This window comes from Ursus arctos, chromosome X (genome assembly GCF_023065955.2).
Source record: "Ursus arctos isolate Adak ecotype North America chromosome X, UrsArc2.0, whole genome shotgun sequence".
Taxonomy (NCBI): Eukaryota; Metazoa; Chordata; class Mammalia; order Carnivora; family Ursidae; genus Ursus; species Ursus arctos.
The window spans coordinates 83,768,119-83,910,026 of NC_079873.1; the positions used below are offsets into that span (position 1 = coordinate 83,768,119).

General features: G+C 49.6%; 2 protein-coding genes and 1 long non-coding RNA gene across 4 annotated transcripts; 2 read left to right on the top strand and 1 right to left on the bottom strand.

The window, feature by feature from the left end:
• The first annotated feature begins 20,572 nt into the window (after positions 1-20,572).
• FRMPD3 (FERM and PDZ domain containing 3) lies at positions 20,573-79,607 on the top strand. The gene is made up of 14 exons (XM_026478750.3): positions 20,573-20,754; positions 23,874-23,976; positions 27,107-27,152; positions 36,754-36,858; positions 40,593-40,700; positions 43,444-43,575; positions 45,270-45,389; positions 49,756-49,892; positions 50,231-50,357; positions 52,437-52,526; positions 54,497-54,676; positions 63,253-63,397; positions 73,380-74,201; positions 75,755-79,607. Exons 1-14 carry the CDS (start codon positions 20,607-20,609, stop codon positions 78,760-78,762), a joined length of 5,271 nt encoding a protein of 1,756 aa, XP_026334535.2. The 5' UTR covers positions 20,573-20,606; the 3' UTR covers positions 78,763-79,607.
• On the bottom strand, positions 48,797-91,836 carry LOC123002246 (uncharacterized). Its single transcript, XR_006411965.3, has 5 exons — positions 91,703-91,836; positions 74,414-74,517; positions 73,288-73,420; positions 66,569-66,720; positions 48,797-49,938 (listed from the first exon to the last, which is right to left on the bottom strand). It is a non-coding gene; the product is annotated as an uncharacterized LOC123002246 (long non-coding RNA).
• Positions 91,245-112,353, top strand: PRPS1 (phosphoribosyl pyrophosphate synthetase 1). 2 transcript variants are annotated; one of them, XM_057313530.1, is made up of 7 exons: positions 91,245-91,517; positions 102,500-102,683; positions 103,834-103,932; positions 104,999-105,123; positions 108,051-108,224; positions 110,127-110,286; positions 110,939-110,992. In XM_057313530.1, the coding sequence occupies exons 1-7, from the start codon at positions 91,396-91,398 to the stop codon at positions 110,975-110,977; spliced, it is 903 nt and encodes a 300-aa protein (XP_057169513.1). In that variant the 5' UTR covers positions 91,245-91,395; the 3' UTR covers positions 110,978-110,992. The 2 variants fall into 2 exon arrangements, with proteins under 2 accessions (XP_057169513.1, XP_026334585.1); XM_026478800.4 differs by lacking the exon at positions 110,939-110,992 and adding an exon at positions 111,234-112,353 and having other exon boundaries at positions 91,246-91,517.
• Positions 112,354-141,908: the final 29,555 nt, after the last annotated feature.

Sequence of the window (141,908 nt, forward strand, 5' to 3'; positions counted from 1 at the left end):
GTACAGAATCAGTGCCCCCTTTGGGGACTAATAGGAGGGAGGGTCCCTCCAACTTTAACTCATGCTCTGGCAAGTGGATCCAGACCACAAGGCGGAGGGTCCCCAGGGCAGCTGCTACTAACTACAGAGCCAGACCCCTCACCTCCTGCTGCTTCCTTTTCCTTCCTTCTCTGAAACAACCAGGACCCACCTGACTCAGAGGCAAGGAGCCGGGCACCCCTCCATTCAGGAAGCCCCTGACAAATCTCCACAGAGAAACGGCCGGGAGAGGGGGACAGGCATTGGATGCGACTAGAATCCTAGAGCAGGGTGATATTAAAAATAACGTACTGCCTATATGGCCCGGACACTGACCAAACAGGATGAACTGCCCCTTAGAACTAGAGCAGTGTTGCCCCTACTGGCCAGGCGCTAACCCTTTGGTTGCTGAATCAGAAGGAGACCCGTCAGAGGACACTGGGGAGGGGGCGGCGCTGAGTGATCACTAAGTCAGGAATGTAAAATCTGAAGACATGTGATGGTGGGACAGGTGTTCACTGGTAAGGTCAGCCCCGACCTGGGACAGCTGGAATCAGTCCTGCAGGGCACGGGGGATTAACATGCAGAGGGCTGCTGCTGAGGATCTGGAGGGTCCTGTCTGCAAGATGGGGCGGGAGCAATGAACAAATTTTCCCTTTGTTCCCTGGCAAAGGTAGGCCGGATACTGGCTGCATTATTGAATAGCAGGGCCAGGCTCATGCCCATAGTGCCAACCCTTGACACCCGTCTAGCTCCCACGCACACACAGTGCCATGCCCAGTGTTCTGGAATGAGGGCCCATGCTGGAGGAAACATCAGTCTACTTCAGTGCTTATAGCCTAGAATCTGAGCCTGAGAAGAATAGGAAGGGACCCTACAGATCAGGTCTCTTTTGACATGTGGAGAGACTGAGATCTAGAAAGGGAAAGTGTAGGGCCATACATCTAATTAGTTCCAGAGCCGGGATGAGCAGCAAGATGTCCCTTCTCCCAGCCCGGTGTATTTTCTATTGCTTTCTTTGCTACTATTCTAAGTCGTCATTATAGTCGAGGGAAAATGCCAGAATATCCTCAGGGCCAGCCTTACCACATAGGTAAACATGATGTGATCAAATATGTCTCCTCAATTGCCTGTCACTGTGCCTGAAACTTCACCATCGGGGAGTCTCTCCTTTGGATCTTGAAGCTTTCCAGTCTTTCAGGGGGATATAGGTGTGGGATTTATTGACAACCACCGAGAGAAAGACTTTGCAAATTGGACTTAGGTTATATCGCTGGTGGAGAGCAGCAACAGCCGGCCCAGGGAAGAAAACTCGGGCTGAGATAGGCATGGGGACTCAGGGTGAGGATCTGAAGTCAGGGCCTAGGCCACCCTGGGGTGGGGAGGGCAAAGAAGGAGTATTCCATACGCCCACACCCAAAGCTTCTGTCACACCCAGGCTCGGGCGCTCAGGAAGCATTTCTCCAGGAGAGGGTACTGTGACCCGGGAGACCTGAATCACTGCTGTGTGGCCCACGCTGGGGAGAAGGGCGGGAGAGTGAGGGATAACATCAGGCTGTCTGGAGTGGCCGCGGGGGCACTTTATTAAGAGGAGCAGCCTGGGCGAGATGGATGTGACAAGGCAATCTATGAAGACATTGAGAGGAGCCTCAGCTGCAAGAGGAATGGGCTCCAAGACTGCCAAGGAAGGTTAGGTGTGTGGAGTCGGCCTGTTCGGCACCTCCCCCAGGGACCTGCCAACTGAAGGTGCCCTGGCCCAAGGCTGGGCTCCTTTCTCTTGCCGCCTTTGACTTCCATTCTAGTTTGGCTCCAGAGCTGTGCAGAACAGTTCCGGGCTTGGCCAGCCATGGTGCCCAGGCTCCTGAGCCCCTTCCTGTTCCTCATCAGTTCTAGCACTTTCTTAGGGAAGGGGCTTCAGGGTGACAGTCTGGGGGAAAGGGGGAGACGGAGGAAAGAGGCTGTGGAATCTGTCTGGAAAGGGTTTGCCTGGCGTTTCCTCAGAGTCTGTGTTTACTTGGGGTAGCAGGGGGTAGGGGAGACTGCTTCCGGAACTTTGGTGATTTAGCTTGAAGCTGCATTTGCATAGCAAGCACAGAACTGTAATTTAGATTGTAGGTCTATTTAGATTGGGGTGGCTTGCTGGGGTGAGCTAAGCCAGCTGAGGACCCTCCGGGGGCTCCACTAGTTCTGTTGCAGGTCTCATCTAGCCAGGCAAACCCAGAACCCCTAGCTTCCCCCCAAAGACAGTGTCCACCCTCAAGGCCACCTTTGGCTGTCTGGCATAAGTCCCTTGCTTCCTAAAGGGGTGTCTCTGGAGACCTCAAAGCGGTTCCTACCCAGACGCGTGTGGTCCTGGGCTCAGTGGGCTCTGGTGGGGGGGAGGATGCCGCTGTGGCCAGGAATTAGAGCCCCAGAGCCAAGACTGTCCCCTGGGTCCACTCAAGTCCCCCAAACAATCTCCCTGGCTTAAGGCCAGGCCATCGCTAACCCGAGTGTCAGGGGCACTGCTGAGAGAGGACGATATTTCACAGAGTGGAGCCTCCTGCCCAGGTGCAGGATCTGGGATTTGGGGAAGATGGAATTCAGTGCAATCAATTTGGGAGAGTCAGGCAGGAATTCTTTTAAGCTTTACTTCCCAGCAGCCCCGCTCCTACCTCGAAGAGGGACTAATCCCTGACATTTGTCTAGTGGCTTTATACTCTTCAAAGCTCCTTCACATCCATTTTGTCCACTGAGCCTCACAAACACCCCCATGAATGAGAACAGGAAGGTGTTATTACCCCTGTTTGACCAACAAAAAAACTGAGGTCTCAACAGGATACATGACTCATCCAGGGTCACACAGCTATTTAGTCAAAGAACTAGGACTTAAAATCTGTTTCCGAACTTCCAGCACTGTGTGCCTCCCACCTCCCATGGGTGCGGACCCCCTCACAGAATCGTGGAGGTGCCCAGCACGTGGCATGGTGCCTGGCACACAATTGGTGCTCATAAAGATTTGCTAAATGAATGCCTGAGTGGATAAGCAGGAACGGGGCAGGGAGGAGTACAAACTGCTATTTTTTTGTGATCAGAATAGAAGGGCAGGAATACTGTGTTGTCTCATCATTTTGACCAGAAAGGAAGGAGTAAGAGATCGGTCCCATTTCACAGATGTCACTGTCAAGGCAGGAAGATGAGGATAGTTCCCCTAGGGAAACAGCAAGCCTTAATCTCCCCACTGGCTGGTCTCTACTCACACTTGAAGGAGGAATGAGTGGCGTGGGCCCTCACTCCAGGACCAGGAAAGAGTCACGGTCAGCCCTATAGGAGAAGCACCCTCCTCACGCTGTCCCTGTGAGTCTCTTCTCTCCCCGTGTGCTTGCCAGATGCTCCCTGAGAACACTGGCTGCTGGCTCCTTTACGGCCTCTGCACCCCCCCACCTTTGATCCTTCTGGCATAACCCGGCCTCGATGCCTATCTCCTGTATGGAACCCGGACCAACACTACCTCCTGTACCTTCTGTGTCCCACAAGGCCTGGCACATAGTAGGTGACTTGTCTGAGTAAAGAGGGAGGGCTGCTCCCTGGCACTAGGCACTGCAGACACTAAGTATCCTGCCTCCCAGAGTCCCCACCACCCTCACCACCAAACCTGCCTGGAGTTGCCACTTGTCCCTGGTCTTGTCACAGAAAGGGGCAAACGGGAAGTGGAGACGCGGGTATTCAAATGTTGCTTTGCAGCAGCACAGAGCGGCTTTCGGGGCAGGCAGCAGCGAATCTGAGATCCCTCCGATTTCGAATGCGCCCCCCCCCCACACACACACTTATTACTAGCCCCTGTAGCTGGGGTTATTTGCTCCGCTCCCCTGGACGTCGGTTTTAATTTCTGTGAGCTGGGGAGGATGCCGGGGTGGGAAATGGATGTAGAGTACGGGGGCCGCCCCGAACACTCGCCTGGCCGCAGCTGGATTATCCGCACGGCCCCTCCCCGGCTCCCCCGCGGGGGCCCCCCCGGCCGGCGGGGGGGGGGACGGGAGGGGGGGCTCCTGCGTGGCGGATTGCGGGCGGCCAAGAGGCAGCAGACGCCGTGTTTACCAGCAGCCTCGCTAGTTCGCCACCTCAGCCGCGGCTCTGGGGCCGAGCCAGTCGCCTCCTTCTTTAAGATTCTGGTCACAGCAGGGGCTGGGTTTCTAAGGCAGTCGTGATCTTTCTCTTCCTACAGACGCCGCTGCCGCTACGGTCGGCGCGGGGCACCGCCGGGGCAGCGCGAGGGGGAGACGGCGCCAGGGTTCCCGGGGCCGGGCAGCCGCCCAGCCCCGGCCCAGAGAGGGCCCCGACAGTAAGTACGGCGCTCTGAGCAGCCGGGGTCGGGCTCGCCTGGGAAGGGGCCAGGAAGCGGGGCCCCCGGCCGCGGAGGCTGGGGGCTGGAGGGGACGGAGGGGGGGCGGGTTGGGGGCCGGCAGCCGAGCCCTCGGGCCCTCGCCTGCCCCTCGGAGTGACTGCCGGCGGCGCAGGCACGGGCCCCGGGTCCCGGGCACGCGCCCCCTCGGCGCCCGCAGTGGATGGCCGGAGTTGGCTCGTCGGGAGCCGACCTCCCTCCACCCCGCCCGGAGCCCTGAGCCCCCAGGGAGCCGTTCCGGGCGTCGGGCAGCCCGCGGGGCCCCTTCGCCGCACCGCCCGCGAGGAGACTGGAAGACAAGATGCGCGGGGCTGAGGATGTGGACACCCGTGGAAAAGTGGCGGCGTGAGCGGGAAGTTCTCCGCCGGAGGGGGGGAGGGAGGAGGGAGAGCGGGAAGCTGGGAGGGCAGCCCCCGGCGAGGGGGGCAGGGGCGACCCCTCCTGGGGCTCGGGCCCCGCTCCCCCCGCTGTCCCCCAAGCGGGGCTCGCTCCGCCCGGAGCTATCTTTCCCACCGCCCCCGGGACGAGGAGCCCCCTCCCCCCCCCATGTCGACGGCAACGTAGCGGCTTCCAGGCGCCCTGCCCCCAGGACCCCCCGGCTTCCCCAGGGCCTCGGAGCCCTGGCTGGCCTGCCCTCCCTCGAGTGCTCTCAGCGCTCACGCAGCATCCTGAGGCTGAGAAACAAGACCACCCCATGAGGTGGTGCCTTGGCAAATCAGGATATGCAGGCGCATACCTGTCACTTTCTTTTCTTGAGCTGTGTACAATACAAGGCTGGGGGGGGGGGCGGGTAGCGGCTGAGATCACAAAGGTGAGTTTATCCTAAGTCACGTAGTCCCCTGCTCAGAAAAGACCCAGATTTGCCTTCCTTCCTCTGCCCCCAGCCGCGCATCTTTACTGAGGGTACTGATGATCACAGGAGGTACAGATTGCTTTTGGGCCCGGCATTGTGCTAACAAGCTCTTTAGGTAGCAGTAACAACGGTAGCTGGTACTCACTCAGAGCTTTCTGTGTGCCTGGCACAGTTGAAAGTGGGGGGAGATAGATCCTCGCATTATCCCCATTTTACAGAGGAGGAAATGGAAGTGATGGAAATTGAAAGGTGGACAAGCCCACAGCTGGTGGTCCCACAGCTGGTGAGAAGCAGAGCTGGGATTTCCACCCGGTCTTACTTCAGCACCCCCACTGTTAACCACTGGAAATGTTCTGAGAAATGGGCTTTACCAAAGTAGGAAAATGGTTTGTTTTCGCCCACAGAAAAGCAAATTTCTTCTGTAGATCTGAAGTCAGAGCCCAAGGCCCAAAGAGATTTGAACCACCCTCATTACATTCTGTGGAGAAAGGCAAACTCAGCGGGCTGCAACAGGACCGCAGATCCTGTTGGTAGGTGCTACATCGAACTATGGTAATAATCATTGCCAATAACCATCATCAACCGAGCGCTCACTTTGTATGTTTAATCTTTATGGACGCACGTTGAAGTAGGTACTAGCAGGAGCCCCATTTTATAGATGAGGGAACTGAGACTCAGGAGGTTGAGTAACTTGCCACAGGGTTGGGATTCCAGCCCAGATCCACTACTTCCAGAGCCCAGATGGGAGCTAACCTTAGGCAGATATGTTCCAGAGGCAGAAATGCCACCCATCGCCTCTACCCCAGCTGGGCCCCTTCAGCTGCCCGCCCCCAGTTGCCTGGAGTTCTAGCTACCCTCTTTTCCTCAGCCCCTGCTGGCATGAAAGAAGGGATTGTACTGGTTGTAGAAAAAAAAGGGTTTCCTAACGAACATGCAGCATTCTGCATGGATTTGGGCTTTGTTGTTGTACTAAGTTAAGTGTCGTGCCTGTAACATCAATAAGTTGTTCTGCTTTATAAGTTTTATTAATTAGACAAGTGTCTGGTCTGCTGGCTTGGAGTTGTTAATCCAACATTATGGCTCTATCTGAGTACCTCTGTTAGGAATTATTTTCTGAAAAGTTTTTAGAGCCTTGCTTGCAATGCTGAGCAAAGCCATCTTCCCACCTCCTGGGGAGGGAGAGGGGGCTTGTTTCTTGGCCAGGATTTCAGTAGCAGGAAAGACTGCCGGTACTTGCGTAGTAGAATTGCCCAGCGCTGGTTGATAGTCATCCCTCCTTCCCTCAGGTTGGTGTTGTCCCCGCCCCCCCCCCCATGCCTGGGCTGAATGGAATGTAGCCAGGTCCCCAGGGGAGGGGCTCTTCCTGCATCACATGTGGTCCTGCAGTGGGGCTGCTGGTAGCTAGCTCCCCACCACTGGCCCCTGGACGCATTAGGTAGAGCTGGCTTCCGCGGGCCGTCTTCAATGTGGCCATAATAGGTGGGGTGTGGGAGCTTGGTGATTTTGGTCTCCGTTACTGTGCGTGCATCCCAGTGCATCTGCTGGCAGTCTAACCTTCCTTCTTCCTTCTGTGATGGGGGGGGCGGGGGCTTCCGCGTGTAGCTTTTGGGTAGTACATAGGGTACGTGGCTAGTAACCCGAGTACTGGGCTGTGTCCTCGGTTGTCAATATGGCCATCATCTAAAGGCCCGCATGAAAGGGACCAGTGGGTCACATAAATCTTCTGCCCTCATTCCTGCAACCAGAAATTGAAGACTCCCTTCAGTTTTGCCTGAATTTGTTCTCTGATTTCTTCTTTTCATCACAGTGGCTTAAATACCTAGCGGTTTCCCTCTTTCCTGAATCGTCCTTATTATTCGTTTGCTGTCGCATTTGACATTCCTTTGCTAGAATGTCCTTCTCTGCCTTGACCATCTGCTGGACGACTCCTATTCACCTTCACCACTCAGCTTAGTTTGGGGGGGTTGTCTGCTGGAAGTCGTGGGGGTGGCAGGCACCCGGCCCTCCTCTGGGCTCTCATAGCATCCTCGGCTGCCCCTTGTGGTTCCAGGTGACACATGGTTTTATGTTGTTCGCATACCTGCGCTCCCCCTTCCCTGAAGGGAGAGACGGGGCCTATTTTCTCTTCATGTCTCCAGTACCCTGCACCATGCCCGGGCTCACAGGAGGTACTTGGTAAATTTTTGTTGCATCTATGAATAATACATGCATGAATGAATGTATCTAAAAACTGGTAGAAGGAGCCTGTGACTCAAGCAAGGGACTCCGCTATTGTTCCCCTTACAAGAAGGGAGATAGGAGCGGAGCTTGCATTGTTCTGCAGTAGAGTCCCAGCTCTGTGAATTTTAATCACTGAAAAAATACAGATACACTGTAATGCCAAAACCCCAAAACCTGAATGCCTTGGGGAAGGGCTTTTCTGGTTAATAGAATGTTCTGGGTAACTGAGGGTTAGGCAAAACAAAAACAAAAACCACCCTTTTTTCCTTACCCTTTCCCTTCTTTCTAAAATGCCTGATTCTGGTTCTCTACCTTAGTGAGTCAAATCTGGGGTCCATCGTTGAATCTGTGTTGCTGAGTAGGGAGCCTGCAAGTTCTCAGGATCCCCTAGGATTCCGTCTCCCTGCAAGCCTGGTTGGAGAGTAGGGTGCAATCTCCTTACCACCCCCACCCCCACTCAGAGACCAGCCCATAGGCCCTTTGAAGTTTGCAAATTGACTGCCCCCACCTCCAGGACACAGACAGCCCCTCCCCAGGCTAACAACACAGGGGAGGTGCAGAGTGCTTGAGGGCTAACTCGTGCTGAGATAGTAACTCAGCACCTGCTCTTGCCCTTGGCTTGTATTCCTAGGCGGAGGGTTCACCAACTTCCCTCCCCCTTCGATTCCATGGGAACTTCCCTCTTCTTTAGGGAAGACCTTATAACTCCTTCCTCCCTCTCAGCAGGGAGATGCATTCAGGCAGAATAGAAGGGGTCTTGTCCTGAAGCTGTATCTGGCATCTCTGGACACCTCCAGACGGGGTGATAGGAGTTTACCAGGCCTCTGCTCACATAAGCTGTTTTATAGAGTTGCTAAGAAGCAACTGATTCCTGCACTGCCCCTACCCGGGTAGTCCTGTGTGGACAGCCTGAAGATGGCACACAGAGGGGAAGCCGAGGGTTGCTCCGGTCTGTTCCCTCACAGGCGGTCAGCCTCGTGCCTGCCGGGCATGGTGCCTGAGTTGCCGACACCCCCTGCACCATGTCAGGCAAGGAGGGGGCAGATGGGCATTGAGGCAAAGCCGTGGGATAGATAGGCCTTTTTTTGTCCAGGTATAACTACACTGGCCTGCCCATCTCCTCACAGGCTCCCCAAGGGGGCACTGGGGAGAAGACCTTCTGCCCCAGCAGAGCCAGATGAGACAGAGACAGAGAGAGGAGAGAAGCAAAGGTTTACTGTCCATGTCCCTGAGTTGGCTCAGCTTCCTGCTTCCCAGCTCACCTCTCCCAGCACCCCCTCCCCCACTCACGCCGCCATCTTCACGCCCCTGCCATAGCCCCCCTACTCCCTTCTGTCTCCAGACTTGCTCTTGGTGTCCTCCCTCTGGACTTGCCCAAATGTGGCCCCTGTAGAAAGCCTTCCCTTGCCGCTTCTGGAAGTCCACAGAGGGTGGGCAGGGGTGAAGTAAATAACCTGCAAGGTCCCTGCCAACTGTGAGATTTGGCCGTTTGACCAGAGTCAGGGGCTGGGGGCGTCCAAGGCTGGTGGCCCAGGCCATCAGTGCCTGACAGCCTCACGGAGCGGAGGGAGACTGCAGAGGCAGCCAGCCGAGTAGGCCCCAGTTTGGCTTCAGGAGGCTTTGCTGGGAGCCCTGTACAGCCAGAGCCTGCCAGGCAGCCCCCTGAGGGGCGCTAGTTGAGCCCTGGATCTTTGGCTGCTGGAGGCAGCTACTTGTTGGGCTGTTCCCAGCAGCTCCTACCCACACTTGCTCCCCCTATCCGGCCTCCAAGCCTTGTTTACAGTTCAGCCCTTGGCAGACTAGAGGCTAGGATCCAAGAGGAGAGAGAGATCTGGGTGGCCAGGGACCCTCTCCTGGCCTAGCGTTCAGTGCCAGAGCACTGCAGCCCAGCCTGGCCTCGGAGAGATGTGTTCACTGAGGGGAAGAATTCAGGCCTGCTGCTCCCTTGCCTGCCAGCTCCACTTTTCCCGTCATGACCATTCCCTCCCACCTTCTGGAATTCTCTCCCCCTCTGATTTTCTCCTCCTGAGCTCATTCTCTTTCACAAGAAAAAATACAGCCTCTGATGGCTGGGGAATCAGCCCGAGTCAGGGCGGTGTCCTGACTGTTTCTGAAGTGCCCCCTTGCTCACCATGTCCCCATCTGTGAGATGGGGAGGGCCGTCAATGTTGTCAGTATGGCGTAATCACAGTGCCCTTCCCCAAAGAGCTTGATCACCCCAAGTCCCATAGCAGAAGGCTCTCACGGCCAGCCATGTGGCCCTTTCACAGCTGCAGGAGACTGAGGGCAGAGCTGGGGGTGGCCCCCCGGGCATTTAGAGAGCAGCCTCCAAAGAGCTAATGCGAACTGGAGTTGGTGGTCATGGGTTCCCTGTTGGGCTTGCCTTCTGCAATCCTGTCCTTTCTCCTTCACTGTCTCGGAGGACGTCCTCTTGTCTCGTTTCTCCACTTCTATGTTTTTCTCTGCTTCTTGTCACACCCCCTCCCCCCACCCCAGCTTTGCCTGGCCCCCTTTCCTGCCCAGCTGTCTTCCTCTCCTTTCTTCGTCCTCTCCCCCTCTGGCTCAATTTCTGCCTCTGTCTCCCTCGGAAGTATTTGATGTGGCATGTGGAGAGTGGGGGCTGGGATCCCCAGGGCTCTCTGGAGGGAGATGACAACTCCTTTCAGCTCCTGTGAAGATTCCGTTGCTCCAGTTCACCACCCCCCCACTGTCCCAGACAGTGACAGGTGAGTGGGGGCTAAAATGCAAGGACCTCCCCACTAACTCGGCCACAGCTCAGTGGTAACAGCTTTAGACCTTGTGACCTACGGTGCCATATGGCATCAGCCTCACATCTGGCACAGGCCTCACATCTGTCACGGGGCTGGCAGCCCCAGCAGGGAGGGTTTAGGAGCGTGTCTGGGCCTATTAGACAACATGTCTGAGTCTACAGGAAGTGTAGCCCCTGAGGGGAGAAGTAGGGAGGAGGGGGGGGCCATTTCCCAGAGGGTCCTCTGCCGTGTCCTCCCAGAGCATCATGGGGTTGGTCTTTTGTGAGGTGACTCCAGGCTCCTACGTGTTTGTGGAAGGACAAACAGCCTTTGTCTCTCTACCTGCCCCCTCATGAGCTGCTAGGACAGGTGACAGGTGTTCTCCATGCCAGCCCACTGGGGAAAAGCAACTGTTTGGACAACCAGAAAATGAATCCAGACACCAGCAGGCTTTCCAGAAGATGCCTCTCCAGGCTCAGCTGAGGAGGAAGTTGCAGGGCCACGAAAACCTGGAGGAAAAGAGGGAGGGAGGCAGCCCTCAGAAAAATAACCAGATCTTCTACGCAGAGACTGCCAGGCGTGGGAAGGGCTATCCGAAGTCATCCTGCCCACCCCCTGGACCTCTGGCCATTCTGAAAGAAGAGTTGTTTGCCCTTGAAAGAAACATTCCTTCCCTGAGAAGGAATAACTGTTAGGTTTCCCACCCTCATTTCCCTAAAAGGACTGGAGCCATGCCAGCTTCCATCTCTTCTTAGATCTTAGCCCTCCCAGACTTTTCCTTTCACTCTGTTCCCTCCCTGCCCTTGTCTTTGGCCAGAGATGTTAAGGAGTTTCTCCCACCGGCCAGACTCCCCATCCAGAAACCGTTCTTTCACAGGCTGAGACAGAAGCAGTAGGCATTTGGGTAATGCATCGCACAGACTGGCCAAGGGATCATGATCTGTTTGCCTCAAAATCACTCCTACCAATGCCTCCATCGATCCATTTAGAGAATATTTACTCCTCACCTACTAGGTGCCAGGTACCATACTAGGTGGTGGAGACACAGTGTTGAACGAAAGAGACCTAGTCAGTAGTCTTAAGGAGTTTATAAACAAATAATCACATAAATGAATATAGATGGTGGTGAGTCTCCTGAAGGAAGCAAGCAGACTGTAGCAATGGGGATAACTAGGCCAGAGTTCTCAGGGAAGGGCCACTGTGAGGAGGTGACATTTGAGTGGAGACCTGCAGGGTGAAAGATCAGCGATGTGGAGAACGGGGAGAGAGGTTTCCAGAGGAAAAAGGAATACCAAGCGGGAAGGCCTTGAGGTGGTGAAGAACTTGATGTGTTCAGAAACTGAAAAAAGGCCAGTGGGGCCAGACTGTACCAGGCAAGAGCAAGACTAGCCTGAGAGGGGTCTGGCAAGGAGGGCAGGAGGAGACCACACAGGCCAGGAGAGAAGAATTCACTTGTAGCGGGAGAGGTCTGCGGGGTTTTAAGCAGGGGAGCGACAGGGTCGGATTTGGACTTGGCGTTAGCTCCACGGGGAGACCAGGAAGGAGGCGGCTGCAGGAATCCAGGGGACAGATGATGGTCACTTGAACGGGGTGATAGCCACTGAGATGGAGAGAGTTGGGCAGATCGTGAAGGAAGAGCTGCCAAGACTTACTGAGGGATTCACTGTTGGGGGGCGGGGGAGGGGGGTGGCGACAGAAAGGGAGAGACAGGACTCCAGAATGACTCTGAGGTTTCTGGCTTGAGTCATCAAAGAGATGATGGTGTCATGTACTGAGATGAGGAAGGCCGAGCGAGGCTTAGGCTCGAGGGGGGAAAAAAGTCAAGAGTTCAGTTTGGAACATGTTAAGTTTGAGATCCCTGTGACACGCCAAAGCAGAGATGTCGGATAGAGCATTGGAATGTAAGAGTTTGGGAGCTCACAGAGGAGGCGGCGGTAGAATGCAAATGTGGGATCACGTGCATAAAGTGTGTACTTAAAGCCAGGGGACTGGTGAGATCACCTGGAAAGAGAGCACAGGAGGGAAGGCCTGGGACTGAGTCAGGAAGCACGGCAGTATCTAGTGATTAAGTAGTGGAGGAGAAGCCCACAACAGAGACGAAGAATAAACAAGAGGGCAGAGAGGTCCTTGAAGACTCAGGAGATCGTCACAGAAGTCAAGAGAGAAGAGCACCTCAAGGGAATGGCCAACTCTGTCCAAAGCCAGAGAGAGGTTGAGTAAGATGAGACCTGAGAGATGACCTTGAAGGCCATCGGCGACCCCAACATAGGCAACTCTGTGGAGTAATGGATGTGGAAGCCAGATAATAGTGGATCGAGCGGCAAGTGGGAGAGGACGAAGTGGGGACAATACATGTAGAAAAGTCTTGAGCGGTTTTGCTGTGAAGGGGAGCGGGAAAAAGGACAGTGTAAGGGGACCGTGCAGTGGAGGGAGGTGGGTTTCTGTTTATTTTCTTAAGATTGGGTGATTTCCATCAGCATGCTAGCATGATTCCAGAGAGGTGGAGAGCTTGATGATTTAGGGAGAGAGCTAATGCCCAAAGGAGCAAAATCCTTGAGAAGATGAGAGGGGATGGGACCAGAGCATAAATGGAGAGACCTGCCATTGGTAGAAGAAAAGAAACATCTTCTGCTTTCATTGGAGGGGAAAAGGACTCATGGGTACAGATGTAGGCAGGGTGGGGTATAGATGTGGTGTTGGTAAGATGAAGGAGGGGGTTCTCATTTGATGGTTCGTGTTTTCTCAGTCACATAGGGGGTAAACTCACCAGCTGAGGCTTGTCAGGGCCGATGGAGAGGTGCCAAAGATCCAGGAGAGGGGAGGAGCTCCGATATAATTGTTTTAGAGAGTGAGAAAGTGGTGGCCAGACAGCACTGAGAGTCCACACTAGGTTGGAGATGGTGACTATAAGGTGAAAGCCTTGGACCCAATCATGTGGTTTTTCTCCAGCTGCCTTCAGCTACTTGGATGCAGGCATGGGGGATGCATATGGTTGAGTTCATCGAGGAATGAGGTTTTGCAAGGCAAGAATAGCCAAGGGAGAAGGAAGAAAGGAGTTGAAGGTGGGTGCAAGAGAATGATCCTAATGGTGGACCAGGAACTCTAATTTGAACATGAAGGGAAATGAAGGTTATATGCAAATAATGAATCATGGAACATTACATCAAAAACTAAGGATATACTATATGGTAACTAACATAACGTAATAAAAAATTATTATAAAAATAAATAAATAAAAGAAAATTTTTAAAAAAGTAAGAAGGAGCTTGAGGGACAGTAAGAAAGTAAATAACTAGGAGAAAGGCTTGGGGAAGGCCTCTTGGAGGAGGTGACACGTAAGCGGAGACCTGCAGGATAACACAATCATCCTGCCAGTGCAGACTGGAGGAAGAGATTTCCGGGAAAAGGGAGTCCCAAGTGGGAAGTGAATAAGCGATCACGATGCTTCTGATGATTCCTGCAGTGGGGGTCCTGCGGAGGGAAACTGACAGAACGAACAGGGTAGCAGTGAACGGGATGTTGGCAAGGAAGACGGGGAGGTAGTGCACCCCAAGTCTAGGTGTGACGATGGACTGAGTGACTGAGTGGAGGAAGCAATCGTTGGAGGCTTCCCCATCACCATGTGCATGCTCAGCTCACCAACGATGATATCAAGAATTGGAGTGGGCACACCCACAGGACGGCTATCAGCAAAAAAACCAGAGAACAGCACCAAGTGTTGGCAGAGGTGTGGAGAAATCAGAACCTGTTTGCATTGTGGCTAAGAGTGTAAAATGGCACAACTGCCGTAGAAAATGAGAGAGCAATTCCTTAAAAAATTCAACCTAGAATTGCCATCTCATCCAGCAATGATGCTTGTGGGTATCTACCCCGAAAGACATGAAGGCAGGGACTCAAACAGTCACTTGCGCACCCATGTTCATAGCAGCTTTGGTCACAAGAGCCAAAAGGTGGGAACAAGCCAAGGGTCCGTTGACACATGAATAAAATATGGTACATATATACAAATGGGATATTATTTATTATATGTTTTTAAAGATTTTATTTATTTATTTGAGAGAGAGCACAAGCGAGGGGGGCAGAGACTGAGGGGAGAGGGACAAGCAGACTCCATGCTGAGCAGAGAGCCCAAGGCAGGGGCCCAATTCCAGGACCCCGGGATCATGACCTGAGCCCAAGGTAGATGCTCAACCGACTGAGCCACCCAGGCGCCCCACAAATGGGATATTATTTCAACTTTAAGAGGAAGGGAATTCTGACCCATGCTGCAACACAGAAGACATTATGCTAGGTGAAATAAGCCAGTTAGAAAGGGACAAATGTCATATGCGTCCACTTATATGAGGTTCCTAGAATAGGCAAATTCATAGATGCAGAAAGTAGAATGGTAGTGACTGGGGGCTGGGGGAGGGGAGAGGGGAATGGGGAGTTGGGGTTTCATAGGTCCAGAGTTTCAGTCTGGCATGATGAGAAGGTTCTGGAGATGGACGGTGGTGATGGTTGCCCAACAATGTGATAAACTTGATGCCACTGAACTGTATCCTGAAAAGATGATTAAAATGGTACCTTTCATGTTAACGTTATATTTTACCGTGATAAAATAAAAAGGATTGGAGTAGATGGGATGATCACATGTGACCAGGAACTGAAGTCCTCAGTGAATGTGGGGGCTACTCCCAGGAAGCTGTAGAGAGCAGTGAGGAGAGAAATGGAGTGGTAGAGGTGGGCGGCAGGCATGGTCCTCAAAGGAGCAGGGTTTCTGGCAAAAGGAAGGAGGAGTACTGGCTTGGAGGTGGCATTGGCAAGCAAGGAGGACACCTACCCCCACGTGCAGGTCCTGAAGGTCTTGAAATTTGAATGTGAAAGAAAAATACAAAACCCAGCTTTCATTTGAGAGGGCCTGTGGGCAAGTGATGTTTGTTCCTCAAGGAATAAGTGAGGCCTTCGCTGGGAGAGAAAGGTGAAGGGCACTTTCAGAGAAGAAATTGGTGACATGGGAGAATTTGCTGTTGACTGAGAATTCCAGAGGGCACAATGGAAGGGTTGGAAGGGAGGGGAAGAGTGGCATTAGTCTGTGAAGAGACCGCTGTGGGGAGAGGAGAGTGTGGGAGTCCGAGGGACAGCCGGAGGTGAGTGGACTTCTTTCCGGTGACGACTGAAGTTAATGGGCCCATAGTGAGGCCCTATGAGCCGAGTCGCCTGTATGGGAGGGTGAGCTTAGAGGCATGTGGGAAGTCAGTTCTGAGGTCTCCAGTGTGTCCCCTCCGCTGGGGTGACTCAAGGGTGGCCTCTGTGACAGATAGTTCAGGGGTGTGTCTCAGTTCACTTGTGGAGGAGGGATCTGCTGAATCCTTCTACCTGGTCTCCTCGATGTCACCTGCTGGGCATCTGCTCAGGCCACAGGTTCTTGGCAGAGATGGTGTAGGAAAAGGAGTTGCTTAATCTCTCCTCCCAAAGCTCAGTTTCCTCATCTGTAAAATGGGTGGCTGTGGGGCCAGAGTGATGCGGTATGTGGGCAGTGTTGTTTTCTGCACTGTCCTCTCTTTCTTCATCCTCCTTGCCTTAGTCCCAGATGTCTCAGGTCCTCAGGCTGTCCTTTTGCTGACCAAACTCTTCAGTGGGGCTAAGTCAAGCCCACTCTGTCCAGACGTTCCTCTCCTTTTCCCTAATGCACCCTTACTTGTCCTATTTCGTATCCATTTAGAGCCCTCCCTATTCCCTCTAGGAATAAATCTGATTCAGCCAATGAGTCCTTTGTTGGCATGACTTTATGTGTCCTTTTTCCAAGAAAGCATTTGTGTTTTAGCTGGGGACTTCGATGCCATAACCCAGTGGAATAAAAGCCCCTCTGTCCTCCCACCTGATTGTGGCCTTCCCGTTGTCTGAGAATTGCCTTCTTTTTAGATCCTTGCTTCCCCAAGTGTGGCCTGTGGACCAGCAGCATGGGCACCACGCTGGAATTTGCTAGAATCTCAGTCAGTACTCCAGACCTGCTGCATCAGAATCATCGTAGCAATACCGCTAGGTGATTCATAAGCGCATTCAAGTCTGAGCAGCACAGCTAGAGTGAGGAGCGGCTAGCCAAAGCCAGGCCCCTTTACAAGAAGAAGAGTTTGTGTCCAAGCTCCTTACAAGAGCACACCCGGAGCAGCTGCTTCAGAGCCCCAGGGACGGGGCTCCCATCTCTGACACCAGGAAGAAATGGCATCTCCTGGCAGCCCAGCTGCCATGCTGGATCTCTGGAGCTTCTGGAAGAGTCAGGCTCCTGTGATTGGAATCAGAGGGCTAATTGGCCCCACATGGCTCCAAATGCTGCCAGTTGCGAGGGGAGTGACAAGACTCCCCAAGGAGCCAACCAAATGTAAAGAAAAAAGAGCCAAAGGCAAGGAGAGATGGAGAGCCGAAAGCTGATGCCTGGGAATCTAGCTGGTACATTTCTATCTTCCTGCCCAGAAGTGCCCGGGAGAGAGCATTAGCTCCCAACCCATCCATCTTCTTCTCAGTTCACTCGCCCCTTAGCCGGGTCGTGCCTAGCAACAGCTGTCAGCAGGAGCTCCAGCTCGCAGTCTGTCTTTGGACGGGAAGGAGGGAAGTGTTTAGCCCACGGAGGAACTAGTGTCAGGGTCTCCAGAGAGCCAGGTCATCTGATAGCTGGATCAGGAACAGAGCTGCCTGGGAAGTGAGGGGACAGAGTCCACTGTGGGGCTGCCTCTTGCAGGCAAGGAGTTGATGGGGGCCGGGCCTGGGCTGCGGGAAGTGGGTGAAGTTTATCTTCGGCTCCGTTTCTCTGCCCCTCCAGCCTCCCCGAATGAGGCTACCTGTAACATCGCCGCCTCTACATCTGTGTGATGCGTTTAACCTTCCAAAGTGCTTCTGTAGCCATGATCTCATTTCATTTTCCCAACAATGCTGAGTGAACGGGATCAGAGACAGGTTAATTAGGACGTGGGCCGGCCTTCCAGATGCAGCCAGGACGCGGAGCGCTGCGGGGCCCCGGGGCTGGGCCAGCCGTGCCGTGAGGACTGAGCAGCCAGAGGGTCTCAGGACCCTGAGTGGCTGTAGGCAGTGGAGGGGGGTGCGCCAGGATGCAGGGCCCCCTCCGAGAGAGATTTGGCTCCAGCTGGGCTGCTAATATGCTTAGCTTCCGTGGATCCCTACTTCCTCCCCCAGCTTGGAGGCTGGATGGAGGAGGAGCAGTCACCAAGCCTCTTCGGCAGGAGAGTTAGAGACCGTGAGGAGATAATGGATGTGAAAGCACCTTTTCTCAGATGAGGTAATGGGTGTAAAAATGAAAAGAAGCACTTGGCTATAAAGCGTCATTATCATTAGGCAGAAGAGAAAGACTAGGCTTTTACCCAGGTCATTGACTAGAGAAGGCAAGCCTGGAGCGGGGCGAGGGGACGCCTTTCGGCCTTGGGTGGGCAGGAGTCAGAACGAAGGCATTACGTGCATCTGGAAACACATGGCAAGTCCCAGAAACGAAGCTGGGGCAGGTGATGGGCGAGGGAGGACCACAAGCTTCAGCTGCTTCATAATTTTGTTCCAGGTTGCCCTGTTGGAAGGGACCAGAAACCAAACATCTTTCAAAGTGAAATTGCCTTTTTTTCCTCCCCAGGAGGGAAGGCACGTGACCCGTGGACAGCTGAGCTCCTGTCATCCATCACCGCTTGCTTTCATTGTCACTCCCAAGTCTCCAGGCACTTAGCAAAAATTTCAGAGAGACTGAGATACAGTCCCTGAAAGATGCAGACCCCAGGAGGGAAGGGCTGCCTTCCATTTGCATTGTAAAAGGGCCTTCTCCTCTGTCAGTGGAGGTGTTTCTTCCCTGACCCAAGATAACTTGGGAAGGCTCAGGCAGTGGGAGGCAAGGGTTGCTTGCTGATTTGGGGAGGAGGGAGAGGGGAGCATCAAGTTAGGGACAGTCCAGCTCGGTTAGGGACAGCCCAGGGACGAATGTGCTTCAGGCCCACCTGGAGTCATGTCTGCGGCTCTAGGAGAAGTAGTTGGGCTCCCTGGGCGAAGACGGGGCTGCCCATGTCTAATGCAAGTTAGACCTTAATTACGGACTTTCACTACTATTCTCAGTTCCACTCTAATTTTCCTTTTCAGTGTACACATCACTTTCCTCCCCTACGCTAGACTGGAATCTCTTTGAGGGCAGAGATCTGTAATTTCTGTGTGCCTCGAAGCTCTGAGTAGGCGCTCAATAAATACTTGTTGATGAATGACCATGAGTCAAAACAGGAAAGCAAAACGCTTGTCACAAAAGGCTCTTAGCCTGTTGGCTCCTCTGGCTCCAGGAGCGTTTCTTTGCATCATTATTGGTGGTGCCTTCAGCCCAGCAGAGGCTAAAGTGTGTCCAGCTTCAGAAAAAGAAAAAGGCAGCAAAACTGAGCCTGCAGTAGCCAGGGGACCCTGAGCTCAGGACCAGCGTACTGAGTACTGGAACACACGCCTAGGTGTTCCTCGTGAGTGCCCCTGCTCCCCACGCACAGCCCCACAGGCTCTCATCCTCCAGCCTGCCCTGGCTGGGACCCATGTCAGAAATGAGCTGGTGTCACCCCAAAAAGAGGCTCCTTCAATGCCAATGAGATGGGAGACAGGAAAGCAAGGGGCTTATTTTGGAAGCAGCCCCAGGGGTGAGGCAAGATGGCAGCTGCAAGAAAGATGTTCTCTAGATCCCTTCAAGACCAAGCTCCTGCCTGCCACCAGTCACAGAAATGAGAGAGGTGCCAGCCTGGGGCCACCCTCATCAGAGCCCTGTCCTGGGAGGGTGCCTATCTTAGGACACCGGCCAGCCACAGTCCAGCTTCTGAGTGACTTTCCATTGAAAAATGACCATTTGTCCTACCCGTGCGGGAGGGCAGGAGCCAGTTTCTGAATTTGCCTTCAGGGGGCCTGACCGCATCCTGGGCAGCCCCATCTGCCTCCCTAAGGGGTGACAGACACACCCCAAGCCGGCTTGGTTGGGTGCAGCCAGAGTTGATGTGACTGGCATTAAGGCAGCCGTGGTCTGTCTTCCTTCCTGAGTTCTTCTATGAAAGAGACAAGCCCCAGACTATGTATTTCTCTTTTGTACAATTACTCTAAATCTCCCACCCCCCCATAAATAGTCCTAAAGTCTAATTATCGAATTTGTGTCCTTATAAACAACCTAATCGCTTGAAACCATTTGCAACTGAGGAATGCGGTATCCTGAGCTAGCCAGCAATCACTCTCCTGGTGTCAGAAACTCCCACCTCTTTTACGAACCTTATACTAGTTTGATTAATCACCTCCTGCCCCTCTGAATCTTGTTCCGAAGGGCCCTGCCTGGAACCTCAGTTTTCAAGAATACACACACTGAGGCTAGGGAATTTAACCCCATTTGGTAGACCAGAACTCTCCTGGGGCTTGAGCGATGCCAAGTCTGGGAGCTAAGGTTCTGCAAGTCTCTTGGCTCTGGTGCCCTCTCTTCCACCTCCAGCTGCCCCACCCCACCCGTTGGCCATTCATTGCCCTCTTTACCTCCTCCTCTGCCTCTGGCACCCAGTGCCCTCCCAAGCTCCACGGTCCCCGTGCCCTCACCCTAGTCCTTGCTGTAGAACCCTTCTAAAGTCCTCGTGTTAATTTTTCTGAGCTTCAACAACTCCATCTGTGGGCATCAAGAGAGCTATCTGCAGTCTCTCCCAGGTACCAGGGTGGCGATTTCTTGCAGCCCATTGGGGTTCACATCTGCTGGCAGCCATGAGACACAGCTCCCCTGCTTGCCCATAGGAGCCATTTTCCAGTTGTCCCCATTACCTGAGTAAGACGGTGTTACGTACGATTGTGTACGGTAATGGTCCTCCGCATCAGCACATTTGTTTATATATGCCATCTAAATAGTTTGTTTTTATATAGAACCTAAGGGATATCAAAGTTTAAAATTGTGCAAGGACTTCATGAAGGACTATTCTGAAGCAACTTTGCATTCCTTCCCCCACTTACTTGCCTGTCTCATGGTCCCTCCCTCGAGGTTTTGGTGTCCCTTAGGGAGTCGATAGCCAATTCAGTGGGCAATACCAGTTAACCTTCAGAATAACATACTTGCATTTAGGCTCCTTCTAAAGTCCCAATATCTTGGAGAAAAGGACTCTAGTGTCAAGTTCTGTGGCAACAGTTTTTTTCTGTTGGCCCTGGCCCCATAGACAGTGGCTTTTCCTTGCCAGACTCCTCTTTCTTCAAACTGAGCTATGAGGCCATCCTTGCCTCTGCTGGTTCTAGGCGACATAGGAAGCCAAGCGTGTGAGCTCCCACGTGCCATGGCCAGCACCCTCATCAGGGTCCCCTCCCAGCCGGTTCTGAGGCTTAGTTGCCTTTGCATCTTGTTTTGCTCCCATCTTCCCCTTCCCTCAGTCATGTGATGCAGGAAGAGAGCGCAAATGCTATGGAATGGGAGCAGCTGCCAGCAGAGACGCTGCGACAAGTGACCATTCACCGAGACCCTATATATGGCTTTGGCTTCGTGGCTGGCAGTGAGCGGCCCGTGGTGGTGCGATCTGTGAGGCCAGGTAGGTGTTCCTCAGAGTGTCCCCCCTGTCCCCGGATCCTGTCCCCCAGCACCCACCCATCTTCCCAAAGAACAGGGCTCCCCCATTCACTGTGGTGGTCCCAAGGAATTCATAAAGAGTGGATAAAGACGCACCAATGACCATGTGAGGGAGCTGGGCTTTAAGAGCGATCGACACAAACCATTGAGGCTTTCTGGGGCCAAGACAGAGGCCACAGTTGATGGTTTAGTAGAGTCTCTGTCTTAATGAAGCCTCCCTGTGTGTAGAATCTATAAAAGAGCCAGACTGTCTTGGATGAGAAATGTCTCTTCAATTCCATTCAACAAGTATTTATAGATTGCCTACTCTAAGCATGGCAAGATGGTAGGGAAGGACAAGACGCAGTTCCTGTCTCCAGGCCCCCAACCATCAGGCTGGAGAGACTGGTACACACTCACGAGAAAGGTCAGCCACCGACAGCTAGGATCGGGATGCAGACCATAGGTGGGAGAGGAGGGGGGAGGGGAAGGAAAGTTCCAAATGCCACAGTGGCAGTAACGACTGCTGCCATTGATTAAGTGCCTACTGTGTGCTTTCTTCATCTTGTTTATTCCTCCCAGCCAAGCCTGCAGGGTAAGTAGTCCTCCCCATTCGACCAAATGAGGAAACTGAGGCACAGAGTAAGAAAAGTGGCTTGTCCAGGGGCACTCAGGTGGGAGGCAATGGATCCAGGATTTGGACCTGGCGGGGTCTGTCGGATGCCAACATGGGAGAAGCGGGGCTTGAATGGGACCGGGTGGGAAGGAACAAGTGAAAGCCCCCACCTGAACTGTGGAATCCTGCCATCATGAATGAACTGGGCAATGGCCTAAGCACCGTTTCGTTCCACATCTGCTAGGCATTGACAGAAAAGACGGACAGAAAGAAGCTTTATTCCTGACTTGCTGGGCCCGAGGCTTTAGATGTTTACAACAGTTTCTCACTCAGTCAAGAGGAGCAGCCGGAGTACAAACTGGTCTAGCAGAAATTTGATGAATTTTGCAATCCTCAAAGGAAAAGGAAAAAAAAAAAAGATTTTTGTAAGCTCCCTTTTCAACTAGAGGGCATAAAGAAAAAAAAACAATCCAGTACAGGAGTTCGTGGCTAACCTCAGGCTCCCAGTCAGTCATGCAGTCTGGTGGAAGGTTTTTGAGTCCCTGATCAGAAATCAAATCTGTCCTGGGTAAGAGCAATCGGGAAAAGCTTAATAGCAGGCCACCAGGAGCCCCTGCTTTTGACCTCAAAGGAGATGGGATTTACAGAGCCTAACGGAACCCCTAGGCCTAGACAAGGGGGTCAGTTTCAAGCCATGTGAAAATGAAGAGGCAGAGTTGGAGGGGTGGGGACAAAGGAGAGCCGCAGGCGAGAGCCACAGAAAATCATGGGGTTGGCAGGCATAGCCCTATAAAGATGTAGACTGATCCTGATGGCTGCTTCTGGCCCAGGAGGCTCTCAAGTGCACAGGACTTCTTGGTTCTGTATTTGAGTTGATAAGATAAAAGACAAGAGGCATCCTGTAGAGGACCAATCTCAGTGGGGCCAGCCAGCACACCATCCGGGAAAGCAGTAGTAGATTGATGCCTACCACTGCCATCAGAGTTGAATTTCATGAGGACCGCTTCCATTAGAAGGAAGGAAGGGAGCAAGTAGGGAAGAGGTAGAGTGGCCTCTATACCAAAAGATTGGCATGTTGGCAGGAGAAGATAGAAGGAATGAAATGAGTTGAAGGAATTGCCCCCTTGGAGGATTACAGCTACCATCTAGTGAATTCGTACCAACATCAATCAACCATCTCAAGTGCTGTACCCTCATCATCTCATTTATCCGCCCCACATTCTTATGACATGGAGGTATTTTTATTTTCCCATTTGCCAAGTGAGGAAAGAGAGCCTCAGAGAGATGAAAGGTCTCGTCCAAGGTCACACAACCAGTGAGTCGCAGATTTGGAATTCGAGTTCAGGTCTGGCTGGCTGCTAAGAGTGGGGCCTCCACCACCCCCATCCCCTGCTCCTGAAGTCACTGTGCTATCAGGAGACTTGGCCCAGCGGGCCGAGGGCCAGTGCAGTTGGAGTGGTGAATCTCGCTGGCCGAGCCGCATAGGCACCCTCAGCACACAGGCCCCACACGCCAGAGCCACCGGGTCACACTCTGGTGACACAGTTGTTTTGTATGTTCATGTTTCTGGCATTTGCACAGCACACTTCTTTGTAGAGAGAGGGAACAATTGGGATCTAGCCCTTTAAAGCAGGCGCAAACAAGAGTCAAGGCAGGTTTGAGAGTGGGACCTGTCAGTAAACATCTCTTTGGGGCTTGAGTCAGGCTGGGCCTGACTTCTCATTCTCCTTGAATCTCTGAAAAACTTTTCTCCGAGGTCTTGGCTAAACACCAGATTCAGCACACCCTGTGGCGCCCCTTGACCCCTATCTTTTACCCCAACCAAGAAGGTATGGCCCTCAGATAGGTCTGCTTTCTTAACCTCGGCAGTGGAGTTGGGAAGGAGAGAAAGCAAACTTCCAACTCTCCACAATTTGGGGTCTGTGCTTGTCCCCCTCACTTACTAAAGAGTGGCATCTCTCAGAGATGAGAGAAGATAAACCCTCTGGGTCTTTTAGTCCATCCCCCTGTCTTCAGGCAAGTGACTGCCTAAATCATTCCCGACCAGCGAGTAGGAATGTTGCTCAGGTAAGAAGATACCTTGTCGCTCCTCACTTCAGCTATACCCCCTTCAGTAGTCTGCAAGTCACTCCTCGTGCCTAAGCAGATCCGTCCTGGAGAAACCCGTGTCTCTCTTTAGAACCCAGCCACAAAAGCACGTATTCACCTGGTCTGAGGGCCAGGCCTGGGCTTGGTAGGGTTTGCTCCCACACCACTGGCAGCCACAGGAGGTCCGAGCTAGCCTCTTTCTTCAGTCTTCTGCCCTCTGTCTGGCACAGGCAGCCACGGCACAAACAACACCCCTACCACCAGCCCGCATGGCCTGCACTCTTCCTACAGGCTCCTGTACCCACTTCCGCTCCCTTAGGCACTGGTGACTCCCTCCCAGACCTGTGCTTTCCCAGCAGTGGCTCCAGGCCCTCATGCCTCTCTCCTCTCCTCTGCAGGAGGCCCCTCTGAGGACAAGCTCCTGGCTGGTGACCAGATTGTGGCTATTAATGAGGAGGACGTGAGTGAAGCCCCCAGGGAGAGGTTCATAGAACTCATCAGGTAACAGGGGCCTCTTGGGCCTTGGCAGGAGCTGAGCACCGACTCCTCCCCTGTCCCACCAGTGACATAGGGCTACCACGGTCCTCCCTGGCCCTGAGAGGGAAGCCCTTCAGGCAGAGTAGCCCTAGCCGGGGCTCCTGGCTACCCAGGGGCCCCAGGGGCCCTCACACTCTCTGACTTAGCCTTCTCCAGTGATCTGAACAGAGAACAGCCTTCTGCAAGAGCTCACCTCACCTTTCTCCCCCATACTACTCCCCTTACCAAAGCCCCTTAGTTTTTGACTTACAGTGCAGGGGGGCAGACCCAGTGAGCAAGGAGGACTAAACGAGCCATTAAAAGAACGCTCTGGAAAAAAAAAAAAAAAGAACACTCTGGGATAAGCACAGTGTGAGCCAGGCATTGTGTCTCACCTCTCCATACCCCCTCTACAAAAAAAAAAAAAAAAGACAAAACAAAACACCTGAGGAGAAAAAATTCTGAATCCCTAGCTAATGGGCTGAGGAAGGGAACCTGCCATTGTGGATTCTGCTTACTGTGTGTGGACCCTCTTAGTGCCCTCTACAGATGGGGGCAAAAGAGAGAGAGAAAGGAGTGTCAGGGGGACTCCCACCATCTGTACATGGCAGTAATCATGGTGACTTTTCCCCTCCTCACCCCTACACATAGGACACATGTACACGCTATACACAGTCCCCTACCTCACACTCCTACCACACACATACACACACACCACCCACATGCCTCCTTGCACAGACGTGTTGATAAGGAATAAGAGGATAGAGGTGAGGGCTCTAAATTCCGCGGATTGTCTTCCGCTTTGGTGACCTTGGCTGTCTCCTCCCAAATGGTACTATGTGTGCTCTTGCTTTCGCTCTTGCTCTCTCCCTCTGTCTGCCTTGTGTAGTCTGCTCTATCTCTGCCTCCATCTCCTTCAGGCCCTCTTGGTTTAGAATATTCTTCATCCCACGTGTCTTTCTTGTTCTCCCAAATCCCACCTGTCCGCAGAACCCCTCCCTCCCCTTCAAAGGCAGATTTAGCACCCTGCGGATGGAACAGCACCCTCTTGTGAGCTCTGGAGGCAGTTGGAATGCTGCCTCCTGAAGTCCAGAGCAGGCCTTCCTCGACACACTTCCCCTCCAGCTCACATCTTGAAACCTGTCTGGTCCCTAATGACGTTTAGTTTCTCTCTCCTCCAAGTTCAGTGGTCCATTGCATCCCACCCCACCCAACTCCACCCTTCACCCTCCACCACCACACCAAAATGGGGTAAGTCCTTTCAACCCCATCAAGGGCATGTTGGGGTTCTTTCAGCCTGACCCTCCAGAAGTCTTTGCTCTGCTTCTAGTGAATACCTTTGCACCCTAGAACAGGTACGCCAGTTTTGTGAAGGAGTCCAGAGCTCCTTCAGGATCAAGACAGAGCTCACTCATTTGATAACCTTGGGGGTCAGCAGATTTTTATTATTTCATTCATTCAATGAATATTTGTTATCGAGTGTCTACTATGCACCAGGCACTGAATATACAGCAATGAATGACATAAATCCTATTGGAATTTACATTCTCGTGGAAAGAGACACGCCTTAACAATAAACATGATAAATATGTAATTATATGGCACACTGGAAATAGATGAAGGTTAGCGAACGATAGAAAGTGGATCGGGAGAAACCGGGTCCTGGAGTGCTGGGCACAGAGGTGCTGATGCAAGTTTAAATAGCCTGGCCAGGGGCGCCTGGGTGGCTCAGTCGTTGAGCGTCTGCCTTCTGCCCAGGGTGTGATCCCGGCGTTCTGGGATCGAGCCCCACGTCAGGCTCCTCCGCTGGGAGCCTGCTTCTTCCTCTCCTACTCCTCCTGCTTGTGTTCCCTCTCTCGCTGGCTGTCTCTCTCTGTCAAATAAATAAATAAATAAAATCTTTAAAAAAAAAAAAAGGAAAAAAAATAAATAAATAGCCTGGCCAGCGTTAGCCTCATTGAGAAGGCGGCAACTAAAGAAAGACTGAGAGGAGGGAGGGTATCAGAGAGGAAGAGCCAGTGCAAAGGCCCTGAGGCAGGAGTGTGTCTGGCATGTTTAGGGAGCGGGGGAGAAGCTAGGATGTGAAGTGGGGCAAAGAGGGGAAGACCTGTAGCCACTATAAGGACTTCAGCTTTGTTCTACGTGAAATGGGGAAATGTGGCAGGGGCTGGGGCAGATGCATCTCATAATCTGACTTACACTATGCCCTGCCCTGTTCAAGAGATGGATGGAGTTTTCCTGGAATACAACTCCTTCCTCCTCCCAGGAGCTCCCCATCCCTGGACTTGGCCTCACTGAATGTGGAAAATGTTCCAGATCTTTGAGCAGGAGGCCTTGGCCTTCCTTGAATATCTAGAACCAAATGGTCTTGACTCTGCTTCTTGAATACCCTTGTTCCCAGAAACATGTGAAAAAGTCCAGCGAGGAGAAGGGAAGCTCCTTCCAGGCAAACCCTTTCCATTTCTCTCAGTTCTTTTAAAGGATCGTGTATTCCTGGGGGAGAATTTTCATACCTCATGGCCTGTTTGATCATTGGCATAATTCTTGTCGGAGGAGTTTCAAATTCTTCATCCCTTTGAATATTTGCTGTCTGGAGAGCCTTGGTTCCATCTGTTGCTCCCTGGCTCTCGTTTTTTGGTCCCTCAATTAAAACAAATCTGCTGAGCATGAGTCATGATAACCAAATGACCTCCTTTGGGTTTTTCCTTTGAATTTCTCCTCTTGCTTAAATACCAAATTGCCAATTGAGTTCCATAATTCAGGCCTTTAGTTTTCCTTGAGAATTTTCTATTCTACAGATGAAATTGCTCCTAAGGCTTGGGGAGTTCTACAGAGCGAATGTGAGAGGGAAATAGAACGGGAAGACCTGAAAAATGACAGCCCCAGAGATTATGGTAATACCTTCTTCAGATGCCTGCGTGAACCTCTATGGATGGTTTCCGTCGGCTGCCACAAATGATGGGAGGCGAGGCGGCTGGGTAGATATTCAGAGCGCCCGCTGGCCTAATCCGTATCCCCGAATGCAGCCCAGGGGAGAATTCTGGTGTTGCTTCTCGTGCAAGATGAGTACCTCGTACATGATACACTACTGTCCTGTTCCTTCTTCTCTCTGTAGGAGCGCTAAGGAATTCATCGTTCTTACAGTTCTGCACACTCATCAGGTGAGTGAGCCGCTGTGCCATCCACCCTTCCTCCTGATGGTGGTGACAGAATCCCATATTGGAAAGTGACCGCGACGGGAGGGTGGGTGGACAGCGAGACTAGACTCCATGTGTTGTGAGCCAAAGCTTGAGGAGTGAGCTTAAAGCTTACCCTCTGAACGTCTGAATCTGCTTTCTACCTTGAAGGCTGGGGGATTTTGAAAGGCTCTCCAGGGCTCTGTTCTGCCCTGTGCCTTCTGCTTTAACCCCCACTGAGGCCGCACGCTCACTGCCCTGGTCCCCGACAGATTTTCTACCTCTTTTTTGCTGTACCCCATCAGAACGTACCTGCCCAGGGTCCGACTCCCACAGAGTCTTGCAGATGGTGGGTGCTAGCTAGTCTCATTCATTCATTCATAACAGTATTTGCTAGATGGCCTGCGATGTATGAGGCCCAGCACCACATGTGGGGGATTTAATATGACATTGGTGGGAAAGTACAGTTGGACGAATGGCCATCTTTGTCCTGGTACCGTCACTAACTAGCTGCGTGACCTTGGGTGGGTCAGTTCCAAAAAGTTCCCCATCTATAAATTGAGGGGTTTAGACTAGAACAGTGTTTTCCAAACTTGTCTGATCAAAACAATCAACAGGACTATTTATTAAAAGTAAAATTCCTGGGGAACCGGGTGGCTCAGTCAGTTAAGCATCTGCCTTCCGCTCAGGTCGTGATCTCGGGATCCTGGGATTGAGTCCCACGTTGGGCTCCCTGCTCATCGGGAGTCTGCTTCTCCCTCCCCCTCTCCCCTGCTCGTGCTCTCTCTCTCTCTCTCAAATAAATAAATAAGATCTTTTAAAAAATAATAAAAATAAAAGTAAAAATCCCCAGACCCCTCTCCTCAAGAGTCGAATTTAGAAGGCCCTGAGTCCATTACTAGGTTACGTTGTTATAGTAATCTTAAATGCACAAACCCAGGTGCAGAATTTTTGTGTGCAAAACTCAGAGCCCTCCTTCTGTCTCCAGCCTTGTTGTCCCTTCTCAGTGTCCCCAAGACTCCCCTGGCCTCCAGCACTAATGTCCCACCCCCATGGCCACAGGAGAGGTCACATCTGTCGAGGGTGGGGGGCACGAAATCAGGAGAGCCTTCACAGAGGAGGCTGCACCTGAGCTGGACCTTGAAAGATGGGGCAGGATTTCCCAGGCAGAGACAGAGGGAAAGATTTTCCAGAGAGTTGGCATTTCCGTGCAAAGCCAGGGACAGCGTGCAGGTGCAGAGCACAGGCTCGTCAGTCGGGGATGGGGTTCAAATTGAGCTCTGGCACTAACTGCCCTTCCCCGTGGCCCCCACCATGCCCTGCATTAGTGTGAACCACACGCACACACGTACGCAAGCACGCATGCACGCACACATTTACACAGGCACGTTCTCTCTCCCTCCCCTCCCCCTCTTTTCCCTCTCCTCCCCCCCTTCTCCCTCTCATACTTGCTCTCTGGCAAATAGGCCTTTCTCAATTGCAACTCTCCTGTTATCTCCGGGCAGGCAAGTTCCACCCTTCAGTGGGTGTTACCAATAGACCCCTCCCTCCATCCCTCCTTCCCACCCTTACTGCATAGGTGCCGTTGCCTAGTGGACAGTGGACAGTCATTCCCCACTCCCCAATCTCCCGTCATGAATGGCTACCAGTTCTCCCCCCCCCAAAAAAAAAAACATGCTTGTTGTGTTTTACCTCTCTGATCAGAGACCCATTGTGGGTTATTGTGTTAGTCGGGTCTCCTCAAATGCCATCTCCTCCTAGAAGCCTTCCTTGACTACCCTTTTTAATTCAGCATCGGCCTGTTACAGTCTCCCAATACTGCGTTCATTTTTTTCCTCAAAGTGAAAATATTACATTTGTACACTTTTTACTTGGAGATAATTACAGACTCACAGGAAGTTGCAAAGCTAGCACACACATCCCTGTGTACGCTTTACCCTGCTTCTCCCAAGGGTTACATCTCCTAGAACTAAAGTACCATATGGAAACCAGGACATTGACACCAATACAATGTGTGTATAGGGTTCAGTGTCAGTCTGTCACGTGTGTGGTGTGGGTCCGCATAGCCACCAGCACAGTCAAGACCCTGGACAGTTCTATCACTACAAGGACCCCTCACCTTGCCCTTTTATAGCCACACGCCTCTCTCCCCCCACCCCAGTCCCCATCAATCACTAATCTGTTCCTCGTTTCTGCAATGTCATCATTTCCAAAATATATACACGAAATAATACAGCATGTAATCTTTTGGGATTGGCTTTTTGTTCACTCAGCACGGCGCCCTTGAGAGTCATCCGAGTTCTTGCCAGTCTCAGTGGTCTGTTCCTTGTTAGTTGCTGAGTAGCATTCCATGGTGCAGATGGACCGCAGGCTGTTTGGTGATTCACCCAAACCTTATTAGAATGTCAGCTCCACGAGGACAGGGGCTGTGTTTCGTTCACTGCCGTCTCCCCAGCACCTGGAAGAGCACCGGCCACAGAGAAAGCCGTCAATAAGTATGTGTTGAAGGAATAAAGGAAACCCAGCTTCCACCCATCACGGCAACCCAAACTCAAGTGTCCAAACTTAGGTGCAGAATGAAGAGCCTAACGCTGCTCGCCCCACCTCTGTTTCCGCTCTCATCATCCCAACATCCCCGTGCCCTGCAGTTCTGATGTCCCCACTGTCCCATCCCAGGCCCTCTTTGCTATGACCGGACTGCTTTCTTTTTCCCCCTGGTCCAGATCTGAGTTCTCACGGCCCTGCAGGTTTCTGTCCTTGCACTGGTCCACACCTCTTCTAATACGTGTCTGTTTCCTTTAAGACCTGGCTTGAGTCTCTTCCAAACACCTCTGCCCAACTAACCTCAATGAGAGTTTCTCGTTTGTTCATCCATTCAGCAAACATCTATTGAATACCTACCATTCACTGAGGTGCTCTTCTTAGCTGGGAAGATGGCAGTCCACGGGACAGACAGAGCCCCTACCCTCACAGAGCTTACACTCTAGTGCTTGACCTCCTGCTTTCTAAACCCTTGGAGCATAGAAGTGAGCACACGGACACAGGGGCGCTAGTCAAAACGATTAACCTGTACAGTCGGAGCCATTCGGTCGGAATGTAAGCCAGCCATGGGCACTGGAGCAGAGTCTTGGAGGCCTCCCGATTGTGCCAAGTATTAACCCTTCAGTTGACCATTGGTAAAGTGGTCCTGGGGGAGAGGTCAGGTGTCACCCAGGAAGCTTAGGGCAGTGGCTACTTACCAATCAGCGTGAAAGAAACCCTCACTATTTCATAACAGCTATGGCCACCCCAGTGCATCCCAGCTCACTGTCAGCCTTGCCTACATGTATATTCGATCCTCACCATTCGCAGATTCTGTATGTGCAAGTTCACCTACTCCTGAAAATCTATTTGTAACCCCCAAATTGAGACCTATGGTGCTCTCCTGGTCACTTGCAGACAGGCAGAGCATGAAAAATTTGAGTCTCCCAATGCACACATTTCCGGCTGAGGTCAAATAAGGCAGCACTCTGACATCTTGTTCCAGCTGTCACATGGAGGTGTCCAGAAGATGGAGATGGCAGGGAGCAGCACAGTGTAGTGTAAGAAGCTCAGGCTCTGGAACAGTTGGATGGGATTTGAATCCCAACTCTGGCACCTGTTAGTGGGGCGGCCTCAGGCAAGTCACTTCACACTTCAGAACTTCATTTTCTCCTAGTGAAATAAAATAGAATCTACCAGGATGAGTTGTTTTTAGAATTCAAAAGTATAATCTGTGTGAGACATACACACACACACACACACACACACACACACACACACACACATTTCCCTTAGGAACAACTGTTCAGTATTCATTTGTTCAGCGTTCGAGGTGACTTTCTGAAACGTAACTACCATGAGTCACAAAAATTGACCAAGACAGAGAATCTTCTCTCAAGTTACGATGCAGGCTTATCGACACCCCCCAGCATATGTTCAGTGTGATAGCCCCTGCGTCACAGAGCATAGTCCAGCGTCCACGGCACGCACTTGGCATCCTACGGCTGCATGGAGACTGCCACCTCTTACCAAACTCCCATCATGTTCAAGCTGGATTACCGCGTCTTCCAGAAGACAGTTTCCCAATAGGTCCAGCCCATGGCCCACGAGTCTTTATACCTCTAAGGCTCCTTCCGGCTTCTATATTCCGTGGCTGAGGAGGGTCCAGTACTACAGTGGCTCTTGGCCCTGGCTATACATTAGAACCACCTGAGAAGCTCTTAAAACTATTGATACTCAGGCTCTAGCCCTGAGCAATTGAATTAGAAGATTTGGGGATGGGCCCCAGGTGTTGGTCTTTCAAAAAGGCTTCCAAAATGATTCTTATGCAGCCAAGATGCATATCAAGAGCTACTGATCTAATATGTAGTCTCTCAGATGACATTGTTCTTTTAAAGGAGTGACTTTTATGATGGCAGACTATGGAGGGTATTTTAGTGGGGTGATCACAGGGGTCCATTCCCAGGGCACCTCCAACCCTACTGCCTCGATAGCCACTTTTTACGCCCATATGTATTTAAAGGTGTTCCTTAATCTTTGAGTGACCGACTGTCCCCCATGATTGACTCAATATGTATTAATTTTGGTACCCTTAGACCTTGGCACATGGTATGCCCTCAATAAATACTTTTAAAGTACTTTGTCATGACCTAGAAGGGCCCCGGTGAAGAAAGTAGACAGTCCCTTCAAATGAAACTCTAGTTTTCCAGTACTGAAGACGTACCTATACCTAAAGAACTAGGATCCCCTCGGCTTGGAGCCACCTGCCCAGAAAAAAAGGCCAAAATAATGGGAACTACTGCAGAAGCACTAGTTTTCCACAGAGCTTGGTATAGTCCTGGCAGATGTAGGTACTCAAACCATATTTGCCGAATTGGTGAACTAATTCATTATGAATCTTAACAATCAACTGCTATCTTTTATTCTGTGCCTATTCTATGCTTGGTGCTAGGGATAGATACAGTAATAGAAAATCCCATCTCTTACAACCTGGTGGGGGACATGAGTGCTGGCAGTGTGGATTAACAAGGGGTACTAGGGGGTGCCTGGGTGGCTCAGTCAGTGAAGCGTCTGACTCTTGGTTTTGGCTCAGGTCATGATCTCTGGATCGTGGGATCGAGCTTCATGTCAGCCTCGGAGCTGGGCGTGGAGCCTGCTTAAGATTCTCTCCCTCTGCCCCTCCCCCCACCTCTATCTCTCTGGAAAGAAAGGGGCAGGGAGAGTACTATAGGAAATCTGGGCAGGGGACTGGAGGAATTGGGGAAGAACTCAGAACCAAGGCAGAATTTGAGCTGAGCTTTAGAGATGGCATTTAGCTAAGCAGGGGGGACACAGAGGGCCCAGAAGGGCAGGGATGGTGAAGAGGCAGCATGAGGTGGGCACTGGAAGTGGGAAGCAGCCTGGTGTGCCCAGGGAACTGTGGGCAGAACCACCTGTTGGGGCCAGAGATGAGGAATGAGGGTCATGTGTGGCTCGCAGGGGGCCTTGGAAGCCAGAGAGAGGACATGTTCACCTCTAGGCCCCGAGTGCAGATAGGAAGGCCCTGGGTCCCTTATCAGCAGTCCGGTGAAACCGGGATGGCCCTCCGTCATCCCAGACTTCCGCAGTGGTTGCTCTGGGAGTTGCTTATAAGCAGGCTCAGGTGTCAAAGACAATGAACCAGCGGAAAGGAGGCTAGGAGGTTGTTGGCGTTTCAGGAACCTGAGCTTCGTCCTCTCACAATCCAAGCAGGGCCCTATTTTGCACTAAAATGTTGGGCCATATACCTGACTTTGAACCCAACCCTGGAATCTGTACTAATAGAGCCACCAAATTAAAAAAAAATCGGTCAGAGTATCACCAGCTGCTGAATTCAGTCCTGAGGGAGAGGCAGACTCTCTCCTCTATTGGGTATTTCACTGAGCTGCTGGCTTCATATTTGCCTCAGGGGGCTTACAGTGGCCCCAGAGCTGCTTCGTGCTTCTGGTTCCGTGTTTCCAGCCAAAATTCGTTTTCACCAGCAAGGGTGCCTGTTGCAAAATGAGGTTTCCAACTGCTTGAGGGGAAAAAATGGGGTCAGTGAAGAGCTCAGATGTCCCAGCTTGAAGGTACTCAATTAATCTCTGCTTAATGGGCTAGGACATTTTCAACAATATAAATTTCTATGCTTTATGCTCCTAGAGATTCTGACTTTTTTTAAATCTAGCATGGGCCTGGAAATCCGTGCTTCAGCAAGGGCTCCCCAGTGATTCTTACCATCAGGAAAGTTTTAGAAACAGTGGGGAGTGTGTGCTAACGAGTTAGTTGCGGGGGTCAGCAAACTTTTTTTCCGTAAAGGGCTGTCTAGGAAATATTGTAAGCTTTCTAGGTGATGCATGATAGTTGCAAAAGAAATGATAGGCCGTGCCTAAGTGAAGATCACGGCCGTGTTCTGATGAAGTTTTATTTACAAAAACACGTGGTGGGCAGGATTTGGCCCAGGCAGGCCGGCAGTCCGCAGACCCCGGAATTGTGTCCATTACTCCTCCCCAATACTGCATTCACGCTTTGATGAGGGCCTTTCCGATTCTCAGTATTTTCATTCAAAGGAGTGACCCTAGCATTAAGAACTTCAGGCCCTGTGGCTGAGCTTCAAAGATGCTTCAGAACAGGGCGACCTTTGAGAGCCCCGCCTATCCCACAGCAAGGCAGACGTCACTTGTACGGAGGCTTCAGGCTAGACGTGAGTCCATGACATGTAGCTGAGGCCAGCTGGCAGTGAGTGAGTCACCATCAGTGATCAAGGCTAAAGACTGAGAATAGGACAGAGTCTTAGAGACGGGCAGGACAAGGGTCAATGAGGAACGAGGCACGAACAAGCCGAAAATAGCTCTACCACAGACACCTGAAATGATTACAGTCCCTGAAAATATTGGCAATTCCTCTTCCTCCTTCATGATTTTGCTCTTATAAATATCTGAATCTTTTGTGTATAGTCGTATCTGTCGGATAGGATCCAATCTGGGACTTTTGGTAGGGATCCCAAGGAGGCTGTCCCCTCCTCATAGGTGAAGATATAGAAGGATACCAGTTGCTGTCCTTCAGATGGTCAGAGGTCCATTGAATAGGAATCGGTTGAATCGGAACCAGTGGGGGAAAGATCGGAATGGACACCCAGCCTAGTGGCCAATCCAAGACATGGGAAATCTGGTTTCTAATTTCAGCTCCACTACCAAATTATTTTGATACTTTGAGCAAACCATATCCTCTTCCCAGGCCTCCTTTTTCACATGTAAAAATGAAGGGCAGACTACGTGGCCCACTGAGGCCTTTAGAGATGCCTCGTTCCACGAGGTGCAGGAAGGCATCCGATGACAGGTGCTTACAGAAAAAGGAGGGGGTGACGGGTAGAAGTGAAGATTTCACCTGCCTCGTGTCTGTGGTGCCTCAGATGGACATTTGGACTACTGTGGAGACAGAGCCAAGCAGAGCTGCCTGGACGTAGCTCCAGATCATTCTGTCTTGCCCCTGCCTGTGCTCCTGCTGCAGCCTGCAGCCTCTGCGCAGGATTTAAGCACCAAGCTGCACAACACACAAAGGCATTTCTTGACTCCCACGAATAATCAATACTGTAATCACTTTCTGCAACGATCTCCAGCCCTGGATTTAGTTGTGCTGTATTGTCTGCTGCCAACAAACCGGAGTCTACCGTTCCTTTAGCTCAGTAGTTCCCCGCAACCTTAGCAGCATTTCGGAGTCACTGGAAACTTAAAAAAAAAAAAAAATACCAATACCTGGGCGCCAGCCCCAGGAATTTGAGGTCATTGATCTGGGGCGGGGCCTGGGCATCAGGGGTTTTGAAAGCTGTCCCACTGTTTCTGCCACGCAGCCAGGACCGAGACCCAGCACCTGAGGTTCAAGTGCACTTGGGTCGAACAGGTGGCTTTCTGCAATCTGCCCTCTGTGGGGAATGAGATTGCTAGCTCCGGAAGAGAACACAGCTGGGACCAGGGCCGGAGACCTGATGAGGATGTTTGTTTCTGGTGTGTCTGTATCTTAGGGCCCTCCCCTCCTGGGGCTGATCTGGTAAATGGATTTCAACTGCAGTGTTAATGGCACAAGATTGCCTAATGGTTCCCTTCCCAGCTGCCAGGGGCCTTCGGGGGCCTTAACTCTCAGGGATTCTTGATTGTGGGACTCGAAAGCTCCCTGACAAAGCTGGTAGGGGAGGTGGCTTGAAGAAGCCCCAAACCTGATGTACCCCCTAGTCCTGCTCATCTTAGTAAGTGGCAACTCTGTTCTTCCAGTTGACTCCTCTCTTTTTCTCACCTCCCACATCCAATCCGTCAACACATCAGCTCAGTTCTATCTTCAGAATAGATCCAGAATTCACTCCCTTTTCATCACCTCGATTATTACTACCCTAACCCAAGCCACCATCATATTTTAACTGTACTATTACAGGAGACTCCAAACTGGTCTCCCTACTTTGAACGTCAACCCTCCTACACTGTTTTCCACACCGCAGCCAGAGGCATCCTTTGAAAATTCAAGTCAGACCCTATCTGCTTAAAACCCTCCAGTGGAGTCAAGTCCAAAGTTCTTGCCATGGCTGACAAGGCCCTACGTGACCCAGCCCCCACCCGCCTCTTTGAGCGCCATCCCTCTGGCTCCCCCTCCGCCGCTCTGCTCTGGCCACACCGGGCTTCCTTGTCATTCCTCACACATCCCCATCCCCATCCCACCTCAGAGCCTTTACCATTCTTTCTGCCTGGGAGACTCTGTCTCCCTCACTTGCTTCCGGACTCTGCTTAAATGTCACCTCCTCTGAGAGGTCTCCCCTGACCATCCAGTCTAAACTAATGCCCTCATCACTCACCCCTCCTCGCTCATGCATTCTCTCGTGTAGCCCTTCACCCTGCTTGATTTGGCCTCTAGGTCCTTTGCTACCGAAAAGGTATTGATTTGTTTATTGTCTGTCAGATCCTGCTTGATGGATGCTTTTTGAGGCCGGGAGCTTTGTGTTGCTCACTGCTGAATTCCTCATCACCTAGAACAGTGCCTGCGGATAGGAGGTCCTCCCCAAATTTGCCACGCAAATGAATAAATGCCCCCAAAGACATGAGGGGGCCCCTCAGCAAGACTCCTGATTTTCCTTGAATCATTTTCTATAATCTCCTTCCTGGGGGCGGGGCATATCTATGAGATGAATGAGATCATTCCCGTAACTCCTTTGAGATGCTTGTATTCGGATGTAATAAAAGCCACCGTTTGGGAACATCTCACACTACGAAAACCAAATATATAATCATTCAGTGTATGTTATTACTAAAGAATTTTTGCAAACTCCCCTAGGCCTGGAGTGTTAATAATGGGATTCAGTGTACCCAAATTCAATTCATGCCCAGCTTTTTTCAGAACACACCAATCGTAGAAGGAAGCACTTAGCACATTGCTTTGCACCTAGTAGGGAATCAATACTTATTTATTGACTTATTGATCAGTAAGGCAAAGTGTACCCCGTGCTGAGACATCTGAACTCCAGCGTGGCAAAGGTCAGGTTTTTCCCAGGGATGGAGAACTCACCGGCCCTCTGTTCTTTTTCCAGTCCCCCAAATCTGCCTTCATCAGCGCTGCAAAGAAGGCCAGGCTGAGATCGAATCCTGCGAAGGTCCGATTTTCTGAGCAGGTGGCTGTTGGAGAAACAGACGCAGTAAGTGCAGCTTTAGCTCCCTGTCCTCGGCCCTTGGCTAGAATCGGCCTGGCCACAGAGGTCTCGCTCTGGAGCAAGCGCTCATCTGCTGCTCCTCGGAGTGGGCAGCATGCGAACGGGGTTGGAGGGGGAGGACCACGGGGCTCCAGGCTAGTAGCGAGTTAGGAGTATGGGGCATCGCTAGCGCCGTAGCTTACACTCAGAGCCAGCGCGCCACAAACATCTCTGGGCTACTTGACAGAAGCAGGAAGGAGAAGATAGCGGGTTCCTGAAGATCCGCTGGTGAAATCGAGATCTCTTCGCATTAAAGTGGTCCCGCAACGGTACATCTTGATGGGAGAAGACACCAGAGAGCAGCCTGGGGGAAATGGTACAGACTCTCATTGTCACAGAGCTCTGAGTAGGCACCTGCTGTGTCCCCAGCACCGCAAGGGATGCAAAATAAACACCTCTTCCCTGCCACTGGATACCACTCAGTGATGTCGGGGTGTCGGGGGGAAGTAGGTCAGATTGAGACCACACAGCATCCCGCACTGGGTGGTATGGTTTCAAGGAGCAGGTGATGCTTGACAGTCCATTGCCATGCAGCTGCCAGGCTGGGGATGGGGTGGGGGGTCGTGGCCAGCCCGCAGTCTTTCTCACTGCTCTGTGGGAGTTTGCACGAGCTGAGCTGTCGGCTCCAGATAAGCCATGAGAAGAGATGGGTGGAGAACAGAGAGGTGTGTGTTAAGCAGTCATGGATCATGGCCCGCGCCTGGAGTCTGGAGTCTGGAGAAGTCCATGATAGCCAGGTGGGGGTAGGGGCGGGGAGAGCCCGAACTAACAGGCATCTGTGCGCTTTTGCAGGCTTCTGCGGGCTGGGCTCCCGGGAGGCCCGTGGCATGTCTACGGAGGCACAGCTGCAGCCGAGATGAGCCAGCAGGCCCAGCCTAAGTGGGAAAATCAGTGGGGTGCCAGGCACTTGTGTAGTTCTTTGAAGCAGAGCCACTCAGAAGAAGGGTTAGAGGACACAGGTGTCTTCTGTCGCCTTTTCGCTGGCACTCATCCCCAGCCTCAGCCCAGGTCACTTCCATCCTGGCTTAGGGAAGCCTGAGAAGCCCAGGGGCCTCCAGGGTCCCCCTGGGGAAGCCGTCACATAGTTGGTAGTTGGGCTCCATCTCTGTCCTAGCAGAAGAGGTTCAAGAGAAGTCGTGGTGGGGTGTGGGGGGTTTGGTGAGCAGAGAGAAGAGGAAGCAGCGTGGAAACCCTGCAGATCATGATGAAGGACACCCTTAGGGCCGAGCCACTAAGGTGACATATGTGTCCTGAGCTCTCGAAAAGCCAGAGGAAATGCAAATTGAATCTGGAAATGACAGACTATCCCCTCTCAGCGATACAGAGTAATCAGTCAAGACCAGACCACCCAGGGAGAACCTCCCTTCTACCTCTCCCTTCCCTTTCTATTCCCCTCTCTGCTTCTCCCTTCCACTCCCCCTTCCCCACTCTCCCCTCTCTCCACCGTGACTCCCCTCTCCATACATCTCAGCTATCCACAGGCAAGATGAAGCCCTCACCCCAGACCAGCCTGAAAGCAAATGCCCCAGAGAGGCTAGGACCCACCCAGGGTTCCTGCTGTCGCTCCTGGACAGGCCACCACGTGCAGTGTGAGGCTCTTGACTGAGAGACAGACAGACAGACAGACCTCAATCTTCCCACTCTAGCTGAGCTCAGGAAGTGACCTGATGTCACAACCTCCACTTCCCATGTCACCAGTGTGGACCCTAGCAGCCTCACCATTGGTTGGGACCTAGGGGAGTCCAGGCCCAGGTGACTCCAAGGCTGTCCTATCATCCCTTTGCCTCGGTGTTCCGGGGCTTTATTAAGCAGCCAGAGCAAAAATAAATCCTGTGGGCGTTCCTTGCCAAGTCTATTTTTAAGCAAAATCAATTAAGTAATTATCTGAGTCCAACCCAGTGTGCTAAATAAAACCTGCCACTGCTGAGTGCCATCAGCCTGGGGATCCAGGGCCTCTGGCTTGGTACGAGCAAGGCATCTCGGGATCGGGGCGAGAACCAGGGAGTCACACTTTTCCAACTTTGTACCCACTCCTGGCTCCCCACCACCGCCAACCAAACCCCAACCCGGGAGGACTTGCTTGTTCATTTTTTCATGTCCATGGCAGTCCCTAGATGTGGACTGTCCCTCTTCTGGCCTCTCTAATGGTCTACACCCACCATCTCCTTCAAAATCAAAATCTAATTCGCCTCACCTAGGAAATCTTACCTGTCTTATACCTCTTGGTTTGGTTTTGGTTTTATAATTGCTCTCTAGTGGATTTGTGTAGTTGTACCTGGTCTCTACAACAAGACTATAAGACCAAACCCAGTCCTCTATTTTTGCCTGGCCCGCATGGAGCTTACTTAGCATAGTGTGGCGCATATATGAGAGGCTCAGTGAATGCCCACTGACTTAAGGATTTCTGGCCATCCTAGGCAGCTTTTCGATTCATATAGACCTGGTGATGGCCCAGGGAAATGACTGGACTCTCCTGATGATTCTAATCATTCAAGTAAGCACATATTAAGCATCTACTGCTCATATATTCTGCACCCATGTACTGAGCACCAGCCGTGTGCCAGGAACTCTGCTCAGTGTGGGAACTACAAAGATGGACTAGGGCTGTGGATGCGCTCCAAGTTCACCATTTGTGAAAGACAAACATTCTTCAAGAATATGCTGAGAACACTGAAAGAGGTGTGTGACGTTGCTCTGAGATCACAGAGGGACACCAGGTCCAAGTACCTGATGAGTTTGGACAAGACTTTATAGAAATTGTACTTAAGCTGGGTTTTGAAGGATGAGTAGGAGTGGGCCAAGGAGGGAAAGAGGAAGGCAGAGAGAACAGTCATTATTTAACACATATTTATTATTAAGAACTTAACATGCACCACTCTATAAATCAAGGAACACCTGGGCTAGGAAAACTTTCGCTAAGAACTTATCGGGTGTTCAGACATGGGCTTTCCCAGTGGTTCTCAGTCAGGGTCAGTACTGCCCACTCTCAGAGAGCTTCTGGAAATGTTGGAGGGTGTTGTGGGTCACCCCGACGATTTGGAATGCTATTGGCGTTGAGTGTCTCAGGGTCAGAGTGTCTCAGGGTCGGAGATGCTAAGTGTTCTGCAGGGAGTGACACAGTCCCTGAACGATCAGTTGTCAGAGGTATGGAGGCATGAAAGGACAGGGTGGGTGCCTGGACTGGCAAGACTGGACTCTCAAGTAGGTAGGGGCCAGGTCAGAAAGGACCTAGGAGACTATGGGGCCAGGGGGTTGGATGTGGACGTGATCTCGGTGTGTAAAAGGCCTGGTGGAAAGGGAAGTGTCAGGATATAAGAGCAGACGAGGGAGGTGGGCCCTCGGGAGGCCTTCCGTCTGCTCTTTAGTGTGTGGTGGTCTCTGTGGGCCACATACCACCCTATGTTGTGGAACGTTGAACTGCAGTGGAATGAGGGTGCTCCGTGATACCGAATGAAGGGTGAACTTTTGATATGGCCCAATGTTTCCTTAGAGAATTTGGTTCTGGTCTGCAGGTAGCATGATCACTGATCTCTTCTTTCTTCTGTCTCCTTGTCCTTCCATATCTTTGGCTCCCTGTCTCCTTCACTCGCTCCCTTCTCTTCCTTTCTATACCCTTCCTCTGGCTTCCCTCCACCTTCTAAATGAGCCCCTCTCCTTGACCTTTCCCTGCCTATTCACAGAAAATGCTGAAGAAAGAAGCTCTTCTCCTCATCCCCAACGTCCTGAAGGTTTTCTTAGAAAATGGGCAGATCAAATCATTCACTTTTGATGGCCGGACCACTGTTAAGGTACATACAGAGTCTCCTCTCTCGGGTCAGCCTTTGCCCTCTCTGGGGCACACACGGCTGCTGGTTCCTGGGTGTCTCTGAGTCTGTGGAGAGTTGCTGCTGGAGAGCAGGGTGGCCTTGGAGCTTCTGTCTCCTTGAACCCCAGGCTGCAAGAACACGCAGCCCTCGGATGGGGGGGGGGGGCGGGGAAATCTGAGTGCCAACTACATATGTCTGTGTGTCTGCGTGCACAAGCATGAGTGTACTGTGTGTACACACCTACTTGTGAACTACTTTGTGTCCGTGTTATATGGGTCCTTCAAGACTCTTAGGAGCCAAGGAGTGTGAAGGTCCTTAACAACATTTATAAAGCAACAGTGATTTATATTGCTACAATAACACCAATGCACATTTACTCACAGAAATCAACACACACAGTCTCTTGGGAGATTAGCTTAGCCGTGCTTTGCTTTTTAAGTAACCACCAGATCTTAAGCACTGAACCAAGATTTGAAACGTCCAGCAACAGTCCCTTTGGCTATTCCTTTCGTAGGAAGAGCAATTACTGCACTGTGATTTCTTAAGAGCTCAGCCAGCCGTCTAAATGCTGTAGTGATTCCCTTCGTCCTGAGGACGAGAGGCAATGAAACAATTAACCCCTCAGGTTCAACTCTGATCTGGGACAGAAATAACCGCTCCTGCTTCTTCTGGACCCTCTCTAGAAAGAGAATGCCATCCCCAGAATGAATTTCCATACAACCAATGGAATAGCATCTATCTGCCCAGAACACCCACCCTGGCTCATAGGCGTCCCGAGGTCCCCAGGCTGGGGCCAAGACAACCCTATAAAGAAAGAAACCCCTGCGCCAGGATCTGTCCCTAAGAGGCATTATCGGTGTTCAGAGTCAGCCTCGCCGGTGGTTCTCGGCCAGAGCTCCCACTCCCCTCCCAGATGGCATTGAGGAATTTGGGGTCATCCCATGGTTTGGGGTGCTACTGACAGTGCCTCAGGGTCAGAGATGCTGAGTGTCCCGCAGGGAGTGACACAGTCCCTGAATGACAAAGAATTGTCCTGCCCAAAGTACCAGTAGCACCAGGCCTACCCCATGTCGGTGGAACTGAGAGTCTCTTTGGAAGGCTTAGGCCTGGGTGGGTCCCCCAAGGGGCCTAGGACCAAAACATATTCCTTAGGGTGCCCTGGGATGGTCTCTTGCCTACCGGAGGTCTCAGCCGATGGGAGGGACATCGAAGCACAACTAGGGCACCCGGAGGTGTCCAAATGCCCCTCCTCCAGATGCGGCTGCCTCTCTGCGTCAGAATCCTCCGTGGCATTTATTCCTGTCCCCCACAGATCTGTCCCCACACCAGAACATTTGCTCCTCTCATTCCCCTCAGAGCCTTCTCCGAGCGTCCCCCGACCTCACAGTGACCCAGTGACACAATGACATTGTTGCCTCCAGGTAGCCCCAGCCTTCCAGAGCAGCAGTGTCCCCTGGCTTGTGAGCTCACCCTGACCTCAGGGAAGATGCGCTGGCCATTCATGGGAACTCGGACAGGCTGCCAAGCCACTTGTCCCAGAGAGGTACCTGGGTGAATCGACAGCCTGGCACGGGGGCTGTTCCACTTGTCACACCAGTTGGCAAATCACCAGCTTGGCCACCCACAATCCCAGTGCAGCCAAATGGCAAAGAAAACCTCATTTGTCCCCGCCAGAGCTCCGGCCACACTGGGGCCTCTGTGACTACTTAGACGCTACAAAGAGATACTCTCAAGTACCCACCAGTTTGCAGCCTCACATTTGAATGGCTTAACGTCTTTGAATGTTCACTGAGGGGCTTGTTTGGCAACTCTGGCTGTAAGGGAGCTGCGCGTTCCCAAGCCAGCCACTTTCTGGCCTCTGGGGGCTGAGCTGTGCTGACTGCATGAACACACACACACACACACACACACACACACACACACACACATTGCCGCCCAGTGTGTGCTGAAGTCACAGCAAATAGATGGCAGAAGTCTCAAAACTGACATCTGGGCAGCCCCCAAGGGTATGTTTGCAGACATCCTAATATTAAAAGTAGGGCAGCAGAGCAGACAGAGCCCCGAAGTAGTCAGATTTATGACGGTACACAAGACACGTGACATGGTTCCTCTGCGTGGACACATTTTTCAAGTTGCTAAATTAATCGTCTCTGAAAGCCAGCTACGATCAAAAATGAACATTTTGCCAGTAACTCAAGTCGTTCAATTTAGATTATGAATCCAGAAATAGCCTACTTTTTAATCATGTAATCGTGGCTCTTGCTTTTGTTAGTTCCTGAGGAAAGGGTTGATGGACAAACTAGAGTGAACGTTCTGACTTATGTCAGGTGGGGGAAGAAGCAGCGTAGTGCCTTCCTTATTCAATGGCCCGCTTGGTAAGCACTCCGAAAACATTTTGTTGACTGGAAGGAGAGAAGGAGGGAGGGAGGGCCATGACCACCTCTTGCCATGTGCCTGCCCAGGCCAAGTTCAGAAACCTCTCCCTCTACCACCCTGTACCTTTGGTGTTCCCCAGGGCCCAAGTAGTCATGGGTCACTCTCTTCATCCTGGAGAATGCCTGGGCCACCCTAAGGGCCTGTGTCTCCATCTGGCCACTCTCCCGGCCTCCACCTCCTCCCCAGGGCCACCTGTCTTGGAGTGCAGTCCCCCTCTCCCATGTTTGGTGCCGAGAGTGGCATAGAACTGGAATGTATCTGGCTCTCAAGGCTCTCTTCTCTTCCACAGGATGTGATGGTAACATTACAGGACCGTCTTTCCCTAAGGTACATTGAGCACTTTGCTCTGGTCCTTGAGTATGCCGGGCCGGAGCAGAACCACAAGTTCCTGCTTCTCCAGGACAAGCAGCCCCTGGCTTATGTAAGTAACCCACTGGACCTTGCTGGAGAGCTGCCTGTGGCCTCTACTAGAGAAGAGGATTCCGGGTACCCTCTTTCTGGAAAATTCATAATGATTTCCTCAGCCAGCCAGCCCCCCAGAAGTAACAGTTCTCAGTTAAGGTCTATACTACCCACATCCGGCGGGCTTTGGGCGATGTTCCTTGTGACCTGATAAGGGCATGAAGATTGTTAGCCTTGGTCTCTAGCAGGGAAGGTGTGGGGCAGTGAGTCACTGCATGGCTCCCAGAACGCTGAGATGGAGAGCGGTGTCAAGCCTCCTGTCTCCTGGAGGCCCTGCTTGCTAGACTTCTCTGCCTCCGCGAGGAAACTGGGCCTTTCGATGAAGGCTTTAATGTGAAAAGGTCAACAAATGGAGTCTACTGAGACCACCGAGGCCGGCACAAGTGTGGGCTGAGAATGGGCTGAGTGGGGGCTGGGCAGCATGTCACCCACATCACTTCCAAGGCAGAATAAGAGAAAGAGGCTGGGGAGAGCCAGAAGAGGCAGGCTGGTACTTCAGCAATGGGGAAGCACCAAGAAGAGCCAGGGAAGCCCACCAGGGCCAAGCAGGACTCCCAGAGAGGGAGGGAAGGAATTGGAGAGGGACGATTGGGAAGAAATGCCTAAATGGAAGTGCAACAAAAACCATAATCACACACACACACACACACACACACACACACACACACACACACATACAAAAGAAAGGATTTTAGAAAAGACCAATTCTTCAAGGTTAGCTCTCTGTCCAGAGCCTCACAGGTTCCCACCTGTGGAGGGAAGATGGTTAGCTTGGAAGGGAGGCCTATGCAGCCCCACCCCCCGCCCCTCAAGAGGCCTTCTGAATCCAATCTCTTTTTCCCAATGGGATTTTAAACTTTTTTATTGCAAAAAAAAAAAATCTCCAACATCTCCAAGAGGAGGAGGAGTTGTGTCATGAATCATCGTGACCTAAGGCAGCTTCAGCAGTTACTCCTACATGGCCAGCTTGTCTCACCTATCCCTGCAGTGGGATTTTAAAGCTTCGTTTGACTTTTAATCAGCCACTTACTCTGCTGGAACTGGGCTTCTCTGCAAGGTTAAAGGCATTAGCCCCGCAGCAAGAAAAGAGTCGGAGATGTTACCAGGAGCGCTCTCTTCTCATCTCGTATCTTGGGCCTTAGACCCCATTGTTGATAAAGTACATGTCCTGGTTCAGTGATTCAAAAAATCCTAGTCACCTTGGGGCGCCTGGGTGGCTCAGTCAGTTAAGCGTCTGCCTTCGGCTCAGGTCACGGTTCCAGAGTTCTTGTATCAAGCCCTGCATCAGGCTCCCTGCTCAGCAGGGAGTCTGCTTCTCCCTCTGCCTCTCACACTGCTAGTGCTCTCTCTCTCTCTCTCTCTCTCTCTCCCCCCCCCGTCTCTCTCTTTCTCTCCTCAAATAAATAGATAAAATCTTTTTTAAAAAAATTAAAAACAAAAACAAAATTCTAGTCACGTTGGACCAGAAGGGCAGGCAAGCCCTTTTCTCGAAGGAGAATTGGGGTGGGCCGGGTGGGAGGCAGTGGTAAGCAGCCACGTCGCTCAGCCCCAAGCCCTGCCTTGAAGAGGCACCAAGCTGGCTGTCACCGCTACGGCCATGGGCCACGGATTCCCAGATCTCTTTTCCTCACCCCTCTCATCCCCGGGATTCAGGTGGTACAACGGACACACTACCAAGGAATGAAATGCCTCTTCCGAATTAGCTTCTTTCCCAAAGACCCCGTGGAACTGCTGCGTCGGGACCCTGCTGCTTTCGAGTACCTGTACATCCAGGTAGAGTCTGATTGGGGATACCCAGACAGACAGACCCATGGACAAACAAGCAGTCAGGCTGTTCTGCCATCACTATGAAGTCGCTATGTAAGTTACTCCAACCTCCAGGTAGCTCTGAAGGCCCTCTCCTTTTCTGTTACTGTTGTGGGCCACGGCCACGTTGTTTAGCCTGGTGACCAGAGCCGGCTGTGGCTCAAGTCCCACCTAGGTGTCTGGACAGATCTCATCAGTTTGGGGCAGCAAACAACCCGTGTCACTCTGTCACCATCACAGGATCCCAAGGTTTACCAAGCCCATTTGGGTAATGGGGGGTCCCCACCCCCAATGCCTCACTCCCGGATGGAGATGATTCCCAGTTGAGTTCATCCAGAAACATTTGCTGAGCGCTCACGCCGAAGCAGGCCCTGGGCTAGGTGCTGGCCACCAAGGTAAACAAAAGAATTGTCCCAGCGCACTAGATCTCATAGACAGACATGTGCACAAGTAAATATAAAACAGCGTGACTGTCCTATGATGATGGCAGAGTACGATGTCAGCAGGAGCAGCCAGGAAGCCGTTTGCCAGCTCTTCTTGGGAGGAGGACAGGGGAGGCTTCACAGAGGAAGTGATGCATGCGTGCTCTTAGCCGTGAAGGATGAGCGAAAGCTTGCTGTCTGTGGAGAGGGAATGGAAGGGGCACATTCTAGGCAAAGGGGAGGGCATCTGCAAAGGCTTGGTGGCATGAAACAACCCGGGATGTTGGGAGAACTGTGGACAGATTCTCACGCCTGGAGTGCGGAATGAGAGGTGAGGAGCAATGAAACATGAGATGGGACAGCACGGAAGCAGGTGGTGAAGGGCCTGCCAGTTCTTGATATGCGTAGGCTCCAAAATGATTCAGGCCTGTGGGTTAACAAGCCCTCTGAGGGATTCTGATGCCCAGTGGCATTTGGGAACCGCTGCTTTAGGGCAGTGGGTCTTGGCCCTCGCTGCACTTAGAATTCTCGGAGAAGGTTTGGGAACAAAAATGTTCTGCTCTACCCTCGACCAAATCAATCAAAACCTATGGGAACGGGCTCCAAACGTGGATGCTTTCTAAATTCCTCGGGTGATTCTCGGGGGTAGCCAGGGGTAAAGAAGTGTGGGAAGGAGAGCAGCCTGGGCAGGTGAGCAACTTGGAAAGATCGCATAGGTGCCGAGGAAGTACACCAGCGGGGCAGCTACTGGGGAGACAGGCTGGAGGCCAGACCAGGGCAGTTTTGGATGGTGCGGGGGAAGGGATTCACGAGATAATGAAAAGGTAGAACCAATGGGCTTTGACTCGGTGCGTGTCTGGAAGAGGTGGTATCATTCTCCAAGTTAAGGAATACAGGGAGTTTCCGGAATGGGTCTGGGGAAAAGATGAGGTCTTTTTGGGATGTGTTGGGTCCTAGGTGCCCATAGAACGTACAGAGTGCTTGACAAGAGGAGAAAAATAATCTCCAGACTCCTCTCTGATGATGTCTCTGACACCTGCAGATGTGCTGGAAGACATCACGGTTGCCCCTACTCACGATCCAAAATGTGAGGAACATTTCTCAGACAGCCCTGGGCTCCTCTACCAGCACTCTGGGGGCACGGAGTTAGGGTTCCTCTATGAATTTTTTAAGTTAAGTTCTCATTTTGTTGGCCCTAAATTTCTTCATGCAAGCATCCAGGGATCATCTTGGTTTAATTGTTTTGGAATTTGGTGTCAAGACCATGTCCACCCTGTCCCTCCCCTTCTTGATGGTATGGACTTCACTTGCAATTTCTTCTTTTTTATATCGAACAGCTCTATTGAGGTCTAACTGATGCATAAACCGCACATATTTAAAACAACAATTTGATAGGTTTTGACATATGTTTATGCCCATGAAACCATCACCACAATCAAGATATTGAGCATATCCAGCGCCCCCCAAAAGTTTCCTCAGGCTTCTGAGGAATTTCCTCCCCACCCCCAGTCCCCAGGCAACCACTGATCTGCTTTCCATCACTGTAGATTAGTTCAGATTTCTAGATTTTGAGATCTGCCCTTGTGTATTTCATTATTCCCTTCCTGTTTATTATTGAGTAGCATTCCATGGTATGGATGTACCAAAGTGTTTTTATCAGTTTGCCTGCTGATGGACATTTGAGTTGTTTCCAGGTTTGGGCTACTACGAACAAAGCTTCTATGAACATTCATGCACAAGTCTTTGTATGACAGGTGCTCTCTTTTCTCTTGGGTAAATACCTAAGGATGGAATGGTTTGATCATATGGGAGATCTCTCTTCCTTTCATTTTTTAAAAAGAAGCTCCAATACTGTGTTCCAAAGTGGCAGTACCATTTTACATTCCCACCAGCGACGTATAAGAGTTCCAGTTTCTCTATATCCTTATCAGCACTTGGTATTGTCAGTATTTTTTTTTAGTCATTTTAATAGTATTCAGTGGTATCTTGGTATCTCACTTGCATTTCCCACCGACTAATAATGTTAAACATCTTTTCATGTGTTTGTTTACCAGCATACATCTTTTTTTTGGTGAAGTGTCTTTTCAAATCTTTTGCCTCCTTTTTTATTGGAGTTTTTCATCTTCTTATTACTGAGTTATGAGACTTCCTTATATATCCTGAATACCAGTTGCTTGTTGGATATGTTATTTGCAGTTTTCTCTCCCAGTCTGTGGCTTCTCTTTTCAGTCTCTGAACAGTGTCTTCTACTGAGCAAATGTTTTAATTTTGATGAAGTCCAGTTTCTCAGTTTGTTCTTTGATGGATAATGCTTTTATAGATCATGCTCGTGATGCCATATGGAAGAAATCCTTGCCTAACCCAAGGTCACAGAGATCTTCACCTTTTTTTTCTAGAAGTTTTAGCGTTTTAGGTTTTATATTTAGGTGTGTGATCCATTTTGACATAATTTTTTTATACAGTAGAAGGTATCAACCACACTTCTCTCTCTCTCACTCTCTTTATATATGGACATCCAGCTGTGCCTGCACCATTTGTTGAAAAAGACTATCCTTTCCCCACTGTCTTGTCTTTGCACCTTTGTCAAAAATCAGTTGTCTATAAAGGTGTAGGTCTATTTCTGAACTCTTTATTGATCTGCTTGTCTGTTTTTATGCCAACATCACACTCTTGATTACTGTAGCTTTGTCTTAAAATCAAGTAACACTTATTCTCTAACTTGGGTCTTCTTTTTCAAAGTTGTTTTGGTCATCGTGAGTCCTTTGCATTGCATTTTAGAATTAGCTTGTCAGTTTCCACCAAAAATCTGCTGTGATTGTGATTGGGGTTGAGTTGAATCTATAGATCAATTTGGGGAGAATTGACATCTTATGAATACCAAGTCTTATTTATTTAGGTTTTCTTTAATTTCTCTCATCAAGAAATTCTACTTTTCATTGTACAGGACTTTCATTTATTTTGACAGATTTATCCTTAATTATTTTATAGTTTTTGATGCTATTATAAATGGTTTTGACTTTTAATTTGAATTTCCAATTGTTTGTCACAAGCACGGAGAAACGCAATTGGGTTTTGTGCGTTGCTCTTATGTCCTGCGGCCTTGCTAACTCATTAGTTTTAGTAGGCGTTTGGTAGATTCCATTGGATTTTCTATATAGATGATCACAGATGAAGCATTCCTTTTCCACTCTCTCTTATGCTGCAGTGATACCACTGTGGCTCCCTAGTCCCTCAACTCACCATGGTTTCACCTCAACCAAATAGGCAACTGATCTAACCTAGGCTGAATCATCAAGAGCTGGGACTCTGACCCTCAGGGTCTGGGGGGCTGTCACACCTTAGCCAGTAGGTCCAGGGGACCCCCTTCAGGATAACAGAGAAGATTGACTCACTGCTGCTTTTGAACTTCGGACCCCAAAAACAGAGTATCGGCCCCATCCCTGCGATCTATCTCTCACCCTGGGCTTTGGGGTCAGAGTGCTATGGAGAGCTCCTCCCAGTGTCTCTCTTTATTCCTATCTGAGCTAGTTGAGGATCCCTGTACGGCTGGCGAGTAACGTTGAGACCTCTTGTAACAAGACAAAAGAAAGAGAGTGATGCCGTGTCTCACATTTGCAGTGGCCTAGATGTTCTGCCCATTTGGGCCTCCCCCTTGTGCACATCTGTCCCTGAGACACCTGTCCAGGATCTGCTGAATGAAGCAAAAGAGTGTCCCTGAGACCCAAGGTTCTTCTGTTGCCTCTCCCCCAATGGTAGAAACTTCCTCCTCCCCTTTATCTAGAATGTCTTACTGGACACCACAGTTCTTTTCTGGGATGCAAGGGAGTAGATCAGGGTTGGAGGGTGGGGTGGGGGGCGTGGAGAGGGAACATCTTTTTTAACTGACAGGTTTGGACTGCCCTCTTCTGCAGAGTCGGAACGATGTTATCCGCGAACGCTTTGGAATGGACCCCAAGCCAGAGATGCTTTTGGGGCTCGCTGCCCTCCACATCTATATCACAGTCTCGGCCACTCGACCTAGTCAGAAGATCTCGCTCAAGAATGTGGAGTGAGTTGTGCCAGGGCCCTTCACCCTTCGGGAAGGCGGCAAATAGCTGTAGAGGGAGAAAGCGCAATGGTTGAGCTGTGGTATGCTTTTTAGGAACATAGGGCCCTGGGGTGGGAGTGAAAATTACGATTCCTCACACCTAGACAGTGATGCCTTCGAGCTCCAGCTTCTACCAGGGAATCATGGCCAATGGGATCTCTTGCCCCCATCCCTCTTTCTTTTTCTTGCAGGCTCCACCCCTCCCTCTGCCTCTCAGATGTAATTTCTGCCTCACCATATTCTTTTCTCTGTCCCACTTTGTGGTCCTCACTAATTTCTTGCTTTTCTTCTGCTTTTAGGAAGGAATGGGGCCTGGAACCCTTTCTTCCCCCCTCCCTCCTACAGGGCATCAAAGAGAAGAATCTGCGGAAATCTCTCTCTCAGCAACTGAAGGCCCACCAGACACACCCTTCCAGCGGCACCAAGGTACCTGGTGTCATCCACTGGGCGCCCTGCTCAGGCGCTAGTGGCTGTGGGGCTCTCCTGTGTGGTTTCCCAGCAGGTCCAGTCTTCTGCCCCCCCCCCCCCCCCCCCCCGTTTTTGGCTTGGGTTCACATCCAGCTTGACTGGATGCGAGGGATGATGGTAGAGAGGGATTTTCCCCAAGCCCGAGCCTCCCCCAGAGACCGCTGGGGCAAGTCCCCAGGAGAGCCCAGGATCCTCAAAGCAAAGGGGCCAAGATGCAGGAGGAGGCAATTCTCAGATCATTCCACCCATTTCGTCAGTGCCAACTGAGCACCTGCTGTGTGGACAGCACTGGACTCTGGGGAGGCATGTTTTCCATGGAAAGGACTGCTCTGTTCTCATTAGCTTTCTAATTCGTCAGGCGTGGACTACGGAATGCTGGTAGATGAACTCACAGCCTGGTGAGACAAGGCCTGACCTGGAGAACAGGTCACAGGGCAGTGTGTCGAGGGTTCGAAGGTTCACGTCACTGCCCTGCCCTCTGAGGGACTCCCACTCCCCACCCCTCCAGCCCTGAAGGCCTGGAGTCCTTCTAAGCCTGCTGAGTCCTTCTAAGCCTGCGGATCCTTCCTGCCCAGGAGGCAGGAGGCAGGAGGCAGGAGGCAGGAGGCGAGTTTAAGGCACCAGAACCAGCATGCAGACACAAAGGACACAATCACCCCGCCCTGCCCCCCCATATACCACCCATTCCAGCTGGTTTTACCCACAGGCTTCTCTTTTAAGATGCAAATTTCCCCAGAGAGTTAAGCCAGGCCTGCCTTGCAGGCGTATTTAATCAAATTGTTTTCTTCCCAGAGGGAGAACAGCAGCGCGCTCCCTGACCATCTCCTCAGCAAACAGTGTTGTTTTTTTATTGAGGACCCCCCAGTACTTGGGCCGGAGAGGCAAAGATGAAAAAGGCCTGCCTGCTCCCCACCGTCAAGTCAGGCACAGGCTAGTGGGGAAACACGGCAGTCACAACACAGAGCGACAGTCAGTCACAACACCAAGCAACAGGCGTGGGGGCTCTGGAAACACGGAGGAGGAGGAACACCCAGCCCAGCCTTAGGGAGGTAGAAAAGGCCAGGAATTGGTGGGTTGATGCCAGCTCTGGGTCTTGACAGATAGGAGTTTGTCTAGATGAGGGGGAGGCCGGAGGGGGAGGAAGACTTTCCCAGGCAGGCGGATCCATCTGTACAAGGCCGTGGGGTATAAGAGAACATTGTGCATGGGAAGAAATGCAAATAGTTCAGCATAAGCAAGTACAGAGAGTGCAAGGCACATGCCTTGGGAGGGGGGCACGGGAGAAAGCCGGAGAAGTTGGCAGGAGCCGGTTCCTGGAGCATCTCGCGCGCCTGCGCCTTGGAGAGGGGTTATACTTCACCCTGTGGGCATCAAGAAGCCATTGAAGGATTTAAGCAGGCAGCTGACATGATTAAACTCCTGTTTAAGGCTGCTGCCCTTAAAAGCAGTGTGGAGGGTTTGAGGGAAAGGAGTATGAATAGGTCGGAGAGGAAGTTAGGAGGTCCAATCAAAGTGATATGGTGGCTGGTGGCCCTCAGGTGGGAGACTGAGGGGGGAGCCCAGTGTGAGACAGTTTTCCGGTTCAAAGGCCTGGGGGAAGCTGGTACCACTGAGAGAGACTTCTACGACGGGACAGCAGAGGAAGAGCAGGCTTGAGGCTTAGGGGTGCTCAGGATTAAAGGCATTGATTGGGACCCCTGGCTGGGGATGGCCAGTACCAAGGCGGCAGTAGGGGATCTCAGGACAGAGGTGGAGATGAGGACAGACATCTGAGGTAGGGAAAGGTGTTGGAATTATCCCAAGAGCAAAATGAGTAAGCTGGGTTTTTAAGGGACATGGGATGGCTAGAGGCCAGAGTTGTCCAAACTGGAACCTTCCTGCAGTTTTTGTGAGGGTCTCCTCACACACCCTGTGTGGCTTGCTAACGAGTCTGACTAGTGCCCGTCCTAAGATGTTGACGCTCCTTCCCGAGAACACAGGTTTGCTTTTCCTGGGCAACTCAGGCTTCTCACGTGTCTGCATGGGTTGTTTCCACAGGGCTCTGCAATTCAGGCAAAGCTCCAGTATCTTCGAATTCTGAATGAACTTCCAACCTTCACAGGCGTTTTGTTCAACACTGTGGGCCTGGTCAGTGAGGGCAGTGGTGGGGAGGGAGTCCCTTGTGTGCATTTGGGAATGGGTGGGAGGCAGGAGGGACTCCACTAGAGGTTTAGGGTGGCATTCTCTGTCGGCAAATATTTCTAAAGACCTTCCTCTTCCTCCTCTTTCTCCCTCTCCCTTCCCGTGGTGCCCCAGTCCCACCTCTGGTAAAATGGTCAAGTAGGAGGCCATATTTGTTTTCAGTATCCCTCCATGACCCTTCTGCGTCCGCTTCCTCGATTTCAGGGGTCAGCAAACTTGTTGCATAAAGAGCTAGATGGTACATATTTTAGGCTTTGCAGGCCATGCGGGTCTCTGTCACAACTATTTAGCTGCCATTATAGCATGAAAACAGCCATAGACGATGCAGAAACAAATGAGCGTGGCTGTATTCCAGTAGCTCTTTATTTATGGACACTGAAATTTGAATTTCATGTGATTTTCACATGTCACAAAATATGGTTCTTTTGAATTTTTTCCAACTATTTAAAAATGCAAAAATCATTCTCAGAGTGTGGGCTGTATAAACACTGGTGTTGGACCGAATTTGGCCTGTGGGCCAGAGTTTGCCAACCCCTTTCTCCCTAGCCCTGCAGCCCTCCCCGCCCCCAACCCCAGGCTTTCTGAGTCTGCGTACTTCCCCCTACCTGTCCAGGGCCTCCACTGTAGTAACACCCCTCCCTGGCAGCGCACGGCTGGTTGCCCTAAACCTGTGCCCCAGGCTAGTTCTCCCTAGTGAGCCACGGTGAAAGGAAATTCAAATCATCTTGCTGACTGGATCCAGGTGCTTGTCATGCTCTGGGGAACACGCTGTCATGCTCGTGGGGCACACTGATGGAAAGCCGCTTATCAAAGTGTCTATAGCAGACCCAAAGACATTCCTTGGGGTGATGCTAATGCCAGGCAATGGGCCAGCAGAGGGCTCAGGCTTGATGGTGCTCAGGAGCCTGTCAGGACCACTTAAGGGAATCCGGTCCATCAGGTGCAGAGGGACACATTTACATAACTGGGACTTGCAGATCCCCAAAAGCCTACTGCCCTCCCTCCACCCCCGCTTCCCCCCACCCCCTCAGTACCGCCCCCGCCCCCCCCCCCCCCCCCCCCGCCACTGCTGACATTCGTATAGGTCATTCCTTTGGGTTAAGGCTGCTGTTTTTGCAGGGATGCCAGGGTGGCTCAGTGGGTTAAGCATCTGCCCTTGGCTCAGGTCGTGATCCCAAGGTCCTGGGATCCAACCCTGCGTGGGGCTCCTCGCTCAGCAGGATGCCTGCCTCTCCCTCTGCCTGAAGCTCCCTCTGCTTGTGCTCTCTCTCTCTGACAAATAGATAAATAAATAAAATCTTTTAAAAAATAAGATAAATATTTTTAAAAAGACTGCTGTTTTGCCAGTCAAAGAGCAAATGTCTTCGCAGGGAGGGGACTCCCCGCCCCTGCTCGTAAGCACCCAATCGACTGCCCACACCTGAGGTGGAGTGACTGTCTGTTTAGCTTGTGGTGCTGGGTGAGGAGTGCAAGTTTAGGTGACTCTTGGGCGAGGAAGTGAAGACCAGGCACAGGATGCCACCCGTTCAAGCAGAGCCCTGCGTTGGGGTACCGAGTCGCCCACAGCAACAAATGGAAAGTCCGTGGGGAGAAGGATGCTGCAGAGCTTTAAAACACAAACCTCCCCTGCGTCAGGATTTTGGTAGAGCCAGCCCTGCCCCTGCCCACCTCACTCAGCCTATTGCTGAGGCTAAGGTGTCCATTGAGACCAGTGACCCGGGGCCTGCCCTGGGAAAAGAAGCATCCCATATCATTTTCCCCTCACGGTGGTCCCTCTGCCCTGGCACTAAGCCCCAGACGTTTCTACACCTCCCAGCAGAACCAGTTCAATGCCTGTTTACTATTTCCTCCTGCCTCCTCTGCCACCTTCTCTGCCCTTCTTTCGGTGAATGCTGCCCACCACACTCGGGCCCCAGGACGAGAAGCAGTCAGCCACCACTCTCCTGGTGGGACCCCGTCACGGCATCAGCCATGTTATTGACCTCAAAACCAACCTCACCACTGTGCTGTCCGAGTTCAGCAAGATCAGTAAGATCCAGCTGTTCCGGGAGAACCAGGGCGTGGCCCGGGTGGAGACCAGCATCATGGATGCCAAGGTAAGCCGGGCTTTGAGGAGCTGCTCCTCTCCAGAGACAGGCCTTAGGAACAGAGGAAGGAGTAGACTCGAGAAGGAGAGTTTGAGCCTTTCCAGTGAGGGTCAGTGATTCTGAAGTGGTTCAGACCCGGGGCCCCTTTGGGCTCATCTTTCTTTCCTTTTTCAGCCCTGTGGGACATGCTGTCTTGACCACATATTAAGGTCAGCCAGTGCTGGGGAAGGCTAGGAAGTGTCAGATCAACCCACAAGGGGTCTTCAGCAGAGGGCAGGGCAGGGCAATTGAACTTGGAGCTACTCCCAGGCAGCGGCTTCCCGATCTTGTGTCACAGCACACACAGAAAATGGCATTTATGCGTAACAATGGGATAAATGGTCCAGCCCCAGAGACTTTGGCCTCCCTGGGCCCTGTCTGGCCACCCCAGAGGCTGAAGGGATATGCGCACACCAGTTGGGGAGCCCTGCCGTAGGCGTACACACTTGGAATCATAAAGGAGGGGGTGCCTGAATATGTGGACAGACCCAAGGAGGCCTGGGGAGATGGGGAACAGGCAGAGCCTAGTCCACATTTTACCTCCCGGCGTCCAGCTCTTCCAGAATCTTAGAACTTTTCCCATAGATCAGCTCCTTTAGACTGGCAAGCCCCTGTTACCTGTGCAGAGTCTGACAGCCATGATCAGCCACCCCCTCCATGGCTCTCTTGTTGAACACCCAAGTAACCAGTGTGGGTGGGGGGCAGGCTTGCCTGCCAGCTGGCGGAAGCTATTAAAGGAGGTGCAATTTGTCTTTCTCTAAGGATTTCCCAGGGGGAGATGTTGTTAGCAGATTAAGAGATGGAGTGTTTGCTGTTTCTAAAAGAGCAAATTATTTATTTTTGTCTTTGTGAAACTCAGAAAGCTTTAATATGTTATTTTTTCCACCTGTGATTCCCAGTATTCCCATTGGTTTAGGAACCTGCCTGGAGCTGATATCTAATTGGCTTGTGACCACTTCCTCAACCAATGATTGCTGCCCTCCTCAGCTGTTGTTGGGTAAAAAGCCAAATGGACAGATAGGGAAGGGAGAGGAAAGACAAGAAGACATGCAGGGTAGATGTGGCTTCCTGAGAAATAGAAAGGGTTTAAAGCAGAGAAACAACTTTCCGGATGACTCTTCTATGTTGTACGAGTGATTCTCAACACTGGCTGCCCAATAGAATTTCCTTGAGAGTGTCTTAAAAATGCAGATGCCTGGGTCCTGTTTCCAGAAATTGTGATCGAATTGGTCAGGGTGCAACCTGGGAATCAGGATTTATTTACTTTTCATTTCCCCAAGTGATTCTATAGTATAGCCAGATTTTGAGAACCTCTGGGTCCTTGGGAGGAGCCAAGCTGAGCAGGGTCAGTGGATACTGACTGAGTGAGGAGTACTATTCTCATTTCTAGGAGCGATCCAGCCACAGGTGTGGGCATGAATGCTGCCCAGGAGGGACCACAGTCTTACTGGGGAGACTAGACTCACACAGACACATTACTTGCCTTAATAATACAACATCAGACCATGTATGGAGCTCTGGAATCATACAGACCAGGTCAACTCCCAGCTCTACCACTTCCTAGCTGTGTGACCTTGAAACAGTGTCTTAACCTCTCTGAACACTGATTTCCTCAATCACGCAATGGAATGCCTATCTCAAAAGGTGGTTGTTCAGGATTAAATGACAAAATGTAGGCAAAAGGTCTTAGCACACTGCCTGATACATGGTATGTACTAAACAAATGAGACCTGTTATTTCTTGAAAAGCAAAACAGCAATGAAGAAAAGTTAACATGAAGGAAATTTTGCAGGTGAGTATGGTGCAGAACAGGGAACAAAAGAACGGGAAGGGGTTAACCAGAACTGGACTCCCACAAGAGCGTGTTTTAAGCTGGATCTTGAAGTGATAGGCATGGATTAGCAGAGAGAAGTGGGATTGTGTTCACAGGCAGAGAGCAAGCACAGAAATAAGCAAGCCATATGTGCAGGTCGATAAGCATAGTTGCTTGGCTGGAGAGGAGAATAACGAGAAAAAAGATTGGAGAGATTGAGGGTGGGCAGAACAAGCTGGCTAAAAGCTTCGAAGGCAAGGCTAGTGTGAAGCCAGGGAGGCGAGGAAGGGATCGTGGCCCTAGCACAGGGACAAAGTGACGAGGGCAGGGCACACTGGAGGGATAGCAGTGGTTGTGAGAAAGAGCTAGTGTGAAACCTACAGACTCACCAAGCACGTGCATGCAAATACCCACACACGTTCCCCTCTTATACACTCAATGCACATGTCTTAATATACCTAACCCTTACTGCCTGCTGCCTGTATCCTGGGTACGCGGAAGACCAGGGCTATGCACACAGCACACGGAGGGTCCAAATGGTGGGTGAGAAGACCGCATTACGCGATAAAAGGGACATGGCATTGGGGAACGGAGGGGGCTAGGAGAAGGTTGCACTCTGCTGAGTGGGAAACAGCACATGGTAGGTGGTCGATAGTTCAGGTATGCCCCACTTGGCAGCAGGCGATACGGTGCACGTGAAAAACCACAGGAGAATTACCCATTTTGCATTAGAATGTGCTAGGCAGAATAGTGGCCTGCTCCCAAAGATGCCCATGCCCTGATCCCCAGAACCTGTAAATATGCCATGTGATATGGCAGAGGGGAATTAGGGTTGCAGATGGAATTAATCAGCTGAAATTTAAGATAGGGCAATTTTCCTGGATTATCCAGGTGAGCCCAGTGTAATCACAAGGGTCCTTGTAGATAGAAGAGAGCAGTAGAAGAGAAGGTCAGAGTAATGGGAGGCGAGAAAGACTCAGCCCGACCTTGCTGGCCTCGAAGATGGGGGAAGAGGCCATGAGTCAAGGAATGTGGGTGGCCTGCAGAAGGGACACAGCCCTGTCTCCCCTTGATTTTAGCCCAGTAACACTCGAGTCAGATTTCTGGCCTCCAGAAGTGTAAGAGAACAGATGTGTATTGTTTAAGCCACTAAGTTTGTGTCGATTTGTTACAGAAGCAACAGGAAACTGACATAACAGTGAGATTCCTTCAAGTAGGAAACTCTCATCCCCTACGTTAAAGATAGGATTCAACTGCGAAAATGTGCTGCTCACCCCCACGTTTTGTTACATAAGATCGGATACATCTGTAATCAGAGATGTCTGCTATGTGTATCACTGTAAGGCCGTGCCCTATAAAATGGACAGGATGGTATTTATACTTTTCGCAGATAAATCAGCAGAGGCAGGATCGATGATATGGAGATAGAAGAAAAAGAGGAAGAGAGAGGGAGAAAAAAAAAAAGATCCAGGCTTCCATCTGAGGTCATTTAGTATGAACTCAGCATTGCTAGGAAGCAGGCTAAACCCAATGGGAGGTACAAGCATGAAACGAAAACAAAAACATGGCTCCTTGCCCTCAAGAAGCTCTCTGTGCTGTAGGAAAGAAGTGTGCCAATATGTGGCATTCCCAAAGAGGGCTCCAGAGAAGAGGTACCAAGAGCATATCAGGATACAGAGGAGGGCAAAATTAATTCTGGCTCGGGGATTAAGGAAGCTTCCTGGAGGCACTCTGTATCAGCAGTATCTGTGTTTACTGTGTGGTACCTCTCTCCATATATGTGAAAAAGGGAAGGACTGGGGGGGGGGAACGGGGTCTGGGAAATTGGCAAACAATACACACCAGAACTTCACAGAACTGCTTGTTTTATGTTTCCCAGCATGCCACTGCATAAGGTATACTGAAAAAAGAAAGTGGGAATTCCCTTAACAAGGAGCATGGAAGTTAGAAACCAGACTTGGTTCATTTCCTCCTAGATATGCCACTCTGGCCTGGGAATATTCTGGAAGGGCCTGGTGAAGCTAAGATTCTTCACTCAGAGCAGTAGTCCTGAGCTCTGACTGCACATTAGAATCATGTATGGAGATTTAAAAACCACTAGTTTCCCAGGCCCTTTCTCTCAGACCATTTAAACCAGAATGTTGGGGGGTGAGGCTGGGGTATATAGGTTTTTCAAGCTTCCCAGGGGATCGTTATGTGTGTCTGGCCAGAGAACCACTGCCTGAAAGTGATATTCTGCCTTGTTTCCAAATTGGCTGGTTATGCCCAATTAGCCTTCCCCAGGGCCATGGAGGCAAGATCCCAAATATACTGGTCCCCTGGGACCCAAGGACCATCGCCTTGTACTCTTGCCCTTCTGTGTCCCTGGAGTCCCATCTTTTTCCAGTTTTCAGAGATGCTAGATAGTGCACTGAGGCTACCCCAAGGCCAGTCCCCTCCCTAGCTGGCATCCCAAAGTGCAGGATGCCTTCGAGTTCCCAACACACTCTGAGCACCCCAGGAAGGAGGCAGGGCTGAGGCATAGCAAATTAATCCCTGCTCTACCTTCTCATGGCTGGCCATGCCTCCAGCCCCATCCCCCTTTTCTCCTTTAACGTTTGAAGATGCCCTGGGCATATTTAGTTATAGTTTCACTCTGCTTACTTGCTGTTAGTGGATTGAGCGTGAGGCACTGTGCAAATCTCTTTCTCCAAGAGACAGCAGTCTGGGACTGAGACACCACTGGGCCATTAGCATACCCCATTACCGCAGAAGCACATAAGGGGGAAAAGAAATCATCAAAGGAACATCCCAAGGGATCTCTTGTGGCTCGGTGTGTCCTCCTGTTCCCGTGTTTGAGCTTTATTGCTCTAGTGCTTTCTGTAGGGACAAGCATTACATTAGACGTCATGATCATTAAAATCCTATTTAAAATAAAATGTCTTTGAAGGTTTCTAAGAAAGCCTTTCCAGCCTCTTTGCTTGCCTGCTTTTGATTTGATTTTTACTCCTGCTGGCGGAAAGCACATCTGTGTTCCTTTGACAAGTTCCTCCTTTTGGCCCATGCTGGGGTCCCCAGTTGGCCGTGCGGGTGTGCAGAGAACGGACTCCCGATGTGCTGGGCTGAGCCAGCTGGGAACGTGCCTGGTAGTCTCTGTGCACAGGGTTTTGCCTTCGTGCAATTTCATTACCCACATCAGGCTGTATTTGGGGTAAGAGATAAGGAGGGGAAACTGAAGTGAAGTCAGACAGGTAAGTCAGTCGGCCAGGTTGTCACTCTGCCTCTGACCTGTCCATTGGCCAGCCAGCCAACCAGGCAGCTAACCAGTCAGGGTGTCAGGCTATTAGGCATTCTGCCTGTCGCACAGCCAGCTTGTCAGCCAGGGCATCAGTGAGTCAGACTGCTCCGCAGTCAGCGAGTCAGTCCATCTGTCCATCAGTCAGTCAAGCCAGTCAGCCTGCACTTTGGTCAAATGGAATGTCATTCTAGTAGTCAGCCAACGCTCTTTCCTCAGAGAAGCTCTCTCCAGCTTCCGAAACCCAATTAGTCACACGAGCACACATTCACACCCACCTACCCACACACTGATCCAGAACATTCTATGTTCTGATAACTCCCTGTACTTTCCTTTCGTAGTGCTTATTACACCTTCCACTCATATTCATTTGTATGATTATTTGGTTTCTGTCTTATTTCCTGTCAAATTATCAGCTCCATGAGGGCAGGACCTGTGTTAGCCCTGTTCTGCGATGAATGGCTATTATCTGTCAGTGGTCCGTGCTGTCCACGAGCTATCCCACCAGCATGTAGCATTTTGTTGGGTGGGCAGAGTGGGCCACGGGGGCATTTCAGCCAGAGAGAACAGCATGAGTTAAAATATGAAGTGGTCAAAGAACGTGGCATCTCTGGAAATGCTATGTCATTGCTAGAGCACAAGGAGGGGGGCAGGGATGGGAGGAGGGCACAGGCAAGCTAGTGGGAGCTATGCTTGGAGCTGTAGGTCGAGTCCAGGTCCTAAAGGGTTCATGTGACATGAGAAGGCAGTAGATTTAAGGTGATGAGATTCTGGACATTTTAAGTGAGAGTCGTGCTTTAGAACCTCAAGCAGCAATATGGAGGTGAAGTGAAGTGAAGTAAGTTGAGACTGGAGGCAGGAAGGCCGATCAGGAGGCTACTGGGAGTCCTGAGGTCAGTGTGTCCCCACCTTTTCCATGCTGTGAAAAATGTCACAATTTGGCCCACTAGAATAAACAGATGAGGCAGCTTGGGGCCAAAGGCAACAGGACTCAGAGGCCGAGGGGCTCGGGATCTCAACCCGCTTGTCACCATTCACACATACCTTGAGAAGTTTTGGTATTGGAGGGAGACAATGAGGGCCTGAAGTAAAGCAGTGGCAGCAGGAGCAGCCATGATGTCGGCAAATGCTCTTGAGGCAAGCCTAGTGAGTCTTGGGTCCTCCTAGTAATGGTGGTAGCAGCTGTCCACACCCAAACCTCCGTGTATCCTTCTGCGGTTAATGGCAGGGGCCAAGGCCCTCTCCCCCTCCTCCAGCCCATTCCCCTTCTGTCTCTCCTCTGTTGTACACGAGGTTGACCATTCCGTTGTGACTAAGAAGAGGTACAAACACCCCCTCTGCCACTTCTGAATAATGACCCAAAGGGTGTGTTAACTAACTGGAGTTCAAATAAAAACTTCAAAAAAATGACCCAAAAGTAATATCTCATCCCTGGTCCCCTTCTCACTTGAGAAAGGAGCCAGTTGCTCTTTGGGGTACAGATGGTCCCTTTTCTTCCGATGGTACTGAGTGAGCTCCACAGGAAGATCATCAACTCATTGCCTGGGGGGGGGGGGGAGTGCAGGCGCCTTGCTGCGGCGTGCAGTGTCATCGGATTAGAATAACCACACAATGCAAGATAGGATTTGATCCGGCACAAGACAGGATGGCGATTCCTGGGAGGCCGCACTAGAAGAGCAAGCCAAAGAGAAAGATGGAGATGGTCAGGGACTACAGAATCAGAGCCCGGTGTCACCTCATGGAAACAGAAGCGAAGAGAAGAATTTCCAAAGGAGAAGGGGGGATCGGTGTTGGCAAATGAAACAAGCTGACAGGTGTGAAAATGTATATGAACAATCGTGTTGAGCTGGAAAGAAGCTTCCCTCCTAGATCAAACCAGACTTGACCCACACGCGCTTCTGTGAATACGGTTTTCTTAGAACCCCGTTACACCCACTGTTGAGCTCAGGGATTAGCCATGGCTGCTTTCACGCGACAATGGCAGAGTTACTGCAGCAGAATGTGTGGCCCACAAGGCCTAAAGTATTGGCCAACCACTGGTCTGGATGAACTACAAAATAGTCAACCCGAGCTATGTGTCAGGATGCTGGGAGATCGATAGCAAGGGGACTTGTGCAACTTTATTTAAAAGGTGAGCTTGTTTGGATTCAGAATTCTCCCCCAGGTGATGATCCAGGCCAGGAAGGCTAGTCTAGTTGGTGACCAAGTTCAACCAAGTCTTCCACGATGTTCCTTGTACTGCCCCTACCCTCTTGGATGCCCTCATCACCTCTCATCTGGACTACAGCAGGAGCTACCCCACTGGTCAGGGAAGGGATTCATTCCATCCGAATTCTTTTAGCTCTTAAAACCTGGTCTGGGAACCCCCAAAAGTCAGGGTGAGTCATGGCCCCATGGCTCCCTCTTCAGCCAGTCTCCATGGGTCTTTATCTGGAGGCCACTGCCCTGCCCCAGGGGGAATGCTCCCATGGCTGACTTCAATCTGACCCAAACTTCTTGTCAAGCCACATTTTGTCAAAATCATGATACAGATATTGGGAAGGTTTCTTGAAAAGGTATTGATTTGGGGGCGGGGTTCTATCTTTTTTCGGTATAACTGTGCCAAGTCACTGAAACAGTCAACCAGCTAACCCCAGGATTAATTTGACTGATTTAGGGTCAAGAACAAAAGTCAACAGAGTATGCTAGCATTTCCTAAAGTAGGTTAAAAAAAAAACTGCAACCCTACTACCATGAGATTTTCTATAAAAATAGATGGTTTGGGTCAAATAATTTGGAAACGTTGGAATCCTAAAGCCCCCCCACCCCCAGTTAACATTTCACAGCGCACAATCATACGTGAAAGCGTTTGAGAAGTACAAGGCTCTGCATACCTTTGTCTGACCCAGTGTATTGGACCAAGGAACTGTTTCAGGGGGCACCAACTAACATCTTGAGGACACTTTAGGAAAGAGGGGGGAGCATGGAGATCTGAGCAGGGCTGCAGGCCAGAAAGACTGGGCCCAGAAGGCACAGTGAAGACTTTGTTGCATGGAGGGTCCATGTTCCGGGAGCTATTCTGGGTACTGGGCGGGGATGTTCCCCAGTCCAGCCAGGACTCCCACGTTCACTCCACCTCTCCCAGCTGGCCCACACATCTGCCAGGCCCCGACAAACACAAATAGAGCCATGCAGCAGTCACACAATGTTATATAATATTAATCTTTTTTTTTTCAGTTAAGGTGGTTCATTAAATGTGTAATTAAAGGTTGATTTAATTTTGATACCTGGGTATGAGTTCACTATAAATAAACTCTCAAATCAGAAAATGATCTGTCAGTCCACGCGCCTCGGTTTTTGGTTCAGAAAGTATGATCCCCGTACCTCCGAAGGGCATCTTTTCTTCACGGTCGGCCTCCTGGACACACATCTGCTCCCCTCCTTCCCACATCCTCACGGTTCTTCTTGTCTCTCCCCCAGCCTCTGGTGCTGTTGATGGAGTGGCCCGAAGCCACCAATTTTGCCTGCCTGATTGCGGGCTACTGCCGTCTCCTGCTGGACTCCAGGAAGATGGTCTTCTCCAGGCCTGCCAGCCAGCCTCTTCCGCCTCCAATGATCAAGGCAGGTAGGGCTCAGCCTCAGTTTTCAGTATGCCGGAGGCCCTTTGGACCCTGGAGACGGGGTGGGGGGGAGCTCTGCTGCCTTAGTGCTTACCCCATTCCCCCAGCACCCTGGTTTCCCAGGAGCCAGCGCTATACCGCTGTGTCCTACCTGGCACAAGCCAGTGGGATAGAGAGCTGGCCTTCAGATGGGCCTGTCCCACGAAGGATGCTCATTGACGACACATCGCGATCGAGTCAGTGAATGAAAGTAAGATAAAAATAGCAAATAAGCAGTAAGTAGAACCAGTTAGAGCATTGCATTAGATCGAAGGCACAGCCTTAGAGGTACAGTGATCTAGGAGTAACGCGTGGGTGTTCTGGCTTTGTGGAAGGTGGAGCTTGAAAGTGAAGATAAAATCGTTGTCTTGTTCATCTTAACGGGATTGACAGAGCTGCCTGAAGTTAAGAGGCCGTGGAAGGCTGGGGTAGGCAAGATTGTGCAGGCGCAGAGTATAGTCCCGAAGGAAGCTTAGAAATACGATGGGATGACCAGTAAGCAAAGGTCAAGTGCAGCCCCCAACACGAGGCTTCCCAGTTAGGCTACTCCGCCCCTGTTAGGTGACACCGCTTGGAGCTGTCCCGGTGCCGGCACAAGCAGGGGCCTTGGGAAAGATCAGCCCAGTCCGGATCCGGCTGCCCCCGAACCAAAGCAGGAGACCCGAGGGCAGGTGCTTCACATATTAGACCTAAGGCTCACGTACACGCAGGAAGTGCTCGCCCCAGCCCAGCACCCACACGTCATGGTGGAAGCTGAGAATTCCCACCCCCGGTCACCCTCCTCGCCTGCCGAAGCCTCTCCCTCCACTTGCCTGGCAGCTCAACCATTTCTTCTCTCTTGAAGGCTGCAGTGTGATCACATCTGATGTAGATGGAGGAGTTTGGGGAGTTGAAGCACACTCCCACTGGCTGCCCCAGCTCCCGGAGAGCTGTGTAACCCCACACACCCTGTCACCTCATGGTCTCTTCATCACAAACATCATGACAAGCCCATGTGTACATCTCCTAACATTGTCCACAGGACAGAGAAGGCAGGCCACCAAACACAGACTGGGGAAAGGACAGGTGGCCCAAAGGACAGGTGGCCCCGAGGCATAGACAGAAGCTCCACATAGAGAAGCAAAGGAACTGACTAGAAATAGGAAGAGGGGCGCCTGGGTAGCGCAGTCATTAAGCGTCTGCCTTCGGCTCAGGGCGTGATCCCAGCGTTCCGGGATCGAGTCCCACATCGGGCTCCTCGGCTGGGAGCCTGCTTCTTCCTCTCCCACTCCCCTGCTGTGTTCCCTCTCTCACTGGCTGTCTCTCATAAATAAATAAAAAAATCTTTAAAAAAAAAAAAAAGAAATAGGAAGAAACCAGGAGGCCGAGTTGCCACACATCCCCAGGTGAATAGCTCTGGAGCAGATGGTCATAGGTGTTACCAAGCCTGCAGATGACCAAGTGACGGCCAAGCCCATGTTAGCATTGTCATTGTCCCCTGTGGTCCTCTCTGTCATCCCAGTTAAGTCAATGATGCCTTTTACTGAGCAAGATGGGGAGAGAGAAAGGGAGAAGGAAAGGCAGAAGAAGGAGCCTGGAGCCCACCTGAGAACCAGATGTGGAAGTGAGGGCTCTTTGGGGGGATCCACTTTCGGAAGGCCCCAGAGAGAGCTCTGTAGTCCCACCTGCCTTCCAGAGGGTTCTGTCATCCCATCAGCACCCTGGTCAGTGCTGCCCTTAAGTGTACATCTCTCTGTGGGGAGAGTGGCACCAAGTAAGGGCACAGGCGTCCTGTCTCCCTTTGGTCTCACTGAACACACCCAGGGCTGCATCCCTTTTGCTTCTCCAGAAGCAAATCAGATTCATGGGATTCTCTTGAAGGTGTTGCAGCCTGGAAAGAAGGCTTCTATAAGTGCCAGGCAGGGCTTCAGAGCCCCTCCCTGATTCCTGAGCATCCCCGTTGGGGCCTGCAGAGTGACGGTAGCTCGGCTGCCTCTAGCACAGGACCTGTCTCAGTGCGGGGACTAGAGAGACCACCGTTGTGTTCCCCTTGTTTGTTCTGCTTCGCCTCCCCAGGGGTGTGGGTCCATGCCTGGGCCCGGTGTTTGGCCTTTTGAACTGTTAGCTGCTGGCTCGATAGCAACCATTGAGTGCTCTTGGTGGGTGGGGCACGGTAAGCGTTATAGCCCTGCCAGCTGGGGGCTGGCGTGCATATCTGACCTCATGGCCCCAGGAAACGGACAGGGGGGCACAAGCAGCACACTGGGGAGCCCTCCACCCAGGTCACAGCACAGGGCCATCAGTTCCTGGTACAAAGCTGAGATACATTTCCTCCATGCCCCCCCCCAACTTTCCTCCCAGAAAAGAAGCCCCAATGCCCAGTTGTTGTTTAGCAAATATCTCTAGGGAACAGGCATCCTGCCAGTGTCCTCTGGGTTTTTCCCTCAGGGCCGAAGCTTCAGCCCTCTTAAGGGCCTAATCTCTCTGTCTGGCTCTATATTCTTGTCCCACAGCAGCTGCCAGCTAGCCCAACTCAGTGCTCAGCTGGCCCAGCCTGAAGGAGGCTGTGAAACCAGCAACTAGGAAAGAAAGCATCACCTCTCACTGGGGGGCCCAGAACAAAAGGAAACTGGGGACATAGAGGGGAAGGGTTTTATCAGTAGTTTCCCCAAAGTAGGTATTTCTCTTATTCACTCCACAACTATTCCTTCCTTCCTTCCTTCCTTCCTTCCTTCCTTCCTTCCTTCCTTCCGAGAGGCGTGCACCTGTGTGTGCATGCGCTAGGGTGGGGAAGGAGCAGAGGGAGAGGGGGAGAGAGAATCTGAAGCAGGCTCCACCCCCAGTGTGGAGCCCAGTGCGGGGCTCGATCTCGCCCCTGAGATCATGACCTGAGCTGAGATCAAGAGTCGGACACTGAACCGACTGAGCCGCCAAGGGGCCGCGCAACAACTATTTCTCAAGCTCACAGTATGTGCCAGGTCCTTACCCTCGCCGAGCTTACAGCTAGTGGGGGGACACAGGCAGATGACTGAATGGACAATGTCAGTACAGTAAGCGCCTTTGAACTTACATAAACGAAATTCAACTGCCACAACCAAAAAACACCTGGGCTTAAGGACACAGCTTAGAGAACGTGTTCAACAAATGCCAATTCTTACCTGTACCGGGCTGTTGGGAGATCTGGAGGCAGCTGCCATCTCTCTCCAGTATCGTGGGGAAAATCCAGGAAAAGGAGGCTTTGAGGGCCCCAGTGGGGGCTGCAGTCAGAAGAACTCACTGATTTTCTCCCATGGTTAGGAAACAGCTTGGTCTGGTAAATTGAATATTCTGGTTAATGGCTACTGTATATCCCATGCATGGCTCACCCGTTTTCATGTAGTTAAAACCCAGCAACACACAAGAGAACTAAAGCTTGACTGAATATACTAAGTGCTTTTTTGATGATTCAGAAAGAACTTGAGGACCTCTAAAGGCCTCTAGGTTGTCCCTTTGACCAGTATTGATCATCAGACTGTGAAATACAGCAAAGCCAACTAATAGAAAGCTGGTTGACTCCATATTACACTGACTTGTGTGTGTGTGTGTGTGTGTGTGTGTGTGTGTGTGTGTGTATACACACTGCATGTATTTTTGAACATAACTCTAGTTGGATCACCATCCTGTTCTTTGCAAGCATTTCTGTAAAAGTCAGTCTTCTGAGTGGCTGAGTACAGAGAGCTAGACTAGGACATCCCCCTTGGGGAAAGCTGATGAGCAATTTACAGCAAATTTGCAATCTGAGAGGCACACTGTTCCAGCCATCAGCCGAGCGCACCTGGCTCTCCTTGCATTTCTAACCTTATGTGTGGAGGAGATCTGGGCTTTTCCAGACACATTTTCTCCTCTGCACAGCACTGTACTGCTCCTCGGATCTGGAAATCACAGTACCAAGTGGTGGGCTATGCATCACCCGGCCTTGTCAGCCTGCTGTTGGGAAATGTTCCCACCTTGCGGGGAGGGGAGCCATCCTTAGACCTCGTCTGAGAGGGGTCACCACCTGCTTATTGGCCATGCCCCTGGGAGCCACCTCTGACCGCAGCTTAGCACCAGGCTGGCTGTGATGACTGTGCAGCTGTCTCGAAGGTAGTTAGCACCTGGTGCACAGCCCTGACCTGTGGACCATGCCTGAGGATAGAAACCTCCGGAACTGAGAGTCTGTGCTCCTGACTTAGCACTGCCCTAGAGCACTTCTTCACTGAGGCTCAGAAGGTCGTAATGTATTATTCCCCCAGCTGATCCAGAGCACCCTGGATACAGCCACTAAGGCCTGAATTGAACCCACTCGACATAATGACGTTGACTCTATATTGAAAGGGGCAGCAGGCTCTATGGAAGACAGCAAGGGCTTGGAATCTGGAGGTGGAGACCATGTCTTAGCCACGTGACCATGAACAAATTCCATAAATGGGGCCCCGGTTGCTTCATCTGTAAACTGACGATAACAGTACCTACGTCAGGAGAGATTTGACAGGATTATGTGAGATAAACCCCATAAAGTTCTTTCAAGAGCAGAGCACATTTTTGGCTCTTTTTATAATGATTGAGAGTTTGCTTGGTGCCCAGGGCTGTGCTTTTTTTCTTAAATAAACAGCTTTTCTTTTAAAGGTTTTATTTATTTATTTATTTATTTAGAGGAGGGAGCACGAGTAGGGGAGGTGCAGAGGGACAGGGAGAGAGAGAGTCCTGACGCAGGACTCAATCCTACCACCCCGAGATCATGACCTAAGCCAAAACCAAGAGTCGGATGCTTAATCAACTGAGCTGCCCAGGCGCCCCTTAAAGAAACGGCCTTATTGAGACATAATTTCCAAGCTAGAAAATGTACCCATTTAAAGTTCACAACTCACATTTTAAAAAAGATTGTAGTTATTTATTTGACAGAGAGAGAGATGAGAGAGAGAGCACAAGCAGGGGGAGCGGCAGGCAGAGGGAGAAGGAGAAGCAGACTCCACATCACGCAAGGAGCCCGATGTGGGGTTCGATCCCAGGACCCTGCGATCATGACCTGAGCTGAAGACTGATGCTTAATTGACTGAGCCACCCCAGGCACCCCAACAACTCAGCATTTTTTAGTATATTTAATATATTTACAGAACTGTGCAATCATTGTCACAATTTAATTTTAGAACCTTTTTCCCCCTCCTAAAACAAACTGTACCTATTAGCACTCATTCCCTAGTTCCCTCCAGGTGACCACCCCTCCTTAAGCAACCATGCATGAGGGGCTTTCTGGGTCTACAGCTTTGCCTATCCTGGACATTTTGGATAAATGGAACCATACAATATACAGTCTTTTTATGGCTTGCTTTTTTTTCATTTAGCATAATGTTTTCAAGGGTCCCCCACATATATATCACTACTTCATTTCTTTTTACGGCCCAATAATATTTCATTGCACAGACAGACCACCTTCCATTCACCCATTCATCAGTTGTTGGACAGTTGCATTGTTTCTACCTTGTGGCTATTATGAATGTTATAAACTTTTATGTACAAGTGTTTGTGGGGGCATAGGTTTTCGTTTCTCTTTGGTTATACAACTGGAGCGGAACTGCTGGTCAAATGGTAACTCTATGTTTAACTTTGAGAAACTGCCAACCCGTTTCCCCAAAGGACTGTACTGTTTTACATTACCATCAGCAATGTCAGAGGATTCAATTTCACCGTATCCTCACCAATACTTGTTATTGTCCATCTTTTTTTTTTTGAACATCCATTTAGTGGATGTGAACTTTTATCTCATGGTTTTGATTTGCATTATCATAGCTGATGGTGTTGAACATCTTTGTATGTGCTTATTGGCCATTCGTATATCTTTCATGAACTGTCTATTCAGATCCTTTGCCCATTTTTAAATTGGGCTCTTTTGACCATAAACATGAGGGTTTATTTTCTGTACTCTCAATTCTGTTCCATTGAGCCATGCGTTTATTCTTAGTTCAGTACCACACCATCTTGATTACCATTGCTTTGTATTAAGTTTTGAAATCAGGAACTGTGGGTCCTCCTACTTTGTTCTTTTTTAAGATTGTTTTGGTTAATCTGTGTCCTTTGTGATTCCATATGGGTTTTTGAATTACCTTGTCAATTACTACAAAGTCAGTTGGGATTCTGATAGGGACTTTGTTGAATCTGTAGATGGATTTGGGAAGTACTACCAAGTTGGATTGGAAGACGCACAAGATTGGGTCTTCCAATCTATGAATATAGAATGTCTTTTCATTTATTTAAGTCTTCTTTAATTTCTTTCACAAATGTTTGTAGTTTTCATTGTCAAGTCTTGCTCTTCTTTTGTTGAATTTATACCTAAGTATTTTATTCCTTTTGGTGCTATTGTAAATAGAATGTTTCCTAATTTCATTAGTGGATTGTTCGTTGATACTGTATAATAATACAATTAATTTTTGTATTGTCCTTTACCGTGTGACCTTGCTGAGCTTATTAGCTCTAATAATTTGTGGATTCCTTGGGATTTTTTTCTATTCAAGATCATGTCATCTGCACATAGAGACAGTTTTACTTTTCCTTTTCAATATGGATGCCTAATATTTCATTTTATTGTCTAATTGTCCCAGCTAGACCTTCTAGTACAGTGTTGAATAGATGTGTTAAGAAAAGAAATCCTGGGCTTTGTCGTGATGTTAGGTGGAAAGCTTTCAGTCTTCCGCCATCAGGTATGTTTGCTGCGGGTTTTTCATAGATAATCTTTATCTGTTCAGGAAGTTTCCTTTTATTTCTAGCTTTTTCAGTTTTATCATGAAAGGGTGGTGGCTTTTGCCAAATTATTTTTCCGAGTCTATTGAGATGATCATGTGTTTTTTGTCCACTATTCTATTAACATAGTGTATTACATTAATTGATTTTTGGGTGTAATACCAACCTTGCATTCCTGTAATAATGCATTTGGTCATGGTATATCATGCTTTATATATGTTGCTGGATTCAGATTGTTAGTATTTTGTGAGGAACTTTGTATCTATATTTATAAGAACTACTGTTCTGTAGTTTTCTTGTGATGTTTTGTCTAGTTTTGGAACCAGGGTAATATTGACCTTACAGAATGAGTTGTGAAGTGTTCCCTCCTCTTCTGTTTTTTGGAAAAGTTTGTGAAGAATTTGTTTAAGTGCTTTGAGCATTTGGCACAATTCACCAGTGGAAGCCATTTGAGACTAAGTTTTATTTTTAGTGGGGGCAGGGATGGGTACTTTTAATTACTAATTCAATTTCTTTTCTTGCTATCGGCCTATTCAGGTTTTCTATCTTCTCGAGTCAGTTTTGATCATATATTTCTAGATATTTGTCCATTTCATCAAGGTTATCTAGTGTTTTTTGGCATAAGCTTATTTATAATAATCCCTTATAATCAAGTCCATATCTGCAGAGTCAGTAGTAATGGTCCTTCTTTCATTCCTGATTTTAGTAATTAGAATCATCTTTTTTTTTTTTTTTTTTTTTTTTTGCTTGGTCTCTACAGCTAAATGTTTGTCAATGTTATTGATATTTTCAAAGAACCAACTTTTGGGGCACCTGGGTGGCTCAGTCAGTTAAGTGTCTGACTCTTGATTTGAGCTCAGGTCGTGATCTCAGGGTCGTGAGATTGAGCCCCGCATCAGGCTCCACGCAGTTTTCTGTCTCTCCCTCTGCCCCTCCTCCCACTCACATGCTTGCATGCTCTTTCTCTCTCTCTCTCAAAACAACAACACCACCACCAACAACAAAGAACCAACTTTTAGTTTCATTGATTTTCTATTATTTTTCTGTCCTCCCTACTTTACTATTTCTTTTCTTCTGCTTACTTTGGGTTTAGTTTTCTCCTCTTTTTCAACTCTCTTAAGGTAGAAGGTTAGGTTACTGATGTGAACTCTCTTCCTTCTTAATATATGTGTTTACAGAGATAAATTTGTCTCTAAACACTAATTTAACTAGATCCCATAAGTTTGGATATGTTGTATCTTCATTTTCATTCATCTCAAAATATTTTCCAATTTCCCTTGTGATTTCTTCTTTGAAGCATTGGTTATTTAGGGATGTTTGATTTAATTTCCACATACTTGTGAGTTGCCCAAATTTCTTTCTGTTATTGATTTCTAATTTCATTGTGCTCAAAAAACCCCACATGCTTTGTATGATTTCATTTCTTTTAAATTTATTGAGGCTCATTTTATGACCTACTATACGGTCTATCTCAGAGAACGTTCCAGATGCCCTTGAGAAGAATGTATATTTTACTGTTGGTAGGTAGCATGTTCTAAAGATTTTGTGACTACTTAATGTCTACTTAGTTTATAGTTGTTCAGGTCCTTTATCTCCTTGTTGATCTTCTGTTTAGTTGTTCTAGCCATTACTGAAAGTGGTGTATTGAAGTGTTCAAGTATTGCCATTGAATTGTGTTTCTCCTTTCGATTCAGTCAGTTTCTGCTTCCTGTATTTTGGGGTTCTGTTGTGAAGTGCCAGCACCATGCTTTTGTGATGGTTGGAAGCTCTAGTGAAAAGTAACACTGACACACTGACCCCGTCAAACTGGAAATCAAGGCATTTTGAAGTTTTGTTTTCTAGCATCTTGACTGCCACGAGGAACAATAGGGTACTGGTTAAAAACATGGGCTTTGTAGTCCCTCAGACCTGGGCTCAAGTCCAGGCTGCCATTTATGACTCATGTGACCTTAGATAAGTCACATAACCAGGGGCGCCTGGGTGGCACAGCGGTTAAGCGTCTGCCTTCGGCTCAGGGTGTGATCCCGGCGTTCTGGGATTGAGCCCCACATCAGGCTCTTCCGCTATGAGCCTGCTTCTTCCTCTCCCACTCTCCCTGCTTGTGTTCCCTCTCTCGCTGGCTGTCTCTATCTCTGTCAAATAAATAAATAAAATCTTTAAAAAAAAAAAGAAAAAAAAAGTCACATAACCAAATGGATCAGTTTCTTCCTCTGCAGAATGGGGATAGTGACAGCACCTACCTCATTGGTTTGTTGTGAGGATTAAATGGGAGCGTGTGTGATGACCTTAGCCTATGTTAGTGCTTGCTTGCCATCTATCACTCTGTCTGCTGCTACCAAAATGAGCTGGCCTTGTCTGAGTATATTCTCCCAGATGACATGGGGAAGGGCCCCCAAAACAGTCTACGAGAGGGAAGCCATTTAGAGAGAATGCATTTCATTTGCTATGGATAATTCTCAGATGTACACATGTACAATCATTAAAAAAGCTGTTGACTAGAACATTGTGTAGCAGGCAGGCTGGCCCTGCATGAATACAGAGAAATAACGAGGTGTGAGGAATTGGAAGAGTGCTCCCCCCACCCTCCTCCCACATCCGCATATCCCAGCCTATGTCCCATGTACTTTATACATTCAGATGCCCAGAATATTACTAGTAGTGCTTTTATTCTTCTAGGGGTCCTTCCATGACAGTCCTCTTTGAAATGTGAAATTTCAGGCACTGTATGTGGCCTGTTCTGCATTTTCCCACTAAGGCATGGTAACTGGTCAGATCCATCTCCCCTGCTAGAAGAGATCCAACGGAACCCAGGAGTAACAGAGCACTGGGGGTTGGAAAGGCTCTGAGAAAGGCGGGGACAGGGGGGCAGGGCCAGTTCCAAGGGGTACATAAAGCAAATTTCACTTCTTTTTTTTTTTAAAGTACGTGGACAGCTGACTTTCAGACCAGACATACCCGGGTGACAGCCCAGCTGTACCCAGGTGCCAAGGTGCTCAGCCCCTCCCCCATCACCCCATGCCTTTTCCCATGGGGCTGTTCTCCTCACTCTACTTTGAGGGTTGGTGGCAACGCGACTGCCCCTTCCCCTAACCTCTAGCGGCCAGGTAATGCTCTCTGTCAGTACCTGCCATCCAGTGGCGCACCAGAAACGCCAAGGGAGCTCAGCCACGGTCCTCGGCACCAGGGCTCATCTGTTGATTCTCTTTCTGGGTTTAGATTACATGCACAGCGCCCACCGCCCTGTCCCTGGGGGCCACCTGGGGAAAAAGGAGAGTAGTTATGTGGGCAGCATGGGCACCAGCCCCAGGAAGTCAAGCCGCTGCACGCCCCCGCCCGCCGACTCTGAGCTTGTCAGCTTTTGCTACCTCCACATGCGGGAACAAAGGAAGGAGCAGGAAAGCCGGACAGATGTCAACGAGAACTTAATCTTCTTTGAGGAGACCAGGCCCCGGACCAAGTCTGACCCCACGTCCAAAAGCTCTGGCCAGGGTTACGACGTGATCCCCGATGACTTTGACGCAGCCAGCCTCGACCATGAGCCTTGCGCCAGCAGGGCCCGGTCCTACACCTTGGACAATTCCCTTGGGGCCGAAGCCCTGAATTTCTACTGTGACTCTTGCAAAGCCAAACTCCAGGAGCAGCTGGGCCCTCGCAAAGGTGGGAGGCCTGGCTCCTCTCGTGACAATATGGTAGACTTGATGTCCCTCCCACCCCCTGGGAGTGAGGAGGAGGAGGAGGAGGAAGATGAGAGCACTTCGCTGTTGCCTGCCATCGCTGCCCCCCCTCCCGGTTTCCGAGACAACAGTTCCGATGAGGATGACCCCAAGCGCCGGGCGGTCCAGAGCCAGGAACAAGGACGCCACCTGCGTGGGCTCCTGTATGATGAGATCCCAGTGACACTGATCGACAGCGTGCAGACCCGGACAGTCCGAGACCATGCCCAGGAGCTAGATGATGCCCTGGTGTCCACTCTGCAGGCTCTGGAAGCCCTGGCAGCCTCAGAGGATGGACCACACCCCCCACCCCCACAGACAGCAGGTAACAGCCCGTTCCTCCTCCCTCTTGCCTCCCCTTCCTTCTCCTGGCCAGGCAGGGCCAGCGGGTGATATTGCTTCTTCCCGACAGAAGTCAAAGTCACCGTGGTGTGCCAGGGCAGTGGATGGCCAGAGGTAGTTCACATAGGGTCAGGGGATCAACGACGCTGTGTCAGGGACCGGCTGCTCAGCTCGAGCTAGAGCTCTGGCTCTCACCATTCCATCTCTGGAAATGTCTTGCAGGTGGACCCCAGGGATTGGGGCCATGACAGCTACGGAGCCAGGCCAGGATGGAGGATCAGAGCAAAACTGTGAGAGATCTAGAAGACAGGCAAAGAACACCCAGCATTCACATGACTGGAAGAAAAAACAAAACGACCAACTAACCACTTAGTGACCTGGGATCAGGGGAGCCAGGAGCCGTCACTGCTGAGGGCTGAGGGCTGAGGTCCTTACCTTGCCCAAGAGCAGGGGCTCCCAGTCAGATGCACTCAAGTCCTGGCTTCGTCACTCCCTTTCAGTGTGGCCTTCGGCGAGGCACTTAACCCTCTCCGAGCCTCACTTTTGTCATTTCCAGTGGGTCTGATAACAATAGTCCTATCACGGAGGCTTGCTGTGAGCACGAAATGAGATCATTCGTGCAAAGCGGGGCCTAGCGCCTAGTCAGGAGTAAAGCTAATAGTATCGATCGTAAGTAGTAGCTCTTCGTAGTTGTTGTTCTTCGGTGGGAGAGCCATACGACGTGCATGCTGTTCCCCATTACAGACACACGTACACCCGTCGTGTAGCCAAGCACGCGTGTCAGACTGCACCCCTATTCACGATACGTACCTCCATACATACACATCTTTAAAAGAACAGATAAACGCTACGGCAACAGCAAAGGAACAGTGAGGAATAATGCGTATGAGACAGCGTGTGAGGCAGAGGGGACGTGTGGACAGAGAAGAGGAAGAGATTGGGGTCAGAGGCAGCCTGGCTGACCAGGGATCATCCCAGCCCCTCCCTTTTTCTGTATGCCAGGGCATCCTTGGTGGTGGCAGCCGGCAACCCTTTAGCGCCCCCCCCCTGCCCCGGGGGCCAGCATTTCCCTTTGCTTAGAGTCTGGAGCGCCTAGCAGCAGCCTCAGCTGTAGGCAGGCCTGGCCAGAGGAGGAGGGCCAGAGAGAGACGGGCCTCTCTCTGCCAGCCTTCTTCAGGACAATTGACAAACATTTCCTCGCTATTGAATCTAAAAATAGTGATGATTAGCATGTTGTTCTGCATGCGCTTTGCATGTTAATTTGCCATCAAACTGCCCAGTAGATCTCCTCTGTGCCTCTTTTGTTTCTTTTTCGGATTCCTGCCCTTCGGGGAGCCGCTGGCAGCTTGCCTCCCTCTGTCCCTCCCCCTGCCCGCCCCCTCCCCCTGGCCGTCCTGGACTGACTGACCGGCTTTTTCCCTGGCTTCATATACTGCTGGCTGCCCTTGCGCCCCCTCCCCGTAAACTTTCCGCATACGCCTAGCAAAAGGACTTGATTGGAGTAAGTGCAGCAAGCCGCTCTCCCTGTCCCTCCAGGTCTGATTGTGCTGGCCACAATCACCCCCGAATCATCGCTGGACTCAGGCCACGAAACCAACTCTTCGGAGCTCACGGACATGTCCGAGATGATGTCTGCCATGAAGCAGCACCAGAACACCACCTACTTCCTGGCCCAGCACCTCAACAAGGAGAGCCTCCTGGCTCGCAAGGACCTGCCCTTCCGGATCCAGAGCTGTGCGGCCCAGGCTGTCCTCACGGCCCCTTACTCTCTTGGGCGCCCAGATCCCAACCCCGCCCTGCAGCCAGCTGTCACAGGCCAGAGCCCTGGCCCCCCTGGCGCTCGGAGGAAGCTGCCCCCGTCAGAATCGCAGCCACCCCAGCGGGAGCGAACCTACGCCCTGGCCATGCACCCGGCGTTGTCCCCACAGCTCAGCGAGCAGAAGAATCTGAGCCTGCTGTCCCCAGTTCCCGAGGACAAAGGGCCTGGCCACACGAGAACGGGCCTGGAGATGTCACTGAGGGCAGCCACACCATCCCTCAGTGAGGAACAGGTCTCCGAGCTAAGGGAGAACCTGCCCAAAGAAGTCAGGTTGAGCCCCAAGCTTCTCCTAGACCCTAAGGGCAGCGTGACCCCAGCTATCATCTCGGCCGCCCTCCAGCAGGTGGCTCACCCTAAGAGCCTACCTGCCCCTGGCGGGGCCATAGTGGGCCCTCCCAGCAGCGGGGAGAGAAGGCTGGAGGCCAGCACGGGGAGGCCTGAGGTCAGCATGGCACGATCAGAAGTCAGCGTGATGAGCAGCAGTGCCAGCAAGAATCTGAAGTTCAAAATGAGCCCCGGTGCTCCAGAGACGTCACGGAATTCCCAGCAGCCTCTGAGCGCAGAGGTCTCCTCTGGCTCCAGAGCGCCCACAGGTAGCCGGGCTGACAGCCTACACCTCTCCCCACAAGAGGACCGGCTGCCTGTGCAAAGCTTCCCTCCTAAAAGCTATCTTTCACGAGTGAGTCGAGAGTCCCTGAGCAAGCAGTCTATAGGGGAGGTGGCAGGCAAGGCCGGGCCAGAGGGGTCTAAGCCCACCCTGTACAAGCAGGGCACTGTCTCCAGCCAGGCGGAGAAGGGGCAGCTGGAGAGCATGCCCCAAAGCAGCAAGATCGAGGAGACCAGTCTGGTGCCCCGGGCCAGCTATTCCATGGCCCTACAGAGCCCCGGCTGCCAGTCACGAGGCCACAGCCCCAGCAGCCAGTCCCGAGGCCAGAGCCCCAGCTGCCAGCCTCGAGGCCAGAGCCCGCTGAGGCCCCAGGCAGCCAGCCGGCAGGTGAGCACCATGCCCTCCAGGAAGCTTGAGACAACCCTGGATGGAGCCCACTCGGCCTCCGAAGGCCCTGCAAAGCCCAAATCCTCCCGAGGGCCCTTCCGGCTGCGCAATTTATTCTCTGCCACCTTCCCAACCCGCCAGAAGAAGGAGACCGATGAGCGGCAGGCCCAGCTGCAGAAGGTAAAGCAGTATGAGCTGGAGTTCCTCGAGGAGCTTCTGAAGCCCCCCAGCCAGGGGGAGCTGCCGGGCACCGAGTACCTGCAGCCCCCGGCGCCCGGCCGCTGCAGCTGTCAGCTGCGCAGCAGCCCGGTGCAGCAGGGGCCGGGCATGTCCCGGGAGCAGAGGCGCAGCTGTGACTGCAAGCGCATCTGCCGGGGGGGCCGGCCTCAGCCCCCCCAGACGCCCGTGCCCGGCCTCCGGGGGCGGGAGAGGGACTGGGGCCCCCTGACCGAGAGGCAGCCGGAGGCAGGCCCGGGCCTGAGCCTCAGCAGCCCCACCAACGCGGGGCGCCTCCGCTCCACCAGCCTGGAATCCCGGGAGTGCCGATCGGACCCCGAGAGCGGCGTGTCCTGCCTGACCACGTGTGCCTCAGGGGGGGAGTGTCTGGGAGCTCCCAACTACAGGAAGCTGATGCGTCGCTACAGTATCAGTGAGCTGGACCAGGGCGACAGGGCCTCGCTGACCTCAGACATCTATCCACACCCACCCCTGGGCATGCTGCCCAGGGAGGCCAAGGAGGTAGAGGCAGGCCTCCCCCTAGGCTTGGGTCCCAAAACCAAGTCCCTGGAGTCGCCCACCCTGGGAGACCCCTCCTACGTCCAGGTGGCTCCTGAGACCAAAGGCCCCAGACAGATGGCAGTGTTCTCTCTGCCAGAAGAGGTGTACCGGAAGCCCGCAGATCTGGACGAGGACAGCGAGAGCGGCAAATGCTGCTCCATCCGCTACTGCTTCTATTACCGCAAGTGCGACATGGCGGACGACGGCAGCGACGGCAAGGACGAGCTCTCCTACTCCATCCCCATGAAGATTCTGCCCGGCATGAAGTTGGACGAGCAGGTGGTGCCCGTGGTGAGCAGGACCCTGCAGGTGCTGGATGCCGCCGCCTGCAGCAGCGGCAGCCCCGACGCCTCCCGCACCCAGGAGATCGACCTGCGGGTGTCCACCTTCGAGGGGAGCCTGGCCAAGATCAATGCCCTGCGGGCCCACGCCTACGGCCTGCCCGACGGTTTCCTGGCCGCCAGGCTGGACACCAACGAGCTGCTGACGGTCCTGCGGCAGTGCGTGGCCAGCCCTGAGGCCCGCGCGCCGAAGCCCTACGTCTCCCAGATCTCCGAGTACAAGCTCGAGCTGGCTCTCAAGTTCAAGGAGCTCCGGGCTTCCTGCCGCCGCGTGGCCAATGTGGACAAGAGCCCGACTCACATGCTGGCGGCCATCACGGGCAGCTTCCAGGTGCTGAGCAGCCTCATCGAGACCTTTGTGCGGCTGGTGTTCATCGTGCGCTCCGAGGCCCAGCGCCAGGAGCTGCTGGCCAAGGTCGAAGAGGTGGTGAGGAACTACACCTTCCTGCTGCGTGCCGCTGAGGAGTCCACCACCCGGAACCTTAGCCAGCAGCAGCAGCAGCAGCAGGCGGCAGCAGCTGTCGCGGCGGCCCCAGGGCACCCCCCAGGCTCCCCGACTTCAGCGACTGTTATGAGCACATTCACCCGCTCCTTAAAAACCCTCATCAAGTAGGGCACCTGCCCAGGCCTGCTCCCCTCCCCCAACCACGGCCCCAGGTTTGAGCTTTGTGGTCTTTGCGTCTTGTGGTGAGTGTACGTGTCTGCCCGGCCAGTCGGGGTCCAAGGGCCTTCAGTCTGCGAGGAGTGAGAACTCCCCGAATGGAGGCTGTCCCTGAGGGCTCCGGGCAGCTGCCACCCTGGGTATCCTCGCCCCTTCCCCGGCCTCTGGTCATCACTGTGAGGGCCAAGGCCCCTCGTCACTACGCCTGCCTGCCACGCAGCTGGATTTTCTCTCTTCTTTAGGGCTGACAGGTGACATCAGGCTCACCTTCCTGCTCCATCTGGGGGCCAGCGGAGCTGGGGCCTGAAGCCAGCAGGCCCGCAGGCCTTGAGCTCCTCCTGGCATCTGCCGCCCTCCCCAGAGCAGTAGCGGTAGCAGCAGGGCACGGCGCCCAGCGGCGGGGAAGGGCGCTCAGCCCAGCTGTGCCCGCCCACCCTGGGCTCACACTCACTCGGCAGAAGCCACCCTAGAGGGCCTGTGCCCAGGTGGCAGGTCTGCAGAGAACAGCCACCACGCAGGGCTGTCTGCAGCCAGCCCCACAGGCTGGCGGCCTTGGGAGCCCTCGCCCCCAGGCCCAGTAGCTCCACACCAGCCATCCCCAAAGTGCCCTGTCCCTCACTGATGGGCAGGGTGGCTCAGTCCACTAGGGAGCAAGCATCTGGGATCACCCCACTCGTTCTGGGTAAGGTACCTGGTGATAAACGTCTGCCCTGGGGAGACCCAGCGCAGGCCTCGGAGCCCGCCCAGCCCAGTCCAGCTCAACGCCGGGGCTGGCACTCTAGGCGTGCGGTTCCTCTCTCAACATCTACCAGACAGACTGTCCTTAGGAGTTTGACTTAGCTACGGATTGGGGATGGGGGGGTGGGGGGAGGGGGGATGGGGGAGGGGTGGGGGGTGTTGATGACTATATCTTAAACTTCTGGAAGCTAGTGTGATATGTTAATCCTGAGTATATGCTTTTGGCTGTGTATTGACCCTGTGGATTCGTCTCTCTAAGAAAAGAAGCTGAGCGCCTTACCCGGTGCAGTCCTGCACCTCTCTCTCTCTCTCTCTCTTTCTTTCTCTCTCTCCAGAGTCATCTGGAAGGGAATTCACACTGTTTAGCATCCTCCTTGACACACATCTACTGCTGCCACCACCCCCCACCCCCTCACCCCCCACGCCCCATCCCTGTCCCCCACGACCTTCCTGGGAGTGAAGACACGGAGTCCCTGCCAGCTGTCCCACTGTAGGGAACAAAGAAAGCCAATGTTTCTTCTGTATAGATTGCTTCTTGTCCACCTCTCCATACCTCCCCCCCGCAGTTTGCCACACGCTCACGCCCTGTGTCTGCCTCTCTTTCACCATTACATGAGAGGTTCGTGTGAAATCTCTCATTCTTACGTGAGTTTTATAAAGATGTACACTGTGCTTAACCCCCGCCCATCCTTGGTACCCTCCCCCAGCGCAATAAAGTCCCCTCCCCTCCCCTCCCCGAGTGGTGATTTCTCCCAGCAAGGATCAGGGGAGCCCCTTCTGCAGAAACTAGCCCCCCCCTTTCCTTGCTTCTCCTCCCTTAGGACCAAGTTGTTTCATGGGCCAGAGATGCAGCCAGTGGGGAACCCTTTCCCCCGCGACCACCGTAAGCCCCAGGGCTATCGTGGTCTTCCTCTTCTCCCAACTTCTTGATCCTGCACCTTCGCCACTCAGCCCCCCCCACCCGAGTCATTCCATGGCCATCCTTCACCTCTCCCTCAGCCTCACGGAGAGGACACATTTTCTAATGTCTGTATATAGTATATATACTACATGAAATATATAAATTATATATATATACTAATTTATGTCTTGTTTTTCAAACAAGAATGATTAAATCTATTCATCTTACTCTCCCAATAAGTCTTTGCAGTGCCTCTTTGTGGGTGTCCTTGTGTCCTTGAATCGCTGGTTGGTGGCAGACCCCCACCCCCCATCCCTGAGTGCTCTCCCTAGCTTCTACTCCCATCTACCTGGGCCCCAGTGAGTGATGAGAGCTTAGGACCCTGCTCATGCTGCCTCCTCTTTGCTCCTCTTAGAAGCCTCCTGTGGGTCACGGTCACCGGGATTGAATATGGTCTACTCCTTTCTCTTGAGCTTGGCTGTGACCTCAGAGCTGAAGGGAGCAGGGGGTAGGGGTTGGGTTGCAGAAACACAACTCGCCCGGTGCATAGTACACCAGATGGCCCAGGAGGTGGGGGACAGACAGGTAGGGGACAGCTCTCTGGGCAAAACTGGGAAATGGGGCTTCTTCCTCTGAAAAGTGCCCAGTTGCCTCAGAGTATAGTTTGGCTGGTGCAAAGCCCTCTGGTGATTTTGGGGAAGGGGGTTGTTTCAAAACGATAGGAACAGCAGGACCCTAAGCAGGGCTGACCTCTCTGGCTTTTCAGAGAGTTTGTATCTAATGGAGAGAAATGATTCTGCTTCTCCTGTTCTCCTCTTTTCTTCTGGTAATCACAGGTCCCCACCAGCATATGAGGCACCCTCATGCCAACTAGATAAATGTTCTCCCTGCCACACACCCGCCTGTGATGAATTAGAAAATCATCGTCCGGGTGACACATGGGCACCTGTGGGCATGTGATGATTTCAGCTCCATCCAGTTCCCCACCCCCTCCCACCCCCCGCGGCCTTGTTGACCCGGTAGGCAAAGGAGACAACCAATGTAGCGGGGCCCTGATTCATCGCTTCCTCCCAAGGACTGGATACAGATTCTCTTCTCCTGTCTGCAGAGGTCCTGGCTAGAGTGGTTTGGGAGCAGGGCACAGAGGAGCCAGAAACAGCATAGTCAGAGCCCCCCTCTGCACGCGGGAGGCCCAGCCCCTGTCGCAGAGCTCTTCTGAGGGCCGCCCACCAGAGATACTGTCCCACAACCAAAGGTTGGGACTCATTGGAAGGCAGTGCCAATGTAAAGTGAGACCTGTTACCACTTAAAAGAACCTAACTGGACAGTCCAGGAATTTGGGGCCCCTCTTGTCCTACACTACGTGGGTAGCTCCCTCTGGTCAGAAAGACTTCTTACTCGGTTCTAGACCCTGGGTACCCATCCACACAGGACCCTGCATGTAGTAGGTCCTCAATAAATATTTGAGGAATGAATGAGTGTTGGATGAGATGACTGTCACGAGAGAGCCCTCCCAGACTTCTGTACCTTGTGCGAAGGGCCCTCACTCCCCTGGGAATGGCTAACCCAGGGCAGTGCAGTTGGATGAGGCCAAGCAGCCTGGCCTCCTCCTGGCAAACAGTGTGAAGTCAGGTCCATCGTCCAGTGTCCCATTAACTCAGCGGACTTTCACACTGCTTTCCCAAAGCTTTGGAAGCTGTCCTGGGGTGGCTGATGGTCTCCTTTTCTGTGGACCCAGGACCACCGTGTGGTATCTCGAAGCACTGGGGGAGGTCATCTTCCCACCAAGTATCTACCTGGCCATCTTCGGCTTGAGCTGGAGGCCGAAGCCGAGGCTCTTCAGCCACCCCCGACCAGACCTGAGTCCCCAGAACCTGACTCCCACTTTCTGACTTCAGCCAATTAGAGGAAAACGGGTTCGTACTGTTGGCATGGACCCAGGATGCCCGTGGTGCTGGCAGAGTCACATTTTTGTCAAGCTGTTGTCAAGGCACTGTGGGTAATAGGCAATTTCATCAGAAATGAATTGAAAGGACTGCCTCAGCCAGATCTCTTCCTGCCAGAGGGGCAAGGGAGGACCAGCTGCCCACACTGGGAAGGGGCATCAATGCATATCTTGGGATCGAATTCCTCCCAACAGCTGCTAGGATGAGAGGGAGAACTGCATCCCATTCCCCGTCCTGCGGGCTGGAAGCCAGACTGTGGGTGTGTGTGAGCAAGGAGGAGGTCCTCCATGGAGTCGGAGGAAATAACCTCTGAGGGTTCAGTCCTGGTCCCTGGAAAAATGGTCTGAATTCCAGGAGGGTCTCTTAGTTCCAATGACCTGAGCTGCTGGAAGCCACTGTGAGGAGAATTACGGAGGCCTGCCTTCTCACAGGGACAGAAGTGCTCGATCCACTTCAGTGTTTCTAGCAACTTCTCACCCAGGCCACCGAGCCCTTGGGTGCTTCCCACACTCCCAGTATTACCGGGGCATGCTCTGGTGCCCTCACGGACATTTCCCGTTGTAGGTTCTGGACCCACCACTTAGGAATGAGCTCCCTTTTAGCTCCCCAGCCCTTCTGTCTGTGATGTCTGTCTTTGCCTCTGAGTGTTGACTCCTCATTCTTATTTTCACAGCTTCAGCTAAAAGGAATATGAGTCTGTACTATGCTGAGAGCCTTCCACAACACAGAGAAGTTGATCCCTGCCCTTCAATATGCAGAAACAACTGTGTGATCCCTTGCCATATGCCGGGCACTGTGCAAAGTACTTTACACGCATGATCTCATTTAATTCTCCTAGCAACCCTTTGAGAGAGAGACTACGAGGTGGTGGCTGGCTAGCTCAGTGGGTAGAGTGTGTGACTCTGATCTCAGGGTCGTGAGTTCAAGCCCCATAGTCAACAAAGAGCTTACTTTTAAAAAAAATTATATATATATATATTTTTTAAATATATATATATATATATATATATATATATATATATATATATATATATATTTAAAGCTTAAGAGAAAGAGACTATGATCATATTTATTTCTCAGGGGCACCTGGGTGGCTCAGTTGGTTGGGCGTCTGCCTTTGGCTCAGGTCCTGATCCCAGGGTTCTGGGATTGAGCCCCACATTGGGCTCCCTGCTCAGCCGGGAGCCTGCTTCTCCCTCTCCTGCCACTTTGCCTGCTTGTGCTTTCTCTCTCTCTCTCTCTCTGACCAATAAATAAATAAAATCTTTAAAAAAAAATTTGTGGGTAGAGCAGTGTGTCCAAAAAGCCACCATCAAAACAATGGAACACCACCCCCCATGCTCCTCAAACTGGATCTGAGTTCATACTCCTTATGCATTTGCATTTTTCTCGAAGATTTTGGGGGAAAATATCATGTGAATGATATATTAAATATTTTTATGTAAAAATATCATGGCGAGGAATGCACGAGTTGTATGCCTTTGTAAAGAATACGTATCATTTCGGGGACGCCTGGGTGGCTCAGTCGGTGAAGCATCTGCCTTCGGCTCAGGTCATGATTTCGGGGTCCTGGGATCAAGCCCCGCATTGGGCTCTCTGCTCAGCATGGAGTCTGTTTCTCCTTCTCCCTTCCCCCCACCCCACGTTCATGCTTTCTCTCGCTCTCAAATAAATAAATAAATAAAATCTTTAAAAAAAAAGAATACATACCATTTCAGAGACACTTGAGACTCCTGTCTGATAACTTTGGCCTCATCCCCATGCTCACCTACCCAGCATTCACTATCCTCTACTACTAGACATACTTTGGTGGAGATACTGGACACACTCAAGGCCCGTCAGGTGACCTAACTGCTGGCATGGGCCTCAAAGGGAGGAGAACATCGAGGACCGGCCTATGTCTGTGAATCTGGGCACACAGGAGGGGGCCAGGCACTTCTTCAGGGATAAGACGCCTGGCATGACACAGTGCCAGGAAGAAGTGGGGTCAGCCTCCCTCCCTCCTGGCCCCCGCTTCCCATGTTGCCTGTTACATGCTTGAGCAGAGGGTTGGCCCCAAGAATAGACAGGGGAGCCAGATTCCCTCCAAGCCGGAGATTTTTGCACCTGCAATGAGCAAGCAAAGCAGGGAGGCCGTGTGGGCTAAGTTGAGCGGTTCCCCAGAATAAAGGGCTCAGTGCTATTTTCGGCACAGTCGCTGACTTGCCATATGATGGGGGTACAAGTCATTTTACGTCTCTGTGCCTATTCTCTAAAATGTAGATGACTGGGTCTTCGGCCCCTCTACGCGGCTCGGAGGACTAACGAGGTAGTGCTGAAAAGCAGCTATAAAAATCCCGCGTCTGAGCTGTAGGACCTTAGCAAGTGCCAATGGAACTGGCCCCCTTTGCAAGTGGTCCAGAAACTAATCAAGCTTGCACCAAGAGCATGGGGCTAGACACCCAGGGGCCTGCTGCCCTCAAATCCCCATCGTCCTCGGTCAAAGCCATCTGCCGGTCAGTTCCCCTCAAAAGGGATATGCAGGACACCCATCCCCCTTGGGCCTTTCTTTTGACATGGGGCCCCTCTGTGGAGAACCCTTGTCCTGTGGTGAACGTGTTCAGGCGGGCCCGAGGCTCCTCTTGGCCTTTGGCCAGTGCCCTGGCTCGTTTCTCTGACATCCTCCTGTCCCTTCATTCTCCTCGCTAGAAGCAGCTATAATTGAAGGAGGCTCAAACTTCTAATTTTTCGTCCAAGTTTAGGCTTAGCTCATAGGAGAGGGCTTTCAACTCCAAAGCCTTAGCCGGCGTCCCAGGGACAGCTGCAAGTTCCAGCTGCTATGCCCAGTGTTTAGTTCCTGTGGGTCCCACCGCCACCCTCGCAGTGTGCCAGCCTATGGCATTGTGCCAAGGGCAGCCGGAGAAATGAATTTCAAAGACTTGCAGGGAAGGGGGATGGTTCAGCTCCCAGGATCATGGCAAAATGGCCTAGGAAGCCAAGGTGGTCTTGCTTCCCACTCCCTGGTGGCTCTCCCTACCCCTTTCTCGCCAGGATATCCTGGGTCCTCATGCGTTCCTCTGGTTTCTCCGTGGTCTACACAGTGACGACCCACTAGGCCTGCCCTCCCTTCAAAATGACCTCTTCCTCTTCCTCCTCTCCCCCAGCAAAAAGTGGTATTATGAGCATATGTTCAGGTTTAAGCCATCTGGTTAACAAAGCAATTTGTGTTGTGCCTTAAGGGCTTCCTGCAATGTTAGATATAGTCATATCCAATAAGGATGTGATGAATCCAATGTTTTAATTGGTAGGCATGTGCTGTGTGACCTTGGTAACATGGCTGTTGGAAATCCCTTCTCTCCATTATGGGATTATGACTGTGGGGAGTGGCCAAGCCACTGAGATAACATGTTCTCTTTGACTTCTCCAGAACCCCAATCGCTTGGTCCCTCAGCCTGCCCGCTTATAAACTAAGGAGCCCAGCTACCCCTCCCTGCCTCATCTACGTTTGAGGCTAAATGTGCAGTATGGGCAAGCTGGTTTGTAGTTTCTTGGGAGTAGCTGTAATTCCTGCTTCCTAGTATGATTTATAGGCAAAACAGTGTTGGACGACAATGGCAGGGCTCTTGGCCACCAAGGACAGAGGAATCAGTCGAAAAAGTGAGAGCAAGGACAAACATTCTTGCCCCTTTCCTAACCTGGCACAGCAGGAATATTCCTACAATGCCCCCCAGAGACCTGAAAAAAAATTCAAAGAACCGAGTAGAAAGTGGACAGATTTCCCCCCCTGCTGAGCATTAGAAAAGACAGATCTGACCTGCAGTTTCTGCAGCCCCAAGCCCATGACGTTCGCTTGGCGCGGTAACAGAGCTGCTTGCAAGAGCCGTACACCAGGAGCCAGAAGACTGGTTCTACTCAAAGCTCTTCCAAGAACTAGCTGTGTGACCTTGGGCATTGACTTCCTCTCTCTGGGTAGCAGGTTTCTCGCTAAGTAAAATGAGTGGGTTGAACTGGAGGCCCTATTAGCTTTTAAAAGGCACATTTTTCTACATTCTTTCATTTAAGCATTTTTAAAACAAAGGCAAGTACTTCCAGCATCACCCAAACATTCCCCAAATCAGTAATTAAACTGGGGGAACGCCAAAGCTCCTAAAAGTCAAACGCCAGAGCAAACCACAGAGCCCACGTGCACCTGAGGGTTTTTTATCCAGTGCTATTCTGCCCAGGCAGTGCTGAAGTGTCCCATCTCTTAAATCTCTAGATGCTTCTAGCTTCCTGGGGGTACTGACCTTGTACAATCAAGCCTACATTCACAGGAAACCAACTTCTGCGAGCCCTAAGAGAAATGCATCTAAAGGGTCCGGCCAGATCCTACCTTAGGCAAAACGGCAAACTTGGCTTTGTGAGATAAAGCTTCCAGAACAGGACTAGTTTTAAGAGAGACTTCCGTTAATAAAAACCATGATTTACGTATATGTCCTTTGCGCTCTCAAAGGACTCCTACGTGGAATCTTTTTTGAAAAGGCACAAATATTCACCTCCTCATTAATCTTCAGTGTCTATCCAGATCTTTATTTCAGATCCGTAGGTGTTTAAAATGTGCCCACTCCAGGGGTCTGTGCTAGGGGCTGTGGGAGATACATGGTCTCTGCCCTCAAAGAGACTGCATGCTTGCCAAAGACACAGAACATGAGTCCAGGAGCTCAGGGAACAGTGGAAGGGCCAGCTGCTAACAGCTGGTGAGCTCAGCGGGGCGCCAGCACATGGGGAATTCTCTCCAGATGTGATGTGCTTTGCGGAGGCATCAGAAAGCCTTCTGCTGTGCTTACACGCGAGACGCCCACCTGCCATCACTGAAGAATGTGAACACTGAGGACAGGTCACACTAGTCTCCAGAGGAAAAAAATCAGAACACAGGAGACAGAAATTGCTGCAGGATTTCTTTTCTCTCGGTGGGTGCCCACAGCGCCTGGTCACACCGCTTCGAAGAATGAAGAGGTAGACCAGATGAAGGGTGGTGGGCAGGAAAGCAAAGTTTATTGAGCGATAGTACAAAGTTCTGGAAGAGGGAGGGGACCCGAGAGGGTTGCCATGGGAGTTTCTAGGTCTGGGGGGTTTTATGGGCTTGTTGGCAAGCTGTTTTAATCTGATTAACCCTCCAGGCACCGTCATCGAATCAGGCTTTTGGCATCTACCTATCACGTGGGAAAGGGTGGAGGGCTCCTCCCAGGGGGGTGTAAAATCCTTTTAAAGGTGGTTTCCTCTTAGGGCGGGGGCCTCTTGTCCCTGCCTGCCTTGCTTCCCACTAACCTTCATTAAAATGAGAAAATCTCTTGAAAGGGATGGAGCCCTTCCAATCTGGAGGGTGTTCACAAAATTCTCCCAGTGGCCCTGAGCTTTAATCTGATGAGTCCAGGGTTCCAGGACCATTTATCTGGAGAGATGTTCCTAGAATTCTTAAAGGGGTCCGTGATCTCCAAAAGTCGAGATTCACAAACCACATTCCACCCGACTGTCTTGTTAAACCCTATAACTAATGGCCCAGTTAAGGACATTACTAACTTACCCTCCCAACCTGGTTCCGCCTGCCTCCAATCTCTTCCCTATTATTCATCCTCTATGGATAAATTTGCCCAAAGCACAATTATGATCCCGTCATTCCCTGACTCCAGAAAGATGGCTTTCCATCGCTTGCAGAATAAAGTCTCAACATAGTACCTGACACTCCAGCCAAAGCAGACTACGTCCCTTTCCTTAAAACCCCTCTCTACTTCCTCACCTTTGCTTCAGGCCTGGGGAGACCCACCTCGCTCCAATCATTGCCTGTCAAAACCCTACCCATCCTTCAGCCTAACTGATGTACTTTGACCTCCAAAACCACCTCCCAGGATGTGCCTCGCAGAGGTGATGCCTTTTACCACTGAGTCTGTGTGTCACTTTCTTTGGATCTCGTGGCCAACGTCTAGTTGTACCTCCAAAATCCATTTTGTGCTTCTGCCTGGGCACAGGGCCACCTCCCGAGATGTTTCCTAGTCTTGCTTGCAGCTAGGTGTGACTTGCAACTAAGCTCTTGGAACGTGACAGAGTTCTTGCCAAAGGGATATGGTGGAAAGTGAAATGGACAAATTCCACCTGACTTGCTTCAAAGGAGAGCCCTTCCCTGGACCTCTTTCTTCCTTCTCATGAGCTAGAATTGTGGATGCGCTCATGACCTTGCATGGAGCAGAACTGTCCCACTGGCCTAGACCGGCCAGCATGGGATGTCAGAGAGAAATCATCTCTCTGATGATGAAGCAGAGGCTTCTCTGTGGTAGTGTATTAAATCGTTCTGTGGCTTTTAAGTGTCTCATTTTCTCTACTAAGAAGCCAACCCCTTATTGGTCTCCCTGCTTCCTATTGTGCCCCCTGCACTCTATTCTCAGCTGAGATGATCTTTTTTTAAGATTATTCATTTATTTGAGTTAGAGAGCACATGAGCAGAGGGAGGGGCAGAGGGAGAGGGAGAAGCAGGCTCCCAGTGGGGAGCCTGACGAGGGACTCGATCTCAGGAACCTGAGATCATGACCTGAGCCAAAGGCAGACACTTAACCGGCTAAGCCACCCAGGCGCCCCCGAGATGATCCTTTTAAAAGGGAAGTCAGATCATGTCATGTTTTGATTAAAACAACAACTTTTACTGAGTAAAAGCAGAAATCCTTAAAATGGCCTACAAGGTCCTGCAAGGTCCATGATCGGCAGCCTCCCACCAATTGCTCACGGACCTTATTTTCCTCATTTTCTCCTACAGGTGTGCTCCACCCCCACCGCCTCAACACTCACTCCGCACCGGACACAAAGACCCTTGTACTATTCTGCAAACAAGTTAGACACTCTCCTGCCTTGGGGTCTTTGCACCTGCTGTTCCTTCTGCTTGTCCCGGATATCAACACGGCTCCTTCCTTTATCTCCTTCAGGTCTTTGTTCAACTGTTACCTTCCCAGGTTGGCTTTCTCTGACTACCCCACTTAAAACTCCCTCTCCCCTACTACCATCCTGGCACATTATCCCACTCCCTTGCCTCATTTTCCTCTATAGCACTTACCACCATTTGACATATTATATATTGTCTTTGTTCACACATTTCTTGTTTGACAATGCAACCTCCATGAGAGCAGGGGTGTTTGTTTACCGGCATATTCTCAGTTCCCGGGACAGGGCCCAGTACATTAAAAGTATTCAATAAATATTTTTTGAATGAACGACTTCCTTGGGCACAAATATTTTCTAGTCCCCTCAATGCCCAGCATTAAGATTTGTTTATTTTAGAGAGACAGGGAGCTAGAGAGCGAGTGGGGGGAGGGGCTGAAGGAGAGAATCTTTAAGCAGACTCCCTGCTGAGCACAGAGTCCTAACCAGCGGCTGGATCCCAGGGTCCATGAGATTATGACGTGCGCCGAAACCAAGACGCTTAACTGACTGAGCCACCGAGGCGCCCCATACTGCTTTGCATGCAATAAAGCACTCAGTAAATATTTGATGAATGAACTATGATGGAGGACTACTAATATTCTGCCTTGCTGTTTGCTTCCTTCTCCAAGTACCCCTAGACCCCTGGGCCTACATTAAATTTCTGAGCTCATAAAAGTATGACAAAAGGTCAGAAGGAGAGGTCCTCCATGGACACTGCTGAACATGGCAATGAGAGAAACATGGATCCTGCTTTGGGTATTTTCTGCCTTTGCCACTTGGACAAATCCCTTCCCATCTCTGGGTCTTAGTTTTACCATATGTAAGATGAAGCTAGGAGACTAGATGATTTCTGAAGTCCCTTCTATTTTTACAGCTTGTAGTTATGGTGCTCATAACTAAAATTGTAGGATTCTAAAATTGTATGATTTTTTTCTCTTCTAACCTGTGCTTGGAATATTCTGAATGAAAATGTGGTATAGGGAGGAAGGCTCTCTTTGGTCCCATTAGCCCATGTATCATGATAAAAAAAATTAATAGAACATGGTGTAAAAGGCCACATTGGCAACATGCAGACATGACGCTGAGGCTCACATGAGGCAGAAGACCAAAAAGTCGGTTTTTTGATTCCTTCAGGGCTCTTTATCTGAAGTCCCATACATACACTATATTTTTTCTCCTTTCCAAGGGTTAGATAAATTAGACCTTTATTGCCAGGGTGTTCTGGAAAATGCACACTCCTTCACTTGTTTGAACACACTTGGTCCCATCGTCCAAAACAAAACACAACTCTCTCTTGCTACGGCTCCGGATGACGATGGAGGTGACGTGCCCTCAGTCACTTTCCCCTTGAGGCTAGTCTTCCCGGCAAAGGCAACGCTGCACAGTTGCAGAGGGCAAACACGCCCTTTGGATGCACCTGTGCCACGGCTGTCTCTCGGGGATGTCGACGCGCTTTAAATCAGCCCTGCCCTTATAAAGAGATAAAAATCACGTTCGGAAACATGCAAACTCCTGTTCAGAAATCTCCCCTTCAACCTGACAAACTGGCTGCAATCCCGATAAACAGATTTTCTTAAAAGGAACTGTAAACCAGAGCCAGGCTTACTTTCTGGTGCCAAAGGGGGGAAAAAAGCGTTGTCTGATTTCCCGCTTGCGGGAAAGAGCTGGCACGACGCGTCACCAACGTCCCTCCACCCCCCCAGTCAAGCGCGGTTCGCCTGGCGCTCTCGAGCCAGCGCTCCCCGGCCGCTGAGCTGCAGGGGGCGGGGCGATGCCTTAGCCTCGCCCTTTTCATGGCCTCCAGCCAATACCTGACACCGCTGGAGGCCGGCGGAGCGGCAGCGAGAAACCCGCCCCTCGCTCTCTCTCAGCTAATCGGGACAGCGCGGTGTGGACCGCCCCGCTGACCCCGCCTCCCCAGCGCTGGGCAATTTAGAGCCGCGCGCCGGGCGGGAATGTAAGATGGCGGAGTAGCAACGCGAAGCGCTTAGCACTGAGTCTCTTGGCCGACTTCGGGTCCCGTCTCGGCAGCCGCAGTGATCGCTGAGCGGAGAGTGCCTAGAGTAGTGAGCCAAGATGCCGAATATTAAAATCTTCAGCGGCAGCTCCCACCAGGACTTATCCCAGAAAATTGCTGACCGCCTGGGCCTGGAGCTAGGCAAGGTGGTGACTAAGAAATTCAGCAATCAAGAGACCTGGTAAGGGCGAACTTGGCACCCCGACCGGCCTCACCTGCCGGGGCGGCGGGGGCGACGCTTGGGCGACAGAGGGTAGGGGGATGGGGCCGCCGCGTGAGTTCTGTGCGACCGGGGTGGGGGGCGGGGGAAGGGGAAGGGGCAGCTCTGTGGCGAGCGTGCCCCGCGGGTTGTTTCCGTTATGTTACCTCTCGCGGGAGGGTCACGTTCATTCTCACCGTGCGGTGGGGTGGAGTCAAGATGGAGCAGGAGGCGAAGCTGCTGGGTTTGAAGGCAAGGGCTGGAGGACCCAAGGCTGAAATAGCGGCTGCCTAGAGCGACGAAAAGGGAGAGACGCTTAGCCTCAGCCAAGGGGACACGTGGCTTTGTCGCTTCGCTGTTGAGCCATCCAGCCAGGACTGGGTTCACTTTAACTCCTGGACCAGCTTGCTTGGGAGAACCTTACTGCGTACTGAGCCCTCCTGGTGTTTCTCCAAGATTCTAAGAAGCAGCTTTTCAATTCGAAATGGTGTCGGTCGGGTTTTGCAGTGAGGAAAATTGACATTATGTACTGAGGGCGCCAAAATTATTACTAAGGGCTTCCGTTGGCTTGGCAGGCGTTGGTTTTTCACATCTTTAGCATCACATCTTGAGAAGTGGAGCCGTACTGAAGTTAAATCTAGCTGCTCAAATAAAGTGATGCATCAACTCTGCATCCTGATTGCCAGCATCTCAGCTTGAGCCATCCACAAATTTTGAGGGAACCTTAGTTCTGGAATCCTTGACCTTCCCCAGTGCAGCTACTGGTACAGATAACACAGAAACCTGTTTTTCAGTTAGCAGAGTCTATCCTCAACTTGTCCACTTTTCTTAGCCCACGTGGGGAATTTAGGAAACAGTTTTATTATCCCTGAGTGTTAAGATAATGGAGGAAAGATAATGGAGTGGAAGACCGGAATTGCATAGTGCATTGCAGCTCGAATTTTTTTCATTGCCTTGCTAATTAAACTTGCTCCTTCCCCCCACCTTCCAACTTCCTCCTGCACCTTGGGGGTCATCTTAGAGATAAACTCACCTGATCCTTCCACCTGAATGTAGAATCTTCTGGTTCTGATATTCATACTTTGTGTTTCTTTGCCCTGTTGATCAAATCAGGACAGTGCCCACAATCTCACAGATGCAGTCATCTGTTAAGGAGAAAGTTTACACCAAACCTAGTGATCAGTTGAATTAGTTAAGGTTACTTTCAACGTGTTTTCCTAGATGCCTTTCCTTTTTTCTTTCTTTAGACTTACTACCAAAGTGTAACTCCCCTATCCTTCCTAGACCTGCTGATAAAAGCATTCATGTGTAGTGGACAGCTTCCTTCTGGATGCTTGATTATTGTGCCTCTGGTTGTGATGCAAACGAAAGTGCAAACACAGACACCGTCTGTAACCAGGCAATAGCTTAGTCAGGAGAGGCTGGCCAAGATGCTGTCTTTGGCTGTGACCACACCATTATGACACCAAATTAATAAGACAGTTCAGGATCAGACTTGGCCAGTGGCAGTGTAGGTAGGGGCCAAGAATGATTTTCATTTAGAGGGGTTTTTCTGGCCCTTAGAGAACTGTGGTTGTTAAATCCTTCTCCTACACTTCTAGGAAAAATACAAAGACCTTCTTTTTCTTTGTGCTAACCCTTCACCCTCTGCCTAATGAAATACCCTAGAACCTGAAGCTATACTGGAAGACAGGGAGGGTGAGAACAATTTAGTGTTCTGACTGATCTGAATTCATCAGCAATCCCAGTCTACTTCGGCGAGCAGGCTGGTTTCATTTTTAAACAGCTGGACAATAGCATGCTTGGAAACCCTGGTTAAGATTAAGCCCAACATGGAAAATTGCTGACTGGTTTGGTTTCTCTGTTTCAGGCTTAATCATTAGCTTTTTGGTTCCTTGGATGGTCTGAAATCTTCATAGAACATAATGGAATATGTTACCTATGGAGCTTCCCCATCTTCGCACCCCCCCCTCACCTTTGGCTCTTCTGCACTGTAGAAGTGGTAGCTACTGCCCTGCGTGACTCTTGGGCTCTAAAGGACATGGACAGAGCCTCTCCTCAGTGGGCACTCTGGGGTCATCAGAGGGGGAACGGCAGAGCCCAACTCAAATGATACAGTTTTGCTGTCTGTACAACTTGGCAGAATCTCAGGGGTTGGTGCTCTCTTGAGCATAGTGGCTTTTCTTCTCGAGTCAAAATCATCCATTGCCGTCCGGTTATTTAGGAAACATACATACATCCATGTAGGTGGGTGTATCACACACACACACACACACACACACACACACAGATAGGTAAGAGAGATCAGAAGTTCATGCTCTGGAATCAGAGAACCTGCATTTGAAATCTTTGCTTTTCTTTGCCCCAGTAATATCATCTGTAAAGTGATATCTGCTCATGGAATTACTGTGAAGATGAAATGAGATAGGAGGAAAGGAAAACACTGTCCCACACAGTAAATGCACAGTGAATGTTGGTAAGGAGTGGTAGTGATGATATTGCAGAAAACGTGGAAAATACAGAAAAGGACAAGGGGAAAAAAGATACCCCAAATAATCCTAGCACCCACGATCAACTGTTCACATTTTAATTTCTGACCTTCCAGATGTTTGTGTGTGTTTAAATACTTTTTTCAAAAATGTAAGGTGTTTGGGGTGCCTGGGTGGCTCAGTCGGTTGACTCTTGGTTTTTGGCTCAGGTCATGGTCTCACCGTTGTGTGATCGAGCCCTGCATCAGGCTCTGTGCTCAGTGCGGAGTCTGCTTCAAATTCTCTCTCCCTCTCCCTCATTCTCTGTCTCTCAGATAAATAAATAAAATCTTTTAAAAATGTGAGGTGTTATAGCTTTCATCCTTAGCAATATATTTTGAATAATTTCTCTCCTTAATATTTAGTCTACATGGTTTTAAGTAGCTGTATAGTCTTGTCTTACAGTTTTACCATTATTTTAGATAATCAAGTCCCTGCTAGTAGATATTTCCCATTTTTGACTAATTCTTTTATATGAAAACCTTTGAACATAAATTTCTGACAATTTCCTTAGGACAAATCCCTAGAAGGAGAATTACTAGGTGAAGGGGTATACACCATTTTTCAGGCATTTGGTAACTTGTTGGCAAATTACTCTCTAAAAGAGTTGACCCAATTTCTGCTCTCATCAGCAATAACAATACTAATAGCGATTAATGTATAATGAGTGCTTCAGCTGTGCTAGTTCCTATGTTAAGTACTTTATCCATTTTTAATTCCCTCAACACTGCTGAGAAGTTACTATCCCCATTTTATGGATGAAGGAACTAAGATTCAGAGGTTAAGTAATTTGCCCAACGCTAGGTATTACTGTTTAAATTTTTGCTGATACAGTATCTCATCTGGCTTTTTAAACTTTAGTATATTCAAAAGTTTTTTGTATTTTTTTTATTCTCTTCGATAGCATAAGTACCTTTGGCTTACTTCATTACTCCAGATAGGCTGAGAGGGGGAAGACGAACTTTGGTTGCCTAGGATTTTCCAAAGAACCATATCCCCTGGTTACTTAATCCCTTACATTTTGCACATGCCAATGTCTCCATCTAAATTCTTGAGATTTTCTTAAGAATACTACCCGCCTTCTAGATTTTGCTTCATTTCCTTCTGCGTAGCCTTCCCTGCTAGTTGGATGCCTTTACACCTGCTGCTAAAGGAAAGGTAAAGGAGAAGCTAGTTTTCTCATTGGATGGACATAGCCATTCTGGCCTCGCTAGAAGATTGGGAGAACCATTGGCCCAAAGCCACTTGGAGAACACGCCATTAGCTAGAGGGAGAGAACATGGAGTGTTACCCTTTAAATTGTTAAACCAGGTTTTTCCACCTGATAGATTGCATTAAGAGCAAACAGGTTTTAGGCACAGCTGTTCTGCCATCAATCACTGCCTGATTTACCATCTCTTTAACTTAGAGGAAACCATAAGAAAAATATTAAGATTTTTTGAGGATTCCTTGAACCGTTTCTTGACCAAGCTGTATAATCTGAGTGTAGTTTGCAGGATTTTTAGGCTTTATGAAAGTCTGTACACTATAATTCTACTGGAGGGAAGGATTGATCTTAATTAGTGAGGTCAGTTATGCACAGTAAAATAAGGCAATGTCCTAGTTTACTTGTACCACTTTATTTTGATTGATTGGTTGATTGATTGGAGAGCGGGTGCACAAGAGTGCAGGAGTGGGGAGAGGTGCAGAGGGAGAGAATTCTTCAAGCAGACTCCCCACGGAGTGTGGAGCCCTGATGGAGGACTCGATCTCACAACCTATGAGATCATGACCTGAGCCGAAACCAAGAGTTGGATGCTCAACCGACTGAGCCTCCCAGGCGCCCCTGCACCACTTTATTTTAAATATAATTTAATAAAGAAAATTTTCAAGTTGTTAGATGCATGCCTGGTCATAACACCTTTCTGTGCTTGAGGGTAAGTTTTAGTCATAAATTTGGCTTTGGGAAGTGGCTGAACTGCTGGGTGACTATCATCAGGTGATACAATAACACAAAAATGTTACTAGCAGTTGTGCAGGGTGGTGAGCTGGTGCTTTTATAAAAATTATTTTTCAAACCTTCTGTGATGTTAGAATATAATTTTTAAAAGAATCACCTCTACTAAGGTATTGTTTTCAGCAAATGGTCCCTGATGTTTGCTGGCAGTGATAATTTAATTTTGTAATTAATACCTTATCTGCTTTCAAGAAAGGATTTGAAGTGTGTTTCATGATAGTCACACGTAGAAAAGGTTCATTAAATAGATGGATCAGAAGCCTTCTAGAACAAAGGACTATCGTAATCGTGCCAAGAATTTGGCATAAAGTGATTACTTAAGTCCAATGTTAATTTAACTGTATCCCTTGGCTTCCTGGCAGCCAAAGGGATAAAGGCATATGCAGTGGATTATGTAGTTTTTATTTTCATAAAACTCTTTAGACACCTCCAGGCACAAAATTCTAGGAATTTTATGGGTGGGATCCTTAAATAATGAAACTGAGTATCATAAGGAACAGTGTAAGCGATTTTGTGGGTTTTTTTTTTTTTAAAGATTCATTTATTTCAGAGAGAGAGAATGTGTGCAAGAGAGCCAGTGGGGAGGGAGGGGTGGCAGAGGGAGAGAGAATCTCAAGCAGACTTCCTGCTAAGCATGGACCCCCAGCACGGGCTGGATCCCAGGGCCCCAAGATCGTGACTGGAGCTGAAGTCGAGTCGGAGGCTTAACCAACTGAGCCACCCAGGCGCCCCTTGTGGGTATTTTTTATATTGACTCTGGTAGTCGAGGCATTTGTGAAGAGAGATAAGCCATCATGGTCTAAGGGTGTTGCTTTCTGGTGTTACTTGAAAAAAAGAAAGCTTTGAAATAGAGAATGAGCCCTTCTCTCAATGCTATCTTGGATCAGTTGTTAAACTGTTGTTCCCGAGCTCGTAATCAAACAGCCTGGTTGTGGTTGAGTGACATCTGGACCACAGATGATATTCCGTGTTCTTGACTGAAATGAGAGCCACAGGCCTCCCATAGGAGAAGTAGAGGATACCGTTGACTTTATTGGAAATCTGTGTGCCTGACTTCGGTTTTCCCCCTGGGAAATGGAGATCTTAGTCAAGGAGGTGATGAGGTATGGGGCTCTCACCCTATACCTGGGGGCAGGATTAAAATTTTCTTGAGTTTTGAAGTTGCTCAGATATTCGAAGTACCTGGTCAAGACCCCGGAGTTGTGCACCATAAAACATAGAAGGGGCTCTCGTAGCCTGGAACTCCTCAAAGGGTGGGCAATGTGAGTAAAGGAGATCTGAGAAGTCCCTTTAAACACGACTGCCTCGTACTTGGGCCTGCCCCAGTGAGTACTTCGCAGAACACAGTCTCCTCCGGGGGGTGTTACTCAGCCTTGTCTGCTTGTGATTTTTAATTTTTTAATATTATATTTTATTGATCCCAGCATATCCAAAAATATGATAGTTTTAACACGTAAGTGACAGTAAAATTGAGATACTTTTTTCCTTTTATTTATACCGCCCTCACAAAAGAGTGTGTTTTTTATGCTTCTGGCACATTTCAGTTCAGTTCCTCAGACACACTAGTCACATTTCAAGCACTTGGTAACCACACAAGTTCCGTGACTCCCAGATTGGACAGTGCCATTCTAGGACCTAACACTTTGGAAAACATGGAAGTTGCTCTCCCAGAAAGGCCTCCCTGGCTCCCTCCTGCTTGTCTACTTGAATTGTGAAGAAATTTTGGCGTTGGCATAGTTAAAACGTTGCCCACAGAGTCCATTGCTTTTTAAGGCTGATCTTGGTGACTAATAGGTGTCAGTTCATGGAGCAGCTGGGTTGGTCAGTTGGTGAAGCGTCTGCCTTCGGCTCAGGTCATGATATCGGGGTCCAAGGATCGAGCTCCACATCGGGCTCCCTCCTCATCGGGGAGTTTGCTTCTCCCTCTGCTCCCCCCCCCATTCTCTTTCTCTCAAATAAGATCTTTTTTTTTTTTTTTAACATTTATTTATTTATTTATTTGACAGAGAGACAGCCAGCGAGAGAGGGAACACAAGCAGGGGGAGTGGGAGAGGAAGAAGCAGGCTCATAGCAGAGGAGCCTGATGTGGGACTCGATCCCAGAACACCGGGACCATGCCCTGAGCCGAATGCAGACGCTTAACGACCCACCCAGGCGCCCCTTCTCAAATAAGATCTTAAAATAGATGTCTGTTAAGCTAAACTAGGGTCCACAAAATTGCTATATTGTTCATTAGGTTGCCTCTGTATCAAGATTTCAGGATCCTGCCGTAAAATTCGTTGTAGCCATCCCCATTCTGGTGGGCCCAACAGAAAATGAAAACTGTGTCAGCTGAGTATCTGTGAAAAGGTATGAGCAGATTTCTCAAAATCTTTTAGAGAAACATGTTGGACCCACTTGCCTCTAGTGTGAAGTGAGTTTCTTTGTGAGGGATGATAGAAGCCAGTCTCTTGTGTCACACTGGCCCTGGCTGGCTGGGGATACAGAAGAGCATGACAGATCTGGTCCCCGGCTTCATGGAGCTTAAATTCTCAGGGAAGAGACGGCCCATAAACAAGTGGATAAAAAAATAAAGCGATAACAGGTTAACGGTGAGTGTTGTGAAGGTAATAACGGGAGGGTCACTTTATTGTGGAACATTTGAAACGGAAGTAGAGAGAAGAGTATAATGGTCTCCCCTAGTGTACCCATCACCCGCTCAGGCCAGCACTTGTCAAGTATTGGCTTAATCTTGTTTGATCTATCAATTCCCCTTCCACACACCCCCCACAGTTATTTTGAAGCAAACCTAGATATCATATCCTATCACCCATATGTATTTCAGTAACCACGATACCATTTTCTTGCCTAAAAAAATTAACAGCAGTTTCAATATCAAATACCCAGCTAGTGTTCCAAATTTCCCTGTCTTGTAAATATGGGGGGGGGGGTGTTTGCTTGAACCGGTATGCAAATGAAGCCCATTTGGTGCAATTGGTTGATTTTTTTTTTAAGATTTTTTTTTATTTATTTGACAGAGATAGAGACAGCCAGCGAGAGAGGGAACACAAGCAGGGGGAGTGGGAGAGGAAGAAGCAGGCTCATAGCGGAGGAGCCTGATGTGGGGCTCGATCCCATAACGCCAGGATCACACCCTGAGCCAAAGGCAGACACTCAACCGCTGTGCCACCCAGGCGCCCCAGTTGATTTTTTTTTTAAAGATTTTTTTATTTATTCATTTGAGAGAGAGCAAGAGCGTGAGCATCCAGGAAGAGGGGGAGGGAGAAGCCAACTCCCCACTGAGCAGTGAGCCCAAGGACACGGGACTTGATCCCAGGACCCCTGACACTTAACTGACTGAGCCATCCAGGCGCCCTGGTTGATTTTTTTAAGTCACTTTTAATCTTTTGGTCCTCAGGGAAGGCACTTTTTAAAAAATTAAGATAGAGGAGATATTTTGATTGAAGACCTGAGAAATAAATGAGCTAGTCACAGGAAGAGCATTCCAGGTCATGGGACGAAGTGCAAGGCTGTGATGGGAGGAAGGACGGATTCAGGGAATGTAGAGGCAGACAGACCGTGTGACTGATGCATAGTAACCTAGGGAGAAAATATTTGGAGATGAGCTATTTCTCAAATCAAAAAACCCTGAGTTTTCCCAGATTCCCTCACCGTATTATATAGTTTCTCAGAACGTAATCCAACTGGACGAGGCTCTTTGACTTCATACAGAAACATTTTTGTTTCTGGTCGCACTTTCATGACCTCCGCTTTCACAGAGGGCCGCCGTAGTGGTTTACCCAAGTCCACACAAAGTATAATAATGCCTTTTTTTGTTAAAACCACATTTCGAGGCAGTTGTAGATTCACGTGTGATTGTAGGAAATGATACTGAGAAATCCTGTGTACCTATTTCCCAGTTTTCCCAGTGCTCCCAACCAGAGTTCTTCCAAACTGTAGTTTTCTTGCACAACTGTAGTGTAGTGCAAGAGGCACGATATGGGGGCGCCTGGGTGGCACAGCGGTTAAGCGTCTGCCTTCGGCTCAGGGCGTGATCCCGGCGTTATGGGATCGAGCCCCACATCGGGCTCCTCTGCTATGAGCCTGCTTCTTCCTCTCCCACTTCCCCTGCTGTGTTCCCTCTCTCGCTGGCTGTCTCTCTCTCTGTCAAATAAATAAATAAAATCTTAAAAAAAAAAAAGAGGCACGATATGGCCATAGATGCAGTCATGATACAGAACCATCCTGTCACCACAAGGCTCCTTCCTGTCGTCACCACACCCACACTTCTTCTCCCTCCACGTAGTTTCCTTAGCTTGCCTTTGTCTAGTTTGGGTGTCTCGCTGATACTGGCCTTGTAAAATGTAAAATGCGTTGGAACATACTCCCGCCCCATCTGTGTTCTGGAAAAGATGGCGCACAATTCATGTTCATTCTCCAGATGTTTGGTAGAGCTCTCCAGTGAAGCTGTTTTCTGGTTAGTCTTCCTAGAGGCTTACGAGTTTTTTTCAAATATTTTTCAAGCTTATTCATTTAAGTGATTTCTACACCCAGCATGGGGCTCACTCAAACCCACGACCCCAAGATCAAGAGCAGCTTGCTTCTCCGACTGAGCGAGCCAGGTGCCCCGATGCTTACCAGTTTTTTAATTCCCCTTCCCCCAAGAGCCAGCTTTGGGTTTCACTGGTTTCTCGCTGGTGTTTTCCTGTTTTCGGTTTCACTGACTTCTGCTCTTACGGTTATTTTCTTCTGCTTACTTTGGGTTTATTTTGCCCATTTTCTACTTTTGTCAATATAGGAACTGAGATTATTAATACTAATTTTTTTTTGCCTTTTTAAAGGTTATTTATTTATTTATTTGAGGTAGAGCGAGCATGAGCAGGAGGCAGAGGCAGAGGGAGAAGCAGGCTCCCCGCTGAGCAAGGAGTCCGATGTGAGGGCTCGATCCCAGGACCCTGAGCCATGACCTGAGCCAAAGGCAGATGCTTAACTGACTGAGCCACCCAGGCAGCCCTTATTGATAATTGATTATTGAGAAAATAATGCACTTCTAATGTAAAGATCCCTAGTATAAAATACTTCTTGAATTCAGTGCCTGAAGAAAGTTTATCTCCAGATGTCCCAAACTAATATGTTTTCCTCTTTGTTCTGGCTACCAGGAATCTCAGCCTCCCTGTTCTCACTGGTTTCTGGCTTGATTTTTACCATTTGCTCGTATTTTTCTTGCTTTACAATATAAACTAACCCCATTCTTTTTAAAATCAACTGTTACTTGGACTGGAAAGGAATAAATATTAAATAATTATCTCCTATATCAGCTGCTTCTGGCAGTGGAATTACCTCCGTTTGAAGTTTCGCTCTTAATCAGTAGGAGTTATCAACTATTGTGACCTCCTCCTGATCGATACACGCTACATACTGTGCACACACATCCACAAATAACCCCCGCCTCCCCTCCGGGATTAATTCAGGAAATGATAGTGCTTTGAGGTGTCAATGGAGGTTATGATTTTTTAATCCTAAATTATTCTTGGTAAGGATCCAAGCGTGGATATGAAAACTTCCATTTTATGGTAAAGTATAACCCTACTCCATAATTAACTTCGTGTGAAATATTTTTAAACAAGACTTACCAATTGGACAGAATACAGTTAGCATAAAATGGAGGCAAGGACCACATCTGTTTTCTTCTCCATGTGTCACTGGCACTTAGTGCAGTGACTGGCATACGAACATGGACTATTTGTTCAGTGAAGTGCCAATACGGTAGATGTCCTGGCTCCCGTAGAAGGCATCGTTCTAGAACAGTAGTGATTCATTCCTTACATGATCCTTCTGCTTTTGTTCTGTGTGGATTGGGACAGTCAAGAGATTTTGTATCAAATTTGCATTCACATGTCCTGTTCCTGTATATAGTGAGGTACAGGCAGCTCACCGAAATTATGTTCCAGTTACTCGTAAGTGCTTTAGCCAATCTTCATGCCACGTCACATGTAAAAGCTAATATTTGTACGGCACACTGGAGTAAACTGAGGCAGTGAAGTGCTTCTAGTACAGGGGCTCCTCCAGGGAATCTCCCAAAGTGAGGGGATCAGTGTCCACATGACCCCCACTAGGCTATAACCCATGAACAGCACGGTGGTAGAGAAGATGGACTCATCAGACCTTACCATCTGTAGAAGTGTAGTGTTGTGCTTTAAAATCTCTTGTTTTGGGGCCGCCTGGGTAGCTCAGTCGGTTAAGTGTCTGCCTTGGGCTCAGGTCATGATTCTGGAGTCGGTCCTGTATTGGGCTCCCCACTGAGCGGGGGGGAGTCAGCCTCTCCCTCTGACCCTCCCCCATCTCATGCTCACTCGCTCTCTCACTCGCGCTCTCTCTCTCTCTCAAATAAATAAAATCTTGAAAAAAAATTTTAAATAAAATCTCTTGGTTTTTTTGCTTTCCTTCCTTTCTCGTTGTAGTGTGGAGATTGGAGAAAGCGTACGTGGAGAGGATGTCTACATTGTTCAGAGTGGTTGTGGCGAAATCAATGACAATCTAATGGAGCTTTTGATCATGATCAATGCCTGCAAGATTGCCTCAGCCAGCCGGGTTACTGCAGTCATCCCATGCTTCCCTTATGCCCGACAGGATAAGAAGGATAAGGTGGGAGCAGAATCTCCTTTAAAAAAAACATTTTTTTTTTTATCAGAAGCGGCACTTGCCCAGAGTCACATAAATTCCTTAATCCTCAGACCCATATTTAGAGGGTATATAACTTTTTTTCAAAATCACATTCTCGTCGGTATCACCCAGTGTTCAAAAACAATTGACGTGGGGTTGTTTTTATAAATCAACACACTTGTGGTCTGTATTTGTTCCAGTCGTACATATATGACTTTCAGTTAGCGCAGTGTGACTTTTTGATTGTGTCAGTAGGACTAAGTACCAGCTACTGTGGAGTAGAGTATTTTTCAAACTATGGTGGATCCTCTGGGACCCTCTTGGGGTTCCAGCTGTGACCTCTTCATAAGTCTTGAAGTCGGTTGCATGAGTGCTTAGTCTCATTATACACATACGCATCTCACCCCATGTATCTGGTATATTAGAGGCTAAGGTAATATGCATAAAACTTTGCAGGACTGTTGTAATAATCAGATTTTGCACACAATGTCTGGGCGGAGGCCCAATATTTGTATTCTGAGAGAGTCTGGTGTTCCTACAGAGCGTAAAGGGCAGGGCCTTTGCTGTTCTGTAGTGCGGCAGGTGTATTGGCCTGGGGTTTAAGGAGGTTGAAGTTGCTGGAAAGGTGACCTCCAGATGAGTGGGTGAGTGGTATAATTTACAAAATAAACTACAGTTTCCATTCTGTGGTCTTTAAATTTTGACATGTTAGATGTCATCCAGGGAGTATGTGTCAAAAGAGATTTTAATAATCCTTGAGGAAAAAAATTTTTTTAAGTCTGCCTAGTTTAAATTGAGCGTTGCAACACTCGATAGGCTGAAAATACATACATTAAGTTAGGAAAAGAAAAGGTAGGTAGGTAGTTTTCTTTCTTTCTTTTTTTTTTTTTTTTGTATTTTTCTTTTCTGAAAGCTGTATCCTGATTTGGAAAAGTGATATTCCACTTAATATTTGCACTAGACTGTGATCTACTCGTGAAGTCAACAGCCATGGCACTTTCTATGAATTTCCTGGCAGCACGGTGCCTTAAACATAGTAGGTGCACAATAAAGGAATGCTTCTCGAGCAAATGAATTGTTTCTCAAAATGGCTTTTTGGTTTTTTGTTCTTCTTTCCTCTGCCTCCGTTTAGAGCCGGGCTCCAATCTCAGCCAAGCTGGTGGCAAATATGCTCTCCGTAGCAGGCGCGGATCATATTATCACCATGGACCTGCATGCTTCTCAGATTCAGGTATCTGGAAGCTAAATATTGGGCATTAGAAAGGGGTGGGGGAGGAGAGAGCTGTTAATGCTGGAGACTCCAGAGAAGCAGAAACTTGTCCCAAGTACAGCTCAGAGTACCTAGACATTGACACCACCGTAAGCACCCTCACCTTAAGCATAGTTCCTGATCTTAGTCTTTGGTGTGGTTGGATAAGGGAGGCAGTCTGGAATTCTGAGAGGAGCATAGGCTTGGGTTCAGACCTGGTTTGAATACTGGCTCTGACCCTCAGCAGCTTTGTAACTTTGGGCAGGTTATTTAACTCCTCTGAACACATGCTGCATTGTTATCGTGAGTGCGAAATTTATGGTAGAACGCGTGGCCCGGGACAGGTGCTCAATAAATAGGAACTGTTACTGTCATCATTAAATTGAGAGCCACAGCTGTCGGAACCTACTTTCTAGCAAAAACCCAGAGAAAGGGGAGCAGAATACTACTTTATATTCTGTACTATTTAAAGGGGCTTTCAAATCCTCATTGGAGGCTTGTGGCAATCCAGTGAGGTACCTGGGGTAGGTGATTCAACCCATTTTATAGAAGAGGGACAGATTTGTTGAGAAACACAACTAATCTGTAGCTAGTATTAGAGTTACTCTCTGTGACCATTTATTATAAATACATTCCACTAGGTTTATGTATCAAAGCATCTCTAACCGGTTTAGCGGTTAGCTGTTGCTCCCTAACAAACCAGCCCAACATTTGGTGGCATAAGGCAATATGCCTCACGGGTCCGCACATTGACTGGGTTGTTCTGGTATTGGCTGAACGTGACCGTTCTTCCCAAGGGCTCACTCATGTTCCTGCGGTCAGTTGTGGGTTAGCCGAGGGCAGGCTTTGCCCCTCTTGGCTGGACTGTCCTGTGCCACCCAGGTTTGAGGAAGCCATTTTGAGTCTGTTCCACCGGGCATGCCTTCTAATCAGTCTGAATGTTACAGGAAGGTATTCTTCGGGCAAGTTATTAACCTGTTTGTATTGGTCATTTATAGTGTGGAAGTGTAGAAAAACAAAGCGAAAGTGACTCCGCTTCTTTCTACAGGGCTTTTTTGATATCCCAGTGGACAATTTGTATGCAGAGCCAGCTGTCCTGAAGTGGATAAGAGAGAACATCTCTGAGTGGAGGAACTGTACTATTGTCTCACCCGATGCTGGTGGAGCGAAGAGGTATGGCCGGGAATGCGTATTATTCTCAAAGTACGGGGAAAATCTTTCAGACAGTTGTGTCAGAAAGTGATATTTTTCTCTTTTTTTTAAGATTTTATTTATTTATTTGAGAGCTAGAGATAGTGAGACAGAGCACAGGCGGGGTCGGGGAGAGGGAGAAACAGGCTCCCCGCTGAGCAGAGAGCCTGACCCGGGCCTCGATCCCAGGACCCTCGGATCGTGACCTGAGCCGAAGACAGATGCTTAACCGACTGAGCCCCCCAGGTGCCCCAGAAAGTGATATTTTTCTAGCAGGTGTCCATTTTTAAGTATGGTTGACCCTTGAACAACATGGGGGTTGGGGCACCACCACCACCACCACCACCACCCCCCCCCCCGTGTGGTCAAAAATCCACATAGAACTTTTGACCATACCAAAACTTAACTACTGGTAGCCAACTGTTAACTGGAAGCATACCCAATAACATAAACAGTCGATTAACCATGTTGTATCTTATGTGTATTTTATATACTGTAGTGCGAGAAAGCAAGCTAGAGAAAAGAAAATGTTAGAAAATACATTTACAGTACGGTACTGCATCAAGAAAAATCCGCTCGTAACTGGACCTGCACAGTTCAAGGCCATGTCTTTCAGGGGTCAGCTCTACTTCAGGATGGGTGGAGCCGGGACACGGGCTGGACATAGTTTTACTAACCCTGTTTTACTGGCCTGAGCCACTGCCCGACAGGCAGGACGGCACGAAGGGGTCCTTAAGTAGTTACGGTATTGTAGGCTTGCTGAAGCCCATGAGTCACTTGGCCCCGCAGAGCTAGCCACTGCTGTGAAGCGATCCGGGAACGGTGGGAAATTTGGATTTCTAATGAATGGCACATGCTCTCGAACTACGTGCTAGTAGAGGACAAGTAAGGCTCTTTTCCGTGCCTCCTAATGCTGGTGGTTAGACCGTTTTCATTCTGGCACTAAGACGTTAAGCAGAAAGGAAGATAAAGTGGAGTAACTTTATTTAAAATGAAGACCTTAACATTTTAAACAAACCCGATTGCCAAGGATTGCCAGTTTCGGTGCTTTACAGCTCGTGTGGTGCAGACTAAGAGCTCTTGATTTCCTCAGTGGATCACTCATTAGTAATGCATTCAGAAGGATGACACATGTTCTTCTTGTTGTGGAAATAGAACGAAGAGGCTACAAAACACAGATGATTAGGGAAAGCTAATTCATATCTTTCTAAAGGCCATTCAAACCTTCAATGACTGTTTCTCAACAACCTCATTATTTCAGTAACTTCAACAGAACGGCTAAGCTGAGAGCTTGGGTTCCGTTATCCAGCCAGATGTATGACTTCGTGAGTCCCACGGAATCGCTAGTTATCATCTGTAAAAGCGACCGAGCCTAAAAAGTATCCCCCTAATGGTAGTTGTCAAACTTGTCTTAACTTGTTGGCCAGTGTTTTCCCATCTTGCCGTGGGACTTAGAAAATAGTCGTGTTTGAAATAAATAAACAAGCGTTTCTTTGCAAAGCTGGGTACAGGAAAACTGCCTTCAGTAGGTGACTTATGGCTACCGTACTGTTGTGTGTGTGTGTTGATCATTGTCTCCCAGCAGTGGAGTATTTTCAGAGTGAGTGGCTGTCACTTCTGTCTCGGCAAGGTTTTTGGAGTAGGTGGGAGATCCCTGTGTGCTGGTGACTTGCACAGAGTTCTCTGCTCAAGCGGATAGGGAGTGACTTTTCCCAGCCCTTCTTCTGCTTTGTCGGTCATTGAGTTAGTTGGCCATGGAGTCTGGACGGTCGGGGACGCCTGAGCTAATTGGATCATGTAATTGTCTTGGATAAGTAAACGTTCCAAGCAGATGGGTTATTCTTGATGTCCTCTGCCCCGCTGTAGTCATGGAGAGCCCAGGGTGTGGTTCACCTAGGTCAGGGTCCATATGCCGTCCCGTTGTGGTTCGGATGTTCTGTGTTCGCTATGACAGGGTCATATGTTCTCCCCTATCCAGCACAACCCCAGTCACTTGACCACAGTCACAGCAGAAACCAGATGTGATGCTCTGGTTGGGTCAACGCTGCATTTAAAAAAACAAGACCCAAAGCACAGGCTGCTTCACGTGAGCACAGGGAGGACGGCTCAGCGGAGCAGGAGCTGCACATCACTTCTGCTGAGCAGCATGCTGTCATTTACACTGAATCGATTTCTGGTTGAGTGAATTACATGGGACTTGGTCATCAGAGATCAGTCTTCCTGTCCCACCTTCTAGTGCGGTTTGTATTATTGTGTAATGCAAAATGAGACTGGCGTTTTGACTCGGAGGTACGTCGGGCTGTGCGGCCAGATGTCCAGTTTTCCTGGTTAATTGGTGTAACTTTCTTTCTAGCGCTCCTAAAAGGAACTTCCAAGCTTGGTGTCCAGGTACAGTTGACATTGACAGTTGGTGGAGCACTGAGGGGAGTGTGGTGAGAGCACAGGCATTCTGACTCCTCCCCCGCCAGGTTCAGGCTCACTTCTCACAACATCCGCATGTCAAATTGGGCCAATCTGTGCACTCGCGGCCTTAGTTAATGACGTCTTCTCTCTCTCCCCTTCTGCTGCCAATCTATTAAATGAACGTGCCTTCGCATCCTACTGCTTCCTGGGACTGGTGAGGCATCTGGCTATCCCCTGCTCGCTGTAAACCAGAATTAATTATAATCGAAGTCTGACTAATACGCTCATAAACTGCTCTCAGGATATGGAGGCATTAGTCTATAAAACCCACTTTGTGCCGTTGGCCTCTGAGAAGTCAATCAATGAGAGCTGTGTTCTTCCAGCCCTGGGAACAGTTTGGTTTCAAAGAGTGTTCCCCCCACCCCACTTCCCCACCGGAAAACAAGCCCGTTGTTTAGTCCCTGTCTTTCATCCTTAGGTTTAACTGCGAACACCCTGTTTTGCAGAGTGACCTCCATTGCAGACCGGTTGAATGTGGACTTCGCTCTGATTCACAAGGAACGGAAGAAGGCCAACGAAGTAGACCGCATGGTGCTGGTGGGAGACGTGAAGGACCGGGTGGCCATCCTGGTGGATGACATGGCCGACACCTGTGGCACAATCTGCCACGCGGCCGACAAGTGAGTGCCGAGAGGTGGGGCCGGTGCTTAGAAGGGGAACCAATAGCTGGCTGCCGTCTCAGTGCCTTATGCCTGCGGATTCTTGTGGAAGTGAGTCGAGGGGGATGGTATCTAGCTTTGGGAGTTTTTATTACCTGAGGTTTGAATTGCACAATGCGTACGTTGATGAATATTTTCCTTTTTCCCCAGATCTCCTGAGTTTCATTACGCTAAACCATATAGAGCATAAAATTGGCCGTGCCGACCGTTAGGTGTACGATTAGTGGTATTAGGTACACTGGCAGTGTTGTGCAACTGTCACCACTGTTTTCAAAATGTTTTCACCACTCTTACTCGACTTTTGATATTTTTTTTAAAACAGAGTAGAAATGTATGAGCCTAAAAAGACAGAAATTGGCCCTTCACATGGATTTGAATTGTGTGAGTCCACTTAGATGCATTTTTTTTTTTGGATAAGTACAGTACGGTACTATAAATGTATTTTCCTTATGATTTTCTTTTTTAAGATTTCATTTATTTGAGAGAGAGCACAAGCGAGGGGAGCAGCAGGCAGAGGGAGAGGGTGAAGTATACTCCCCACTGAGCAGGGAGCCCGACGTGGGGCTCGATCCCAGGACCCTGGGATCATGACCTGAGCTGAAGGCAGACACTTAAGCCACTGACAACCAGGCGCCCCTTGCCTGCACTGTTCTAAACTGTGCCTTCACTCTGTTCGCTCTGCTGCTAGTCACCAGTCTCTTACCTCCCCAGTCCATCTCTCTCATAGCCTCCCCACTTGCTAATCTGTCTAAAACTAAGGCAAGAGCCCATTACTCCTCCTTAAGTGGCTCCCCATTGCTTATAATCCACACCACTGTGGAGAGCCTTGTTTCTCCAAATTTTTTCTTAACTTCAGCGTGTCTGTGCCATATACAGAGCCTGGCATATAATAGGGGCTAAGAAAGTATTTGTGGGCTGAGTGATTCCTGATTGGGATCCTGGAACATATATTGATAAAACTCATTTCGTCCTTGTATGATTAAGGTAACCCTGATTGCTTTCACAGGTCAACTCCCTGAAATGTCAGTTCGTTACCATGATAGTTTCTTGTTCCTAGCTTACTCCAGTGCAGGTATCCTCTTTCGGTTTTACGGTGTTGCATCTTTAACATAAGGCTTCCAGGATTACCTTGGAAGACATTTCCAGTTTGGCCAACCAGAAAGGGAAAAGAAGAGCATGGAGAATCACCCATGGAAGATTCTTCTAAGCCCAGCCAGTGGTATACATTGCATCTGCCCACATTCTGATAGCTAGAACTAAGTCACATGGCCACTCCTAACATTGCAAGGGAGGCTGGGAAATGTAGTCCAGCTGTGTGCCCAGGAAAAAAAGGCAGTGGATTTTGTTGAGCATAGCAGTCTGTGCCAGTCTTACTACGTTAATCCAAACCTGTTCAGGTAAGTTCATAGTCCAGTTATTTCTCCTTGCCGTGAACTGAATCGTCTCCCCCTAAAGTTCATACGTTGGAAGTCTTAACCTTCCAGTGATGATATTTGGAGATGGGATCTTTGGGGAAGGTAACTAGGTTTAGATGAGGTCCTGGTGGTGGTGGGGGACCCTCAAAATGGGAATAGTGCCCTTCTAAGAGGAGACACCCGAGAGTTGGTTCCCCCATGCATAGGTGCACACAGAGGTCATGTGAGCGCACAGTGAGATGGCAGCTGCCAACAAGCCAAGAGAAGAGGCGTCAGGATGCCAGCTGCCTTGTCACCACCTTGATCTTGGGGTTCCCAGCCTCCAGAACTGAGAGAGCAAGCTCTAGTTTTTAAGGCACCCAGGCTGACTGATACACTCCTCCCCCCTAAGTCAGATCCTCTAGTGACAACTGAGAGTAATCCAAAGCAACCCTGCTTTTTCCTCTAGACTTCTGTCAGCTGGAGCCACCAGAGTCTACGCAATCTTGACTCATGGGATCTTTTCTGGCCCGGCCATTTCTCGCATTAACAATGCGTGCTTCGAAGCAGTGGTAGTCACCAATACCATACCTCAGGAGGATAAGATGAAGCATTGCTCCAAAATACAGGTGAGGAGGAGATTCTTGGAAAAGGAGACTCTGCAAAGGATTTTCAGGAGGTGGTTGCCTACGTCGAGTTAGGGGTCTGGATTCTGAAGATGTCCTCCTTGCTCTTAAGGGCTTAGTCTGTCATCAGGATCTGTGACCCAAAAGTAAAACAAATAAAAAAGTCACGTGTAAAAATTCAGATTGCAAGGCGAAGCTCTGGAGGATGGAGCATCAGGACTGCAACATTTCAGCAGACTCCCAGTGACGGTGATACACGCTCAGATCTGCAAACCCACTCTTTACATACACTGCGTGTGTGTGTTTCACTCTTAACTGCTGGCCCCTGCAGACACGATGGGAAACCTTTAAACTGGGGGTACACGCCTCAGAATGTCAGTGTCTGTCAGAGCAAGCTCTGGAAAGAGCCAAAGTTAATTACTGAGGGTTCTTGTTCAAATGCAGATCCCTTTGTTGCATCCGAGACCTACAGACCCAGGAGGTCCTGGGACCACTCCTTTAATTCCCCCCAAGTAATTAAGCACTCAGGCTCTAGGGCTGTTCCGCTAAAAGAACAAGGCCTTGCTTCATTACAAACGTGTGCAGTCATCCCTTAGCTCTCTGAGATTCATACGGAGATTGGAGCACCAGTGTCCTTAAGGATTTGTATTTGCAGCTTGAGCACTACCTTGATTTCACTGCTGAGAATCTGTAAGTGTCAGCGCACCACCACGTTGGTGAGTCTGAGTCAGGGGTGTTCCTCCTCGAGCACTTTGGCCCTTTCCCAAGCGCTGATGTTAAAAGTACTATGCAGAAGATAGCTGGGTGCGGCTCATGGTGGGGGGGGGGGGGGACACAGCCCAGTGCAGCAGCTTTCAGGGCAACGCCCGTCGTTAGGCTGCTCAGCAGCGTCAGCAAACGGGTCAGTCATCTGTGAGCTGCTAACCAGATGCTTCTCTCGGCGCCTGCAGGTGATCGACATCTCCATGATCCTGGCAGAAGCCATCAGGAGAACTCACAATGGGGAATCCGTCTCCTACCTGTTCAGCCATGTCCCTCTATAATAGAGTAACTGCTGAGGCTTTTTACAAATAAAGTGAACCCCGCCCCCTTGTTGTCCCTTGGTATTTGATGACAAATTCCGCAGAAGGCCCAGCTTGCTCCGGTGAAGCTTTCTACACCCCTCATCCTCATTGGGTATATTAGCATTTCTCCTAAATGTAGAGAAATACGGATTGAGATGAGTTGCCGGGATTTCCCCTCCCCCCCCCCCCCCGGGCGTTGTCTCACTCTGGCTTGATGCTGTGAGCCCTGCAGCTTTAACTACTGCTGAGCCGCCTGCAGCAAGATTTCAGGCTTTGAAGGGTGTTGTGTAGGGGTGTTTGAATGTGCCCCGGAGAGAGCACAGACTACTTTGCATGTGAATACTTCAGGGTTTCCTTGTTTCAGAACTACTGGCAACAAAGCCACCCCAGTTCCCCTCCACCCCCAACCTGTGACATGCTCTCAAAAGTCTCTTCAAAATGACAGCAAGATCCCTAGGCAGCCCCAGCCCAGCTCAGGCCGCTGAGTCCTGTATAAGCTGGAGCCAGCAGGGCTGCACTCAGTGGGAGCAGCTCTCTGGAGGGGGCGGGGGTGCCTGGGGGGTGGAGGCAGCACATGGGGCAGTGAATGCTTTTTGGGAGGAAAAAGCCTGATCCTTCGCCCCCTGCTTGGGGATTGTGTGGCTTGGATTCTCCTTTGTCCCCATTCCTTTCCATTTGGCTTGACCTTCAGCCATCTTGCCCTTCCCCTGACCAGATGTCCTCCAGGGCACAAATGTTCCTCGTACCACAGTCTTCTGGAAAGCAAAGTCGCTTCCTGCTACATAATCTCTAACACTGACACGGGATTTTTTTTGCCGCAGCGTAATCTTCCTTAGCCTGCTACCACCATGGTAGTAGGTTTTAGGTGGGGTCGTAGTGCCTTTTGATTAATTTAAATATTTCATCTTCCATCTCTTTGGCCTCTCCAGTGACCTGCAGTTTCTGTTAAAAAGACTGATGTTACTGTCTCTCGTAGAGGAAACTATAATAAAGTGTCTGTGTGTGATTGTGGGTCTGTATCGTGTCTGTACTGATCTTTCTGCTCGAGGTTTGGTCTAGGTGTCTTGCTGCCCAGTGATAGCTCTTCCTTCCGTGTCTCCGGACCGTTAGCTGCACTGTTAAGCCAAGAGAAGACCTTGGCCACAGTTCTATTCCACGGTAAGAACTTAAGAAGTCTGGGATTTACCGAGAACTAGATACGGTGGGATTCTGTGCCTTATCCCTGGGTTACAGCACGTGTCAGGCCACTGGATCTCTGGTTCTTATCCCCCGGGCTAGAAATTCAGTACTTTCTTATAGGAAGAGCAGAGTTTCTATAATTTATTCATTGGGAACCAATTTTGCCAAATGCAAAATTCCCTCCATCAGTAGTAGACACACGTGTGGCATTTAATTTCAGGCCTTCTAATTAAAAACCGGGGAAGATAAATGTATACAATTGAAGAATGAATTATAACGCATTCCAAAACATTCAGTGGGGGTTTTGGGTGGTTTTGTTTGTTTTTTTTCTTTCTTTCTTTCTTTCTTTTTTTCTTTTCTTTTTTTTTTTTTGAGCCTCATTAAATAAGGGCGTTCTTTTACTTCGGGAGAAGCCACATGCTTCTGAAGCTTTGCGCAGAGCGCCCCTTTCTCTTTGAAGCCTGGTTCTGCTTTTGTTTGCCTGGGTTGGGCTTTATGTTGAATATTGGGATATCAACTTTACGGTGAGTCTTTTGGGGGAAAAAAAGGGGGGGTGGTGATTCAAAAGGGACTGAGGTGGGCTCTGAAGTGTGTGCCTCTGAGCCGCTAGCCCTCTTTCACCTCATCGGGTCTTTACTCCAGGAGCCGCTGACATGAGACCGTCCCTTAACCTGCCGACCATGCAGTTTCCTGAGGTACTGGATCAGTGGGTCAGGGCTTGCTGTGTCCCAACATTTTGACTCTACTGTGGGCCCCGTTGGGTAATCCAGTTCCTAGAATGAGGTTGTAAGGTCATTCGGGAAAGGCCCTCTTGGTCCCCACCTCTGGCCCCTCTGCCTGGGGGAGGGTTAGTATTCAGTTCCCTGTGACACCCAGGAAGTGCCATAAGCACCTCCGCGGCCACCTCTTTTTTTGCCTCTAGTGGAAGAGCCCCACGTGCCCTGGAAGGCAGGTGATTCGCGACTACGGAACAGCAGCGGGAACAGACCTGGCGGGGTGGGAGGGGGAGGCACCGAAGCCAGAGTGGGCCTGCTCCCGGAATGGCCAGATGACGGCCTCTGAGCGGGAGGCATCCCCAGCTTCTACTCCACGTCCCTCACCTTCCACCCTCTTATCCAGAGGAGGGAGATTCCTTGTCACAACGCTAACCTCACCGAGTCCCCAAGCTAATAATGCCTTTATAAAAGATTCATCTCAAATTGGGGCTGCTGGTCTCCCTGCCAGGCTGGGAATAGAAGCGTTTTCTGCTAAAGAGTTTATTTAACTGAACCGTTAATAGCATGTAGCCCTTGACCTGAGGGTTATTAGGACCATGGAAAAAGCCTGCAGGTAAAAAAAGAAAAATCTGCCCCTCTTAGCAGTCTTGCCTCCTACCATCTCTTACTAGCTCTTGGTTGTGGGGGAGGGGAAGAGGCTTCTGGAAAGGAATCTGGTTATTGGAGGCATCTCCTCCCACAAAGAACTCTGGAAGTGAGGATGAAGGGAAATGGTTCTGCACTGCTGGTGCCCAGCGCTGCCCCCTCCCACCCCTGCACAGACCAAAGACCACTGAGGGAGTAAATGCCCTGTTGGTGAAAATAGCCATTACATTCGGTCAGGAGGGGGAGCCAGCCTCCTACCTTTCAGTCTGCACCTCTAGCCTCCAGCCAGATGCGTCCTCTGGGGATGCCAAAACCCGCCCCACCCCACCCCACCCCCCACCCATCACATGATAACTGAGGTCACCAGAGTCCTCTAGACTGCCCTCAATAGCTGCAAATGGGAGAAGGGAGGATTAGAATTAATACAACCATGGGGCAGGAACATACTGGAAGTTAATTCACACCTCATTTTCAGGCCAAGGATTGACCTTGTGCCTGTTAGTCATTTGCGGCCTTTTTGCCAACTGCTGGCTCTCCCGGAAGGCTGTTCTTACAGGCTCAGCCTTTTGCAAGTGATTATCCAAAAGAGCACACGGGGGTATCTCTCCCCCACCGCCCACCCCACAGCTGCTTGGAACAGGTGGCTCCTGTTACAGTGTCAGGTCATGGTTTAAAGGCAAGAATCAACCCCTCAGGACTCCCCCCTCCTACTTTATTGCAGATCCTTCTACTAGTCTGAGACTCCCTGTTTAAAGGAAGTTCTGCTCCAAATCCTGAGATAAAGTTCAGTGTTCCACAGAATCTAATATAAAGCAGTTCTTCTAAGTCCCCTTTTCAAAGTCTAGGTAGGTATCTGTGGGACAACTGTAGGGGAGCCAAGATAGCGACAGGCATATCCAGACCCGGAAGACCCGTGGCCATGATTGTCTAGTTCTCTTCTCCATGGCTCTGAAGATTGCAGAGGGAAGGGGCTTGCGGTGGCTGGACAGATTACTGCACCCCACCCTTCCCGAGATTGCTTGTGTCTCAGCCCCAAGGGCTCCAAGAAGGAAGACACTTCTTCCTGACCACCCTCTTCCATTCCCCTCTCCGCCTGGCTCTCCCACCCACTCGCCTGCATGCCCTTAGCCTCTGAGGTTCCTAAGTACTCTGGCCACGAAGCTTAGGCCCACTTGTCCTTTTCTGAGGATGTTCCCTTGGGGTTTTTTATGCTTGCAGAGTGAAAGGGAAGGAGAGACAGAGGAGTGGGGTAGCTTTTTCCACCACAGCACTTGGCCACCTCACCAGCCCCCCTGAGACTCAGAAACCTGGCTGGCTCCTTGCTCCAGCTTGATCAAGTCCATGGGAATGTGATCCTCTTTGTTGCTGGCCTATTGGATGCCCCTCGGTGACAGGCTACTGCCCCTACCCATGCCCTAAGCCACCAGAGTGAGGTCCTTCTCCCATCTTTCCCTTTCCCTGAGTTCTTTTCCCCAAGGTATTCCTCCAGTAGCTCAGCTCCCAACTATAAAGTTGCAAATGGGGGAGGGGAAAGCTCATTTTGCCGCAAAATCAGACCGTGCAGCGGGGCACCAGGACTTCATCCCATTCCCCTCCACCCTGCTTTGTGTTTTCAGCTGGCTCTGTTCTTCGATTTTCCAAGTCCCCACTGCCACGCTCAGCACAACCACTCATGCCGCAGCTGGGTCTTGTCGCTTCATAGTGTTGCCCTGAGCTCATTCCCATCTAGTGGCTCTGATCCAGGGTTTGAATATAAGACAAAAGAGGGCAGCCAGGCTTGACCAATCCATTTTGCAAGGGCAATACACGGAACAGCGGTTTTTCTACCTCCAGCATGGAAGTTAGCCTGGAGCCACGCTACCCAACTTCAGTCCTCGCCCTCAAAGTTCTTGGGGTAGGGCCTCTGGTGACCCCGTGGATGGGGACTCTGTGGCGTAGGAGGGGCTGCAGCGAGGCAGGGGAGGAACACAATGAGCAACTCCCAGTAGGAGCTGAAGCCTGGCTGAGGACGCTTCCCTTTCTTCCCTTTCCTGCGTCTGCCACCTGGCCCACAGGACCCGGCGCTGCTGCCCAGCTGCCACTAGGGGGAGCCAAGCAGAGGCTGGAAGGAGGGAAGTAGCTCGGGGCTCCAGAGGCTTGAGCGGGAGCCTGAGCACCTGCTGGTCCTCCAGGTCCCCTCTTCCCCTCAGTCTCCCCAGCAGCCAGGCGGACAACACGGGGCCCGATTCCCATTCATTCCACAGACGGGAAGGTGCGCAAAGTGTAAGTGCGCAGGTCAGTGTCTTCTCAAACCAAGCGCTGTGCCAGATGCTAGGGACACAGAAACGCATCCGACAGGGTCCCCCCCTTCCCGGGGCGCTCTGGTCTAGAGAGTAAAACAGGGCATTACAATTGGGTGTGATGAGGACTATGCTGAGGGAAGAGCAAGACGCAGTGGGAGCACAGGAGGGGGACACCTTGGCCAGTGTTGGGAGTCAGGAAGGCCTCCTGGAGAAAATTATTTTGACTTTGGAAGCAGTTGATTAGAAATTCGCCAAAGTGGGAATGGGGAGAAGGATCTTTCAGGCAGACAGAATAGCATGTGCTTCCGTGGGCACCCTAAAGAACGGTGTGCGCGTGTGTGTCTGTGCGTGCACGTGTGTGTGTGTGTGTGTGTTTGAGGTAGGATGGGGAGCCGTGGTGAGGGATGGGACTGGTGACAGCAGATTATGAAGGACCTTCGAAGCAGAATGACCACACACCTGTTGTCCCAGTGTATTCGATGGCGCCACCTTCTGCTCTCAAGCGCCCTGCTTCGGATGACAATGTAAGCCTATTATACAGTAACCCTACTCATGTAGACATACTATGGTGTTTGAACTTTATCCTGCGAGCGAAGAGGAGCCACCGGGGAATTAAGCAGGGTGCCAAGCGGATCAGGGTCACTCAGTTGAAGAGGCAGTGATGTGCGGAACAGACTGGATGGGGGGGCGAGAGGGAAAGAGGGAGGTCGGGGAGGAAGCCGTGCAGTTGTCCCCGGGTAGGGGATGACGGCAGCCGGGGCGAGAGAAGACCCATTTACCGTGGATCAGGGAGGAAAATGCCACAGAACCTGGTGACGTTTTGACGTCGGGATTGAGGGAGAAGGAGGAGTCCAGGACAACTTCCGTTTTTCTGGCCCGAGTGCCCGGCGGACACCAGTACCATGGAGTATGGGGGATGAGGCTGAAGTCTGGTTGAGGAACTGCGCAGTCCAAGGTACCCCGCCGGGGGCACCTCACCAGGAGGACTCAACGGGCAGCCGCTGTAGCCAGCGGACAGGTGGCGTCTGTACGCTTTTGCCCAAATGCCCTCTCCCATAGTCCTGAAGCGGCCGGGCTGCAGACTACATCAGCCTTGAGTATTCTGGGTGTTCGAACCCAAAGGACAAGGAGATGTGGGGGAAGTCATGGAACCCGAGGAAAGGTGGGCTACACTGGAGAAAGGTAAAAAGGGTTTTAAAAAGCACAAGATAAAAATCTGGGTTATAGGTTATCTACAGGAGGAAAATAAATAGAAGCCACCAGAAAGTTCTGACAGAAAGAGATGGGGGTCTTTTGAAAATTGTGGACAGTTCATAGCAGCATTACAGACAATTTGGGAAATGGGTGTGAAAAGCCTTAACTCAGAATCTGCCTCCTCATCACAGTGAAGATTATTTCAGTGTATTTAGGAGGTATGCGTGAGTGAAGCAAGAGCAGCAGCAGCAGGTTAACTAAGGAGGGTATATAATAACAGTTAAACAAGTCCAAGGCCAGACTCGGAAGGCTACCTCAGCAACCCGGATAGGAAATAGCAATCAGAGACTCATGGAAAGGGGGGGGGAGGGCTCCAGAGCCTTGCATCCATGCTGAACAGAGAGTCCCTATGCCTTTTTTTAATTAAAATATTTATTTTGAGATAATTACAGATTCGCATGCAGTTGTAAAAAAATAATAGAGATCCCATATCCCCTTCACCCAGTTTCTCCCAGTGTAACATCTTGCAGAACGGTAGTGTAATATACAACTGGAATTGATTCATTGATACAAACAAGAGATAAACAGCACCGTCACCACAAGGAGCCCTCCACTGCCTTGAATAAGGACAGCCACTTCCTTCCCACCCCAGCCCCTCTCATTAACCCCTGGCAATTAACTAACCTGTGCTCCATTTCCAAGATCTTGTCCTTTCAAGAATGTTGTATAAATAGAATCCTACAACATGTAACCTTTTGGCTTTTTCTTTAAACTCAACCTAATTCTCTGGAGGTTCATCCAAGTTGTCTCAATAGTTTGTTCCTTTTTCTTGCCATTAGAATCCCATGGTATACATGTACCAGTTTAACCATTTACCCAGTGAAGGACATTTGTGTTTCTTGGTTCTGGCTATTGAGAATAAAACCACTGTTGACATTCATGTATAGGTTGTTGTGTGAACCTAAGTTTTCACTTCTCCGGGCTAAAGGCCCAGAAATGCAGTCGCTGAGTTGCATGCTAGCTGCATGTTAAGGTTTTGTTGTTTTTTTTTTAAGATTTTATTTATTTATTCGGCAGAGAGAGAGACAGCCAGCGAGAGAGGGAACACAAGCAGGGGGAGTGGGAGAGGAAGAAGCAGGCTCACAGCATAGGAGCCTGATGTGGGGCTCGATCCCATAACGCCGGGATCACGCCCTGAGCCAAAGGCAGACGCTTAACCGCTGTGCCACCCAGGCGCCCCAAGGTTTTGTTTGTTTTTAAGACACTCCCAAACTGGTTTCCAGAGTGGTCGTACCATTTTGCATTCCTACCAGCAATGTATGAGTGATCCAGTTTTCAAACTGCTACAGAAACATAAAGATGGATGGGAATTAAGATGGACAGAGTAACGCGTCAGCAAGGCTTGACTTGGAGCTAAACACATTTTTCTCTTCCTCATTCCTGAAGCCTCCCTCTCCCCTCCACTTGTTTTTCTGTAGAATCCTTTGTTCCAGGAACTCTGCATTGATATTGACATCTCACTGACCTCAATGTATACTTAGTAACGAGACTGGGATGGCCGGCGCCTGTGCTAGGCTAGTCATGAGACTACCTTGAAGACATGATCAAACGTGGCTCACAGCATGTACCAGATTCCTATCAAAACCACCCAGATTCTGTATTTTCCTATAAAACCCCTCAGCCTTTTCTTTCCTGGGCAGGTCTGCAGTTTGGAAGGCATTAGCCTGCTGCAGCCTCCTTTGCCTGGCAAAGTAATAAAACTATTGCTCTTCTTAATCTATTTATTTATTTATTTTGTTTTTTGAGAGAGAGAGCAAGTGAGCAAACGGGGGTGGAGGGGCAGAGGGAAAGAGAGAGACTCTTAAGCAGGCTCCACGCTGGGCAGGGAGCCTGACTTGGGGCTCGATCCCACGACCCTGAGATCAGCACCCCAGCCAAAATTAAGAGTCGGACGCCCAGCCACCGATGCACTCCTATTATTCCTCTTTATCCCCAAACTCTGTCTTTGTGTTCTATTTTGGCTCCAGAGCACAAAGATCGGTTTTCAACAAGAGCTTCTCTGCATCCTCACCAGCATTCAGTGTTGTCACTGATTTTTTTTTTATTATTATTTTAGCTACTCTGATGGGTGTGTAGTGATGTCTCATTGTGGTTTTCATTTTCATCTCCCTGGTGCTAATGGTATTGAACATCTTTTCATGTGCTTATTTGCCGTCCTTCTATCCTCTGCTGGAGTGTCCAATCAAGTCTCCAAAGCTCTCTGTTTTAGCTGGCTCCTGACACTGTTTCAGTCCTAGAAGGGGAAATCGGCATCCCCTCAGGACTGACAGCTGGGGGCTGAAGTACAGGTCCCGCTCAGCGTCTGTTGGCAACCAAGTGGGGAGCCTCCTTGTTAGTTAGGGTGGGACTGGGAGTTCCAGCTTCTGCCAGGCTTGGGATACCTGATACCTCCTCGCCGGGAGGGGTAGGAGTTCCTTGTAACTGCTCCCTACAGGATCTCCACTGACACCACAAGGTTGGAGGAATGTGGTCTCGCTACTGCTAGGTGATGGCAAAAATCTTCGTCTCCACCAGATCTGACACTACCCAGCCAGGAAGGGTGGTTATCACTGCCTAGTGGGGATGGAAGTCCGGGCACCCCACATGGTCTCCACTGATACCGCTGGAGGGGGGACCCTCATTATCACTCAACCAGATCAAAGTCCTGCCTCTCAGCCTTCTCTGACACCCCTTGGCAGGGGTGCAGGCGAGGGCTTGGGGGTGCTCATTACAGCCTGAGGTCGAAGTCTCTGCTCCCCACTTGGCCTTGGCTGGGGGGGGCATGGTTTTTCCTGTGCTGTTTGGCTACAGAAGAGAGATGAATACCGAGAGCTTTCTGTTTTCTTAGGCTGCCCTGTTCCTGGAGAGAGATGCCTTTTGCTGGGGTTCTTTTGCCTCCACCCACTGGCGTTTCCCGGTCGGGTCGTTGGCTTCTTCAGCTCCGAGTCTGGAATATGTGAGGCAAAAAGAAAACCCAGGGAACTCATGACCATGTTGTTCCTTGAGTCAGAAACCCCTAGCTGCTCTGCCTTCTCTCCACCTCTGAGTCTTCTATGTTTGTTTCACATCTAACATCCAGAGCTTTCAGTTGTACTACCAGAAGGAATAGAAAAAGTATGTCTATTTGATCTTCCCAGAACGTCGTATGTCTTTGAAGAAATCAAAAGTGTTTGTCATATAATGTATAGGGAAGTTGACAATTCACAAGTTCATAGCTCACTGAATTTTCACAAACGGAACATACCTAGCACCCAGATCAAAAAACAGAACATGGGGCGCCTGGGTGACTGGGTTGGTTGAGCATCTGACTCTTGGTTTCAGCTCAGATCACGATCTCCGGGGCATGGGATGGAGCCCCACATGGGGCTCCACACTCAGTGGAGAATCTGCTTGAGATTCTCCCTCTCCCTCTGCCCTTCCCCCCACTCTCTCTAAAATAAATAAATAAATAAATAAAATCTTAAAAAAAAAGAAAAGAAAACAGAACCTGACCAGCACCCTCTTGACTCCTTTCAGCCACTACAGCCACTACTGTCCACACCAGAGTAGCTACTACCTCTGTGGCTCTTGCCTGGCTGGCCTATCCCAAGGGCATCAATAGCTTGAGGTGCGCTCTGACTGCCTTGCGTTCTCGCCAGTGCGTGCGTATGCGCACGTGTGTGCGTGCGCACGCACGCATGTCACAAGCCCTCTTGCGTGTAGGCCTGTGGGTTTGGGCACACAGCCTGTATCAATCTGACTTCCTTGCCTAGACCCGTGGGTTTGAAAGTTCTTCATAGACCTGGATTCAAATCAGAGTTCCATTATTTACCAAAAGTTGAGTGTAGTGACTAAGAGCGTGGGCTTCAAAGTCAAACCAACCTGAGTTCAAATCCCAGCTCCACCACTCCTCAGCTGTGTGGTCAAGAAAGGAGCAGTAATAGTACAGACCTTGTGGCGGTGGTGTGAGGATGAAATGAAACGACTCATGGGAAGTGCTTAAAACAGTACTTGAAGCATAACGCAGCCCTCCGTCAAAGGCAGTATTACCATTATTAGCCGTGGGGCTGTTGTGAGTAGTGATACAAATTCTGTCAAGCACCTGGTATGGTTCCTGGCATCCAGCAGGCATGCGTCCGCCTCCTTCCTCCCCACAGGGAGCAACAAGGAGTCACTACCAACTCTAACTCTGATCCCATGGGTCGGAGGGAGGGAGGGAGGGAAAAGCTTCAGGGGGAGAGTATCTGTGTTATGCTGTCCTTCTGGGGGAGGGCGCCTCCTGAGAATATGTAACATGCTCCCTTTTGACAAACTTCCTTCCCCTGCTGAGGAACAAAGTCGGCTCCCACTGCCTCTCTTCATGCCCCTACTCAGGACTCTGTCCGTAAAGGCCTGGATGCAGTAGAAAGCAATGGGGAAGGAAAGCCAGCCTGTTTCCCTAGGTTGAGGCCTGTCTGCCTCCCTAGCTCTAGCACTGATCTACTTCCCTCTTAGTCTGGCAGAGTAAAAGCTCTGGAAGTTTCCGGGCTAGCACAACCCCATGTCCTAGCTTGGCCTCTGTGAGTCCTTTCCTCTCTCTGACAGATAGTACGGGCTCCCATGCCCAGGCCTGCTTTGGTGAAGCCCCAAGGTGGCTCTCAGTCCCCCAACTTGGCTGTCAACGGGAGAGCTTGTCACTAAATGTCCAAGATGTAGTTTGACATCACCGTCATTTTTAGACTATGCCACTACACATCTCTGTGGGGAGAGAAAGAAAGAGTATGCTGAAGTTAAACAGAGCTAGGGCGTTCCAGGTCCCCAAAGTTTGGGGATCGGCTACGCTAGTAATTGAACGTAATTTATGAACTCCTGATGCACCTTGTTCCACTGAGGAGAAATTTGCTACAGCCTCCAGATTTATGGCGTTGCCCTTCTCTCTGCAGACAGCAGAGGGCCTCATTAGCACGAATTCCGTGTCATGACAAATAAATGGGGAGGGAAGTTTGCCAAGGTCCTAGAAGCACGGTAAAACTTTGATTAACAGAAATGTGCAAGGAAATTGGCTGTTCAGCTGAATTCTCTCTCTCAAAAAAAGAATTTTATGAGTTAATAGGGACTGAGAAAACCTTATTGTTCCACTCCTTGTAGTTGAAAATGCATGCAAAATCCCCACATTGTCTTCACTGATTCAACTAGTAATAGGGTCCTGGGTAGGGTTGCCAGCTTTCGAAAATAAAAACACAGTGTCAAATACAGATCATTACATAGTTTAAAAAATAAGACTCTGGGGTGCCTAGCGTGGCTCAGTCGGTTAAGTGTCTGCTTTCCGCTCAGGTCATGATCTCGGGGTCCTGGGATCAAGCCTCCCTCCCCGGCCCCCCCGCAGGTCGGGCTCCCTGCTCCATGGGGAGTCCGCTTGTCTCTTTCCCTCTGCACCCCACCCAGCCCACCCCCTCCCCGCTCGTGCTCTGTCTCTCTCTTTCTCAAATAAATAAATAAAAATCTTAAAAAAGTAAGAGTCTGAAAGATGAAGGGAGGAAGGCAGAGTAGCTAGGGGCCTCATAACCCGAGCAACAGCATGGTGGTCAGTCTTCTGGATTTTCTTTTTGCCTTGCATATCCTGGACTGGGCACTGGAGACACCAGCAATGCAGAAATGCCAAGGGGCTCGGACAAAAGTAACCCTAACAAAACCTGGCTCTCTAGGCGAAGGAACAGGAAAGAGACAGCCGAAGGAGACCCAAAACTTACAGACAATAACCGCTCTAGGGCAACCGGACACCGCAAAGAAAACCAGCTCCACCTGTCCCAAGCCCGCAAAGGCCCAGTGGGAAGCCAAGATTCCCACCCTCAGTAGGCTGTAAGGAGGTGTCCCCAACCTCCCATCAGGGCAGTTTCAGAAAAGGCCTAGCATGGGCCCCCCCGGGGCTTTCACCACCAGGTCATAACAAGGCCCCTCACCCCATACTGTCAGTGGGGTGCGCCTCGTAGGGATCCAAAACACTCACTCCTGTTCAGCCTCTGGGTGTTACTGGAGCCTGAACGTGAGCCCTGAACTTCCATTTCACCTGGCTCATTATGAGACCACGTCTCTCTTCTCTCCCCGGCGTGGTGTCTGAGGGAGCTGGCTGACATAGGAGCTTTAAACAAGATCCAGGGTCTCGTAACACCCCACATGTCCAAGAACCAGGAGGATCGCAGGCTCACTGAGAAAAGGCAATCAATAGATGCCAACCCCAAGATGACAGAGATGTTAGAATCATCTGACAAAGATTTTAAAGCAGCCATCATAAAAATGCTTCAATGAGCAAATACAAACATGCCTGAAACTAGTAAAAAAAAATAATGGACAGTCTCAGCAAAGAAATAGAGATATAAAAGGACAATTGAAGATTTTAGAACTGAAAAATAAGAAAAAAAAAACCAACCCAACGGCTAGGCTCAACAGCAGAATGGAGGGGCCAGAGGAAAGTATCAGTGAGTAAACTTGAAGAGCGAACAACAGAGGTGACTCATGCTGAATACCAGAGAGAAAATAGGTGGAAAGGAAAAAGAACAAAACTTGGGGACTTGTATGGCTCTAACCAAAAAAACCTAACATTCATGACCTCAGAGTTCTAGAAGGAGAGGAGAAAGAGGATGCAGCTTAGAAGGTACTAGAAGAAATAATGGCTGAAAACTTCCTAAATTAAACAAAAAACAAAACAAAACAAAACAACAACAAAAAACCCCATACACCAACAGACTGAAGAACAGGATAAACCCAGATATAATCCACACTGAAACACATCATGGTCACACTTAGAAAACCCAAAGACAAAGAAAAAAATCCCAGAAGTAGGGAGAGAGAAATGATAAAAATTCAAATGACAGCAGATTTGTCATCAGAAACCTTGGGGCCAGAAGGAAGTGCTGACAGAAAACTATCCACCCAGAATCCAATGAAAATACCCTTCGGGAACAAAGGGGAGAAATCAAGGCATTCTTTAGATGAAGGAAAGCGAAGAACAGTGTGTCATCATCAGACGTACTCTGAAAAAGTGGCTCAGGGCAATTCTCTAAACAGAAAGGAATTGACAAAAGAAGGAATCGACTCTTGGAACATCACAAAAGAGGAACACCACAGTAAGCCAAACTATGGGTAAATACAATAGAAATCCTTCCCCTCCTGAGTTTTCTAAATCAGGTTTGATGGTTGAAGCAAAACTTATAATCCTGTCGTGGTTCTCAGCATATGTAGAATATTTAAGACAATTATGTGCTGGTTGATTATACTTTAGTAAAGCTAGAAAAAATTAATGGGTAGGATAAAAGACAATTATGAATGAGGGAGGTAAAAGGACATAAAGTGTGTTTCACTCAAAATGGTAAGACGTAGACATCAGTAGCCTGTGATCAATTGTGTATATTTTATACCAAGCCCAGAGCAGTCGCTAAAAAAGTTATACAACGGGATGCAGCCCAAAGCACTACAGACACAGGCATACCTTGCTTTATTGTGCCTTACGGATTGTTTTTAAAAGATTTTATTTATTTGAGAGAGAGAATGAGTGCGGGGGGGGGGGGGGAGGGCAAAGGGAGAAGCAGCAGACTCCCTGCTGGGCAAGGACCCTGATGTGAGGCTCAATCCTAGGACCTTAGGATCAGGACCTGAGCTGAAGGCAGGCACTTAACCCACTGAGCCCCCCAGGGCCCCCAGTTGGGGGTGTTGAAGGTTTGTGGAGACTCTACGTGCAACAAGTCTATTGATGCCATTTTCCCAACAGCATCTGGTCATTTCGTGTCTGTGTGTCGCATTTTGGTAATTCTTGGAATATTTCAGACTTTTCCATTGTTATTATTCGTTATGATGATTTGTAATCAGTGATGACGACTCACTGAAAGGTGGTTAAACTTTTTAGCAATAAAGTATTTTTAAATTAAGGTGCGTACTCTTTTTTTTAGACGTAACGCTATCCCACACTTAATAGACTACAGTATAGTGTAAACATAACTTTTATATGCACAGGGAAACCAAAAAAAATCATTTGACTCACTTTATTGTGATAGTTGCTTTATTTGCGGTGGTCTGGAATCGAACCCACAATACCTCTGACATATGCCAGTAATTAAAATAGAATTCTAAAAATGGTGAAAGCAACACACAGGCAGTTAGGGAAAAGAAACAAAAACGGAGCAAACAGGAAACCAACAATAAAATGGTGGTCTTGATCTCCAGGATAGCTAGCAAATAATTACATTTGATGTATATGGTCTAAATACACCAATTAAAAGCCTTAGATTGGCATAGTGGATTTTAAAAACATGAAAATTATATGTCAAATCGATTTAATTTAAAAAATCATCTAGGGAGCACCTGGCCGGCTCAGTCAGTGGAACATGAGACTCTTGATTTCGGCGCTGTGACTTCGAGCCCCACGTTGGGTGTGGAGATCACTTAAAAATAAAATCTTTGTTTATTTTTGTTTGTTTTTAAAGATTTTATTTATTTGAGAAAGAGAGAGCAAGCAAGCATAAGCAGGTGGAGCAGCAGAGGGAGAAGGAGAAGTAGGCTCCCCGCCGAGCAGGGAGCCTGATGTGGGGCTCGATCCCAGGACCCTGGGATCACGACCCGAGCTGAAGGCAGACACTTAACCAACTGAGCCACCCAGACGCCCCAAAAATAAAATCTGTAAAACTAATAATCACAAATTTTAAAAATCTTCTAAATTTTTTGAAACATGGTGACATATACCAGATTGATATTAAGTAGACTTATTGTGGTGATCGTTTTGCAGTATAAACACGCGTATTGAATCATTATGTTGTCCCCTCGAAACTACTAGAATGTGAGGTGCCAATTATATCTCAATTTTTTAAAAGTTAAAAAACATTCTGGATGCGCAGCTCACTTTGAATTTCAGATAAACAAGGACTAATTTGAAAGGGTATGTCCCATGCAACAGCTATCTGAAATTCCCCTTAGCCACCGTTTTCTTACAAGTTCTTTATTTCTCCTACAAATCAATAGCAGGAAGAACAATAAACAGTTTAACTCATGCATCCCCTCTGAGAAAACGGAGTTGACTGTCCATGAGGTAGATTTCTCTCCCAGGATTATTGTGTGGATTAAATAAACTCATGGAAACAAAAGCCCTTCGCACCCAGGAGTTGCTCCAAAAACGTTACTTTCCTCCTTTCCTGAAACATCGAGAACTTTCGGACATCCTCAGCCTGGCTGTGGCTCCGAGATAAAACCCAGCTGGCCCCCTGGAAGCTGAATGTCATTATTATTTCAGCAACTAAAATAGGACCTAAAATTCAGTAACTCGAATTTTATTGAAAAGATAAGACATGGTTAACATAAATCCAGGCGGTACAGAACGGTATTCCGACGAAAAGGAGATCTCTCTCCTATCCCAGGCCACAGTCCTCCACTTCCTCTCCCTAGAGGAAACCGCTGTTACCAATGTATCCTTCCAGAAGAGTTCTATGCATATGCATGCCTATATATAACCCTCTTTGTTCCCACCAGCGTGAAAATACTAGATGTACTGTTTTGCACCTTCGAATGCTATTTTTAGCTCCTAATTGCCTGGCTGCAGTGGGATCCGGGCGGTTGATCGTGAGGGTCCTTATGAAAAACAGCCCTTTGAAACTCGTTGCTACCGCTATTGTAAGGATGTTGTCAAGGATGTCGTTCATTGTATCCCACAGCATCCTCTCTGAGGACCCCCGGGGAGGAATTCCTGTCTGATCTTAGTACTAAGAACAGTTGCCCTTCTGAGCAATGAGTTTGTTTTTATCTCCTGGACATTGTGAATTGTGTAACGACAAGGTTTCCCCTTTCCTGTTGGCTGCTAGAGAGCTTAGAGCCAACTTTGGGGCCCACCCTTCGCGGGAGCAAAGGCTTTTATGGTATGCATTTCTACCCTTATTCTTGGCTCCGCTTTCTGCCCGCCCTTGTTTTGCTAGCTTTAATTCATGCTGCCCTGACTTACCTTGTGTGTCCTTGTAAGCGAACTGAATATCTTTTCGGAGAAAAGGTGAAGTTGGAATAATTAAATAACCACCTGGCTTTACTCACTCTTTCCAGTGGTCCCCATCTACCCCTCCCTTATCCCCCATCATATCCTTCCAGCAGCTTCGCAGAGCTCCCCTCCGGTATGCTTAGCAATGGCTCTCCCCCCCACAACCTTCTATCCCAACGGGCATCCGTTGTTCTTGGGCCTTGGTGGGGGGGCTTCCTTGCTTGTCATTGCCCCCATCCACACCCCTCGCCACCGTCCTCACCTTTGTATGCACTGTGGGCAGCCTTTCGATGATTGATTTAATCATTCTAGATCTGAAGACTCTGGTGCCTGGCCACACATTAGAACCATTCTCCGCCTATCCAAGATCCAAGGTTCCCGCCGGGGCCTGCCGTTTGGTGATGTCGGTATTATGTGCTGTAAGAACAGGGCCATCCCAGGCTCACGTTCCCTCTCGGCACCAAGAGAGGGTTCCATAGAAGAGCTGAATTCTTTTCGAAGGGAGCTGCACCCCAGCTAACCCTGATTCCCAGGTGAAGTGTTTGAAGGGCCAGGAAGGCAGAGTGATCTCTGGCAAAGAGCATGAAGACCCTACAGAAAACTTAGGAGCCCCAAGTTCTGTTCCCAGACCTGCTACTCGAGTGGCTGGTCCATGTTGGACCAGTCCTGTCCCCTCTCTGGACCCTGTTTTCTAATCCCTAAAGATAGAAAGATTAGAAGATCTTAGGGGCGCCTGGGCGGCTCAGTCAGTGAAGCATCTGCCTTCGGCTAAAGTCATGATCCCAGGGTCCTGGGATCGAGTCCCCAGTCAGGTTCCCTGCTCAGCAGGGAGCCTGCTTTTCACTCTCCCTCTGCTTCTCCCCCTGCTCATGCTCTCGCAGGTGCTCTCTCTCAAATAAATAAAATTTATTTTTAAAAAAGAAGAAAGATTAGAGGATATTTAAGGGCCCTTCCAGCTTTGCCAGTTCTTGGTTACATGCCTCTGACCACTCTTTTCATGGTCTCTAATCCACTTTCTCCCACCCCGGGCATTTCCCAGTGATCCTAGCAGATGGCCCGGTTCTGCTCCTGCTGGGGGATGTGTTCATCCCTTGCTGCTGCAGATCTGCCGGGACTGGGCTCTGTAATAAGACGTTTCTAGTCCTCCACCATAGAAGGGAGGGTCCTGCAACTACCAATCTTCTAAACTGGCAGAGATGCCCCTGTAGACTCTGGTAGCCTGAATGTAAATTTAACACAGTAAGATGTTCAAGGGAAAGCCGGCTAGAAGCTCTGATAGGTCCGCTGCTTCGCTAGTTGATTTTCCATTGGCGGCATCTGCGGGACTGTCCCTTTCACATGGCAGCACTGCGGCTGGTGGGTGGTCTGGACCGCAATGGATGCCGCCCACTGGGCTCCCGATCCGCACAATGATATTCCCATCAGAGCGGACAGTGCTCAGAAGTTCATAGGTGCTCTTTCCCACGGAGTGGTTATTTTTCTTAAATATGTTTTTTTAAAAGTCAGAGACCATTAAAGCATACAGAGACAATAACCGATTCTAAAACTTCATTCTTGAGTGCAGGCTGGAGCCAGTCCTATTCAAAACACGTTCAATGAATGAGCTCATTCTTCGTAAAAACCCAGTGAAGTTGGGACCATTATAATGAATGTAGCCACGACTCAGAGTTAACAAATGTTCACTTTCTGTCATTTTTACCTTAGCTCCTTGAAAAAAATTTAAACATCGCAGAAACAGCAAACACTCCCCATTGGCCGCCATCCTTCTAAAGTTGGTGGTTGGTTACGGTGTGTTCGATTTATGTCTCTGTGCTTTTACTATATGGTGCATATCCATACACAGTATGTAGTATGGATGTCTGTTTTTTAATTTTGCATGAATGGTGTGATCATGTACATTTCCTTTTTTTTAATTGCTCTTTTTTAAGATTTTATTTATTTATTTGAGAGAGAGAGAGAGAGGGAGAACACAAGCAGGGGGAGCAGCAAAGGGAGAGGGAGAAGCAGTTTCCTCACTGAGCAAGGAGCCTGATTGGGGCTTGATCCCAGGACTCTGGGATCATGAGCCGAGCCAAAGGCAGATGCTCAACCAGCTGAGCCACCCAGGCGATCCTGTATATTTCCTGTTGAAATTTGAGTGGTTAATTTTGTACCTTGCTGTAGTGAATGGCCTTTGTTCATGCAGTTTCCAGATGCTACAGTGTCAACAGTTAGGGCCCACCTAGTCTTTCCTTCACCGTAGTAGGGCTCCTAATTCCCTCACCACCTTGGGCTTCGAGAGGTCTTCGCATCGATTTCATCGGTCCCTAGAGCTTCCGTAATTACCTGTGGAGTGGTTGACAAACAAATCTATATATACAGCCAGACTTTTCTCCCGCTCTCCAGGCCCGTACATCCCTGTCCTAACTGGACACTCTAGTCTGGATGTCTTAAAGGCACCTCAGATTCAACCTGCATCAGACTGAACTCATTTCCACCTTCCTCTCTAAAACAAAACACAACTCTCGAAAGAAGTGTCTACGCACACGGTTTTGATGTCTCACTTTCCATCCACTCGAGTTTTTTGAATCCATTCATTCCTGAACTCATTCCCATCTAGCTTCCATTCTCACCTCTTCACCAAAACCGTTCTTTTTTTTTAACTTTTTTCAAAGTTGAAGAAAAACTGACAGACAATTTTAGTTTCAGGTAGAGGATACAGTGATTCACTATGTATGCACATTATAAAATGGCCACCACACAATAAGCCTAGTTACCATCTGTCATTATACAAAGTTGTTAAAATGCTATTGACTACATTCCCCATGCTGTACATTACATTTCCCCGTCTTACTTATTTTGTAACTGGAAGACTGTATCTCTTAATCCCCTTCACCTCTGAGATGATTTCGTCTTTCCCTCTACCCTCCTCTTCTCTGGCAACCTCCAGTTTGTTCTCTGTATCTATATATGTTTTGTTTGTTCAATTTCTTTTGTGTTTTAGATCCACATATAAGTGAGATCATATCGTATTTGCTTTTCTCTGCCTGGTTTATTTCACTTAGCAGAATACCCTCTAGGTCTATTCATGTTGTTGCAGACGGCAAGATTTCATTTTTTATGGCCGAGTAATATTCCATTGTATTTATTTACTGCACCCTCTTTATCTTTTTATCTGTCAATGGACATTTAGGTTGCTTCTGCATCTTGGCTATTGTAAATATTGCTCTGTTCAACATAGGAATGCACATATCTTTCCAAATTCATGTTTTTGTTTTCTTCTCTTTTCTTTTTTTTTTTTAAGATTTTATTTATTTATTTGACAGAGAGAGACAGCCAGCGAGAGAGGGAACACAAGCAGAGGGAGTGGGAGAGGAAGAAGCAGGCTCCCAGCGGAGGAGCCTGACGTGGGGCTTGATCCCAGAACGCCGGGATCACGCCCTGAGCCGAAGGCAGATGCTTAACCGCTGTGCCACCCAGGCGACCCCATGTTTTTGTTTTCTTGAGATAAATACCTAAAGTGGAATTGTTGAATCTTATGGTAGTTCTACTTTTAATTTTTGGAGGAACCTTCGAATTATTTTCTGTAATAGCTGCACCAATTTACATTCCCGCCAACACTGGATAAGGGTTGTCTTGTCTCCACATCCTTGCTAACGCTTGTGATTTCTTGTCTTTTTCATAATATTCACTTTGATGTGTGAGGTGATGTCCCGGCATCTTGTTGGCGTGTCCCTGATGATGAGTGATGTGGAGCGTCTGTCCATGTGTCTGTCAGCCATCTGGATGTCTGCTTTGGAAAAGCATCTATTCAAGTCCAATTGTAAATGGGATTGTTTTCGTAATTTCTCTTTCTGCTGCTTCATTATTAGCGTGTAGGAATGCAAGAGATTTCTGTATGTTGATTTTGTATCCTGCAAACTTACTGAATTCATTTATCAGGTCTAATAGTTTTTGGTGGAATCTTTAGGTTTGCTATATATAGTGTCATATCACCTGCAAGTAGTGAGAGTTGGACTTGTTCTCTACCAATCTGGATGCCTTTTATTTCTTTTCCTTGCCTACTTGCTATGGCTAGGACTTCCAATACTGTGTTGAATAAAAATGGCAAGGGTGGGCACTTTGTCTTGTTCCTAATTGTAGAGAAAAAGCTTTGAGCTTTTCGGCATCGATGAGTTAGCTGTGGGCTTGTCACACCAGATCTTTATTATATTGCACTATGTTCCCTGTATACCCGCTTTGTTGAGAGTTGTTATCATGAATCAATGTTGGATTTTGTCAAATGCTTTTTTTAAGGTTTATTTATTTATTTGAGAGAGGAGAGAGTGAATGGGGAGAGGGGTAGAGGGAGAAGGAAAGAGAGATTCTCAAGCAGACTTCCCTCTGAGCAGGGAGCCTGATGCAGGACTCCATCCCACACCCTGAGATCATGACCTGAACCCAAACCAAGAGTCAGACGCTTCACCAGCTGTGCCACCCAAATGCTTTTTCTGCATCTATGGAGAGGATCATGATTTTCGTGTGTTGTTTTGCTAATATGGCGTATCCTCTTGATCGATGTGTGGGTATTAAGCCAACTTTGCATCCCTGGAATAAATCCCCCTTGAGTGTTGTGAACGATCCTTTTACTGTATTGTTAAGTACAGTTTGCTAACACCTTGTTGAAGATTTTTACATCTATGTTCATCATGTATACTGACCTATAATTTTCCTTCCTTCCTTCCTACCTTCCTTCCTTCCTTCCTTCTTTCCTCCCTCCCCTTTTTCTTTTTCTTTCTCTTTCTTTCTTTCTTTCTTTCTTTCTTTCTCTTTCTTTTTTTCTTTCTTTCTTTCTTTCTTTCTTTCTTTCTTTCTTTCTTTCTTTCTTTCTTCGTCTTTGTTTGGTTTAAGTAGCAGGATATTGCTGGCCTTATAGAATTAGTTTAGAAGCATTCCTTCCCATTAAATTTTTTGCCATAGTTTGAGAAGGACAGGTTTTAACTCTTCTTTAAATTTTTGGTAGAATTTGCCTGTGAAGCCATTTGATCATGTAATTTTGTTCTGTTCCTTTGCCTTTCTGTGCAATTGGTTGTAACTTCTCCTCTTTCGTTTCTGATTAATTTATTTGGGCCCTCTCTCTTTTTTTCTCATGATGAGTCTGGCTAAAGGTTTATCAATTTCATTTATCTTTTCAAAGAACCAGCTCTTAGTTTTATTGGACTTTTCTATTTTTTCCTCTCTTTCATTTATTTCCTATCTGATTTTTATTATTTCCTTTCTCCTACTAACTTTGGGTTTTATTTTTTCTTTTTCTAGTTCCTTTGGATGTAAGGTTAGATTGTTTATTTGAGATTTTTCTTGTTTCTTGAGGTGAGTGTGGATTGCTATAAACTACGCTTTTAGAACTGCGTTTGCTGTGTCTTATAAAGATTTTGGAATGTTGTGTTTTCATTTTCATTAGTCTCAAGCTAATTTCTTTATTTTCTCTTTATTTTTTAAAGGTTTTATTTATTTATTTGACAGAGAGAGAGAGAGAGCACAAGCAGGGGGAACAGGAGAGGGAGAAGAAAGCTCCCCACTGAGCAGGGAGCCCGATGTGGGGCTTGATCCCAGGACCCTGAGATCATGACCTGAGCCAAAGGCAGACTCTTCACCGACTGAGCCATGCAGGTGCCCTTTATTTCCTCTTTAATTTCTTCATTGGCCTATTGGTTATTTAGAAGCATGCTGTTTAGGGGTGCCTGGGTGGCTCAGCCGTTAGGCGTCTGCCTTCGGCCCAGGGCGTGATCCCAGGGTCCTGGCATTGAGCCCCGCATTGGGCTCCCTGCTCTGCTGGGAGCCTGCTTCTTCCTCTCCCACTCTCCCTGCTGTGTTCCCTTTCTCGCTGGCTGTCTCTCTCTCTGTCAAATAAATAAATAAAATCTTAAAAAATAAAAGAAGCATGTTGTTTAGTGTCCACATTTTGTGTTTTTTCTGGGTTTTTTCTGGTAATTAATTTCTAGTTTCATAGTGTTGTGGTAAGAAAAGACGCTTGATATGATTTCAGTCTTCCTAAATTTATTGAGACTTGTTTGGTTGCCTAACATGTGCTCTATCCCGGAGAATGTTCCATGTGCACTTGAGAAGAATGTGTACTCTGCTGCTTTAAAATTAAATAAGTTTTTTTTAAAAATCTTGTAATTAACATACAGTGTTATATTAGTTTCAGGTGTACCATATACAATTCAAAAGTTCTATCCTTTACCCAGTGCTCATTGTAAGTGTACTCTGGGGCGCCTGGCTGGCTCAGCCAGTGAAGCATCTGCCTTCAGCTCAGGTCACAATCCTAGGGTCCCCGGATCAAGCCCCACGTCAGGCTCCCTGCTCAGCAGGGTGCCTGCTTCTCCCTTTCCCTCTGTCGCTCAATCTGCTTGTGCTCTCTGTGTCAAATAAATAAAATCTTTAAAAAAATGCATACTCTGTAATCCCCATCACCTATTTCCCCCATCCCCCCACCCACCTTCCCTCTGGTAACCATCAGGTTGTTCTCTAGAGTTGTCTGTTTCTTAGTTTGTCTCCTTTTTTCTTTGTTCGTCGGTTTTGTTTCTTAAATTCCACATATGAGTGAAATAATACATACTCTGCTGTTTTTAAATGAAATATTCTGTATATATCTATGAATTCCACCCGGTCTAATGTACTGTTTAAGGGAATGTTTCCTTATTCATTTTCTGTCTGGATGATCTATCTATTGTTGTAAGTGCAGGTATTCAAGTCCCCTACTGTTATTGTATTACCGTCCGTTCCACCCTTTGTGTCTGTTAATATTTGCCTTATATATTTACGGGCTCGGATGTGGGGTGCATATGTATCTGCAAGTGTTCTATCTTCTTGTTGGATTGATCTCTTTATCACTCTGTAATGCCCTTCTTCGTCTCTTGTTACCGCCGGTGATTTAAAGTCATTTTGGTAGGATATAAGTATCGCTACCCCAGCTATCTGAGGCCATTTGCACGGAGTATCTTTTTCCAACCCTCCACTTTCAGTTTGTGCGTGTCTTAGATTTGAAGTGAACCTCTTGTAAGCAGCGTATAAATGAATCTTGTTTGTTTGATTGGAGCAGTTAGTCCATTTACATTTTAAATAATTATTGCCGTTTTGTTAATCGTTTTCTGGTGGTTCTTGTAGTTCTTTTCTTGCTCTCTTCCCTTGCAAGCTGATGACTTTCTTTAGTATTATGCATGGATTCCTTTCCCCTTATTTTTTGTATCTCTATTATAGGTCGTTGGTGTGTGGTTATCATGAAGTGCATGTGTAACAACCTATATATATAGCAGTCTATTTAAAGTTGGTGGTCACTTAAATTTGAACACTTAAAAAAAAAGATTTTATTTTTATTTGAGAGAGAGAGTGAGCAAGAGAGAGAGCATGAGTGGGGGGAGGGGCAGAGGGCGAAGCAGACTCCCTGCTGAGCAGGGAGCCTGCCAAGGATCTCCTTTCCGCGACCTTGAGATTGTGACCTGAGCCGAAGGCAGACGCTTAGCTGCCTGAGCCACCCAGGCGCCCCTAGGTTTGAACATATTCTAAAAGCCCTCCCACTTTTCCTCCCCTTCCCTACATTTTGTGTTTTTGATGTCATATTTTACATCTTCGTGTGTGTGTGTGTGTGTCCGTATCCCTTAACAAATTATTGTGGTTATCATTGATTTTACAACTTCTGTCTTCTAACCTTCAGATTAGCTTTATAAGTGGCTGATCTGGGGCGCCTGGGTGGCACAGCGGTTAAGCGTCTGCCTTCGGCTCAGGGCGCAATCCCGGAGTTCTGGGATCGAGCCCCACATCGGGCTCCTCCGCTGGGAGCCTGCTTCTTCCTCTCCCACTCCCCCTGCTTGTGTTCCCTCTCTCGCTGGCTGTCTCTCTCTCTGTCAAATAAATAAATAAAATCTTAAAAAAAATAAGTGGCTGATCTACTGCCTTTACTATCTATTTGCCTTTACCAGTGGGATTTTTTTCCTTTGATATATTTTCCTATTTCTGGTTTTGGCCTTTTCTTTTCTAGTTAAAGAAGTCCCTTTAATATTTCTTACAAAGCCGATTCAGTGGTGATGAAGTCCGTTAGCTTTTGCCTGTCTGGGAAACTCTTTATCGCCCCTTCAACTGTGAATGATTACCTTGCCAGATAAGAGTATCCTTGGCTGTAAGTTTTTCCTTTCGACATTTTGCATACATCATGCTACTTTCTTCTGGCCTGCAAAATTTCTGCTGAGAAATCTGCTGAAAGTCTTACGGGGTTCCCTCATGTGTAACCAATTAGTCTTCTCTCATGGCTTTTAAGATTCTCTCTTTATCTTTAATTTTAGACATTTTAATTGTGTTTTCCTGTGGATCTCTTTGGGTTTGTCTTGTTTGGGACTTTGTGATTCCTGGACCTGGATGTGTGTTTTCTTCTCCTGGTTAGGGACGTTTTCAGAAGTGATTTCTTCAAATCAGTTTTCTGCACCCTTTCTCTGTCTCTTCTCCTTCTGGGACCCTTATAATGCAAATGCTAATATGCTTGATGTTGTCCCAGAGGTCCCTTAAACTCTCCTCATATAAACATTCTTTTTTCTGTTTGCTGTTCAGTTTGGGTGATCTCCATCACCCTGTCTTCCAGATTGCTGATCCCCTCATCTGTATCATCTAATCTGCTATTTATTTCCTCTAGTGTGTGTGTGGTTTTTTTTTTTTTTCATTTCTGTCATTGTATTCTTTAGCTCTGATTGCTGCTTTCTTGGCTGGAGTTCTCACTGTGTTCACCCATTCTTCTCCCGAGTTCACTAATCAGCTTTACGACCCTTACTTTGAGCTCTCAATCAGGTAGATTGCTTACCTCTGTTTCGTTTAGTTCGTTTCCCGAAGTTTTGTCTTGTTATTTCATTTGGAACATATTCAGCTGTCTTCTCATTTTGCCTGACTCTCTGTGTTTGTTTCTATGTACTAGGTAGTTCAGCTGGGTCTCCTAGTCTTTTTTTTTTTTTAAGATTTTATTTATTTATTCGACAGAGACAGAGACAGCCAGAGAGAGAGGGAACACAAGCAGGGGGAGTGGGAGAGGAAGAAGCAGGCTCATAGCATAGGAGCCTGATGTGGGGCTCCATCCCACAACGCCAGGATCATGCCCTGAGCCGAAGGCAGACGCTTAACCACTGTGCCACCCAGGCGCCCCTGGGTCTCCTAGTCTTGAAGGGGGTAGCCTTAGAGGTAGATGTCCTTTTGAGACCCAGAAGGACAATATTCCCCTGGCCGCCAGAGGCGGCTGCTGCAGGGGTGTCCCCTCTGTGGGTTGTATTGACTATTGTTTGGTGGCAGGGCTGTAATTGCTTTAAGTGCACCAGTGGGCGGCAACAGCCCTTGGCCTGGCTGGCTGCAAGGCCCAGCCACAGCTGCTGCTGGTGTGCTGTTGGGAGAGGGTGGCCCCCGGCCCAGCTGGCTGTGAGGCCCGCCAGCATCTCACCAAAATTGTTCTTGTCTAGGTCCCTGGCTCCCTCCGAGTTGCCAGCTCCAGTGGTCAATTGTCCGTCCTCGACCTACTGGCCTCTCAACACCGGTTGTTGCCATGATCACTCACTCCTTGAAGTAAGCTTTCTCACATCTTTTTTGGGACCCCTGCACACTTTCTTGGTTTTTCCTACCACACTGGCTGCTCCTTCTAGGTCTGCTTTGCATGGTCCTTCTCATCTTTGTGATCTCGAAATATTGGAGGGCTCAGGGATTATATATGTGATAAACATATATAGTATATCAAATATATATATATGATAAATCAAATGTATCAACTCCCCTACTCCAAAGTTTTTGACATCTGCCCATTGTCCACAGCAGTAGTTTTCAAACTTGTGTGTAGGTGGTATTTTTTAAAAAAACAATGACACTTTGGGGCACCTGGGTGGCTCAGTTGGTTAAGTGTCTGACTCTTCATTTCAGCTCAGGTCATGATCTCAGGGTTGTGAGATCAAGCCACGCATCAGGCTCTGCGTTGGGTGTGGAGTCTGCTTAAGATACTCTCTCTCCCTTTGCCCCTCCCTCCTCCCTCAATCTCTTAAAAGCTTATTTTTATTTTATCTCTTTGTCAGAGAGAGAGAGAGAGAACAAGCAGGGGGAGCGGCAGGCAGAGGGAGAAGCAGACTCCCCGCTGAGCAAGGAGCCCAGCGTGGGACTTGATCCCAGGACTCTGGGATCATGACCTGAGCTGAAGGCAGAGGCTTAACCGACTGAGCCACCAAGGCATCCCTCTAAAAAAGTTTTTTTTAAAATAAATAAATAAGTGGTGCTTTAAAAATTACTTTTGAAACCAACAAATGAAACTTTTTAACACAAGTCAATGTGGAGCGACTCTAGCTGGAGAGGCTGCAGCTCCCACAGCTCTGACCACCCGCGTCCTCCTCCCACCTTCCCCCCTTCTCACCCCGTAGCAGCCACTAGGTCAGCCCCATGGAGGCCGCTCTGTGGAACTTTAGTACTGCAGGAAACACAGTTGGAAAACCTGCAGGATAAAGTCCACACTCTTACAACACGGAGAAAACACCAACACTAAGCCCCTCTCCATGCTCTGGGCCCTGCCCCCCCCCCTCAGGTCTGACCGCCCGACCTTGCTCTCTATGCTGTGGCCACAGCCCACCAGCGGCATGGCCTTCGGCACCCACAACAGTTTAGGCGCTGACGCACGGGTGTCATGTCCCCCGGGGGAATGTGCTAGCTTCCCTGCCGTGCCTCTCAGTCTGACAAACTTCTTTTTCAACAGGCAACGCGAATGTCAGCAGTGGCTCTGTGAAGTCTGGCCTGACTCCTCCAGGAGGCCTTAGGGGGCCCTTCTTCAAACTCTCTCGGAGCAGAGCAGTCTGAGAGTTGCAGTTGCATGCTCTTGGCCTGGGTGCCCCAAGGGCAGGGATCTTACTCTGCTTATCTCTGGATGCCACAGCGCCCGGTTTGTAACAGGTGCCCAATCAATGTTTGGAGAATGGCTGGGGAGCCTGAAGTGATGGTTCGGACTCTATTAATAGACCCTATTAATATGTCGCTTTAACCAACAGGACTAACTAGATAGGGCTATCTTTACTGATAAGCACGAAATAAACGGAGCCCAGTGGTTTAGTTTCTTCTCTCCTAGCCTGGAAGCTGTAAACAATGTGTCCCCTCTGTCACAGGTTCCGGAGGGGGGAAAGAGGTCTCTGAAAGGCAGCTGCAGTTGGCAGCTTTCCTGAGCCGTATCTGGCCTGAGTGGGAGCCCCACAGGACCTCCAGGTTATCCAGCGCACAATGGCTCCAATGTGCTGGGCTGCGGGAGGGAAGAGAACAATTTCTATAGTCTCTATATTGTTTACACTAACTTCACAAAAGCATTTTACACCAGCGGAGGGGCGCCAGCCCAAGCGGACTATCAACACAGGGAAAGGGCTGGGGGATGGGTGGAGAGGGGTCTATAAATTCAACACCAACCCTCCCTGGAACACAGACCGAGGTGGCTCCCACCAAGCTCCTTGATGTTTTGTTCTGTTTCGTGTTGTTTACGAAAAGGTCGGGAGGGGGAGAAAGGGGACTTAAAAATAACAGCTCCTATTTATTTAGCATTTACTGTGTCCAGGGATTGTACTGATGATTTTCTGTATATGGTATCACTTATTTTTTAAAAGGATTTTATTTATTTATTTGAGAGAGAAAGAAAGAACACGGGCGGGGGGGGGAGCAGAGGGAGAGGGACAAGCAGACTCTCCACTGAGTGCGGAGCCAACGCAGGGCTCGATCCCATGACTCGGAGATCATGACCTGAGCCAAAATCAAGAGTCAGACGGTTAACCGACGGAGCCACCCAGGCGTCTCTGTACATGGCGTCATTTAGGTCCTTATAATCTCCTGAGATGGATACTACCAACCCTGCTCCCATTTTGCAGATGGAGAAACTGAGGCATGGTGAGGCCAAGTAGCTTGCCTGAGGTTACACAGGAGCGAGCCAGGATTCAGTCTTGTTTCAGAGCCCACGCCTTTAACCACTGCAGGACACTGTCCCCCATTGGTTGTACCAAGGCAACTGCAGCTGTGGTCCCGTTCCTCGGGAAGCGGACAAAGATGGTAGCCAGAGACTGACACACCGCCCTGGAGGAGAGAGAATATGACCATAACTACACAGGGCAGAAATAGGAAATGAAGGCCAGAGAGGCTCGCCAGAGTTGGTGCTGCGGACCGTTGGCAACAGAGTGGGGGCAAGTGAGGAACTTTTCCATGAGGTGCCGACCCCTGCGCTGAGAGAGATTCTCGAGCACCCATGTTGGCCGCATTATTCACAATGGCCGAAAGGTGGAAGTCCGAATGCCTCTCAAAGGATGAATGGATAAACAAAATGCGGTGTACACATACAATGGCGTTTCATTCAGCCTTAAAACGAATGGAAACCTGAGAAGAAATTAGAGAGGGAGACAAACCACGAGAGACTCTTCACTCCGGGAAGCAAACTGAGGGTTGCGGAAAGGGAGGGGGCGGGGGGATGGGGTAACTGCACACGGGATGTGAGGAGCACTGGGTGTCACACGCAACTAATGAATCATGGAACACTACACCAAAAACTAATGATGTATTCCATGTTGGCTACTTGAATTTAAATTAAAAAATTAAAAATTTTTAAAAATAGAATGGAATTCTGACACATGCCACAACATGGATGAACTCTGACGACATCACGCTGAGTGAAAGAAGCCAGAGACAAAAGGGCAGATTCTGTAAGATTCCCTTCACGTGAGGTACCGAGAAGAGTCAAATTCCTAGAGACAGAAAGTAGCATAGTGCTCACCAGGGGCTGCGGGGAGGAAGGAATGGGGAGTCCCTGTTTACTGGGAACAGAGTCTCAGTTTGGGATGAAGGAAAAGTTCTAGAGATGGACAGTGCCAATGGTTGTACAACCATCTGGATGTACTTCCCGCCACTGAACTGTACACTTCAAAACGGTTAAAATGGTAAATAAATAAATACAATAAAAAATAAAATAAAATGAAGTGAAAACAGACTCAGCAGCAGCCCGGTCCACAGAGCTTGCAGCCCACAGGGAAGGCTGGTGGGTTTTGAGATCCCTGAACAGAGAGCCTGGGAGGCAGGAACTGCTCACTCGGAGAGGAGCGGCAGTGAGCGCGCATCGCCTGAAGAGGGTGCCAGAGAGCTCTGGGAGGGCGAGTTTCTAGAGTCACCCCCACCCCCCCAGCCCCGCCCCACCCCCACTCCCATCTGCGGGTGAGCGCCCGCGCGCGCGCGCACACACACACACACTCACACTCTCTCTCTCTCTCTCTCTCTCTCTCTCTCTCCCCCCCCCCCTCACCCACCCCCCCACTCCGGAGCTGACACCGCCCGCAGAAACAGCAGCTGGGTGTGGCCTGACTCCCAGGGAGTCCTGGGGAATCCCTGCAACCGAGCAAAGGTCACACCTGCCTCTCCCAGCTTCTCCAGGGAACGCTCCCTCCCCTCTGAGGCCCGAGCTAGTTGATTCTCCAGTGAAGAGTCTTGTAAAAAGCGCTGCCTGGCCAGTCCTCAGAATTGTCCTGGGGGGAAAGGAGGCAGCCCAGGCCCGTTGAAGGATCTTGGGCTCCCGAGTGCCACGGGAGGGGTTCGAATCCTGATTCTACCCTTGGGCACAGTATTGGACCTCTCTGGGCCTCGGTTCCTTGCCTTTAAAATGTATTACCAATAGCACGGGGACTTAGTTTACCAGGGTCGTGGGGATTAAATGCGATGTGTGTGAGCTTGCAACGGTGCCGCCCGCAGTGAGTGGGAAAGAGCTATCAGCTTCTATTCTCTCACAGAGGGGCTGTGAGGAGTCATTACACAGAGCAAGTTGAAAGCACCCAGGACCTCATGGGCCTGTGAGTGGTGCTAGCTAATAATAATTATAGTAATAATAATAACAACAACAATAATAATAATGTTCATACCAAAGACCCAGGACCCTCAGCAGTCAGAGGAATGTGGAGCCACGGAGCCCTGCCAGAGAAAGGAAAGCCACGCTTTGGGGTCTCTGGGGAAGACGGTGGCAGCCAGGTCCCAGAGAGCTCTGTCATGCACCCCCCCCCCCCAGGAGGGTGTTCGGTGGCTCAGGCAGCCATGCAGTGAGGCATATGGGGAGAGAAGCAAGGAACCAGTGGTTGGCCTTCCACGAGTGGCACGCCTTCAGGGAAGGGGAAGGGGGCAGGTCAGCAGGAGTGTTCGGGGGACCAGCTATACAGTACCAGCCTCTGTCTCAATTCCTCCCCTCTTGGTGTCTAAGCTTTGTTTTTGTAGCTGGAGAGGAAAGGCCTGGGCGGGGCCGTGCTTTGCAGCACCAGGAACCACAAACCCGCCCCCGGATTGAGGGTACAGAATGTACCCAGACTGCAAACCACACCCTTGTGGCCTGGGGAGGCCCCTGGGGCAGACTGGGGCACTGTCACACTACATTGTTTGAGTGCGCCCGTGCCTAGCAACCGGCCTGGGGTTCCACTGCACTCAAGACAATGGGATGTCCCAAGGGGTCAGGACTGACTCTTGCCAGAGGGGCTCCCAGGATGAGGATCTCTCTGATCTGAAGAGAGGTCCCCGGAACCCT

Excerpts from the sequence above, each read along its gene's own strand:
- PRPS1 (XM_026478800.4), top strand. The coding sequence starts at position 91,396 with ATGCCGAATATTAAAATCTTCAGCGGCAGCTCCCACCAGGACTTATCC. Across the intron at positions 91,518-102,499 it reads TTCAGCAATCAAGAGACCTG|TGTGGAGATTGGAGAAAGCG; the intron begins GTAAGGGCGAAC and ends TTCTCGTTGTAG. Across the intron at positions 108,225-110,126 it reads ATCTGCCACGCGGCCGACAA|ACTTCTGTCAGCTGGAGCCA; the intron begins GTGAGTGCCGAG and ends TTTTTCCTCTAG.
- FRMPD3 (XM_026478750.3), top strand. The coding sequence starts at position 20,607 with ATGCAGGAAGAGAGCGCAAATGCTATGGAATGGGAGCAGCTGCCAGCA. Across the intron at positions 20,755-23,873 it reads GGTGCGATCTGTGAGGCCAG|GAGGCCCCTCTGAGGACAAG; the intron begins GTAGGTGTTCCT and ends TCTCCTCTGCAG. Across the intron at positions 36,859-40,592 it reads CTGTTGGAGAAACAGACGCA|AAAATGCTGAAGAAAGAAGC; the intron begins GTAAGTGCAGCT and ends GCCTATTCACAG.